Below are 137308 nucleotides of genomic sequence, written 5' to 3'. Positions count from 1 at the left end.
CCCCAGCCTGCAGACTCTGGGCCCCCGCTGTCTGAGAGCAGGCTGTCACCTCATGAGGAGGGGACATGACCAGGCCTGCTTGTCTTCTCTTCCCAGAGATGGAGCAGAAGGAAGGGAAGCCCTCTGAGGATGGGACTACTGTCTCCCCAGCCGCAGGGTCCCCAGGGACGCCGGCGGGTGAAGCCTCGGCAGAGGTGGGGGCCAAAGTCACCGCAGAGGGCACCGTCACAGAGGGGCCTCCGTCTGCATCAGGAAGGCAGGGAGGAGCCCCAGCAGAGGATGGCGTTTCAGCAGAACTCCGGGGGGAAGCCAGTGAGTTGGATGAGGTCAAGGTGGAGTCCAAAGTGGAGGCTGAACTTCCAAAGGAGGGTGGTGGGAAGGAAGAGACCAAAGAGGCTCCTCAGAAGGTGACTGACGGGAAAGAAGAGACCAAATCTGAACCCAAGGAGGCAGAGGGAAAAGAGATGGCGGTGGCCTCTGAGAAAGCAGCCAAGCCTGAATCCGGGGAGAAAGCCGACGTGGAGGATGAAGTCAAGGCTGAGCTGAAGCAGGCAGGTGGGGCTCAGGAGGCCACAACAGCCACTCAGGAGGAGAGCAATAAGCCAGAGGAGCCCAAGGCTGAAGCTCGGGCAAAAGCCAGTGCCCCAGAGGCCGAGTCGGACTCTGAGAAGAAGGCTGCCCCGGGAGATGAGGCCAAGGCTGCACCACAGGAGAGTGACAGGAAGGAGGAGGTGGTGAGTGAGGCAGAGGAGAGGAGGGAGGGCCCCATCCATGCTCTGGAGTCCCCCGCCCCTGGGCAGGCCAGGCCCCTCTGCCCTATTTGCTGGGAAAAGTCCAGCCTTCTTCCCAGATATCCAGAGCTGGGGTGGGGGCTGCTGCACTTCCCATCCCAGGCTGTCTTCCAGATCATTCTGAAGTCCCCGCAAAGCCTTGGGCAGGCGCTTGTGTGACTGTGAGCTCAGATCGTGTCGGTTCCAGGACTCAGGTGGTCCCAGGGAAGAGCAGGACCAGGGTCTGGACACAGAGTTGGAGGAAGGGGCAGGGGTGACTCCCAGCTCCCCCGAGGAGTGGCCTGAGAGCCCCACGGAGGAGGGTCAAGGCCTCAGCCCAGGTGAGTGGGAGCCAGGAGCCCAGGGGCTGCTGTAGGGGCTCCCCCGAGGGGCATGCAGTCATAGTGGCTCCCCCCTTCCCTCTTCCTGTTCCTTTCCTACAGATGGGTTGGGCCCAAACACCACAACTTCGGGAGAAACCAGCCCCTCAGCCAGGTAATGTCCAACCCTGGGGCCCTGGCCCCACCTCCCCTTACACCTGCTCCCTTCAAAGCCTACCCTCACCCGATTTCAAGAATCCCAGGATTCCTGGCATTCAGCCCCTTCCCAAGGCAGAACCCAGAAAACTGAAGGAGCCAGATCTTGGGGCCAAGGGAGCATGCAGCATGCCTGGTCCCCTGCCTCCCTCCATCACTGGCCTCTAGGCCTCCCTGCCAGGTCTTACAGAGGCCCCCATCTGGCCACTCTGTGTGTTTCCATGGTGCAAACACCGTCCACAGAGCAGAAATCCTGAGTTTGGACAATGACTCTGCCTCTTACCAGCTGTGTGAACTTGGCCGTGTCACTTCACCCCCCTCATCTGTGAAGCAGATACTGTAACTGTGACTCCCTCGTAGGGTTATTGTGAGGCTGAGATGTGCTGTGTGTATAGCACTTAGCATAGTGCCCGGTGCCCTGTGGGTGCTGGATGAAATGAGAGCCTTATTCTCTCCACCGCCCAACTTCAGTCCTTAGAAGCATCTTCCTTTCCAGGTGAGATGCACCTGTGTGTTACTTTCTTAGAGAAGGGTAACCAAATACTCACCAAGCGCTCGGGCATTTGTGTGACAGGCTCAGCATACCTGTCACATACCGGGGCGCTCTATGTTCCCCGCCTTCCTCAAGCCTTAGAGCCATCTTGTCAGGTAGGTGTACTCCTGCCCCCATTTTACAGAGGAGGAAACTGAGGGTCAGAGAAGTAACAGGACAGGTGCCAAGATCACCCAGCAAATAAGAGGCAAAGCCAGGATTCACACTCAGGTCCGACCTCAGACTTGCCGTAGTTCTAGGCTCACATCCCTCCAGACCACGGGCTACCCAAGGTTGACTGAGCCTCATTATTCCTGCCAGCCCCTCCCAGAGCAGGCGCCGTGGACACGCCTGCCGACAGTGGGCACCCTGACTGTGCGTGCCTTCCGACTGCAGGGGCCCAACCCCCAGCCAGCCCCACCCACCCTGTATGTACCCTGTACTGGCTGCTCCCAGGCCCTCACTGGTCTCTGAACCTTTCCATGTAGTGAGTCTTCACCCAGCGAGGTGCCTTCAAGTCCCACGGAGCCCCCTCCCTCACAGGAGAAGAAGAAGGAGAAGACACTGGAACGCAGGGTATCAGCCCCTGCCCGGCCCCGGGGGGTCCATGCACAGAACCGCAAAGCCATCGTGGACAAGTTTGGCGGGTAGGATGCAGGCACAAAGCTGGCTGAGCTAGGCTTTCCCAGGGACCATGGGTCTGTGGGAGGGAGGCCTGAGAGGGGTGGGATCAGCCCAGGTCCAGGTGGGAGGGCTAACACAGGGGCTGGGGCTCCTCCCTAATGGGCCCCTCAGTGGCCTCCCACCTCTCTGGCCTGGCCTTCTCCACCCCTCCCTTCACAGGGCAGCCTCAGGCCCCACAGCTCTGTTCCGAAACACTAAGACTGCTGGGGCGGCCATCGGCAGTGTCAAGAACATGCTCTTGGAGTGGTGCCGGGCCATGACGAGAAACTACGAGGTGGGCAGGGGGCAGGGACTCTTCCCAGGGCAGCAGTGCGGGGGAGGGTCTGAGTGGTGCAACACTCAGGGGGTGGGAGGCCCATGGGGTCCGAGCCCAGGCCCCAGGTCGAGGCTCACCGAGGCTGCCCCTTCCCGCTGGCCCACAGCATGTGGACATTCAGAATTTCTCGTCAAGCTGGAGCAGTGGCATGGCCTTCTGCGCCCTCATCCACAAGTTCTTCCCAGATGCCTTTGACTACGCTGAGCTGGACCCCACAAAGCGCCGGCACAACTTCACCTTGGCCTTCTCTACTGCAGAGTAAGCCACAGCCAGGACAGCAGAGCCACAGGGGGTCGGGGCTCAGGTTCCAAAGGTGAAGGCTGCCCCCTCAGGGGTCTCAGAATGTGTGGCCACATATTGGTGTAACCATCAGACAGACTCTGATAGCCAGAAACGATGTCAGGACAAAGCAGTGGGTGAATTGGCAAAGTCCCTGCACGTGCTTGGCTTACACTCCAGAGGGAGAGAGAGCGTCAACACACACCTGTACCAAATATGGCGCCAGGGGATAGGTGCCATTAAGATGATGCTGATACCTGCAGGGTGAGGGACAGAGAGGAGGAGGGTCGGTCTGCTGTTTTGGACGGGGTGGCGCAGAGATTTGGGGTCAGATTCCAACTCAGCCACTTGTTGGCTGTGTGATCTTAGGCAGGCTCCTCTGTCTGCCTGAGCCTCCATCTTCCAATCTTTAAAATGGGCATGAGGTTTCCTCTTTGGCAAGGCTGTTGTGAGAATTAAGTAAATAACTAAGTAAGGCCCCTATAACAGTGCCTAACCTGCAGAAAAAAACTTCAAAAGAGTCTTAGCTGCTGTGCCTGGATTTTGATGAATGATATCACAACTGTTCATAATTATTCACTTTGGAACCTGAGGGTTTTATTGCGGAGACTCCCACAGCTCAGTGGCAGTGCAGTGGAGAAATGTATGGTACTAGAAGGGCAGGAAGGGTGTGAGGATCATTGCGGATCAAGAAGAACCTGAGAGACAAGGACATGACTGCTGCGCGGGGGAGGGGGAGGCCCTGCCTCCGCAAAAGCGTGAAAGCCAGCCTCAGCCAGACTCCTCCGTGGATACCCACCAAGCCTGAATCCCTTCTGACCTCGGGGCTCCTGAAGAGCTCCTGCCAGGAGTGCCCAGTTCTCTCTGGCCCCAGGGAGAGGCTCCTGAGCCACCTGGTGGAAAAAGGGCTGTATAGAGGGTGCAGCCGTGACGGCAACTCTGGGGGCGTTTCTAGAGCCCTGATCAGAGAAGTCACTGGGGATGTTAGCAGCACTTGGCCTGGGAGGCTGAGCCCTCTGGTCCTGTCCAGGCCTGGCCACCAACTTGTAGGGAAGCCTGGGACAACCTTCCTCACTCTGGGCCTGCGTGTCCCCATCGGCAAAACGGGAGGACTGGATATTGATCTGTGCTTTTCAAATGGGTGGGTTTTTCTAAGTGAGTGCCCAACACAGAAAACAGATTAAAGGGGGATATTTTTAGGTTGGGGGGCATTCCTGGAACTTAGTGCCCAACCTCCCTTCCCAAGATGGCCCCTGCAGCACATCTGTTGGGCCCCAGGGCACCAAGAGTGACATTGGAAGACCACGGGATAGTGTTCCGGAAGATCCCTTCCAGTTTCACATTAGCCTGCCAAGGGAAGGGATGAGTGCCCTGGAGGGGGCGCTCACGAGCACCTCTGATGATGACGACAAGCCACAGGAACGGAGGGTGCTAACCATTCTGCCAAGTGCTTGCCTTGGCGTATCCCATTTAACCCTCACAGCAACCCCAGAGTGTGGACACAGGTAGAGATGGTCGGTGACACCCGAGGGTCGCACGGGAGGGCTGTGGCAGAACGGGGACCTGAAAGTGAGCCCCTCGTCAGGACTGGGAGGTCCAAGTGAACATCAGAAGGGCGTGCGGCTCTGCCCTGAACAGATGTCCCTGGCCTGTGGGGCGTGGGGCGTTGTCCTCCTCCAAGCCAGGCTGAGCCACAGGAAAGCAGGAGGACTAGTCAGCGATGATGACGATGATGACGGGCTGACAGGAAGCATCAGACAGCAGTGAAAAGCAGGGGATGCGGTGGGGATTGTGGGGGTGGAGGATGGAGGGTGGAGAACAGGTGGAGGTGCTGAATTTGAATGCTGCCTCCTTCCTCCTTAGCTCTGTGACCCTCGACAGCTGACTTAACCACCCCGATGGGTTAGGGTGAAGATTAAGTGTGCCAAGTAAGGTTATCACCTCATTCTAGAACTCTCCTCTGATTCCAGCGGAGTCCTAGGATGACAGAGGGGAGCTGCCGTGCTGGCGCCCCAGTGGGCTAGATCCCCAGTGGGTCTAGAGGAGTCTGGCCCCCTCTCCTGTGTAGGCGCGCAGGACCCACACCCAGAGCTGAGGTCACGGCACTGGAGCCTGTCCCATTCTTCAAAATCCTCCAGTCTGTGCTCCTCCCCCGCCACCCAGGCCAATCTGACTTGGGTTTCAGGCCAGTTGTCTCAGCCCCAAGAGAGGATTTCCACGGGGACCCTGGTTTCTCCTCCTGCCAGCACCCCATCGGTTTGGCAGGCTGGGGCTGCTGAGGCCTGGCTGCAGGGCAAGGATGCCAGAGGCACCTGGCCGGCCTGGGGCTGAGTCCCAGCTCTGTCACTCACTCACTTTGACCTTGGGCAAATCACCAAAATGCTCTGAGCCTCCAGTTCCTCTTCTGATGGTTGAGGATGGGGGCGGGGGTGTTGTAAATGAGACCATTTAAAGGGAAACACCCCATAAAGCCCTTGGCACCCAGTGGCAAGTCCCCGACAGTGGGTAGCTCGGATTATCAGCCTTAGCAAAGCCAGGAGTGGCACACTGCCCCGCAGAGCAGCTGAGAAGCTAGAAAAAGAGGACCTACTGCTGACCTCCATGCTGCTCCCCAAACACATCAAACACGCCAGCCTGGGGGCCTCTGCACGTGTTATTTCTGCTGCCTGGAATCCTCTTCCCCAGATATGTGCACAGTTCACTCTCTTTGAGAGACCTCCTTCCCGGAGCACCGTTTTTAAAATACTGCCAACACAGGAATGTCCCCTGCCTCCCTCCTCTGCCTTATTTTCCTCCATAGCGCCTTTCACCATCTGACAGACCATCTCTGTCATTACTGTCTGTCTGCTGCCGTGAGAATGTCAGTGACAGGAGAGCAGGGAAGCCTGGGTGTCACTCAGTAAATACACAGAGGCCGAATGAACATGGAGATGGAGCAGCCATAAGCCAACACTCAGGATGGCAGTTCCGTCCTTTCAACTCTTGCTGAAGGGCCAGGCCTTCCAGAGGACAAGTACAAGAGGAGCTTGGGGGAGGGGTGGGTTAAGGTAGAGCTGGAGGGAGACCAAAGGGGCCCGCTCCGCGTGAGTCCACCATGCAGTGAAAACGTGGGCTTTGGAATCAGCCCAGTGTGAGTTCTGACTTCGTCAGAGCCTCAGCTTCCTTGTCTGTGCAATGAGGTAGTTGGCCTAGATGACCTCCCGTCTCCAACACACGGTTCGTCCTGGCAGGGCTGCCCCTCTCCCTTCCCCCAGCTGCCACGTTCTTCACCTCCGCTCTGCTCCTCACCCCGCCCCACCTCTGCCTCTCAGGAAACTGGCCGACTGTGCGCAGCTGCTGGAGGTGGACGACATGGTGCGGCTGGCAGTGCCGGACTCCAAGTGTGTCTACACCTACATCCAAGAGCTGTATCGCAGCCTGGTGCAGAAGGGACTGGTGAAGACCAAGAAGAAATGAGGAGCTGACTGACCCCGTGGGCAGAGGTGGCCAGGGTGCCCAACGGACCAGCCACGGCCCCGAAGCTCCCTTCTACTCCAGAGACAAGAGAGCCAGGCCCTGGGCAGAGACCGATGGCATCAGTCTCGACCACATTGAAAGTATTTTTGCAAAATCCTGTCTGGCCGCTTCCCTTGCCCACCCAGGAACCTCTTACTCGGGGATAATAAACCACAGCCGCCAGGATTCCTCACCCGGCACTTCCTCACCTGACACAATCTTTTCTCCAGCATGAAAGGCATCTGGGAAGAGTGATGGCCTGGGTCCCACCACTAACCAGCTGTGTGACCTTAGGCCAGTGAGTTCACCTCTCTGAACCTATTTACCATCCGATGGTGATAAAAGAGTTCACACCCCATGGAGATGCTGTAAGCGTTAAATGAACTAATGAAATGAGCAAAAAGAGCCTTGCCTGGCACCCGTTGCATAAGTGTTCAATAAGCAGTGGCCAAAAGTAAAGACAAGTCTTACATTTTGAGCCACTGGTGGCATTTTTCTCCATTCCATTCCCTCTTTGCACACTCCTCCCAGGTTAGAGATCCCAGGGCAGGGGCTGGAGTGGAAGACGCTTTAGAAATCTCACCCGAACTTCACTCAAAGATACCCCCCATTTCTGTCTCTTAAAAGCAGGTGGGCTCTGACCAGTGTGGCTCAGATGGTTGGGTGTCATCTCACAAAGCGGAAGGTCGCCTGGTTAGGTTCGATTCCCGGTCAGGGCACATGCCTGGGTTGCGGGTTCAGTCTCTGGTCGGGGCGTGTACGAAAGCCCACCGGCCAATGCTTCTCTTACCAATGTTTCTCTCCCTCTCTTTCTCCCCGATTCTCCTCTCTAAATAAATACGTAAGTGAATAAATAAGTGCAGGTGGTTTCCCAATGGTTTAGAACCATTGCACCCAGAAAGTTCTTCCTTTGGGTGAAGTTAATCCCTCCAACTCCGGAGGCAAGTGTGGCTTGTTTTGGCTCATCCATTGCCCACTACTGAGCTGATTATAATGTCATGCTAACAATCCTGTCTGGCTTTATCAGACATTCGGAGAATGTTGTGCTGCTAAGAACAGCCCAGGAGAAACACAAAAACGAAAACCAGCCAGCGCGGCACTGAGGCAGGAGGTGACCTAGCAGCCCACTGCTGGCACCGTTCCTCCAGTGCCTCATCTGTAAAATGGGGACATTGCCCCTGGGGAGATGTTGACAGCCCCTCTGGCCAGGATGGCCTAGTCCCTCGTAGCCCCACAATAGCTGGGGTTACCCATGGCTGGAGGCCGTCAGTTCATGAGAAGCTGGGTTATCTCCGATGAAACCATTCCCCACTCCCCCCCCACCCCCACCCCATCCACAAACACTGAGCCAGACTTTGCAGCTGGTCGGTGGCTTTAATGGCTGGACTAACATGTGATTTCCGTGACTCCCCTGGACTGGAAGCTGGAGGGGCCACTTCGTCCCCCCTGAGGCCCGGCCCCTAGGGAGGGACCCTAATGAGATTCCAAGTGGTTTGGAAAACCAAGTAGTCAGATTTTCAGCATGGAGATCAGATTCTTCACTTAGTGATGATCAGTGGAAAAGGTTTAACAGCAAAATCTACACATGTTTATCAGCAGCTTGGCTGATTTCAATCATGAAACCAACATCACCCAATTGCAAATGACTCCCTCCACAGGCCCTGCCTCCCAGCCCTGCCCCCGACTCCCCCTTGGGCCCCCAGGGGATTGGCTGCTGGGCTCATTTCCTGTGAGCTGGCCTGGAAGGTGACCTCAAGATGGAGCAACTAGTAAGACCAGGATCCCCACGTCACAGAACACTGGAGAGCTGGCCTGTGACTCTGCAAACCTAAAAAGCCCAGCTCTGGGGCAGAGAAAGAAAGTGGGAAAGCACACCTGCAGCCAGGTGGAGCTGGAACTGGGTTGGCGAACTGGGTTGACATACCACACACCACACACACAACTAGTGACTAACAACTTAAAGAAATAAAAAAACCTTTAAAAACAGGAGGGAATGGGCCACCAAGGGGCTCTGCCCCCAGTCCATGTGGTGTGTCCATCCATCATGCCCACAGTGAGGCAGACCAGAGTCAGGAGGGCCGGTGCTCTCCAAACTTGAGGGTGTGCTCTTCGGCGCTCCTGTGGAACAGCTCGGGGGTCTGCGTCAGCTGGTGAGCCAGCTCCAGGCGCACGGGCTCCTTCAGGTCCGGGTGGTTCACCAGCATGTTGAGGGCTTCCAGGACTGGGGAGAGAGGCCAGGTCAGGACATCAGGTCGGAGAGAAACATTCTGGGAAGGGAGTGGTGACTGCCCAGCCCCAGATCCCCCTGAAAGCCTATGCGCACTGCTTGGGGGACTCTCAAGGAGGCTTCATCTCTCAGGATGACTACAACCAAATCAAACACCTCTCAGTCCTGGCTGAAGATGCCAAAAGCCCTGACTGGCTGTACCCGTGGCTTTCAAACTGCGTTCCATGGTGGGACACATGGGGTGTCTTGGTCCCACTCCCTTTTCAACAGGAGCCCCTCGCTTTCCTGCTTGATATTAAGATTCCAAATAAACTTACTTTGGGAAAAAGGGTTCTGAGGCTAAAGACTGGAAACCGATACTGGCCGGTGGCTCCTGATCTTTCCCAGATGCCTTTGGGAACCTGATGCAGACAGGGTGGCTCCCCAGGCAATGTGCACACGCACACAAGCACCCAGTCCTGAGATGAGAGCCTCACAGACCCTGGGAGGTCTGACCCTGAAGGTCATCCAAGGAGCACTTCCCACGCTGGCCCCCAGCCCAGGACTCCTGAGCTGGTCCAGAGGTACACCAACTGAGGCCACCAGCCACAGACGGCTACCTACATTTAAATTAATTAAAACTAATTAGAATTAGGAACTCAGTGCCTTGGTCGCATTGTCCACATTTTAAATGCTGGACAGCCACATGTGGCTAAGGACTGACAATGGGACAGGACGGTGCAGCCACACAATACTCCCACCACAGCCCGGGGTCGGCTGGCTAGCACCGCGCTGGCCAGTCAGCCAAGCCCCACTTGCATCCCGTGCTGCCACCCACCAGCTGCAGGGAAGGTAGGCAAGGCTTTACCCACCGCCCCCCCCACCCCGTGCCTCAGTGTGCCCANCATGTGGCTAAGGACTGACAATGGGACAGGACGGTGCAGCCACACAATACTCCCACCACAGCCCGGGGTCGGCTGGCTAGCACCGCGCTGGCGAGTCAGCCAAGCCCCACTTGCATCCCGTGCTGCCACCCACCAGCTGCAGGGAAGGTAGGCAAGGCTTTACCCACCGCCCCCCCACCCCGTGCCTCAGTGTGCCCAGCTACTGAATGGGGCGAATGGGAGCACCATCTGCTCGGGGGACTAAACGAAGTCAGGGGGGTGAAGGCCTAAGGGCTTAATTAAGTGAAATGGATCCTCATCACTGGGCCAATCCCCTCAATGGTCATTTAGGGCGCAGAGCCCTGAGAAGGGGCGGAGACGCCATCAAGTTGAGGGCGCGCGCGCACGCGCGCGCACACACACACACACACACACACACACACACACACACACAGCAGCGGCCTTCTTTCGGAAGCCCTGCCCTCGATGGCCCGGCTGCTTCTCTCTCCCAACCCACGTGCTGACATACCTGCCCAGGTGTGAGGCCAGAGGCAGGAGCAGGGGTCTCGGGGTGCATCCCTCCTATCTGATGCCCCGACTCTGCTGAGACCCATAAATTTTATCTCCTCTCTTTCAAACGTTACTAGCTCCAAATCAGCCCTGTAACCCCTCCAGCATCGGCCCCTCGAGGCAGGCACGGCCCCGCCCACCTTGGTAGGCCTTGGTGTAGGGCTTCCAGTGCTGGTTGCTGATGATGGGTAGGCACACCCGCCCTTCGAGGTCCACGTTGGGGTGGTAGATGGGGGTTGTGAACGTCACCGTGGGGGGCCTTAGCGGATATTCCTTGGGGAAGCTGATGCGCAGGTTGAAGGCCTTGAGGTTGTAGGGTGGCAACTCCTGTACAAGAAAAGAGGTGAAGCTCTGTTCCAAGGCAAGGCTGCCCTGAAAGATGTTTTTCTCCTGGAGACTTGGTCAGGTTTCCCCCTTTCCTGCCCTGACCCCAGGGTCCTAGGCCTCCTCTACTCCATCCCTGCATTCAGGGCTTAGTGGGAGACTGGAATGAGAAAAGAACTAGGGGGAGGGGGGAGTCCCGAAAGTCTGATCCTGACTTTTGCTGTGTAACCCAGGCCAGGGCCTCCCACCTCTAGGCCTCAGTTTCCTCACTTGAAAAACGGGTAAAATTTGACTAGATGAGCTCTGATGACCACCTCAGCTTTTTTTTATTGGTAATTAACTTTTTCCCAGTTTTACTGAGAAATACTTGAATCACTGTATAAGTTTAAGGTGTACAGCATATGGTTTGATTTACATATATTGTGAAATAATTACCATAACAGGTTCAGCTAACACACATTTTCTCATATAGATACAATAAAAAGAAAAGAAAAAGTGTGTTCTCCTTGTGATGAGAACTGTACTCCCGTAGCGACTTTCTGTACCTCACACAGCAGTGTTGACTCCAGACATCATGTTGTGCGTTGCATCCCTAGGGCTCATTTCCACCTTATACCTGGACATTTGTATGTTTTGACCACTTTCCTTCATTCCCCCTCCCTCCACCTTCTGCCTCTGGTAACCCAAGTCTGATCTCTCCTCCTGGGAGTCTGGGGTTTTCTGTTCTTTGTTTTCAGACTCCTCATGTAACTGAGATCATACACTATTTGTCTTTACCCATCTGCCTTCCAGGCCCATCCACGGAAGAGGAGAAGGACATGTGTCAGGACTCCCTATGTTAGCAAACACAGGAGGACACCATTATTGGGGCGAGGAAACGGGGAGAGTGAGGGAACCATAAGAACTCAGGGCGCTGGGGATGTAAACCAGGGAAGCCACTGCAGGAAACTGTGCGGAGATTCCTCAAACAATTCAGCAGAACTGCCGCAGGACCTCGCAACTCCATCTCTGGGCATACACTCAGAAGAACTGAAAGCAGGGACTCGAACAGGTATTTATTCACACACCCATGAGCCCAGCAGCACGACTCACAACAGCAAGCAGTTGAAACAACCCACCCATCTGTGAATGAACGCACAAGCAATGTGGGGCACAGACACACAATGGGATGTTATTCAGCTTTAAAAAGGAAGGAAATTCTAGCCCTGCCTGGTGTGGCTCAGTGGATTGAGCACTGGCCTGTGAACCAAAGGGTCACTGGTTCAATTCCCAGTCAAGGTACATGCTTGAGTTGTGGGCCAGGCCCCCAGTAGGGGGTGCTAGAGAGGCAACCACACATGGATGTTTCTCTCCCTTTCTTCCTTTCATCTCCTCTCTAAAAATAAATAAAATCTTTAAAAATATATAAAAAGGAAGGGAATTCTGACAAGGCCACACCATGGACGAACTCTGAAGACATTATGCTAAGTGAAATACGCTGGACCAAAAAAAAAAAAAGAACACATTATGAACGATCCCACTTTTGTGAGGTACCTAGAATAGTCAAATGCATAGGCAGGAATTGGAAAACTAGTTACCAAGGACTAGAGGGAAGAAGGACTGGGGAGTGAGCACTTCGTGGGTGCAGAGTTTGGGGAAGATGAGAGAGTCCAGGAGATGGACGGTGGTGAGGGCTGCACAAGAATGTAAATGCACTTGGTGCCACTGAACCAAACACATAAAAACGGTTAAGATGGTAAATACTGTTATGTGTATTTAAGAAATGTTTTAAATCATGCAGGGTCTGAGGGACCAAGGACTGGAGGCTGCCAGGACCCAGCAGGAAACCCTCCAGAGTCTAAGCAACCTAAAGGCTTGCCTGAGCACCTACTCTGTGCTGCCTGTTCGGAGGGCATGATACACATTAGCCCGTGCAGCAGAGTGCAGGGGTCACATGGGCTTTGGAGCCATGCTGCCTAGGTGTAAATCTTGGCTCTGCTACTCATAGGCTGTGTGACCTTAGGGAAGTAACTTAACCTCTCTGTGCTTCCATATGGGAACACTACTACTTCTTCATAGGGCTTATGTGAAGATTAAATGAGTTAATTCACGCTAAGGGCGTAGGGCAGGGCCTGGCACACAGCAAGCCCTACATATGTGTTAGCTATCAGGATAAGTAGTATGAAAACTCCTGACCGTCAGCACCTCCATTTTCAGGTGAGGAAGGTCCAGTTCAGTGGAGGTAAGTAACCTGCCCAGGACCACACTGGCAGGGCGGGGACGGGAACCCAGCACTGTCGACTCTGCATCTCCACACACGGCACCACTCTACACTCCAAGACAGAGGGACCCCAGAGCTTGGGTGACCCCAGCATGGAGCTGGTGCCCCGTTCCAGACCTTTTCAGGACCTTAGTGAGAGAGGAGACGGGGCAGAGACTGCCAGAACGGCATATGTACTTAAGTACAGTCAAGGCTTTAAGAGAGCTCCTCCTCCTCAGCAGAAGGCGAAACCGAAGCCACACTCGCTGTCTTGGGTGTGTCTGAAGTCAGCGGCAGGGGCGACTACTGGGCACATGGAATGTGTCAGCTTTTATGTTCTTGATAACAAGATGGGGCTGGGACCTGGCAGGCAGAGACAAGGCCAAGGGTGAGGCCTCACGGAAGGCTCACTGACTTTGGCATCCTCTCTGTGAACTTCAAAATCTGAACAAAACTACTCCAGTATAATTAATGGACATTTTTGTGTCCATTGTCCCTGACCCCTTCAGGATATCGGATGAAATGTGCTTTAATCTGACAGCCTTTTGCCGATGTCTCTTGCATATAACATGTCAGTTTCACTGATGGTCTCGCTGTAACAAACCCCTGCAGAACACTTGGAGGTTGGCGTAAATTGGGGAACTACCCTCTGCCCATCAAGGGAAATAGGAAGTTCACCCCTATCCCTTAACAAAGGTCCAAGAAATTTTTATTAAGATTTTATTTATGTATGTTTAGAGAGAGGGGAAGAGAGGGAGAAAGAGAGGAAGAGAAACATCAACCTGAGAGAGAAACATTGATCTGCTGCCTCTTGTACACACCCCAACCAGGGACTGACCCCGAAACCCAGGCATGTGCCCTGACCAGGAACCAAACTGGTGACCTTGCGCTTTGTGGGATGTGTCTGACCAAGAGAACCACGCTGGTCAGGTCTTCTTTTTTTTTTTTGGAATAAAATCTCACCATTTACGATAGCATGGATGAGCTAGAAGGCATTATGCTAAGTGAAATAAGTCAGAGAAAGACAAATACCATACGATTTCACTTCTATGTGGAATCTAACAAACAAAACTGAAACAGACTCATAGATACGGAGAACAGATAGGTGGTTGCCAGGGAGGAGGGGGTTGCAGGACGGGTGAAGACGGTGAAGGAATGGAGGAGCACAGATGGGTGGTTACTGAAGAGTTACGGGGATGGAAGGTGCCGCGTAGGAAACACAGTCAGTGACATTGTAACAACTGTGCGTGGTGCCAGGTGGGCGCTGGGAATGTTACAGGAGCCCTTTGTAAAACATATGATCTTCTCATCTAACCACTATGCTGTACACCTGAAACTAATACGAAATAATACTGCATGCAAACTGTCATTGAAAAAGATAATGAGTAAATAAATTAATTTAAAAAGCAAATAAATTTAGCTACAAAAAAAGAGATTTTTTTTTGTTTTACTTTTTTGGATGCTGTTTGTGTGCTGAAATTTCTGTGGTGGGCTTGGTGGCTCCTGGTTTGAGGAAGGGGTCTCCTCCTAAGTCCAAAATTCTTTTAGCTTCTTCTGCCTCAAACTGGGGCACAATCAATCCAGAGAGAAAGCCCTCCTCTACCAAATGCGAAAGGAGGTAAAAAAAAAAGAACCCTAAGGCAGGAAAAATTCTTGCCCAGTCCTACCCATCCCCGCCCAGGACCCTGGCCTAAGTCACCCATCTCAGGGACACTCACGGGCAGGAGGACTGCGTGCCACACAAGGACGTTGGTGTCTTCGCTGCACAGGTTCCCCAGGAACCAGGGAAGATCCTTCTGAAGGTCCTCCAGCTCCTGAGGGACAGAGCAAGGGGCAGTGGGCCTAGGCTCCCCTACTCCAGCTGCCTCCCTCGCCCCAGCACGAGCTGCCCTGAGTCCCAAAGGCGGAGGCCCCATTTACTGAGCACTCAGCACGCATCAGGCCTGGTCGTTGGTGCTTTAAGTGACTTATCGGGTATTAGCCTCATACCCCGATGTGGGTGCTGGATGAAGGGAAGATGAAGGTCGCTGCCTCCATGTGTTACAGCTTAGGAGTCAGCTCTCTTAGGAGTCTTTTGTCCCGAAAGCATCCTCCAGTCCTTTTCCTAGAGAGTCACAGGGCCCTAACACCCTGCCCCTCCTCCCTCCATCGCGTCCACTGAGGGTCCAGCAGGATGGTGTGTCCCCACCGGGCTCATGGCAACAGAGACATCACCCTGTGCCTGTCAAATCCCTCCACCCCAGGGTGAGGGAAGGGAGACGGCTTGGGCAGACCGCAGCAAAGCAGAAATCTCACAACAATCAGAGAAACCAGGGGACGGGACGGACTCACCTTCCTAGAAAAGTGGCCCAGTCACCTGGACATCACTGAGTTCCCCCAACAGCCCTCTCCAGACCACCCTCTATTAACACCTCACCAAGACAGGGCCCAGTCCTCAAGAATGTCATTGCAGCAGTGGAGGAACCAAGGGTGTGACTATGTGGCCAATGTGTGCAGACACAGTGGGGAAGGAGACGAGGGGACACCTTCACAGAAGGTGACATTAAGCTGGGCCATGCAGAATAAAAGGAGTCTTTCCTGCAGAGAAGGGGAGGGGCCCCAAGGCAGAGGGCCCCATCAGAGTAAATGTGTACAGTGTGTCTCAGGCAAGGTTAGTAGTCACTACAGGAAAAGGGTCCCGTGGTCGAATGCATTGGGAAACGCTAGGCTAGACAGATTTCTCTAAGGCAAGACTTCCCAAGGCTTTAATATGCTGCTGTGTGCCGTGAATCTCCAGGATGCGAGCCCATAGCATACAGCACTTCTCAAAATGTATTTGATCAAGGAACCCCCTCCCTTTCGGGGTCCCTTCTGTGGGACAACAGACTTTTTTTGGTGGGGGACAATTTAAAGATTCAAAGACATTCAAGGGCAGGCCATATCCTCTAGAATGGGTATAACCTCTGGTTCTATACTAAGGGCAACTTTAGCCACTGCCCCCCCACCAGAGGACACTTGGTCTACAACCAATTTTGGTTGTCATGAATGGGGATGCTACTGGCATTTAGTCGGTAGAGGCCAGGGATGCTCATAAACATCCTGCAAAAATTTATCTGGCCCAAAATGTCAATGGTGACAAGGTTGAGAGACCCTAGTGTAAACAAAGGCAGAGAGAAAGCTACCCAAAGCCCATCCACAGTTGGGGAGGGGTCCCTTAACACTGTGGACCCCTGAATTTTACCTGCCCCCCAATACATAAGCACACCCCTATTCCCCATTTAGCACATGCTCCATCTCTATTCATGCCAACGAACTGCTTCTGCCCAGAGTCTTTGACCCTCACTTATCTTTTACCTCACTTAATCTGGGAAGCATCTGCTACTCCGAGTTCTAGTTTCGATATTACCTGTGACTCTGGCAGCAGTGAAGGCCAAGGTTGAATGCAGAAGCTGTGGCATGGACATTTCCCGACTTACTAACACTGGGCACACTTGGACTTTATCTGCTATAGGTGAGTTCTGCCAAAACTTCCCCCAGGCCCGAGACTGTGGAAATCCAAACGAGGACACACAGCTCTTCTCTAAGGCCTGTTGGGGAATCACCTGACTCACAGGAACAGAAAATGAAAGTAGAGAGGCCACTGAAGGAACCTGCAGGTGGGAACCCCAGCCACCTGGACTCGGATCCTGCCCCTTCACTCCCTACTGGCTGACCCTGACAACTGAGTGGTTCCCTCTGAGCCTCAATTTCCTCATCTGTAAAATGGGGGGTCTGTGACTTACCTCACCGGGTTCTGTGAGAATTAGATGAAATAACTAATGTAAACTGCTTGGCACTTAATGATGCCAGTGGGGTCAATACCAAATAACAGCTCCTTGCTCTTTCCCACTTGGCTGAAATGACCCTCTGACCTGTTTTGCTGTGAACCTCCATTCTGGAGAATTCTGTGAGGGCAGAATTTTTGCTCATCTCTAAACAGGAGGTAGCACATAGCAGGCATTCAACATTTGTACAACAAATGAATGCCTGCCACCTACTCCAGGACGCCTTTCAGGTCCACCTTGGCATCTTTCTCTCCCCAGCATATCCAGGGAACAGTGCTCCCAACTCCTACTCAGCACCCCAGACTTCACCTCGGTATTCTCGGTAATGCAGGTGCCAAGTTAGAAGGCGGGTCCCGGGCTATTCCAAGGCAAGGACCTTGTCCCGGTTCATAACCCACCCCACCCCACCTAGCTTACCCCAGGAACCCTTCAGCACCCCAGACGCAAGCAATTGTTATCACAAGTTTCTAGCAGGTGAAGGGAAACCAAAACCAACTGAAGGAAGCTGGCTCATCCCCATCTTCATTACTGCTCAGGGAGCCAACGACACCTCCGCCTGATATGTCACTAGACACCCCCAAAACTCCAGCTCTGGCCCCTCTCGCAGACGCACTGGGAGAGGGAGGAGATAAGAGGGTTCAGCCAGCCCCCGGAACCCGGACAAACAAATGCTCTCGGAGAGCCCGGGGGAAGGATGGAGGGAGGAGGAACTGGGGAGGGCGAGGGGAGCCTTGAGAAAAGGGTCAGTCGATAGGCAGTTAGTTACCTTCGCCGCCCGCTTGCTCGCGGTCATCTAGGGGCCGAGTGTGGGCCTGGCGACTGCAGTGACTGCGTACACCCGCCACGGCCCGGCGCGCCCCACCCCAGGACCCCACCTCCGGAAGCCCCGCCTGCGCGCACCCGGGGCGCTGAGTGACCCAGCTCCGGCCTTCTCCGCTGATCTCCGGAAGCCGCGGAGGGCAGGAGATGACTGGGCCCGGCCTGATCTCTGGCGCGGTGGGCTCGGATCCCCGCCACTCGCGCTCTTTGTCGGGCTCGCAGCCTGGCCGGACCCCGGCGTCCCGCTGGGGGGCGCCGTGCACCAAGCGGCGAGCGCTCGGGGGTGCGGCGCTGTTGTCCGCCCTTCTGGGTTCTGGGTTCCACTCTGTTGCCAAGGGCCGCTCTCGGACTCCCACATCTCCCGCCTCCCCAAACACTCACTCGCCTGTCTTTGCAGGACGCTGGCTCCACAATCGCAGCTCGCGACAGATCGCTCGGCCGTCTCCACCCTCAAATCGCCGCGGAGAGCTCCCCCAGCTAACTCCCGGAGCCCCTTGGACGAGTCATTTCCCCCATCTAGGCCCCGGACCCCACCTCTAAAAATGGATGGGGGGGGCGATGTAGACTATATGCCCCCCAAGGGCCCCTTCCCCTTGCAGTTTGTGCGGTCCAGTCTTCAGGAAAACGACCCTGCAAATTGCAGGGTCGTTTCTCCCAGGCGACGGCTGGATGGTGAACAGCACCGCGAGGAGGCGCTGTTGGACCCATCCTCTTGCTTTGGGGTTTGGGTCCCTTACTAGGTTTAATATTTAGTAAGTGCCTACTAGGTGCCAATTGGGAAAACAGTTGGATGGGGGCAGCCCCACGACAGACTTCAGGAGCCTCTTTTATTTCACCATCGGTCTTTTACACCCTGAAGGCGCACAAGGTTAGAGACCCCTTCCCCAGCCAGGATCTGAGGCCACAGTGCAAGAGCAGCCCCAGAGCACCGAGCAACATTCGCGGAGGAAATGTCCTAGTAATAATGAGACTCCTGGGAGGACTGAACCCGTCTTCCTCACCCCCAGCGCTTTCGGTCCAGATGAGAAAAGAAATCGGCATGTTTTGAGCCCCTATTTTGAGTTCTGTGCTCACTCCCTCATGTAGTTTTTATCTAAGTTACGTGGAACCTGAAACCGAATGACTTCTCTGCTCAGATGTGCGATGTATTTGCAGAACGATTAGTTCTGCTTAATTCAAGCCAATAAACTTTAACCAAGCACCCTCTATATGCCAGAAATGAATAGCACACTGTCCACAGTCCCTTAATCTAGGTAGTGATGAGGGAACCGAGGTGTTTGACCCTACCCCTGGTCATTCACCTCAGTTAACATGCATTTTGTACTGCGGAGTGTCAGGCACTAACTTGCAGGGAATAGCACAATGAGAATGCGGGGTCCCATCCTGCCCTTGAGGAGGATAAGAACACAGCCTTACATTTTTATTTCTTTTTTTAAATTTATTTATTTATTTATCTTTTTTAGAGGGGAAGGGAAGGAGAGAGGAAGAGAAACACCAATGTATGGTTGCCTCTTGTGCATCCCCTGCTGGAAACTGGCCCCTGCAGGGAACTGGCCTGCAACCCAGGCATGTGCCCTGACTGGGAATCGAACCGATCGTCTGGTTTGCAGGCCCGTGCTCAATCCACTGAGTTACACCAGCCAGGGCCATTTTTATTTTATTTATTTATTTATGTATTGATTTGAGAAAGAGGAAGGGAGAGAAAGAGATTTGTTTCTCCACTCATTTATGCATTCATTGGTTGATTCCTGTATGTGCTCTGACCAGGGATGGGACCCGCTACCTTAGCACTGCGGCCACGAGGATGACTGTCCAACCAACTGAGCTACCCAGCCAGGGCAGCCCCTGCATTTCTAATACCAAGTGGTAAGCTTGAGGATCTAGGGAGAGCCTGGAGGGTCACCTGATGCAGCCTCAGAAAGGAGCAAGGTTTCCTGGGAGAGATAAAAACCCAGGTGCATTGCCAAGCATGGTGAGTTCGCTAGAGTAAGACCTGGGGATGAGAGTGTTCCCAGACGAGGGAACAGTGTGAGCAAAGGTGTGGAGGCGGTGCACATGGAAGCGGAAAGCAGTTCCACACGTGGCGCCTGGTCTGTCCAAAGCTTTGTGACTCTCCTTCCTTTCTCTTCCAGAAACTCTGCCAAGTGACCTGAATTCAGAGTCATGGATTTAGCCCAGCCTCCCCACCCTGGGATGGACCCTAACTGCCCCCACAGCTGGGAGACCCATGTGCACGGCCTTCTTGTCCTGACACAATGCAGACCTTTGAGTGTGTGGCAGGACGAGCCCCGAGGAGCCCTGAACTTTATTTCCATATCTGCCCCCAGGGCAGCGTGGCCTTGGGTGAGCCATGGAACCTCCCACCGGCTTCCCAGGATTGCTGTGAGGCTAAGCTCACAGATGTGGAGAACTTTGAAAATTGTAGCTCCCACAATTATATTTATAAATAATCAGGATTCAACCCTAGCTCTGCCGTTATTGTTTGAATAACCTTAGCCTGTCTGTGCCTCCATTTCCTCATCTATAAAATGGGACTAATGGTAGTGGATGGAGTAAGGAATTGATTTTGGACAATATGTGATAGTTATAACCATACTAGAATATTCACCTTCGTGTGCCTGCAGCAGGTCTGGAGGGATTCAAGATCCTGCGAGTCCCTGGGGAGGGTAACTAGGCGACTGAGTACAGCAAGGGAAGGAAAACTGCTCACTACGAACCCCATTTCCTTCTAAATCTTTGAACAATGTGAATGAACTACCTCTTCAAAACCAGATAACATTTACATTTAACAATATTCTCTTTTTAAAATTAAAAGGTTTTTACATTAACATTTTTATTCTTTTTTAAAGATTTTATTTACTTATTTATTTATTTATTTTAGAGAGGGGAAGGGAGGGAGAAAGAGAGAAAAAGAAATATCAATGTGTTGTTGCCTCTCATGTGGCCCCCACTGGGGACCTGGCCTGCAACCCAGTCATGTGTCCTGACTGGGAATCAAACTGGTGACCCTCAGGTTTGCAGCCTGTGCTCAATCCACTGAGCTAAGCCAGCCAGGGCTAACATTTTTATTCTGGAAAAGTGAGGCCTTTGCAATACCAGGCCCACAATCCCTCACGGCAGAGCCTGCCTGGAGCAAAGTCCCAGCTGCTGCTGTAGAGCAAGAGGGCAGGTCGCGCTGCCCTGCAGACCTCGCCTCTCCAGGTTTCTCCTGGCTGGGCAGCCTCACCTGCTGCTTTAGCCACCTCGCCCTGCAAGGAGCCCCTGCTCTTGAGTGTCTTTGCACTTGCTAACTTCCTATCTCTTGGACCTCTCTTTCTCTTCCTTCCCCCTGGGTCAGGGTTTTCCAGGCCCCGTGACAGCTGTGGCCTTTGCAGTCGTAGATGTGAACCTGTCTGGAAGGTGTGACTGTGCCTGGTTCCCAGGACCCTCCCAGGGACTTCACAAGGAACATTGTCATCTTCCGCCTTTGGATGAGGCAGGAAGTTCCTTTTTGGCAGCTCTGTCATTGCCAGGATGTCACAGAGACCATCTGAAAAACAGTCAGGGTGGGAGCAAACACTTCAGACACAAGGGACAGTATGACACCTCAGCAGTATGTTTAAAGATGACAGTACATATGTTTATGTTTGCATGTTAGAGACGAACCTGGTGGATACTTAAGAACCTGAGAGAGTAGTTATCAGTTTGGGAGGGAAAAATAGTTGTCTATGCCGCCCAGAACGGGCCAGGACCAGAGCAGGCCCGCCTCAGGCCGGTCTTCGTGCATGAGTTCCTGCCTTCGTGCAGGAAAAATTTCACAACCCAAGCCCAGCTGATTCTGAGAGTATATTTACTAAAGCTGGGGACAGTGGAACAAAGGAAGAGCATAGGGTAAAAGAAGCAACAGGGCTTGCCCTGCTTTGTCTCCCTAGAAATGTGGTAGGAAAGGAGTGGCCGGGCTGCACGAACTCACTGAGAAGTAAAAGCCACAGTGGCAGAAGCGAGCCAAGCGGGGCTGCCGTGAGCTCCCTGGGAAGTCAGGAAAAATGGGGCCTTGCAGGCAGACGCAGGGGGTAACCCCTAGGACGAGCTGCCACTGACCACTGCTCCTTGCTGCCCCGGTTGCAAGTCTCATGGGGACCCCAAGAGTTTAGGAGAAAGAAAGTAAAAAGTTCATGTCCCAAAAAAGATGTGGGTGTGCTCCAGAGAGAGCCCACGCTGGCATCCTTTGTCTCGAGAATTTTGAATCTCTCTTCTGCAGGCGGGAATCCTAGGGGAGGTTTTCGGGAGGGGTCTTACCAGAATAATATTCACTAGTTTTCCAGGTATACCCTTCAACGTGTTGACTCATCGAAATGAGCTCAGGTGGGGGGTGGGGGGGAGGACGGGATCGTTCCCTGGCCAGCCTCACCACCCTACTTTTATTTTGGCTCTGGCCGTCTCTAATCAGGTTTTCGTTATCTCCCCCCTCCCCCCCCCCGTGAGCACATTTGTCCTTGGGGTTGGCTGGCACAAACGCACCAACTTGGTTTCTGCTCTCTATCTCCCTGAGCAGGGGGATTTACACTGTGTGTGCTCTGGTTGGGGAGGAGGGGTGCAAACCATTGGCTCTCGTGTTCTTGGTTAGGGAAGATGAGGTTACTAGCTGATGTAAATTGTTCAAATTGTTTCACCTTGTTTAATTGTCTCAGTTTCCTCATTCCACTTGCTGAGAAGTTTTCCTAGCTTCTTACTGTCCCCTCTCAGTCTACACACATCGTTTTCAGACTGTCTGCCTTTTTTTTTAATAGTAACTCACAAGCATTTGTTACGGAATCTGTCATACATACCATAATCAAGAAGAGCTGTAAAGTCATGTTAGCAGTTGTATCTTTAAGATCTAGCTCCCTGCTTGGCACGTGGAAGGCATCCTCAGCTCACCACCAGCATTCTCCTCTGCGGCAGCCGCGGAGAAAGCAGGTCTCCAAGCTGCACCCTAGGGAAGGTGGGGGGCGGCACTCGGGCGTGCTCTCCAGGCTGAGGAAGCCCAGGTGGGCGTGGAGCTGGGTCCCCTTCTCCCTTCATTGTCTTTGTGTTATTTTACAACTTTACAAGTTGCAGTAACTGACAGCATGCAAAACAATTCTTTTCTTAAAATGAACTTTAAATTGTATTATTTAATTACAATCTACATGCAGTATTACTTTGTATTAATTGTCAGGCGTACAGCCTAGTGGTTAGATAATCATATACCTGTTTCACCTGGTCCCCCAACCCCCATCCTCTCCCACACAGTCCCTCTGTTTTCTGTATCGATGAATCTGTTTCTATTTTGTTTGTTTTGTTCATTAGATTCCACTTATAAGCAAAATCATATGGGATTTGTCTTTCACCGCCTGGCTTATTTCACTTAGCATACTACTCTCCAGGTCCATCCATGCTGTCGCAAAAGGTAAAATTTCCTTATTCTTTATGACTGAGTAGTCTTCCACAGCTTTTTTATCCACTCATCTCCTGATGGACACTTGGGCGGCTTCCAAATCTTGGCTATTGTAAATAACACTGCAATGAACTTAGGGCTGCATATATTCTTTCAAATTAGTGTTTTGAATTTCTTCAGATAAATTTCCAGAGGTGGAATCACTGGGTCATGAGGCAGACCCATTTTTAATTTTTTCAGGAAACGATAGGATTTTCCACAGTGGCTGCACCAGTCTGCAATCCCACCAACACCATGAAAGGGTTCCCTTTTCTCCACATCCTCACCAATACTCATTGTTTGTAGACTTATTGATGATAGCCATACTGGCAGATGGGAGGTGATATCGCGTTGTGGTTTTCATTTGCATTTCTCTGATGATTAGTGACGTTGAGCATCTTTTCATATGTCTGTTGGCCACCTGTATGTCCTCTTTGGAGAAATGTCTATTCAGGTGTTTTTGTCCATTTTTTTCATTAGATAATTTGGGGGTTTTGGTGCTGAGTTGTATAAGTTCTTTATAAAGTTTGGATATTAACCCTTTATCATATGTATCATTGGCAAATGTGTTCTCCCATTTATTGGTTATCTTTTCATTTTGTTAGTGGTTTTCTTTGCTATAATCCCATTGGCTTTTTTTTTTCCTTTTCTTTCCCTTGGCAAAATAATTCCTATGGACATGCAAATTCTTTCTAATGTAGGTTTAATTCACTTCCTCCCCTCCCACCCCATGGAAATCACAGTTTTGCTTCCATTTACATATTCATGTTAATTCTCTATAAGTATATCTGTTGCAGAGTCCCTTGATTCCTTTTTTAATATTGATTGATTGGTTGATTTTAGAGAGAGGGGAAGGGAAGGAAAAAGAGAGGGAAAGAAACATCTGTGTGAGAGAGAAACATCATCTCTCTCACACACACGTGCCCCAGTGGGGAACCAAACCCAAAACCCAGGCATATGCCCTGACCAGGAATCGAACCACTGACCTTTTGCTTTGCAGGGCAGTGCTCAACCAACTGAACCACACTGGTCAGGGCAGAGTCCCTTGATCCTAACATCTGCCTGGCTCCCTCATTGATTAATGAGCAGAATGAAATTTCATGTCCATTTACTATGTGTACAAGAGTCATGATTTTGCCTTTTTTCTGAGAATTATCTTTAATGATTGTAGACTAACATGTAAGGCTGCTTAAAAAACTGATGAGGCCCTGGCTGGTGTAGCTCAGTGGATTGAGCACGGGCCTGCAAACCACACAGTCGAGGTTTGATTCCCAGTCAGGGCACATGCCTGGGTTGCAGACCAATTCCCAGCAGGGGACGCATGAGAGGCAACCATACATTGATATGTCTCTTCCTTTCTCCTTCCCTTCCCCTCTAAACATAAATAAAATCTTAAAAAAAAAAGAAGAAGAAACTGATGAGGACTTCCAATCAAGATGGAGGCATAGGTAGATGTGCTTCACCTTCTTGCACAAGCATAAGAAGAATCACAACCAACTTCAAAACAAAAAACACCCAGAACTGCCAGAAAATCAAACTGTATGGAAGACTGACAACCAAGGATTTAAAGAAGCCACATTCATCCAGTTGGGTAGGCGCAGTGGAGACGGGGAGCCAGGGTGGAGAGGACACTGTGTGGTGAGAGTGAGGCAGCTGTGGCAAGGCAGTGGCAGCGGCCTGCAGAACAAGCAGTCCCACAGGCACATGTGGGGGATAAAAATGAGGAGAGCTACCTGGGGAGAGAGTAATCCCAGACCCAGGCCAGACTGCACAGCCCAGGGTTCCAGCACTGGGAAAATAAAGCCTCATAACTTCTGGCTGTAAAAATCAGTGGGGGTTGGGGGCAGCAAAAAAACTGCCAGTCTCTCTAGAGAGTCCATTTAAAGGGCCCGCATGGTCCTAGAATGTTCGCAAACCCACCCACTTTGGGAACCAACACCAGGGTAACGGCCCTGATAAAAGTGACAAAGAGGGGTTCCAGTTGCATACAGGAAGTAGGTGAAGTGACTGGAAGGGGGGGGCAAGTGCCAAGCAAACCTCCAGCAGCTAGGCAGGGGCATTTCCCCTCTCTGACACATCCCCCTCATACAGAGCCACAAAACAGTGAAGCAGGTGTCCTACCCCTGAGAATACCTCAGGCTCCACCCCACACAACTTAACAGGTGAGCTAAGACAGGGAGTCAAAGCAGCTCTACCTAATACATAGAAACAAATACAGGGAGACTGCCAAATTGAGGAGACAGAGAAATGTGACCCACATGAAAGAACAGAACAAAACCCCAGAAAAAAAAAAAACACAACAAAACGGAGATAGCCAACCTATCAGATGCAAAGTTCAAAACACTGGTCATCAGGATGCTCAAGAAACTCATTGAGTATGGCAACAAAATAAGGGAAGAAATGAAGGCTCTACTAATTGAAATTTAAAAAAAAACACCACAGGGAACCAACAGTGAAGGGAAGGAAGTGGAGGTTCAAATCAATGATTTGGAACATAAGGAAGAAATAAACAGTCACCCAGAACAAAATGAAGAAACAAGAATTCAAAAAAATGAGGAGAGCCCTGGCTGGTGTAGCTCAGTGGATTAAGCACGGGCCTGCAAACCAAAAGATTGCGGTTCAATTCCCAGTCAGGGCACATGCCTGGGTTGCAGGCCATTTCCCAGCAGGGGCCAGTTCCCAGCAGGGGATGCATGAGAAGCAACCATACATTGATATTTCTCTCCCTCTCTCCTTCCCTTCCTTTCTAAAGATAAGTAAATAAAATTTAAAAAAATTAGTAACCATGCAAATGTCTAATTGTCTAATAAATGTAACACATTTAAAAAAATGAGAGAATAAGAAGCTTCTGGGACATCTCCAAAAGTGCCAACATCCATATCATAGCGATGCTAGAAGAATAAGAGAAAGAGCAAGAAATTGAAAAGTTATTTGAAAAAATAATGAAAGAGAACTTCCCTAATTTGGCGAAGGAAATAGACATACAAGTCCTGGAAACAGAGCATTCCAAACAAGTTGGGCCCAAAGAGGACCACACCAAGACACAGCATAATTTAAATGCCAAAGGTTAGAGATAAAAAAGAATCTTAAAAGTAGGAAGAAAAAAGCAGATAATTACCCACAGGGAAGTTCCCATAAGACTGTCAGCTGATTTCTCAAAAGAAACTTTGCAGGCTACGAGGGATTGGCAAGATGTATTCAAAGTGATGAAAAGCGAGCACCTACAACCTAGATTACTCTATCCAGCAAAGCTTTCATTTAGAATGCAAAGGCAGATAAAGTGCTTCCCAGACAAGGTAAAGCTAAAGGAGTTCATCACCACCAAGCCCTTATTATATGAAATGCTAAAGCGACTTAAGAAAATGACCAAAATTATGAACATTAAAAGAGCAACAAGTTCACAACTATTAACAACTGAATCTAAAACAAACCAAGCAAACAACAAGAACAGGAACAGAATCATAGGTATTGAAATTATTTGGAGGGTTATCAGCTGGGAAGGGACAGGGAGAGAATGGGGGAAAAGGTACAGGGATTAAGAAGCATAAATGGTAGGTACAAAATAGAGGAGGAGGTTCAGGATAGTGTAGGAAATGGAACTTCTAGCACAGGCCAAAGAACTTATATGCATGACCCATGGATATGAACTAAGTGGGGATTGCTGGAGGGAAAGGGGTACCAGGCAGAGGGGAGAAAAGGGGGAAAAGTAGAACTGTAATAGCATCATCAATAAAATATACTTTGAAAAAACTGATGAGTAGTCTATTCACCTGGTGAGAGAAACTGGGTGTCCTGGGATGATGAGGGAAGGATACCAAATTTCTCCCAACTGTTTTGTACTTTTAAAATTTCCCACCATGTGAATAACTATCCAGTCAAAGCTATAAACCAATACAATATGTTTTTTAAAGAAAATGAATTGAAAAGATGGACCAAAAAGTAACAAGTGTAACCTAGCCATGAAGAACATGGCATTTAGGGTCAATCACACCTGGATTTAAAGCTCTGAGATTCCTAAGCTATTTTGGGCAAATTATTTAACCTCTCTAAGCTTTAGTTTATCCATGAACTAGAGATAATAATACCTTTTTTTCTAATGTTACTGTGAGGATCATGTGAGTGTTTAATTTGAAAATTTTTAGCCCAGGGCTCAACATGCAGTGAGCACGCACAACCCTGGACCACACTAATGTGATAATCAACATTTCCATCTTCATCACCAGCATATTCATCAAATCCGGTGTGCGCCCCGGTACTGGATGCACCCACTGAAGAGGTGTCAGGCAAGTTGAGGGCTCTAAATCATAATAAATCACAGATCGAGAGAGCTTTTCCCTTTTCAGTTTCTTCTGACTTTTTTGGTTCCCCAAGGACAGAGTACCAGTTTGGCCTTGGTCCATCTTTCATGCCTATCAGACGTAAATTTCCCTTTTCAACAAGGACAGAGGAGGTGCCAGGGCTTCAGCAAGCGGAATCAGCTAGAAACTAGTAACATCATTCTCTTTTCATGACATTTCTTCCTTTTTTGTTGCCAGTTAAATTATATTTATTATATGAAGAGATTTTATAACCTGATACAAAAAACAGCTCCAGTAAGTACTACGAAGGCGAAGGACATGAACAGTTGAACAAAGAGGAAACACAGGTAGTCAAAAAACACAAATGTTTAACCTCATTAATAATCAAGGACATGACGGGGATGCCATTGCTTACTTATTCAATGCACAAGGTTAATAGCAATTTCTACTATTTATATTTTTCTAAATGTACTCAAATGTGCTATTTTTAATAATAAAGAATTGAGTCATTTCAAAAAAACATGGAGAGTATGGAAAGTTCTGCCAATGCGGAAATCATAAAGAGCATGAAAATGAATCAACACTTGTATAGGCAGCGAGGCTCAGGTGTCTGAAAGCCAGTTCCTTTTGTTTGGGTTCCTGAGCTTTATTGTGGGGTCGTCCATAAAGAGAAGGCTGTTCCTGATTGACACTATGACAATCTCCCGAGTATTGGGAGACAGATACGCATATATATTTACGTTAATGTCTGCCTGTAAGTTTTTCCTTTGGGTAGACTATGATTCCAGGAAAGGACTCCTTCAGAATCACTCTCTGCAGAGGACTCCTGTGCTCCCATCGGCTGAGAAGGCCCCAGGTGGTTCTCAACCAGTAGGGTTGCCCTTGGTGTTGAAGAGGCTGCACATCTACATAAGTGCTGCTCACAAGACAGCAGTGTCCCCAGCTTCCTGTAGCGGGCTCCTCCAGGAACCGGAAGTGGGTCTTGCCCTTTAGACACAGCCAAAAGGACATCTTTATGGTCTGATGCAGAGCAGAGGTATCACCTGCTTGCTCAGTTTACAGCCTTGAGGCAGCCCACACAAACTCGGGAGGCACATGGCGGGAGCAGCACCAGGACCACCACCCCAAATCAAATACCCCTGTTAGAAGAACCAAGTTAGGAGGCTGCACTCACATCTGATAGCTTTGTTCAGCAGAGAGGGGAGCAAAGTTTTTTTTAAAGTTTTTATTCATTTTTAGAGAGGGGGGAAGGGAGGGAGAGAGAGGGAGAGAAACATTGGCTTGCCACCTAGGCATGCGCCCTGACCGGGAATTGAACCCACGACCTTTCAGTTTGCAGGCCGGTGCTCAATCCACTGAGCCACACCAGCCAGGGCTTTTCGTTGTTGTTGTTTTCATAATGTCATAAGTTTTCCTGAACAGAAAGGTAGAACATAGCAGAGCCTAAATTTACAGAGCAAAAGCAGTTCTCTGAAATCTGAACTCGGCTAAATAGTCTGTATGAAAGCAACTCTATGGAAAACAGTGAACAAGCAGGAAACGTAACACAAGTTTCATCTGAAGTAACCATTTAATCAAATGATAAATTTGGTTGGCAATTTACTCAGTCATAGCCCTTCTCTCCCCCAATTCAGTATGCCTGGATGGGCTTTCTTCTGCGGGACCGAACTCCTCTCACAGCATTTCTCTTCGAGGCGCCTTCATTCCAGGGCTGCATTCTGACTTCCAGGGCCCTGGGCGGTTTTGCCTTGCGGGGGAGGGGGAGTCCCTTCTTCCATGAAGAAGAAAAGGTTAAAAACTACATTTTATTGTTGCATTGGTATAGATAAGAATATAATCCAGATCAGATTCATTATTACATTTATTTTTTTCTTCTGTAAATTTTGAAAGTAATTAAAATTAAAGCATTTTCATTAAAGGATGCATGAAAGTATCCTGGGTGTGGGGCCCTGTGTCGGCTCAGCCCTGATTCATTCTGTGAACAGTGAGGGCTCTGATTTTCAATTTACAAGGGAAATGTCAAGTTTCTTTTTTATGTAAGTGCGTTCAAGTAAACAAAATGAGTCCATTAAACACTATTCTATTCGTCAGCCTGGCCACCATAATGAAATGCCATGGACTGGGTGACTGAAACAATAGAAAGTTATCTTCTTACAGTTATGGAAACTGGAAGTCTGAGATCAGGATGCTAGCATGGTAGGGGTCTGGGGAGGTCCCTCTTCTTGGCTTGCAGATGGCCCCTTCTGTTCGTGGAGAGAGAGAGAGAGAGAGAATGTGTGTCTCTTCCTCTGCTTATAAAGCCACAGTTCCATTGCATTGGGCCCCACCCTCACAACCTCAGTTAACCTTAATTACCTCCTGAAGACCCTATCTCCAGACAAAAACCCACTAAAAATGAGGGCTTCAAAATATGTATTTGGAGGGACACAATTCAGTCTGTAGCAAATATGAATGTACATAATAGCGTGAGAATGCAGCAAAAATGGAAGCCATGCGTTTTACAGATGACTGAGGTCTAGATAGAGGTCTTGTGGAGCCAGGATTGGAATTCCTAGGCATTCTGCGCCCTTCCGGATATCACATGATGAGACACCTGGGCTCCTCTGGCACAGTCCCAGGAACAGGATGATCCCTTCCCCAGGGCCCTGGGCCTGCCCACGGATGCAGGACTTAGCCCACAGCCTGCTCTTGCCAAGCTCTGAGGCCCGGGGATTCCAGCGTCCCAGAGGATCCGAAGGCCTTCAGAGCTGAATTTTGTTTTCATCAGAACGCTATCTTAAAAACCATTCAGAAAGGCCAAGAAAGGAGAGTCCCTTTAAATCCAGGCAGCAGCACCTTGAGAGAGAAAGGAAAGAAAAAGAGAAAGAGAAAGGGGTGGGTGAAGAAGGAAGGAAGGAAGGAAAGAGAGAGAGAGGAAGGAAGAAAGAGAGAGAGCAAGAAAGAGAAAGAAAGAAGAAAGGAAGAAAGAAAGAAAGAAAGAAAGAAAGAAAGAAAGAAAGAAAGAGAGAAAGAAAGAGAGAAAAATAGTTAAGAGAGAGAAAGAAGCTTTGAAGAAGAGTAAACCAGCATTCCGTCTAGGGAGCCTCTTCAAAGGCCCAAGCACTTCCTTTCACCAAAGTAACCATATCCTCATCCGAGGACACACCCGAGGCAGGAAGGAGGGGTGCTGGCTACCCCATCCCCCCAGGGTCTTGTTCTCTCTCCCTTTCCCATTCTGGCCCCCTGGAGAAGAGGCCGAGTGAGGAGAGAGTCCGGGGGCCTAGCAGGAGAGCCAGATCCACCAATGGGCCAGCTTTCCGTACCGGCCGTCTGGATGGCACCTTAGAGTGGTGTGGGAGACAAAAGTGTCCTTCTGGGAGCTCAGAGCTGTTGCCACTGGTCTGAGCTGCACCGTGGCCTGAAGCATGGCCCAGAAAGGCCCCAGGGAGCTTCTGGCTAAACGAAAAGATTCAGCTGGGTTTTGTTACGGGACCAAACTGGTCCAAGTGCTCAGTAGTTGCCATTCTAAAGACAGCTCCGAGGTGATTTTATGAGAAGGACACACCAGGGATTGTCCTCAGAGTAGTGTGTCCCTGGGCAATGCACCAAATCCATCCTCGTCAGGGGAGATTGTGCCTCAACCTCAAGGCAGACTCGGTGACAGCATGTGTGGGTGGGGATGTTTCTGCGAAGTCTAGGCCGGAAACATGGCTGTGCGTACACTGTGTACTCGAAAATGGCAGAAAGAGTGTATCTGCAGCATAGAATGTATTCGCAACATGTGTAACTGGCAAAAGACTTGTATCCACAAAGAATTCTGAAACAAAAGAAAGCCCCACTGAGCAATGGGCAAATATCAGTTAAGGCAGGCAAACAGCTATAGCAGAGCCACCTACGATAGAAGGTGTAGAAATTTATTTTTTGCTCAGGGAAAGTCCAAAATCCATGTTCTCCACCAGAGGAGGCTCTGCTCCACAAAGTCACTCAGGCACCCAGGCGTCAGACACACGGTGATCTTCAGTATGTGGCCCTCAAAGGCACCCTGGACATTAACATACCAGCAAGCAGGTGAAGGAGAAAAGTGAGTTTTATGGGTAGGAGGATTTTCAAGGTCAAGCCTTGAAATGGGTCCTGTCACCCCCACCCCCATTCCATCAGCTAAATCTCAGCCAGGGGCTCACAGAACTGCAAGGGGAGACAGGAAATGCAGTCTAGCTGTGTGCCCAGGAGAAAAAGGAAACAAACAACTGTGATGAACACAGTGCATCAGTTTCTGCCCCAGAGATAGTTCAATAGAGAAAAATACAAATGGACAATAAGCATGAAAAAGTGCTCAATCTCACGAGTAATTCAAGGAAATAAAAATGAAGACCATCATGAGATATTAACAGATTGGCTAAACGTTTAGATTATGACAACTCCTAAGTTGGGAGAATTTGATGGGATAGTGGCTTTTTGTTTGAAACACCTCTTATCCCACTGGTGAGGGAGGGATTTCTGCCCTGTCATTAAGGGGGGTGTCTGTACGCATGACACCTGACATTGGACAGACAATAGCAGGTTATTGGTCACATGTGCTTCCACCCTGAGGGAGGAGGACTTCAATGCCACACAGGGCCCCACGGAGGCCGCCGCACACAGGAAGAGAGCCAGCAACCAGGAGCTGCAGGAGTCAGGCTTTCTAGTGCCAAGAGGGTGCAGTGCCCCCTGGCTCCCCTGGGAGGAGGTATGTGACTGGCTTGTTTGAATAATTCTGCAGGCTGGCAGGGAACGAAACTCGTAGTCAGAGGTAGGCAGGAGCTCTGCCTGGTCCCCTTGATAAGGAAGGTTATTTGGCTGCAGGACCCAATCTGAGGAAGCAGAGTGGGGAGGGGATTTGCAGCGAGGCCGTTCATGCCTCTCCAGGGTTAACCAGCTGTCAAAACATCACATAGTATTGAGCCTTCAGCTTAGGATTATCCAGAAAAACAGAACCAACAGGGTGTGTGCATGTGTGTATTCATGCATACATGTATGTACATGAGTCATTGGGCATTGAATGAGACAGATTGCCCTCTATAATGTGGGCGGGCCTCACGCAGTGCGTTGGAGGCCTTACTAGAGCAAATGCCCAGACTCCCTCTTTTCCTCTTTCTCTGTAGATGGATACATACATAAACAGTAGATCGCTGACAGATGGATGCATAGATACATAGCTACATACAGATGTGTAGATATCTCTCAAAAGACAGATATAGCAAAACAAGTTTCAAAACAGAAGTTACAATCCAAACAGGACTAAATTCACAGCTGAGTAAATAGTCCAGACCTCAGTTTTCTGTCCAAAGAGGTGGCAACGGGGCGTTGGAGGCGAAGGTCAGAGACGGAAATGTGGCAGAGAACCCAAGTATGCTGCTGAGTGAGAAGGGCCCGCACCAGGGAGCCTTTGGGGGCCAGCGTGCAGTTGTGGGGCTGGGGCTGGGGCTGGGGGGTTGACCCAAATGTCTCTCCGTGTGAGACCAAAGAAACAGTGTGTGCAACAACCATGCAGTGGGATGTTGTGTGGCTGTTAGGGAGAATGAGAGGGAACACTGCCCTGACAATTAAGTGAGATAGGAGTAACCGTGTGTGCGGGAGAGGTGTATAAAATCACACAGTTTTATACATAAAGGAGAGGGTCTGGAAAAACACACTTGCAACTGTTACCAGCAGCTGCATCTGGAATAATTTCCCATTTTATAAATATCTAGGTAGCCTAGAAATTTTTTAGATATTTTATTTATTTATTTTTAGAGAGAGGAGAAAAAGGAGAAAGAGAGGAAGAGAAACATCAATGTGTGGTTGCACTCCATTCTGAGGGCCTGGCCTGCAACCCAGGCATGTGCCCTGACTAGGAATCGAACTGGCAACACTTTGGTTCACAGGCCCGCCCTCAATCCACTGAGCTACACCAGCCAGGGCAGTAGCCTCAAAATTTTTACAAAACATATATATGATATTGTAGTGATAACTTTGACAGAATAGTATAAAATTTCCTTAGAAAGAAAGAAATGAGACCATTTCAAATACCTGTAAAGACTCATCCCCTGTTTCTTGCTACTCAGGAAACTTTTGTAGCCCTTCCGGGGCCTCCAGATGCATTGTGAGTGCTGGTTTTGGGTGTTTGTGTCTGAACGATTACTCGGATCTAATTCCTGTTTTTGTCTCTCGGACCCACCCGTCTGCTACCAGAAGACTGAGGGGAGAGAAAAGAAGAGGGACTATTTTATTTTACTTTGATGAGAACACAACATGAGAGTTACCCTCTTAACAGATGTCAACGGTGCACTGTCATAGACCCTAGGTACAAGTCCCACAGGATCAGGGAGGGTGGGGTATATGTTAAATGAACTGTGTATGAAGTGAAACTCCAGCCAAGCAGAGCTCTAGAACGCGTTCATCTTATTTCACTGAATCCGTGTGTCTGTCAATTAATATGACACCCCAGAAACGACCCCCCCCGCCGCACTCCCTGGTAACCCCCATGGCAATCTCCGACTTTATGAACTCGACTATTTTAGTCATCTCATGTGAGTGGAATCACATAGTATTTGTCTTTCTGTGTCCGGCTTCTTTCTTTTACATAACGTCCTCAAGGTCCAATAGGTTGTCTCGTATTGCAGAATTCCCTTGTTTCTGAAGGCTCCTTTGCATGTACATGTCACATTCTCTTTGCCCTCCCATCCGGTGATGGTCATCCAGGCTGTTTCCTCCTCGTAGCTCCTGTGAACAGTGCGGCCACGGGCACAGGAGGGCTGATGCCTGAGAGGAGGGTTGTCAGCAGGAAGCTCCTGTGAATGGAGACTCTCCAGTGGGTTCCCAGGAAGGCTCAGTCCCCCTGGCAAGGTGAGCGGGAAAGAGCCCGGGTGAGACAGACTCATGAGGAAGAGGATGAAGGAAGATGTCCAGGGAGCACTGGTGGCAGGAACCCCCACGGCCCGTTCACTCCTGGCCCCCAGACCTGTGCCTTCTCCCCCCAAGGACGGCTATGTTTGCAGGAAATTAAAGACAAGGCTCAGTCTGTCTTTTGAAGCGTCCACAATCCCGCCAAAACGCAGCTTTCAGAATGGCAGAAACAGTCTCGTACAGACACACACTGAGAACCTGAATGAGACGAACACCAGGCTGGCAAAGCGGATTCAAGGAATGATGCGGAAAACTCATGTGCGTGTGCCTGTGTGCCCAATGAAACGGAGAATGCAGAATAACAGAGCTAAATTAGCTACACACTGGCTACTGCCATGCAGGACAGCAAGGCCATAGCCTTGGAGTTATCATTATCATCTCTTCCAAATGTTTCCATTTCACTCTCGTCTTTCCAGACCCCCTGAAAGAAAATTTGCATCTTATCCATTTGGGCAGGTCTACATCTGATATGATAGACTCCGGGCCCTGATCCATAATAAATAAGAAGTCCAAGAAAAATTTTATTCCCCTCGAATGGCATTTCTCAGTCAGGGCTCTGGAAAGAGGATTGAGCCCTGATGCCCAAGGCCATCTTTGTCACCATTCCACACCTCTCTGCGTCTGGAGTGGCACTAGCTGAGTCCTGACTGTGCCAGCACTGAGAACATTATCACTCGAACGATTCTCTGTGTTCTGAGAGTCAACTGACCCAGATTCTTCTGCTTTATTTCCAAGTTTTGTACAATTTTTCTTCAGAGGAGAAGAAAGCGTTCACCCACAGCAACTTGAACCTTCAGTATCTGAGGACCGAAGTGGGAGGAAAACATGATAAAATGTTCTGAGCACAGAACAGAAAGAGCTTCAGTGAGAACTAGAACCTCATCCAGCCCTAGAGGGGAGAAGTCATACACACATAAAACACAGGGGGAGATGTCCCTTGGGCTCCCCCATCCTTGCCCATCAGAAGGGAAGGTTCTCACGCCAGAGAAACCCAAGATCTGGGAAGGACTGAAGGCACAGCCCTAACCCGACTACCTGAACACCCGTGCCAGGGAGGAATTCTCCTAACACCTCAATTAAGTCAACCTCCAGCCATCCTGCGGGGGGAAAGCACCACTGCCTTAGTCAGGGAGAGCTTCGGCTTCAGCTCCTGCTTTTTCAGGCTGGAGAGTCTGCCCACTCAGCAGACACATCCTCTGAGTGTCCAGAGTGCAGGCACGGCTTCGGCCACAGAGCTGAGGTGGCTGATGGAGGTAGACCCGCAGGCTGGGAAACCTCTCCACCAGGCCTTGTCTGTTCTGAGACTTGGGTCCACAGAGCCTCAGACCCCTGCAGCTGGGCACAGGAGGCTCAGTCTGCTGCCTGCTTCAGGCTAGCCCCGGTGTGTGCCAGTGATTTACAGGGGTTAATGTAACCGAATGCAGGTCCGGCTGCCTGCCGCTTGGAAAGCCAATACTCAAGAGGCAGGTGCTGATGTACAGGGAAGTGGTTTATTTTCAAATGCCAGCCATCTGGAAGATGAGGGACTCGTGTGTCAAAGCCCATCTCCACGTCTCAGTGGAGGCTGGGGTTTTTATAAGGAGGGAGAGGGGAAGAGAATGAAGAGATCGAGGGAGGGGGTTGCAAAGTCCTCCTGGTGCAGAGGAGCACGGTCCACTCCAATAAGGCCAGAGACGGTCCGGCATGCGTCATCCTGGTTTAGTCATCCTGACTTCACGTCAGCCTGCTCCACAGATAAAGGTCAGCACATCTCCCAGAGCTGGGACGCCTAAAGTTCAGGGTCTGTGTCTTTTGAAGTTAGTTCCTAGGATTCTTACACAAACATGCTAGTCATCTGCAAGCTACATATTAGTTAGAGTCAGCACTTAGAGAAACAATGTCAAAGGAATAGAAGGACGGGTTACAATGAATACAGGGTTACAATTACTACAATTAATAACAGCCTTGCTGTTACAGTTAATACGGGGTCAAACAGACATGGTCCATATTCTCACTCTGTCACTTACTAGCTGTGTTGAATGAATCAGTGAACTTCTGTGAGTCTCTTTTTTTTTTCCAATGTAAGGTGGGATTAATATTAGCACCCACTTCCTAGGTGTCAGGAGAATTAAGGAGAAGATGAGTGAGGCTGTTTTCCACCAACTTCTTTTTGTTTGGTAGACCTGCTTCTCAGAACCCACAAGCTCAACGTGCCTTCAAGGCCCTCGGTTGGGCCCTGGGATAGAGAAGCAATGTGTGTGCCGCTGCCCCAGCCATGTGTGACATGAACTCAAAAATGGCCTGGAGGCTTTGGCTAGGAATAAATAATAAAGATTTACTCAAGGGTCTTCAAGTTTGCATACCAGCGACACGGGTAGGCAAAAACCCAGAAGTGCTACAAAAAATAAAGAAAAGTTAAATGTTCTTAGAGCAAAAAGAGCATTCTCGGAAATAATCAGTCCTACACTCTTAGCCCCAGGATTGGTTGAGGATGGGGATCAGTCAGAGGTCGGGCAGTCTGGTTGATGGTTGTCAGCTGGATGTCAGCTGGTCAGGATACCCGAGTCCTTCGGCGGGGTGGGGGGGGTGGAATCAGAGGTTATCTGGATGTCTGATGCATAACTGGGCATGGACACGGGATGGGCAAATTCAAAGTGTAAGTCCCCAGGTTACTAAAAACAAGAATAGAATTGTTTCCTCAGGCTTCAACCTTCCTGATTTTAGTAATTCAGCAGCTTGACCGAAGTGACTCCATTTTATTCCTGGCACGGATGTGAAGGGACGTCCCCAGGTATAGGAGGTTCCCAAGTGGGCACAGGAACTGAAACTCCAGCCAAGCAGGTGCAGACTGTTTATGGGTCATTTCCCAGGACCCGCAAGGAGACATACAAACAACCTCTCTCATTTCTGTCCCAGGTCAATCCCTGTGCATAGCACTTCTGGTGCTAGCAGCCAACTTTCTGGAATGTGCCAAAGTGGACAGGCCCAGCAGTGAGACAATCACAGAACATTGGAGCTGCCTCAGGCCACCAGAGACCGCCTTGTTTTTCAAACAGGGTGGGGTTGCCAGATGAAGCAAATAAGATACAGAATGCCCAGTTAAATTTGAATCTCAGGTAAATGACAAAAAGGAACTTGTGTAATTATGTCCCCATATTGCATGGATCATGGTTCAAAAAAATTCTTTTGTGAATCTGAAATTCAAATTTAACTGGGCTTCCTGTATTTTATTTGGCAACCCTGAGAGGGGAGGAGCTGAGAGGGAAGCCAGGTCTCCCAGCCAGGTCTGCTAGTTCCCAGGCCACTGCAAACGTCCCCTGTCCCCAACATATGCCCAGCTTTCCGTTTTTTTACTTAAGGCCAGCTGGGCTGGGTGCCTGCATTCCTTGACTGCGTCACACGAGAAGGGTCACTGATCCCAGGTCTCAGAGAAGAGAAGCAGCGCACTCACCCATCACAGAAGAGCAGGGACCAGGTTAGGACTTCGGGAGCTGTAGGCCCAGTCCAGGCTTATCTCCCAGGGAGGGGCCCATGGGCCGGACACTAAGTGCCCCAAGGTTCAGTCTCCTAGCTATCAGGTGGCACAGAGGGGTCTATTTTGAAAGGGTTACTTTGAAGATCAGCTCAGACTAGCAATTTCTGAAAACCTGGTTGCCCGAAGACTGTGGAGCCGCTTCTGTCTGTGCTGTGTTTATCATGAACCATGAACGTGGAGGGGGTAATCTCTCTTGCTAAGGAGAGCTCAGAGCTGCACCCTAGCTTCCCCACTCCTAGCTCCCAAGGAACTTGGGCTAAATCCCTGCTCCAGCTCCCAAAGCCCACCAAGGGGTCCCTCCCATCGGATTTACGGGAACTCACACCAGCGATCAATCATCTTTAATTTGTAACTGGGCAGTGTCCTAGGCCAGCCAATAGCGGAGACCAACCCCCCCAACACACTCATACACCCCACCCTCCCTGATCCCGTGGGACTATCCACTCAGTCTGCACTGAAGCAACCCAGTGATCAGGATTTGGAAGCAGGTTTGGTTCTTTCGAGGGGAAATGGGGAGGGGGTCTTCTCATCTCCCTATTTCCCTCCCCCATTTTCCCGACCCCCTTTTATCTCTGCAGTCTCTACAGACTTGTGTCTGCTGGAGACTTCTGCCTCCCCCACCCCCTCCCCTGCCCCTCCTGGGTTGTGGTGCCTAGCCCCCCCTGGACCTCCCCTCCTCCCCCTGCTTCTGGCCTCATTGTTTGGCTAAAGCAGGACCCCCAGGAAGGAACAGATGGACTGAGACCCGGGCCTGTAGGGGGGAAAGGCAGAGCCAGCCAGTGCCGGGAAAAGGGAGCAGTTTTGGGAAAACAAAACCGAGGGAGGAGCCTGAGAGAAAGTGGCCGGGAGAGGGCGGCTGAGGGCGTTGCTGAGAGGGGCCAGGGCCGGAATGGAATGGGGCGGCCCCGGGGTGCCCCCCCCCCCGGGGTGGGCCCTGGTCCTCAAAGCTGGCTCCAACGCTGGCTGGCTGCACAGGTCCAGGTTGACGTTGCCTCCCAGATGGCCTCCAGGCTGACCTCGCTGACCCTCCTGCTGCTGTTGCTTCTGGCTGGGGTGAGTGGCCCCTTCCAGGAATGGGGGTAGGGGTGTGTATCTACGATTAACCCTTCAGGCCCCAGAGAATGAGGAGTGTGGTACTTGCCACCCCATTTGTAGAGGGCCTGGGAAGAGCGGGGGACCCAGACGAATGCAGGTTCAGGTCTGACCTGCCAGGCACAAGTCGTGATGGCCTTCAGCAGGTCGGTTTTTTTGAGCCTAGCTGTCCTGATTCATCAAGTGGAAAATGAAGGAGGAAGACCACACGGGGCAAGGAGATGGACAGCACTTTGCAATAGAAAAGCAAAGGTTGTTGTGGACACTGAGCTGGGTGGGGCCTGGCAGCTGAGACACAGGTTCTCCTCAGTGGAAACCGAGGAGCAGACACACCTGGGACTGGGTGGGTGTCAATGACAACGAGTGGTCCCGGTGACCCAGGAGGGCAGGGGTAAGGGCTGAACACAGGAGCAAGGTGGGTGGCTGCCCTGGCCTGTGCGTTCATGTGTGTGGAAGGGGGCTCGAGCAGTGCCCTTCAAGACTCAACCCGTGATGCCGTGATGAGCAGGGACCCGGAATCGGATGGAGGTTTCACTCCTAGTTTTCCTCCAGCTTCTGGGAGACCTTGGGTCATTTCTTAGTATGACTCAGCATCAGTTTCTTTTATCAGAGAAATGGGGATAATACATGGTTTCTCGACCCAGAACACTCAGCATTTGGGGCTGGATAATTCCTCAGTGTGAGTGGCTGTCCTGTGTGTTACGAGAAGTTTTGCTGTCTCCCTGGCCTCCGCCCACTAGGTTCCAGCAGCATCGCCGCCCACCCCCCTTCTCTCCCTATGCCAACCAAATGTGCATCCAGACGTGGACACACATCCTCCGGGTCAAAACTGTTGACTGAGTGCCTCTGGTCAATGCCTCGTCTCCCTTCCCTCCTTCCTTCCTTCCTCCTTTGCCTCCTCCCCTCCCTCCCTCCCTTCTGCCCTTCCGTTCTTCCTTACTTTTGGAATGCCCATTGTTTTCAGGGCCCGCTAAGGGGTTGCAACCCACAATATGAAAATCCACTTGTTCTAAAGCAAAGGCCACAAGCTCAAACGTCTATGGGCAGGCAGACGTTTTCTTTTTTAAAGACTTCCTTCCTTCCTTCCTTCCTTCCTTCCTTCCTTCCTTCCTTCCTTCCTTCTCTTTCTTTCTTTATTCAGGGTGGGAAGGATGGAGGGGGGAAGAAAGAGGAAGAGAAACATTGATGTGAGAGCGAAACATCGATAGGTTGCCTCTCCTGTGCATCCCGACCAGGGGTGGAACTACAACCTGGGCGTGTGCCCTGACTGGGACTCAAACAGGAGACTTTTCACTCTGCAACCAACTGAGTCAGGGCCAGATATTTTCTTTTTTAGATTGCAAGAACACAGATAAGTGGCTGTTAACACTCAGGTCCCAAGTGTGGGAAACAACCCGCAGTAAGTGGTCAGCAGGGTCCTTGCCTACTACTCCTCAACTTCTGCCGAGAATGTCCCCACCCCCACCCCCGCCCCCATCCTTCCTTGACCCCTATTCTGAAGGAATTTGTGGCCATGACTCCAGAGCCAGCCCCTCGCCCACCAGGCCTTTCGGAAATTATCTTGGGTACAGGACATTGTCCACATCCCCACCTTCTCTTCCCGTTTTGAGTGTTGGAGGGGACTGTGCCTCATAGGAAAATGAAACACAGTTTCTTGAACTACAGGGTAGAGCCTCCTCAGATCTGAAGGACACTGACCATGGCCCTGCAGATCCAGAGAGCCTGCCAGAGGAAGGCGAAAGGAGCACCTTAAAGAAAGGGATCCCCGAGAATCAACCCATTCAACCCACCACCAAGGACAAAGAGATCTTAAAGGAAGAGGTCCCTGAGAATCAACCCATTCAACCCACTGAGGACAAAGAAATCTTAAAGGAAGAGGTCCCTGAGAATCAACCCATTCAACCCACTATAGGCTCTTCTCCCAAGCCAACAACCAACTCAGCCATCCTAACAGCCAATAGCACGTTGCAAAGCACCTCTCAGCCCAGCATTCAATCAACCACTGAACCTACCCTCCCAACTACCCAGCCCACTACTGGGCCCCTCTGCCCGGAGCCTGACACTTACTGCCCTGACTCGGAGAGCCCTTCGTCAAGGGCCACGCTGCAGCAGGCTTTGGTAGATTTCTCCCTGAAACTCTACCATGCCTTCTCGTCGGTGAAGAAGCCTGAGAGCAATATGGTCTTCTCGCCTTTCAGCATCGCCAGCCTGCTCACACAGGTCCTGCTTGGTAAGACCCTGACTGAGTCCTGTCCAGGTTGTATGTCGGACCCTCCCATGAGGGTCCCCAACCCAGACACCCACAGAGCTGTGCCTTGGTGAGGAAGCTACATCAATGGACTGTATTTGAGGGGAGGGGAGATGCAATCTTTTTGTTCTTGAACGATCATGCATTTCTTCCTGTAACAATGACTTAACAGGCACTCTCGCTTATAAAACCAGACGGACAATGCAAGAACATACAAAACAGGGTCCCACCTGCCAACCATGGCTTGAGTTCAGACAATAAGGGAGATGAAACTGAAAGAGGGAGAAGTAGAATAGTATCGTGATGCTGCTGCTTTTGAGCTGTGTGACCTTGGGCTGATCACTTAACATCTCTGAGCCCAAGTCCTCCTGTAGAAAGTGGAGGTGGTTTTATTTACCTCAGAAAATTAAGCAGATAGTCCAATGCCTGGCTTGATGGGAGATCAAAAAACAGTAATCCCTCTCCCTTCCTGAGGGATCTCTCTCCAATGCCGCAGGGTACTTGCCCTGGGAATGACACAAGCAAGTCGCTATAAGCAACAGAGACAGAGCAATCACTAAGAGGAAAATTCCAGGAAGGCGACTAGAGACAACAGAGTGACCCTGTGTGAGACCCGCTCCTCTGGTGTCCCAGAACCCTCGTACCCCTAACCTCCGCCTGCTAGATGCCGTTAGAATCCCCTCAGTTATGACGACCCATGTATCTTCAGACATTGCCAATTCACTTGGTTGGTTTGGGTTAATTTCTTTATTGCCCAAAAGATACGGCTTGAATCCTGTCTCCAGCCTCTACTTAGGAACTCTATGATTTTTTAAAAGATCTTATTTTATTTATTTTTAGAGAGAGGGGAAGGGAAGAAGAAAGAGACAGGGAGAAACGCCGATGTGTGGTTGCCTTTCGCGCACCCCCTACTGGGGACCTGGCCTGAGATCCAGGCACAGGCCCTGACTGGGAATTGAACCGGCAACACTGTTGGTTACAGGCCGGCATCCATCTACTGAGCCACACCAGCCAGGGCTTAACCCTGTGATCTTAAATGGAGTAGATCACCTAACCCTTTAAACCTCAGTTTCCTCATCTGCACAATAAGGATAATGATTGTCCTTCTGTAAAAGGGTTATTACGATTCAATGAGATAATGTGGGAAAAGCACTTACAGTGTGTGCAACCACGTGTTACTGCACAGAAAGCGTGTGTGATAAATATTTAATGACGGATAACTGACAGGATAGTGAACATCCATTCTCTCTGATGATTCTGTGATGTCTCCTCTGAATGGTGATCTAGTGGCCCTGCCTGGAGGGTGAACCTTGGTAAACCCAAACTAACTAAATAACATAGTTTATGTGGAACAGGCAATGGCTGGACCAGGCTTTGACTGACGAGTGGAATGAGTATTAGGTAGGAAAATAGGGAAGGGGAGTATCTGAAGGCCTGGAAAAGGCCCACTGCAGTATTCATAATCCCCCTACCCCTCTCTCTCTGATGTATGTACTCTCGCCCAGAACTTCGCTTCGGGCCCTGGTGTTATGTGATTCCCCACCCCATTCCAGCCTGGTCCCTCAAAAGTGGTCCCGATGGTGGGTCCCCCACATCTCCTGCAGTTGGCCCTCATCTCCTCCCTTTGTTGTAGGGGCTGGGGGCACCACCAAGAAAAACCTGGAGACTGTCCTCTCCTACCCCGAGGACTTTGCCTGCGTCCACCAGGCCCTGAAGGCCTACCCGTCCAAAGGCTTCACTTCAGCCTCTCAGATCTTCCACAGCCCAGGTGAGTGCTGGGAGGGGGAGGCCACTGCTGAGGAGGGTCCTGTCCTGGGGGATTCTGAGGGGGGCCAGTACCAGGGGGAGGGACAGAGGGAATGTCAGAGCTGGAACATCCAGGATGGACTGCAGAGCAGGGGGTGGCCTCAGCAGACATACGGGGACGCCAGAGAGCCCATGAGATTTGGGGCAAGTTCTTTGTATTCATCAACTCTGTTCAGAATAAGAGTTCATGAATATTTCGTGAATAAGAGCTAGAGACATAGAATAGGCAAAAAACGTCTGCTAATCTGGGTCAGGAGTGTCTTGGGCCTCGTAGTCTCTACTTTTTTTTTTGTATTATATACATTTGTTGTTGTTTACATGTGTTAGATTGTGAAGTAGGTAATAAGGGCAATAAGCTTCCAAAATAATGGAAGGTAGTTCTCTTCAAGGTCTGGTACACAGAGCCCCGGGTTTCGGCGGAGCTGCTTCAGGAGACACGGTGTGGGTGGGCATCACAGGCAGAGTGGGGAGGGGCCCTGTCCTGAGAGAGGGAGGTGGAGCCAACCGGGCTCTGGGCTGCTGCCTGGGCTCAACCACAGATCTTTCATGGTGTGGGCTTCAGACACCGCCAGGTTGGAGAACACAGTTCTCTGCTGTTTGAAACGATTGAAAACTACAGATCTAGTCTGGCCCCCTCTTTAAATCAAGGGGGAAATGTTTTCTGGTCTGTTTTTAACTGATGAAAGCCACCACACGTATTCATTGTAGAAACTGAGAAAATACCAAAACACAAAGTGGAAAAAAAAAACCCCTCTTTTTAGGGGTGGGAAAATGGGGCTCAGAGGTAGCGTCGCATTTGCTAGGAATGCACCTTATCCTCTGCCTTGCTGGGTTGGTGAAAATACAACTGCATTCAGTATCAGTTATTTAATCCAGGAAGCATTTCTCTTTCAAATGCTCTTTTCTTTAGTGGACCTGGGCTCTGGAGAGTAGTAGCCGGGGAGTCTTATTATAAACTTACGCTGAGGCCAGAAAGCAGACTCCGTTGCCTCTTGAATTAAGAGAAGAAAGACGGGGCTGGGGGGGGGGGAATACAGGCAAAGGGACGTTTGATGTTTTCCTCCCGAGCCAGGCTCCCACAGCAAGCCTAGGATGAGGTCTGCTCCAAGTTTGGGGTTTGCCTTCTTGGGCCTCACTGTCATGTCTGTTAGGGGAGTGGCCCGGACCCCTGCTTCGGGGTGCTGTGTTCAGTGAAGTGCGCACAGAGAGTGGTGGGAAACACACCCCCTCTCAACGCCTGCTCTTGGAAGCTGGGGCAGGGGATTGTTCAGGGGACTCATGCCCACTTCGCTCGATCTGCTCCTCCTGCCACAGACCTGGCCATAAGGGACGCCTTTGTGAATGCCTCTCGGAATGTGTATGGCAGCCCTGGAGTCCTGGGAAACGACAGTGATGCCAACCTGGACCTCATCAACGCCTGGGTGGCGGAGAAGACCAACCACAAGATCAAGCAGCTGCTGGACAGCCTGCCCTCCGACACCCGCCTGATCCTCCTCAATGCTATCTACCTGAGTGGTAAGGGGGCCCTGGACCAGGTCGTTCCTCCCCTCCTGGCTTCAAAGCCCACCTGGCCCCAAGTTCCATGACTGCACCCCATGGTACATCACCTGTCCCGCCCCTTGCTGACAGGCAGTTAGCTCTACATCCTTCCCCACCTGGAGGGGAGTAACCCGCCCCCTCTGTCTTTCCTCTAGCCAAGTGGAAGGTACCATTTGAACACGGGAAAACCAAGAAGGAGCCCTTCCACTTAAAATCCTCGGTGATTAAAGTGCCCATGATGATCAGCAAGAAGTACCCAGTGGCCCATTTCACTGACCCGACGCTGAAGGCCAAGGTCAGTTCTTGGCTCTTCTCACCCCTGTGTCCTTGCCTCTTGTGTGTCCTGATTCTTTTCTGCAATGGCCCCATTGCTTTGGGGTGCACCCTCACTAATTTCTACTCCTTCCCTCTGTATTTCCACACTGTTGTCTTCTCCTTCTCTCTTCTCCAGCCTTGGCCGAGGTACCCATTATATATTTTAGGCTGGAAAGCAGGATTCTAAAGTTTCTTCATTCATCTCTACTCCATCAAATGGCAAGAAGTGAGTCGTGTTTCTATTCCCTTCATCTGATGTAGGCGTGCATGTACAGCATGCATGCATGTATACACATGTATAGGTATCTCTAATGTGAGCATGCATGTGGCATCCGCACACACATGTGTGGTGCACATGTGTTTAATGGCTCAAGTTCCTTAGCAGAAATTGAACAGTATTATTTCAGTGGATCAGGAGAGAGGGAAGACAATATGGAAGCCAGAAGATTCTAGTTAGTCAGGTGTCTCAGGCCCAGTGATCAGATAGTTCTGCCTTTTGGCCGGGCAAGAGCCAGACCTGTGAGACAGAAAACAGTGGGAGACACCCAGCGACAGGAGTCCCAGGCTGGGGAGTGAAGGATGTGTCGTGGAGCATACCGGGCTCGTGTCCACCTTGGGAGCCACCCTTAGCTTTCCCGCTGCCTGCACCCTTCTTCACTGAGATTCTCACACACCTTGTTCCTCTGCTCACCCAGGTGTCAGCTCAAAGATGGCCTTGGGGGAGGGGCCTTCCCCTTCCTTGGAGTGGTCCCCTCCTCACCCTGCAACATGACTGTTTTATTATATTCATAGTATTTACCACTATCTGAAATTATGTGACTTGCTCATTTGATTACAATATTGTCGGTCTCTCTCCTGGGGAACAGAGGCCGTACCTGTGTTGTTTCTGGGAGTGTCTCCGGTGCCTAGAAAATTGCCACATATCATAAGTGCACATGGCCTGTTTGCTGAATGAATGAATGAATTCAGTAGAGGGTGCTACCGTGTGTGTCTGGGAAGCTTCACAGAGGAGGCTACTTTTGACCATTCACGCACTTTTCCACCCTTCCATCCCCATTCAGGGAACTACTTAACAAGCCCAGAGCAGCATGTCTCAGGCAGGGAAGAGTGAACACGCATGGCATGTTCAGTCCATTGCTCTAACTCAGAGTGTGTGGGAGGGAGGTATCGACGGGAAGTCTTCTTTTGTTTCTTAAAGAGTAATTTTTTTTTAAATTTTAGAGAGAAAGTGGGGAGTGACACAGACAGACAGACATTGATTTGTTGTTATACTTATGCATTGGTTGCTTCTTGTATGTTCCCTGTCTGCGTGGGGATCGAACCTGCAACCTTGGTGTATCAGGGCAACACTCCAACCAACTGAGCCACCCTGGTCGGAAGCTGGCTGCTGCTTGCTGCAGTGGTACAGGTCGGAGCAGCAGCCTGACGATCAGCTCGGGGACCCAGTGATTAGATGCATCTCTGTTTCTCCAGGTGGGGCAACTGCAGCTCTCCAACAACCTGAGTATGGTGATCCTGATCCCCCAGAACATGAGACACAGTCTCAAAGATGTGGAAAAGGCTCTCAGCCCCGCTGTCTTCAAGGCCATTATGAATAAGCTGGAGATGACCAAGTTCCAGTCCACTTTTGTGACGATGCCCCGATTCAAACTCAGGAGCAACCAGGACATGCTGGCAGTCATGGAGAGCCTGGGTGAGCCCTGGCAGCTCGGAGTTGCTCCCAGACCATCGAAGGAGAAAAGGGTTTGGGGGCATCCCTAAAATGCATTTAGTGCTCTCTAGAGTATTTTTTTAAAGATTTTATTTACTTATTTTTAGAGAGGGGAAGGAAGGGAGAAAGAGAGGGAGAGAAACATCGATGTGTGGTTGCCTCTCAGGTGCCCCCCCCACACTGGGGACCCACCAGCAACCAAGGCATGTGCCCTGACTGGGAATCAAACTGGTGACCCTCTGGTTCACAGTCCAGTGCTCAATCCATTAAGCCACACCAGCCAGGGCTTTCTAGAGTATTTTTTACATCTATAATCTCAGGTTGTCCCTCAATCCTGTGTTAGCAGGACAGGCGCCGTTATCTCATCACATCATTGAGGAAATGACCCAGAATGTTTACATGGCTTAGCCAAGGTCCCCTGAGCCAGTTATAAGTGAATCAGGACACGAATCCAGGTCTTCAGCTCTCTCGACTGTTTGCATCGTGGTTCACTGTGACATTGGGACAGGTGACTAAGGTGGGCGGCCGTGGAAGCTCCTCCCCCAGAGACATTTCATAACACTCACCACCCCGTGGACTATGCAAGAAGCACTCAGAATAAGAGGTGACTGGAGGCTTCTGAGTTTAGCAGAGGGAACAGAGACTCCATTTCTTGACCTTTGACCTCACTTGCAGCAAGATCACGTCATTTTCTGTTAAAGACCTTGACCTTCCCAACAGACAACCTTGTTTCCTAGTATAGGACATCACACCTTTGTATATGACCTCATTTGATAACATATTACCTCTTTTTTGTATAGTACCTCACTTCCAAAGTCCTTGTTGACAAGGAAGCAGGGACATCATTTTTCAGGATTTTGCGGGGGGGTGGGAGCAAGGCCTCTCGCCACTTTCTCTCAAGTGGTGGTTGGGGTGAAGATGGCCCCACTGGCAGGGGAGCCCAGAAACTGGACAGGAAGCTGTGACACACCTTTTGATAAGCAAGGAGGAGGAAGAGAGTACTGGGACTCGGGACCAACCCAGACACTTCAGGACAAACGTTTCCAGCCGCTGATGGGTTCGCGCTGGCCTCTCACTGTGCTTTTCTCTGGTTCCACCCTAGACTTCTACGACTTTTCCTACGACCTCAACATGTGCAGGCTGACGGGGGACGAGGACCTTCAGGTTTCTGCGATGCAGCACCAGGCGGTGTTGGAGCTGACGGAGGCCGGGGTGGAGGCGGCTGCCGCCTCGGCTGTGTTGGTGGCCCGCTCCTTGATGGTCTTTGAGGTGCAGCAGCCCTTCCTCTTCCTGCTCTGGGACCAGCAGCACAGGATCCCCATCTTCATGGGGCGGGTGTACGACCCCAGCATCTGAGACCTGCAGGGGCCAGGCCAGGGCCAGCTGGGCCCAGCTGCAGCCCCACCTCCGCCCCCTACTGCCTGCCTGCACTGGTCTCCAGCCCGGTCCCACCTCTGGTGACCTCTGTCCTCCACCCGAAGGGCACCTTCAGAGTCTGCTAAAGGGACTGCCTTCCAGCATCCCTTCCCTGTGACTCTGCAAACTGCTTTTTGCAGCTTTCTCTGGTTCAAGTTCACTAGACTCTACAGAATAAAAATTGGCAAACCACGACTTCACTTGCCTTTCAGTTTTAAAGGCCAAGGGTCACCATGCCCTTGTATCAGCTAGCTTTTGCCTTGTAACAAGTCACTCCAAACTAGTAGTTAAAACAACAACCATTTATTATTTCAACTAAGCCTCAGGGTTGGCTGAGTGGGCTGGACCTGGCTGATCTTCCTGGCGCTCAATTTTACATCTGTAATAGTTGGCGGGTTGGATGACTCCCAAGAAAGGAGTCAGAAACAAGCTTTTTCCCGGGAGCTCTGCATCTACTGGCATCAAGGTTATCGTTGTCCCATCCGCCAAAGCAAGAGAGTCCCATGGCCAGACCTGGAGTTGGAGTGGACAGGCACTAGAGTTGCCGGACAAATTCATTAGCTGGAGGCCTTTTGTGCAATCCTGTTGTGCCTGTCTCTATCTCACTTATTTGTCTGTGACAACAGTGATGTCAGTAACTGACATTGTCGGCAGCTGACCCAGGCAATCTGCTGAGATCTTTGCAGACATTCATCCTCAATAACTTTATACGGTAAACTCTCAACTCGAAGAGGCTAAATCTTGCTCTAAGGCACGCAGGTAGAAAAGGGCAGACATGGGGTTCAAAAGCACGTCTCTCTGGCTCTTAAGTCTAAGCTCAGAGCCCCCATCTGTCTCTGCCCTTCTATCTTAGAACCCTGGCTTTTTCCTAATATTTTCTTTATTTGTTCAGCAAATACAGTGCCTTTATGTCTACAGTGTGCTAAGCACAGAAGGCATAAAGATGACGTAAGCTAGTGCCTACCTTGAAAACCTACAGCTTGATGAGGGAGACAGATAGGAAGATAGATTTTAACACACAGCGTTCTTTTCACCTCCGAAGATGCCTCTTACTGTGTTTTTCTCGTTTCTAGCTTATCCTCATAGACTCACTGATGCTTGAGCGCTTAGCCCTCTGTCTCCCGCTTTCCCTTTCTCCCCCCTAATCCCATCTTTTTGTCTGTCCCCTGTCTCTCTTTCTCTTCATCCTCCACTGTGTCTGTCTCCTCTCCCTCCCTTCCCCTCTCCTGGGTACAGGGTTGGCCACTGAAACATGCTGAATTGGATTTCTGGGTTCAGCCCCTCCTGCGGCAGTTCCTGTCATCCCTGCTCCCCTCCCCACTTCTCCCCTCCCCGCCCCTGCTCTCACACACTCAGACATTCAGGTTCACGACCACAAACCGCAGTAGAGGAACATATACACCCTAGGATGGCAAGAGAAATTTGGCCGTCAGTCCACAGCCACTTCTCAAGCATCTACCCTAGAGGGTCTCATCTGGGGTCAAGCTAGTTCTGCCCAGTGTTTCTATAGGGTGAGTGTTTTCCTTAAAGCCATCACCACCACCAGGGTATATGGTCACATCCCTGCTGCCCTCGCTCCAGGGACTTCTGCCACCAGCAGAATCTGGCTCCCCCCGCCCCCTTCTCACAGAATAGCCTGCTGGGAAAGAGAAAGTGAGGCACAGGGCAGTGCAGTCAGTGGCCTGGCTGGGAACAGCAGCTGGGCTGGCAGCTGCTGTTCCCAGGGGAACCATTGGGGCTGGTCCCCTTCTCTATGGCCTGGGCTGGGTGCAGCTTCTGGAAACCCAGGCTCCCAGGGGGCTCTTTCTGGTTTATGCATGCTCTGGTGGAGGTCAGGGGCTTCCGAGAGGGGGAAAAAGAAGACTGGGTTTGAGGCTTATTTGTGGCTTATCCCCTGCCCTGTCATTTACTGTCACCTGCTTCCCACTTTCGCCCATGTGGGCGATACCTCAGCCTGCCATGTCTTGGGTCTGAGGCCTTTCTTGCAGCTCACTGTCCCAGCCGAGGCTGAGAACCAAACAAGAGTTACCCAGACTTGACCTGTAGCTCTGGGGGCACAGAGAGATCGCCAGTTCACATCAGACTGGACTGGCACAGTGGTCTCTGCATGCCCTGCCATTCTCACTGCCTCTGATGTCAATCTCTGCTGAAAGATGCCAAATTCCTATTGAGGAAATGTTGAAAGTAAAGGCACCTCCCAAATTCAGGAAAACTCCCCCCTCCTGGGGGAGATCCTGATGTGATGAGATGTGACTGAGCAAAGGCAGGGGGTGGGAAGTGATTCTGACCCATGGGCGCAGTGGTTTTCCAATCTTTGACCCTTCCCCCATGCTGAGAGCCAGTTATTTTCCCTGCTTGTGAGATAAGGAAAGGAAAACTCAGAAAGGTTAAGGAACTGTCCAAAGGTCACACAGCTGTAAAGTGATCCCAGGTCTGCATTCCAAAGTACTCCTCAGTGGCTGATTTGGCCAGGACAGTTTCCTTTCTGCCCAAACCAGACTGTAAATCAGATCTGTGTTTTCCTATGCCCTGAAATATGTACCCCCACCAAGCCTAACAAAGTGCCTTACATGGAAAAAAAATCTGTTGAGGGAATGAATGATTGAATGAATGAATCATCACATCCAGGTAGGGGAAAAGAGATTCTTATTCATGTGGAACGAGTAGAAAATCTGGAAGTGAAGCAAATTTTCTGTTCTGAGGCTTTTCTTGTAAGAGGGCATGTGTCGCTGTCTTTTGTTTTGGTTTGTTTGTTTAAAACAATAAACATTGATTTAGCTTGTTAGTCACTGAGTCAGTGTGGGCCTGGCAGGTTTAGCTGGAAGATTGATTAGCTGGAAGGTGTGATGAGTCTTGGCTTTGCTGAGCCTGTACAGCCTCTTCCACGGATCTTTGGCCTTGAATCAGACGAAACCAGCTGACAGGTTCGGCTCCACTTGGTCTCTCATCTTCCAGGAGGCTAGTCTGGTCTTGTTCATCCGGAGGTTGCAGGGGTCTAAGAGAGTGAGCAGAGGCAATATAACATCACTCCTGCCTCATTCCATTGGCCAAAGCAAGTCATCAGTCCAGCTTAGGTTCAAAGACTAAAAGAGACATGGATTACCCCTGGCTGGCATAGCTCAGTGGATTGAGCACAGGCGCAAACCAAAGGGCCACAGGTTCAATTCCCAGTCAAGGCACATGCCTGGGTTGTGGGCCAGGTCCCCAGTGGGGGCCACACAAGAGGCAACCACACATTGATGTTTCTTTCTCTCTCTTTCTCCCTCCCCTTCTATCTAAAAATAAGTAAATAGAAATCTTTTTAAAAATTTGTAAAAAAAAAAGGCATGGATTATTTATATATATATAAAATGTGGCCACTTTTCCAATTATTTTACATATTAGTACGGAAACGCTTAGCAACTTTCCCCCACAACTTGCTACTTTTCATCTATATCATAATATTAGAAACAATTCATTATGTGAAGTTTGACGTTTCTTACATATAATTTTACTCTTTTCTGCCTTCTCTGGCACCTGCATGTGTCGCTTTTGAAAAAGACAGAGGACTCACACGCACACGCATCCAACACCTCCCCCTCCCCCCGCCCCGCCCCCGTCCTGTAGTCCTACTCTGGGATGAACGAAGTTCCAGTGATCTGCTTCCCCTCCCCAAGACACAATCCTCCTCAAGACACAATCCTCCCCACCTGGGTTTGGTTGAGGTCCTGCTGAGAAAACCCTGAAGTGCGATTAAAGGTTCATTGCAGTTAGTATTTGCTGCCACATGGTGTCGCTGTTGAAACTGTGTCTTGCATAGCCTTTTGGACATTTGTAACTTCCCGTGAGGTACCTGGTTATTGAACAACCGTTGCAAGCGTTTAAATTTTGATTCCAAAATTCACCGTTCGCACTTGTTCAGCCATTGTTTCCCAAAAATCAATATCTTCAGGTTCTCTGCGGATTCCGGAAGGCTTCTGACCTGAACCTCACTCTGCATCAGAACTAGACTGGTCCCTGCAAACCCTTGGGTGGAGGAGACTGATAACCACAGCAGCAAAACGACCACACACTGAGCACTTGCTTACCAAGCTGTCAGGTGCTGCTGTGCCAGAGACTCCTTTCAGAGGAGACGACACCTTATGAAAAGGACATGTTACTTAAGACATCGAATAATTCAAGACTTAACATAATTTAATGGTATATTTTCCGGAAGAACAATTGTTAAAGGCAAGGAGAGGAATCTCCAACCACTGGAGAACATTTTTGCCTTCGTGCCATTTTTTATTCACCGAACACTAACACCTCTGGTGTTTCACAGAGTAGGCCCTCCTAAGTTAACTGCTTGGCCGGTGGTTGGGCTTTTCCATGCTGTCTTATCATCCCTAACATCCATTACAAAGGTATTGATTTTGGAAAGTGGTTTTTGGCACTCACACCACCACTTAATGAAGTCTAAGATCATATCATTACAGGAAACAGAAAGTGTTTTAAATGACAATGTTGACTATTAAAACAACAGCACATTAGTCATTAATGTCACTATCAGAAGTTATGACAAACATAAACAACAGCTTGGGTCACATGATATGACATTGATGACAGTCACTAATGCAGCTCAAGTGATGCTGTCACGTGGCAATGGCGGTAAGCACAGGCCACAACTCTCTTGCCTGACCAACTATGAAATCGCGCAACCCTGATGGATTTTTAAATTTAAGGGGATTTTATCTTAAAGGTAATATCTTCTCAGTTAAAATAAATCAGTTTGTTTCAGCCCTGGCTGGTGTAGCTCAGTGGATTGAGCGAGGGCCTGCGAACTACACGATCATGGTTCAATTCCCAGTCAGGGCACATTCCTGGGTTGCAGGTCAGTTCCCAGCAGGGGACACATGAGAGGCAACCATACATTGATGTTTCTCTCCTTCTCTCCTTCCCATCCCCTCTAAAGATAAATAAATAAAATCTTTTAAAAAATTAAAAAAAATAAATCAATTTGTTTCTTTGTAAGCTCATGGGGATAAATTAATTAATTAAAGGAATTTGCAGTTTTTCACATTTGCATGATTTGAATTTTTATAATATATGGTAGCACCACACCATTTTTATCCCCTTTTGTAAGTGAAAAAAAATGAAGCCTAGGAGAGCAAATCTACTCCTTCAAGTTCTCATAGCTGTTGAGTAGTGGCAGTGGGAGTCGACCCCTGAGGACAGGAGCTGCCTGCCATTGGGATAACTAAGAGGGACCGGTCAAGTGACTGCTTGAAACTGAACGTCAGCTTCAAGAGACCCAGACAGACATCTGGTATTTCCCATATTCCTCTCGTTGCATACTTAATCTTTGTCTTGACTAGCAACTGAGCACAGTGCACATTTATATACACGTAACTACACAAAGAACACATATATAGTATGCAGACATGTTCATACATGCACTGTTATAAGAGTTACAGATACACACACATGATCACACACACATACAGGTACGAAAGCACACGCACACCAGCCTCTGGGAGCGTGCACCAGAGTTTCGGGGACAACTTTACCTCAGCCCAGCCCCCACCCCTCAGGAGGGCCTCCCTGCAGGGAGGAGCAGGGAACACTCCCTCAAGGGAAGAATCCCAGAGCCAGTCAGCACTAATTATACGCCATGGAATAGGCTCATCCATCATCCTGGGGTGACAGGCTGGCTATGCAGCCCACCTCCTAGCCTCCGAGCCCCCTCCCCCCCCCCGTCCCCTCCATTTTTCCTTGAGTGACCACAGATTGGCTCCACGGAGTAAAAGGCCGCATTTTAGCTGAGTCTTCAGATCCTCTCCAAAATCATAAACATGGCCCCACCCTTGGCTCTGCAGCTGGGCCTCTGCTCTTCTCCCTGCACACTCTGAGAGCTCGAGGAGGCTCCCCCACTCCCTCTCAGGCCGGACCCCCTTTCCCCTGGCCTTTTACCATCTGCCCTGCAGGGTGCTTCATTGCAGAGTTTTTACATTGCAACTGGTACCTTGCAATAATCCCGTGACTTGGTATTATTTTGCCAGATTTACAAATGAAGAAAAGAGGCCTCTAAGCCACATTTTGCTCAGGGTCACCCAGCTGGAAGGCTAGATATTTGGAAGGCTAAATGTTTAAACCTGAGTTGGCTATTGGTATATCCCAGAATCCAACGTTTCTCCCACCCCACCCACCTCCCTGGGTGACTCTGCCTGCCACTCACCACCTCAGTTTGAAGACTGGTGTCTTGCAGAGCATTTCCTCTTGGAAACCCCACTGGCACTTCTTCCTATCTTCTCTCCTACATCAGCTTAAGAGCCAAAGTCTGAAGGAGCCCCACAGTGGGAGACCAAACTCCAGCCCAAGGAGCTGAGGGGCAGGAGCTGAGCAGGAAATGCAGTGGGACAGCCGGCCAGGCTGAGATGACCGGGCGCTAGAAGATGGCCACGCTGAGGACCGAGTCGGTGTGGTCACAGGTTGAGTGACTGCTGCTGGCTCCAAGAAACTGCATCAGAGCCAACTCCTCAGCTGCTGCCACTGCCAGACCGGCAGCCCTGGTTGCCCACCCCAACTCATAAAGCTGCATTCCAGGGACATAGTGTCCTAGGGGTGCCCCTGGGGCTCCCTCAGGGGGAGAGTGAGGCCAGGGCAGTGTGGGCCTCGTTAGAAAAATCAACTCCCCCACTGAAATCATTTTTGGAAACCTCCAGAAAGGCAGGGACCCTGTCTTTATGCTGTTGTCCTCAGTTTCGTACTTCATACAAAACACACATTGGTTAAAAAAAAGCAAAGCAAAACAAAGAAATGCCTCTCTGGACCCTGTTCATCTATTTAAATGCTGTCATTCAGCCTGGCTGGCATAGCTCAGTGGATTGAGCGCGGGCCTGCGAACCACACGATCGAGGTTCGATTCCCAGTCAGGGCACATGCCTAGGTTGCAGGCCAGTTCCCAGCAGGGGACTCACAAGAGGCAACCATGCATTGATACTTCACTCCTTCTCTCCTTCCCTTCACTTCTAAAGATAAATAAATAAAATCTTTAAAAAAAATGCTGTCATTCTTCTGAGTCTAGTGCAAACCCCCATCTCCTAGTCAGTCTCTGCTCTTCCCAGCCAAGAGCATGTCCCCTTCCTCCAAAGACCACGCTCAATATACACTGCCTTGTACACTATGTACCAGATTCAGGAGTGTTTGCCTTTTCACTCCAACTACCAGGAAGCTCCTTGGGAACCTGATTCAGTCCTATTTCTCTGACACTATCTCTGTCAACAAATGTACAGCAAACACTTTTGATTCAAAGTGCGAAATGTCCAAACATGGGCAAAGACTTTGTTTTATAATGAAGGCATTGATTTTAGTCTTATTTCGTGTGTCTCCTCAAGAAATGATTATAGGATGGAATACCGGAAATCCCAAGCACAGCTTCTCATGGTTCTCATCAGCCAGGGTTTTGCCTTTACAAGTTGCCTCTCAACTGCAGGAACTACCCATTTGTTTTTGGGTGGTCCTTCCGCCTCACAGCTGACCCAGACCTGTGATCCTGGGGGTCAAGATTTAGGACTCCAGGGAGAACCGGGAGATGGTTCTGCACCCTTCACATAAGTAAACATCTGGAGCCTGGAAGTTCAGCTGCTCTCGAATTAAACAATGTGACAACCTTATAGATCGTCTCTCCTTATCTGTTCAAACAGACCACCCAAGGAGAATCTATACTCTGTCATTGTCACAGGGCGCCTTTCCTGGTCCCACTCAATGATATGTGATATTTACAGAATTTCCCTATTCATCCACCTTTTTTAACTTCCACCTGAGGTGTTTAACCTAACATTTATTTACATACAGAAAAAAGTGCCCCCCCCAAGCGTATTAAAAGAAAGAGGAAAACCAGCCTCTAGTACTAACCAGCCTCTGATAAAAAGCACCATTTTTTGCAGCATTACGTACAATAGCCAAGAGGTGGAAGCACCCTAGAGCTCCACTGGATGAATAATAAGGGGGGGGGGGTTAAAAGGTGGCGTATACACACAGTAGAATATTATTCAGTAGTAAAAAAGGAAAAATCCTGCCATATGCTACAATACAGATAAAACTTGAGGACATTATGCCTAATGACTACCCCAGCCATGAGAAGACAAATACTGTGTGATTCCACTCATATGAGGTATCCACACTCGTCAAAGTCTTCGGAGAACGGTGACTGCCGCAGGCAGCAGGGAGGGGCGGTGCTCAACAGGTGCAATGTCTCAGTTTTGCAAGATGAACAATTTCCAGAAACCTGGTGTCAACAATGTGCATATAGTTAACACTACTGTACTTCACACTAAAAATGCTTGCGAGGGTCAGTTATACATGTTTTTACCATCAAAAAGAAGGCACTGTTCATGGGTGATAACTCCATCCCAGGGATCTCCCAGTAGTAAAGCAACCTTGCACAATGGGTATTGTGTCATCCCCTCTGCCACCACCCATAAAGGAAGAAGGAGAGGCCCGGAGACATAGTTGAGCCTATGGCCATCTGACTCCAGCAGCCATACTTTCTAAGCTCATCTCAGACTCTTCTGCCCTCGGGTGGTGCTGGGCAGTGACCATCGCTCCATAGATGGGAGCGTGAGTTCACAGAGGTTTCTTTGGTTTGGCAAGGCCCAACTTTTCACGTCAAACCACCCCCCAACCCCAACCATTTCAACCATCTCTCCCAATATGTTGCTCATTTTTTCCCTTTGTAACAGAGCCTGAAATAAAGACTTCCTTCTTTAAAGCTAACTGTGGCCGTGTGCTAAATTCTAGCTAATGGGATGTAAGCAGACGTATCACAGGTAACTTTGGGGGAATCTCCTTCCTTTGTTCTGCTGGTTGGGATAAAAGATGATGGCTGGAGCTTGAGTAGCCATCCTGGGTCATGAGGCAGAACCTAATCTTAATTGATAACCCAAACCATAACAGGTTGATATCGTCGCAGGAGGCTGTTGAATGCATCTGCTTTACTGACGCTGCCTTTGTTGCAGAGGGGAGAAATTTTAAGTCATTCCAATTGGTGCTGACATGTCTAGTAGAACTCACATCCTTTGGTGCTTATGGTTGGGTAAAATCACAAGATATCAAGTGCCCACAGAGAAAGTATAGAGATTTCTGAAGACACACTTTTACAAATTAGAAGCCAAGATCATTCATTGCCTTCTCCCATTTTCTCGTTTATTCATTCATTCAACAAGTACTAACTGAATGCTTATTATGTGCTAGGCACTGTGGTTGGTACTGGGAATACAGTGTCACACAAGCCAGAGTCCTTCCCAACCCCTCCACCAGAATGTGCACTTTTATGGATCGATAACGTCTTTCTTCCACTTCCCACCATATGATTTGAAATGTCCCCATGTATGTGGGGGGGGAGGACTAAAATGTGGGAGGAATTTTGAAATGTGGCCAAGGAGGAGCAATTTTCTGGTCCCAGATTTCCTCAGAATGCCCATTTTGGAGGGACGTGGGAGACATTTCTGCCCTGGCTTGTGTGGGGGTTGGGTTGAGTCAAAGCTATAATATGAAGTCAATTAATTCACCTAGGAATCCAACAACTGGGCCAGTTCCTTAAGTTTCTCTGGGGTCCTAAGGACCCCAGCTACCAAAAAGGATTTCTGGCAGTGGTAAGTGGCAGATGCAGTAAGTTCACCAGGGTGGGGGTGAGGGGGAACCTATATTTTCTAAACCAAAGTCATGGCACAGTTCTGAGAAGTCCCTATACCTATGGGGCCCACTGTAACTGCAAACAGAACTCTCCCCAAATATGGATTTGAAGCCTATCACATCACGTCCTGCTAGCTAGGCCTGCCACCCTAAGGCCCTTTTGCCGTGTCGAATAATAACGCTAGGAGGTCACTGCCCCACAAGTCGCAACACTGAAGATGTAAAAATAACGGAAGTGTCCGTCAACAGTTGAATGGATTTCTAAAATGTGGTATATACATACAATGGAATATTATTTAGCTTTAAAAAAAGAAGAAAATTCTGCAATATGCAATAACAATGATGCACTTTGGACAGGTTTAATTTGCTACATGAAATAAACCACAGAAAGACAAGTAAAGCATGATTCCACTTACATGAGGCATCTAAAATAGTCAAGTCCTTAGACTCAAAGAATTAAATGGTGGTCACCAAGGGCTGAAGAGGGGAGAAACAGGGAACTGCTAATCCGCCAGTATAGAGTTTTGATTAAGCAAGGTGAATAAATCCTAGAGATCTGCTATACAACATTTACCCTATAGTCCACAATGCTATCCTGTACACTTAAAAATTTCTAAAGTGGGCAGACCTCAGGGTAAGTGCTGGTTAAGTGTTCTTACCACAATAAAGTAAGTTAAAAATAAATCTGGCAGTGAACCAACAATTTATCCGGCACTATTCTGGGCACTCTGGTGGCTGCTCTTGAGAAACTTTCATGTCATCTGGGAAGATAAAACAAGGAACAATGAAAAGGTACAGTCTCTACTATTAAGAGGTAGAGACTCAAGGTCTGGTGGGGAATCACACATCAAATAACCCCAACTCCCCAAAGCAGAGATGCAGCTGAAAAAAGCAGGTAGGGATAAATTTGGAAGACCTTGAATGCCATGTTAACAAGTTTGGAACATATTCTCTTTAAGAAGACTTAATCTTGACCTGGCTGGTGTGGCTCAGTGGATTGAATACTGGCCTGGGAATCAGAAGTTTGCCAGTTCAATTCTCAGTCAGGGCACATGCCTGGGTTGTGGGCCAGGTCCCCAGTAGGGGGCGCACGAGAGGCAACCACACATTGATGTTTCATTCTCCCTTCCCCTCTCTCTAAAAATAAACAAATAAATAATCTTTTGAGAAAAGATGGTCGTGTTCCCCTTGAAATGTTCGGCAAAACCCTAAGTACAGATTTTTCCAGTTACCCACAGTTCTATCAGCTTTTCAAAGAAGGGTCTGTGACCCAATACACATTAGGAAGCCTTGTCTCAGCACTAGGGAGCCAGCATAGTTTTTGAGGCAGACGAATGGTGTGAGGTTTGTGTTGCGGAGGTGGATGTTAAACTGGCAGGGGGTGGGAAAAACAGGGCACCTCTGAGAGGTGGAGTGCACAGGGTCTGAGACAACTTGGATCCAGGTGGCCTGGGGAACAAAAAGTAAAAGTTAGAATTACGATTGGAACCCTAAGGAAAAAGACATAAAAAACTATGACTGACTTGCAAACAACAGAATTTCTTTCAATCTGCCTTAGATACAAAAGGAATATTTTCACGAATCCAGCCCAGGATGACTTCCAAACCACAAGTTCACTAGGCAGCATGCCAGAATTTCATTTTAGTCTATGGTGTGTTTTGATATGAGAGTCAGATACATTATTCTCATCCTCTCAGTCATGTGATTCACATCCAGAAATTCTGTAAGATTCTAATGAGTTGAAGAAAAAGCTCGAGTTAACTGCTTATTCATATTTGAGAGTGTGTTTCATTGGGTCCCCTTAGGTGTTCCCCTATCGTTGCAAAGCAGAAAGCCTGTTCTCTGGTTCTGTAGAATCCACCCATGTTGCACGGGCTGTTCCAATTTCCAGAGGACAAGGAAGAGCAAAGATGACTCCAAGGTTATTGGCCTAAGCAATTGTGTTATATTTTCAACTGCAGACTAGACCCTAGGAAGAGAAGCGGGTTTGTGGGGAAGCTGAGGGTAAGATAAGTAAATTGGGTTTGGGCAAACTGAACCAGAGGCATCTCTGAGACAGTTCATCAGTGAGCAGCCTTTTGGTTGTCGGTGATTTCAGGAGTCGACTGAAACCAATGTAAGTGGAAGAGGGAATGCCTTGGTTTATTGACATAACTAAAAACCCAGCGGCTCTGCCGCAGGCATGGCTGTCTCGGCTCTCCACTGACATTATCTGGCATCTGTTTTTCCCCCATCTCTTGCCTTTTTGTGCTTTATGATTTTTTTTTTTACTTTTTAAAAAACTTAAAAAAAATTTTTTCTCAGGGCTGGGAATACAAGAAAGAAAACTGTACTTGAACAAGAGTTAAATAAAAAAATTTTTTTTTCTAAGATTTTATTTACTTATCTTTAGAAGGGAAGGGAAGGAGAGAAGGAAAGAAATATCAGTGTATGGTTGCTTCTCATTCATCCCCTGCTGGGAACTGGCCTGCAACCCACACATGTGCCCTGACAGGGAATCAAACCTTGATTGTGTGGTTTGCAGGCGAGCGCTCAATCCACTGAGCTACACCAGCCAGGGCTATGATGTTTTCACTTCAGGCAGATCCTTTCCCGTTTTCCAGCTTACCATCTTCTACCCAGCAATGCCACATCCCACCGGTTCCAATAAACATCTCAGGTCTAATCAGAACTGACTCTGATTGGATGGACACCCATCCTGAAATCAATTACTGTGATTTAGGCTAACTCTGCTGTGGTTGGCAGCCTGTAAATTGGCCCCCAGTGATCCCACTTCCTAGTAACCATACTCTTGGGTAATCCCCACCTCTTGAGTAACTTATTTCTATTTTTTGTTTGTTTTACTTTTTTTTGAGAGAGAGAGAAAAAGAGAGAGGATGGGTGAAGGGAGGGAGGAGAGGGAGAGAAACATTGGTATGAGAAACATTGATCGGCTGCTTCTCGCACTCATGCACCCTGACAGGGGAAGGACCCCAAACCCAGGCATGTGTCCTGACTGGAAATGGAACCAACCAGCAAACTTTTGCTCTGTGGGCCTTGGCCCAGGCAACTGGGCCACACGGGTCCGGGCTGTTTGTTTTACTTTTATTAGCATTTATTTTGTGTTGAATTTATTCCTGGGGTAAATTTGTTTCTTCAGTTTCTTCTAGGATAGCTTTTTCTTCTGTGCAAACTCCTTTTCCAGTTTAGAAACAATTTGCTCTTTTTCAGGAAAGATCATCTCCACGTGGCAGGGAGAGCTCATGTTTGTGTAAATCCACCCATGGGCTCTGTAAGTTCTGGGCTGTATCTTGGGAGACTTGTTCACCTGGATACGATCATTGAACAGAGAATCTGCATCTAAACCCTTAAGCTCAGCACTACTCTCTGAATTTTTAAAAAAAGATTTTATTTATTTTTTGGAGAGGGGAAGGAAGGGAGAAAAGCATCAACCAGTTGCCTCTCACACACCCCCAACCGAGAACCTGGCCCATAACCCAGGCATATTCCCTGACTGGGAATTGAATGGGCGGCCTTTCGGTTTGCAGGCTGACACTCAATCCACTAAGCCACACCAGCCACGGCTACTCTCTGCACTTTGCATGTGCAGCAAAAATTCAGCAGTCTTTTTTTAAAAAATATTTTATTTATTTATTTTTAGAGAGAGGAGAAGGGAAGGAGAAAGAGTGGGAGAGGAACATCAATGTGTGGTTGCCTCTCATCTGTCCCCCACTGGGTACCTGGCCCGCAACCCAGGCATGTGCCCTGACTGGGAATCGAACCAGAGACCCTTTGCTTCACAGGCTCGTGCTCAATCCACTGAGCTACACCAGCCAGGGCACATTCAGCAGTCTTTTTGGACCTCCAACCTTGCATCCAGTCCCACTGTTTGTCCTAGGCACACCTACCGACTCCACCCTTGTAACAATGGAACAGTGCACATGACTTCTGTAAAGTGACATCCTTCAGATACACAGTGGCTCTTTGAATGTGCATACACCTGATGGCCCAGGCAGTTTCGTGAGCGTTCTTCAAGTGAATGCGATGATTCGAACCTCTTGACTTGCATGATTTTGTAGGTTTTTCTGGGTCAAGTGAATAGCGAACTATTTTCAGATGTCACTTCAGGCCACTATGGGAAGAGAGCAATCTATTCTAACCAATAGAATATGGCAATGTGGAAGGGTTGCCACTTCTGTGTTAGATTACAAGAGACTGTGACTTTCAACTTGCCATCAGACTCTCTTGTTGAGATGGATGATGCAATCTGCCATATTAGAGACACTCACATTGCACGGAACTGAGGGTGGCCTCCAGCCAACAGCCACCAAAGACCTCAGGCCCATGGTCCAAGAGCCCTTGAGGAACTGAATCCTGCCAACAGCTGTGAGAGCATGCTTGGAAGCAAATCCTTCTCCTTCAGAGGAGCCTTCAGATGAGACTCCAGCCTTGAGTGATACTTTAATTGCAACCTCATGAAAGTTCACGATCAGAGGACCCAGCTAAGCCCTGCCCAGATGCCCAACCCACAGAAGCTGTGGGAAAACAAATGTGTTGTGTTAAGCCACCAGGTTTTCAACTCCTTTGTTACACAGCAACTGGTCCACCTGGGTGTGTGACTGTTCCTGAAGGGGCAGGTGACGTCAGCCTGATATCAGCCCTAAGGTCCAAAAGCAGGGATTAAGTGTCTCTCCAAAGGGAAGTTCAAGTGTAGTTACCAGAAAGGGGATGGGATCTGGGCAGGCAAAGGCACCAGACGTCTACCTCATATACAGGTATTTGGGAGCCTAAGGAGGCAGCTGCAAATACACCTGGAGTTGGAGGCGGGGCAGTGATTCATGCACACACATGATGAGACTGTAAGAACGGGTGAAACCCCTCCCAAAGAGAGAAGGGCCAAGGGTAGATCTCTCGGGAATGGCAACGATTAATGGGCAGATAGAAGAAGAGGCAAAGGTGATTAGGTGAGGGCAGTGGTGCAGAAAGCTGTGTTTGACGTTGGATGGATTCAGCTCATCTGGTCAGTAAGACGTGTCTGTGGAGGCACAACCTTCTGTTAGTGGTCTGGGGACCTTTAGTTCAGAAGTTGCGTGTTTGGAAGCCACCAACATGGAAGGCTGTTAAACTGGGGCGCATGGATGATTCTGTCCAGTGAGAGAATATAGAGGGAGAAGAGGGCAAGGACCATTCCTCATAGAATGTGTACATGTAGGCAGCAAGGGAAGGAAGAAGACCCATGGGAAAGGACCAGAGAAGGGATAGTCACAGAGGTAAGACAGAGGCAATCCAATCCAGAAGCAATGGGCATTTCAAGACTGATAGAGCCAAAGTAGGCAAAGGCCGAAGAGAGGTGGCGTGTGATGAGGACTGAGAAAAGAAGGATGGATCAATAACGAGGAGGTCATTGGTGGTTCCAGTGGGAACACTGCAGTGGAAAATAGGGGCAGAAGCCAGACTGTGTGGCTTTAAGAATAGGCAGATAGGCAGACAACAGTAGTGACGGCCAGAGGGAAATGGAGTGGGGTGAGGTGGAGGAGGGTATGGCAGGGGATGGATGATGATGGAAGAAGACTTGCCTTGGGGTGGTGAACATCAATACAATATACAGATGCTGGGGGTTGTACACCTGAAACCTATATACTTTTATTAACCAATGTCACCACAATAAATTGAATAAAAATGAAAAATAAATGACAATGGGTAGAACAGGAAGGAGAGGTGTAGAAAACCGAGGAGCATTGTGGGAACTTTCCCGGTAGGCTGTGGGGAGACTTGTGCATGTGTAGGCTGTAGGGAAGAGTCTGGGCTGTGTCCTTCCACTCCCTTCTCAAGGTAATTTCAGTTGCTTTTCTTGAGTTCTGTTACATCTTTCTGATAACAGGGCCCAACACTTCCCTCAAACTAGATGTTGGCAAACTTTTGTTGTAAAGAGCCAGGGAGTAAATAGTCTAGGCTTTGTTTGCCATAGGGTCTTATGGCAACCACTCAACTGTGCCTTTGTAGTATGAAAGCAGCCAGAGACAATATGTAACCAAACGAACATGAACATGGCTGTGTTCCAATGAACTTTATTTACAAAGAAGTAGGCATAGGGCAGGATTTGGCTTGTGGGCAGTAGCTTGCTTGACCCTTGCTCTAGGCTTATGGAAAGGGATTGGAGATGCAATAAATGGGGCAATTGATGAAGCAAGAATAGGATCAAGACCTCAGGGGAATGGCTTTGCCTCAGAAAGAGGGTTCTTGCATCTATCGGGGTCCTGTTGCAGTCTAACTGCCTCCATGTGTGTCTGCCTTGTGCTCTTGCACTGTGAGCACCTTGGGGCCAGGAATGTTTCCCAGCCGGGACTCCAGAGCCTTTCGCATAGGAAGTGCTCAGACGCGTACATGGTTGATGGATGCAGGACCAAGGTCGCACAGGTGCTTTACTGTGGAGGAAGGGGACAGTGAAGAGACTCACAGGGAAGGGCCTCTATCACCTCAGTGAATTAGGTGCCACGTGGTTACCAATTTTTCTCTGTTGATGTTTAAGCAGGAAGCCAACTCTTCTCCAATGTTTAGGATTCAGTCCTTCTGAGAGGCAGAGGCCTTCCCATCTCACAATCATGGAATTCCAGGTGGTGTACCCAAATACAGATCTGGGTAGGACTTTGGGGCCTGGGGAAGAAGGCAAAGGGGTACCTTCAAACCAGTCCTAGACTTGCTGTGGAGATAGCATGGAAGGGAGGTCACGGCAAAGCCTGGGTGCATTATGGAACTCCCAGAGGAGAAGGGAGAGATGTGGAGGTGGGTGAGGTGGCGAGCAGCCAAATAGCTCCTGGGTAAAAAATTTCTGCACTCTTATACCGGGTTGGACCATGCCTAGCTGTTGCTGGCCTCCATTTTCAAGGGAAATTTCGAGGGAAATGTTCAAGACATCCGTGCGTCCCATTGTGCTTTTCCATCCATGCCATTCCCCTTCATCCATCCTGGGTTCCCACTGAATTTCCAGTCCATCCTGAGCACATCCTCTTTCCCCCCCTTTCAGCTTTGGTGTTTGTTGTTTCCCCTCCTTGGCTTTTCTTTGTCTCCTTCCTCCTGTCTTCTAGGTCTAAGTCCTTCCTATTCTTAAGTCTTAGATGCCATTTCCTCCAGGAAGACTTCTTGGACTCTATTCTCCATTGGGATTAGGCCATCCCTCCTCGGAACTCTTTAGTTGCCTGTTGTCACAGGACAGGCCATTTAGCCATAACCACCTAGTAGTAAAGAAGTATTGAGGACAAAAGCCAGTCCCGGGCAGCTCTGTCTTCTCCTCTCCCATAGCATATAACCCAGGCCCTGAGGAAACACGGGTGGGACAAACACTGTACAAGCTCAGGCTGGCGCAGCATCCCCTTTACCAGCTCCCTACGGCAGTTCTCCTTCTGCTAGGTTAGGGCCCTGCGTGCACCGTCCTAGCCTATAGCTACTAGAAGCCTGATCCTCCTCTTGCAGTAGCTCAGGCCCCCTGCTAATTCTATTTCCTGGTCAATCCCAGGATAAGCCCAGAGCACCCTTTACCTGCTGCACGGCCTCCTCCCCCCATCGTGTGGGATGCCACAAGGAAGAGGGATCCCCCAACCACACTGGTTGGGGGACCAGGATCTGGGCTGTCCATGTCCTTGTAGCCTGGCATACCCCGAGTATGGAGTATGGAGCTCTGGGTTTTCACGTGCTGGCCAGAGAGCCTACCTGGCCCTCCCGTGGAGCTGGCTATTCTTTGGTGTCAGCCCTGCTGGCTGATTTCAACGCCCGCCCGTTCACACTCGGTTTGGGTCAGAGAAGTACACTTCATGAATGAACTTAGTGATGTACATGTGTATGCACATGTAGAGCCACAGAGAGATGTACTAAGTTTATAGGCGCGTGTTAACTCGTAAGCAAATATAACCGGCTTCTTGCTCTTGGGCAAGTGACATCCCCTCGCCTCTCATCTCGTCAATATCTTGGTTTCTGTCCTTGGAAAAATAAGAAAGTTAGACAAACCTGCTAAGTCCCTTGTAGCCCTAATCTCCCATTGTGTCCTGGGTGTGTGTATCTCAGCTCCCTTATCAGAACAGAGATTGACAGCCACAAGGAAAAGAGTCCTGACCAAGGTGGCAGGGACTTGAACCTCACTTGGGTGTTGAGGCCCTTGGTGATTTGTGATTTGGAGCTGGAAGGTTTTGTATGTGAGGATGAAGAGAGAGGATTTTTTTGTTTGCCTAACAAGAATCTCAAAATGTTCTTCACTGGCAGGACCACAAGAATTCCAGACCTGTACCCTCCAATAGGGAGGCCACTATGGGTACATGTGGCTATTTAAATCAAATTAAGAAGCCAGTTCCTCAGCTACAGTACCACACTTCAAGTGTTTAATAGCCACATGAGGCTAGTAGCTACCATATTCCATGACACAGATACAGAACACGTCCATCTTCACTCAGAAACTTCTACAGAACGGTGGTCTTGTAGACCAGTGATTTTTCAATCGGTGTGCTGCAAGACTTTCTAGAACGTGTAATACCTGACTATTTATTCAGGGGCACTGACCTCTTTTCCCTTAGACTGTCCAATGAAAAAAATGTCAACAGCCAACAATGAGAGCCAACAGCCAACAATGTCAACAGCCAACAATGAGAGCCATCCAGTGTGAATGAATTGAAATTATACCCATTTTTGTCAGATTAGCAAAAATATATATATATATTTTGGTGTGTTGCAGAATTTTAGTAATTTGTTTACATGTGTCATGAGATGAAAAAGCTCGGAAATGTCTATTCTAGACCCACCTTTTGCAAATTCTAGACCCACCTCAGGAAACTGAGGCCAGGGAGAGGGGGTATGACCTGATCCTGGGCACATCTAGGCCTAGAGAAAAGGTACCCTGACCCCCAGGCCGGCCTCACTGCCCCATTCCCCACTGCCTCCTTCCTCCACGCTTCTCACTTCTCCGGACTCCCGACTCGGATCCCCTGGTGGGCCCAGCCCCTGGGCCCGGCGCCTGGGCTGGTCCCGGGGGATGTTTATGACTGAGCTCCAGATGCTGCACATTCTTCCTAGGGTCAGACCTGCCCCCAGGCACCGAGGGAATTAGCTTCTCCGAAGAGTCCCAGATCTTTCCTGAGCTGCCCTCTTCCTGGCCAACCCTGGAAGCTGGTTGCTTCAGGGGCACTCTCTGGGGTTTGTGTCGTCTCGGGTGAGGCTAAAAGACCGCGTGGATTCCCTATCGGAGAGGTACTTTTGGTCAAGCAGGGATAGAAGGGGAACAGGGAAGTGCACCCCTTGCATCTTCCAAGGTCTACACGTCCAGCGCAAAGGGCATCTGGGTACAGGGCTCTGCCTGGCCCAGGTTGGGGCCACATTTGGCGGGAACTGGATCTGTCTTCACCTGCAGCACCGTGGGGGCTGGGGGTGCGATGGAAAGAGCAAGAAGTGGGGCGTCCTGGGGTGGGGATAGCGGGTTGAGAGGCCAGGGGAGGGGGCGCCCGGGAGCTCCCTGACCTCGCCGGCTGTTGGGAGGCGGAGGGGATGGGGGTTGGGGGAGAAGAGGGGAGCCTAGCAGCCAATGGGAGGGAGGATCTCGTTTCAAAAGGGTTAACCCACAGCCAATGGGAGCCTGGGGGAGCGGATCCTGCTCACTCCATTCAAGAATCCCAAGTATTCAAGATGGACGGCAGGGAGTGTGGAAGGAGAAAGGGGGCGAGGGGGGAAGAGCCAGATCGGCCGAGGAGAGGGTACAGCCGCCGGCCGGCCCCCGGCCCTCGGTCCCGGAGGGTGGGCGGAGGTGCGGGCGCCAGGGATCGGAGCCTGGCCCAGGAGGGGGACTGGCGGGGGGCGAGAGGGCGTGAGAGAGGGGCAGCGCGGCCGGGGAGGGAAGCCGAGAGGGAGGGGAGGGCAGAGAAAGAACCGGGGAAGAAGGAGGTGGCAGGCAGAGGAACGTAACGAAGAGCCATGTGTAGGTATCGGGAGCTCCCAGAAGGGTAACGCCACCGATTTTCGGTTTTCTTCTCTGTCGGGGAGGGGCGGGGGGTGGTCTGGGCTCTTTCCTTTCTCCTCTCCTCATTCTCCCCCACTCGCGGGCATCTCTATCTTTTCCTTTCCAAACAGCCCCAGTGGGGAGGCACTAGGCATGTCCTGCCAGGGCGGCCTCCCTGTCATTTTCCATGGGGGGTGTGGTAGGGTGGGGAGGCGTGGGGGGCTTTCCTGGGCAGGGCTGCGGCTGGGCCATCTGTCCATGCCGGGGTGGGTGTGCGGGTGTGGGGCCTTGGCGGGTGTGCTCAGGGAAACGCAGTGGCCCAAGGGCTGGAGCAGGGCAGAGGGTTGTGCATCTTGAGAAGTTGGGCTGAACTAAGGGACTGTGTATGGAGGTGAGGCCCACCCCTGAGCTAAGAGTTTGGGGGCGTTATGGGGTGCGAGGGGTGGGGAGCGGTGTGCTTACACTCCAGTGCTTGCTGTTTGGGGTAAGTGTGTAGTAAGGGCTGAGTTGTGCGGCAACTGTGGTTGGGAGTTGTGTGTGTGCGCGCGCGCGCGTGTGGTCCAACCTGGAGGTGTGTGTGGTGGGGGTGGGGGCACCGTAGAGTGTTGAGGGAGAGCGCCTCTCACCCCCCGCCCTTCCCTATTGCCCCTCTCATCCCATTCACAGAACATGGCTTTCAGGACCCTCCTGGTCTTCTCCTGTCGCCATGGCTGCAAGGAGGGGGTGGGAGGAGACAGTTGGGGCCAGCCGCTGCCCCTGCTGCTCCAGCTAACCCTCCACCGGCCCTTTCTCTCTCTTCCACAGGCTGGGCCCCATCCCCTGCTGCTCTGGGGGGCAGGGGCCGGAAGATGGTGGCCAATGAGGAGGGGGAGTGGAGAGAACTTGAGCCGGGCCTCCCCTCCCCCATTTCCTCCTCGGTCTCTACACCCGCCTCTGGAAGGAGCTGGGGGATGGCTCCTGGGCCCAAGGTGGGGGAGGGGCCCTGCTGGCTGGTGAATCGCAGGGAATCCCGCTCTGGAATGAGTTGGGTGTGAGAGCTGAGGGGATCTTGGCCTCAGCCCCTTCTCCTCTCCCGTCTCCCCCAAGGGGAGGTCTGGGCACTCCCTGGTGAAGAATCTTCCTCCCTAAAGCTGGCTGGGCAGTCCTATCTTTGCCCCTCTGCCCTCAGTTGACACGATCCAGTTCCCAGCTGGGACTGGTTTGCCCAACTCAGGAGCAGAGGCCTGGTGACTGACCCTAGCGGGGCCTTCGTTTCCGTCCACCAGAACTGTGCAAACTATGGGACAGGGCCCCGTGTTTGCCTTTGCAGATCACAGGAACAAACTCTGCCTGGGAGGGCGGGAGAGAACCTCTCCTGCTTCCTGAGGAGGGTGGGAGAAGGCTGGAGGGGAAGCCCAGAGGAAGAGCTCCCAACTGCAGCGCTGTCCTCCATTCCTGCCGCTGGCTGTGGAGTGGGGTGGAGGGCGGCGCCCCACAGCCTCTGCACCTCTGGGCTGCCCCCAGTTCACCAGGTCAGAACTGGACCTGGGGTTCAGGGCCACAGCTCTAGCTGGGAGTGTGCCCTGCTTGTTTTGAACCTTTGGCTCTCCAGGTGTCGCTCCAGAGAAGTCTTCAGACTCTGGGTTTTAATCAGTCTCAGAATTGTTTATCCAGAGTAAAGCCCCCTCCACCAGGGTCGGGTGGGGAAGTTGTGGGTGAGCTTGAAGACTTCTAATGGGAGTCCCTGGGTGAAACGGGGAACAAGTGAGATTCTCACCCACTACCTGTTCAGCGTAAGAGACGGAGTCACCTTCACCATTTTGTTTTATGCTCAACCCATAAAGTGGACTTTGAAGACCTCAGAGGACATGCAGGGGTGGGGAGTCACCCGCAGCTTCCACCTTCAGACCTGGAAGCTTCTCTGTGCTGCCTGGGGACCTGTGGCTCTAGCCCCCCACCCTCTGGTCCTGGAGCTTCGTCTGAGGTGTCTTCTTGAGGCCTAGAACTCCACTTTATCTAAACTAAAAAGGGGAGCGAGCTTTAGCTAGGGAAGAGTGGAGGACTCTGGGGTCCTAGTGGGCATGTTTCCTCTCCAGAAGGAAGGCCGGTAGAGATACAAACCCAGGTAACGAGTGTCCCCCACGCTTCTGGGATTTCCACCAGTCACTTGTGAAGACTGTGTGCCAAGCTCAAGGTATCCCTTCAGCAGCCTCCATGGACTCTGTTCCCCACCCCAAACTCAAGAAAATGGTGGTTTCCGTGCTGGGAAGCATGAGAAAGAAGGCAAGGAGTGGAGAGAAAATAAAGGATGAACACTGAGAGTGGAGGAGAAGGGGCAGAGGGAGGCTGAGTGGGCCAGGGACTGGGAGAGGGGCGAGGAGGCAGGGCTGGCTCGCCTCTGCTGCAGGCCGGAGCTCTTTTCACATTGTGCTACTGTCTGCACCTACCACTAGCAGTGCAATGTTAAAAGGGCATTGGCTGTGTAGCGCCACCAGCGCCGGCTGCCTCCTCAGCATCAAGATATCCTCTCCCATCTGGGCGCCAATCAGCTACCCTGGTGGGCATGGGGAAGTCTCGCTAAGAGTCAGATGAATAGCTCACATTAACAGAAGCACTTCCACATGCAGCCTGTGCTGTGTTTCACATTTTCCCATTTCACAGATGGGAAAACTGAGCTAGAAGATTTAAGCAGCATGGCTGAGGTCGCTCTTAAATTGCAGAGCCTGGGTATAACCCTGCCCTAAAATCACCGTTCACCTGTCTTTTTGTAGACACATCTGAAGAGGTTTGGGTAGGTTCTCAACAGAACTGAGGGGTGGAAGGTTTCGATGCCATCTGCTGGTGGTGTGAAGATATCCGCCAAAGTTTCAAGCCTTAAAGATAGAAGTGGTACCTTATTGGCTAAGGAGGAAGGATTCCCAGGCTTGTCTTGGAACTGGAGGATGGTGAGTGGAGAAGATTGGGACAATCCCTGCTAGAACCTTGGTGGATTACCATGAGCAGGCTGGGGTACACAGGAAGGGAGGGCTCCTCCCCAGAGAGGGAGGGACATGGCTTCCGCTGGCATTCCACACCTGTGGCTCCTTCCCTGGCTCTTGGGGTGTAGAAAGGCGTCTTCCTCTCCACCTTGAATTCCCACCACAACCCCTCCTGGTCACAGATACTTGGTAATGATGCTCCTTGAGGGTATACCTGTCCAGGCATGCAAGATTTGGACTGCATTGGCTGTGTATGACCTGATCTGAGAGACTAGGATCCCTGAGCCAAGCTCACAGAAGGATTCTTCTGTGAGACAGAAGGAGACAGGCATATTCTGGGAGCCTTATGAAGGCAGCTAGTTTGTGCCTGATGAATAGGTCAGAGGTTGGGGCTTCAGAAGCCTTCCTGAACTTTGGTGCAAGAAATGGGATCAAAAAGGACAGGGTTCTGGGTCTCTTGCTGGAGTCTGAGAGGTTCTCTAGGCATGCAGAAATGGAACGGTGAGATGGATCCCTCCCGAGATCTCTCAGATGGGGGTGCGCTGCCTTGCGCCCTTCCCAGTTCTGTTCTGTCCAGACAGCTCCATTCTGATGTTGACACCATTTGAAATGCTCCACAGTTTATGTTCCGTAACTTTCTTCAGTCTATTAACATTTCTATTTGAGTCTCTGGGCACAAAACAGCCATTTGATGATGCCACTCCACTCTTGTTTAAAAAGTAAGTTTTCAGTGTTTGCCCAGTGCCCTTGGGCTGAGATCTAGATTCCCAACACGGTCTGTGGCTCCTGCTTGGCTTTTCTGGTGTCATCTTGTCTCTTGCCCATTTGTGCCTATGCTTCAATAGGGAACTTATTTCCTCCTCAAATTGACCAAGCTTGAGCCACCTGACACAGTTCTGTCTACCTGAAATACTCCCCCTCCTCCCACTCTTCCTTTTGCTTACCCAACTTCTCACCCTCAAGTGCGATCTCCATCATCACTTCTGTGAAGGCTGCCTTGATTACTCACTCTGATCTCTACTAAGCCTCTTCTGCATTCTGCAAGCTCCCAGGGCTTACTCCCCATCCCTGTTCAGATCCCATCACCTACTGGAATTGCCTGGTTACTGTTTGCCTGCCCACTAGACCGCCAAGAAGTCAGGCTATGCTGCCTTTCCTTGGTGTCCCTGGTGGTTAGCGCCATGCCTGGCAAGTAATAGCTGCTCTGAAGATATTTGTAATGTCAATGAGTGAATCTGGAAATAACAAGCTAGCTGACAAAGACCGGCTTTTATGATGTGTACAGTCCCCACTGCCGCTGTCAGTGACCCAACGACAATAGCAGTTTCCTGTCACTGCCAAAAATTGCTCTTGGGTCACATGACTGCATTGATGCTGCAATTTTGAGTTGTTCCACTTTATATCAACTACAAGGACAGCACCTTGGCTGATCGATTTTCCTTTTAGCCTTATGTGTGGCCATGAGCTGACCAAAACACAAGAGAATCAGATGCAAAGGCCAGGAGACCGAGAACACCCTAGTTTTGGGAGGAGCCTCTTCCAGATGTCCAGTCCTGGATCCACGCAAACACTAATGTATCATCAAGGGCTCCACTGGCCTCAAACTTGTGGGTGCTCCAACTGGAATACCTGTCACTAAAGCAAAACCTCCCTTGAATATCCATCCCCTGGTAAAAGCCGGAGTGGGGTCTTGCCGCAGACAAAGCAATTGCTGCCCCCTAGTGGCAGGAAGGGACAGGCACTGTTGGGGAGGTGACTATGGTACTTGCCCAAGGAAGGAAAGTCAGAGGACAGCACCTCACGCCTGCTTTTCCCCTTTTTATTAAAAATAAACCCAAACACTTTATATATCATACAAAAGTTTCGTTCGCTGGTGGCAGCCACGAGGTAAGCCTGGCCCCCGTGGCACTGATTTCCCACCTCCCCTCCAAGGGACTGAATCAGAGAGCAGTGGCCTGGGCCTCGAGGAGTGCCCATCAAGACTGCTCCGACTGGAAACAGCCAGCTGGGGTGGGGGTTCCGGGGGCAGCTTTCCCCACCCCCCCACAGTGGTAAAGGTTAGATACTGGAAAGTGCCTCTTTAGTGCCAAGATGAAACGAGTGGAGTGAAATGGAGACCCCTGTGATTCCTTCATTTCCCAGGGCCTGGGATTTGGGTTTTTGGGGGTTTTTTTCCCCTTCCACCCCCAGAATCCTACTAATGCGGTGGGATACTTCAGAGACTGGTGTTTCCCTTTAAGGCCAAAATTTCATCCCAACCTAAGCTTTTTCTCTGCTCTTAATGTGGCCCAGAATATGCCAGCGCCTGACTCGAGCTTTGTCCTGTGTTCACTCGAAAAGGATCCGAAACTGATTCCTCCCATGGTCCTCTGCCTGAGTGCATGCCCTTCCGTCGCCTCCGTTCTTGGGACCTTAGGGCCAGGAGGACCATTCCTCCCAGTTCTGCCTCTCCCTGACTGCTGCCCACTCCTGAGCTTTGAACACCCCTGGGGTGCCCCAGACCCCTGTGCCAAAGAAGCCTGGGGGTGATGAGGTGGAGGCGGAAGGGGTTGGTAGGAGCCAGGTTCCCCCAGGGGTGGGGCAGTACTCATGCTGGTATGGACTCTTGGCGGGGCCAGGGGTGAGAGGGTGGGGCATGCGGAGGAAGGGCACTGCCTGCCTGAGCCCCTCAGTCCCAGCCGTTGTCCTTCACCATGTGTGACATTTCAATAATGTACTTTCCCTCCTTGTATTTCTGGCTCGTCTCAAAGGCTTGCTCCTGGTGGAAAGGAAGCAGTGCATGTGGACCAAGCAGTCCCCCAAAGCCTTCCTACTCCTGTATTACCCCTTCCCCCAAAGTCCCCCCCCCCCCACATCCAGTCCACCCCAGTGCAGCAGGGCTCGGGGGCCATGGAGACTGTCCATTTTGGAACATGCCTTTCCCCTGGTACTTACATATTTCCAGCCCAGTGTGGTTTTGCAGCTCTCACAGAAAATGTCAGCTACCGAGTGAAGCCCCGTAAGCAGAAGGCGCTGTTCTGCTGGCCCACAGCCCACGTTGACCCTGTCTCAGGAAACAAAGGACCCAGCACCCAGTGGGGTCACTGTCAGTCCAGCCCCCAAACAGCCCAAAGGAACTTTCACCTGGAGAACTGTACCCACTTAACGGGAGCCTCTGGCTTCAGCAACCCACCCCTTTATGACTAGTGCCTGGGCCGTCTTCCTCCAAACTGGAATTCCATTTCTGCCCAGACTCCCAGGAGAACCGCAGTCTGAGTTTCTGAAACCCTTTGCAAGAGAAGGCAAAGCAGAGGTGCAAGGCCACTTTCTGAGGGCTCACCCTCATTCTCCACAGGAAAATTATGCACACACACAAGCACACTCACGCAAGAAGAGAGGTGGACTCACACGGAGTTAAACAGGTAGGCTCGGCCATGGCTCCCTTGGAAGGACTGTGGAGACACAGGACAGACAGTGACTACTGGGTGGCCCTTGCCCCCACTGCCTGAATTCCCAGGGTACGGAGGAGGGAGGGCAGGCTGCCTTTGCCTCACCCCAGGTGAGTTCAAGCCTGGACAGGGAAAGGAGGGGAGTGGTAGGCCCCCACGTGGTGTACCTTGGAAATAAGCTCATCGTGTTTGGCCAGGTGTGCACGGCAGTGGACGCAGCTGTAGGTGCGGTGGCAGCGGGGCAGGTAGCTACGGAACGTCTTGGTGGGGAGGCAGGCGGGGCCGGGGCCAGGGTCGCAGCTGGGCATGACAGGCTGGAGGACGATGCCCTGGCGGGCTGGAGGGGCTGGCGCGGTACAGCCCCCACACAGGCGGTCGCAGGTGAAGCAGCGGAGCAGGTTGGCTAGAGCCGTGTTTCGGGGCAGAAGAAATGTGGGGGGGCTGCCCGGCCAGGGCCCCCCCCAGACGTGAACCAGGTAGAAATGGAAATCACCTGGGAAGAGGGGAAGGCGTGTTAGGAGAGCTGTGATCTCGTGTGGAGCCCCTCCTGAGGGCATGGAGAACACGGGGCTCAACTGTTCAGTGTCCTCCATCACCATCAACCCGGCCTCCAGGCGCTCTGAGCATCCCTGTCCACGGATCCCCATCTGCTCTGGCAAGCCTAGAAGCAGCTCCAGGCCTCCGGTGCCCTAGCTGGGGAGGCGGTGTCTCCTCCCCACCCCGGGCGGGAGCAGGCTCCACCATCTCCACGGGGAGCAGCCTGCTGGCTCCCCGCTGCCATGGGAGCAATGTCACGTGCCAGCACTCGCCTTGATTTCGGCTCTTCAGTGAGGACCTGCCTCCCACATGCTCCGTAGGTGCCAGGGCTCAAAGCCTCTTAAAAGCTGGGGATGCCTGACAGGTTTTCTGTTTCATCGCCTCTATGTACAGCAGTTGGTTCTTCAAACACTTCGTGTGGCAGGAGAGGAAGATGAGATAGATGGAAGGAGAGTAAGCAGCCAGGCACACACACCCTGCTTCAGCGTTTTCCCGGAGCTGGGGGCCTGTTCCCTGGGGACTAGAACTTCATGGGTGTCTCCTTCTGTACCGAGACCAATCCTGCCTCTTGGCCCACTCATTTTGGCACAGAAACAGTCCCTGGCTGTCTTCTCAGCCTCTGAGCCCCTTGGTCTCTTTCTGCTGCTCTTTACTGTTGCCTTAGCCCTCAACCAAGGACTTGGGCCCTCAGCTGTAGGGGAGAAACTCCCCCTCAGGCAGATCTGACAGCTGGAATCAATGGGGGGATGGGGCCCGCAGTAGAGAAGGTAGCGCTCCTGGGCTGAGTGTTGTGTAGGGGTGACGTCCTCAATGGGCAGCAAAAGGGGGACTTGCAGTTTCAAAAACTGTGCTTTGGGGCAAAAGGCAGAGAATGTTTCCATCTCTCCCAGGGGCAGGGACACACAGCAGTGCCCCTGTGGGCCGACAGAAGATAAAATAATCGCTGGGTTCTGATCAGGAGCCTTGAGGAAGATGTTGACATCTGTCCAAACTGCAGCCCCCAAATGGCTGAGGGTGCTGGAGGCAGAGGATAAGAAGGGAGGTGTCCTCGGCTGGCGCTGATAAGCAGGTGAAGTGCTGCCCCCTCCTTCACGGGGCCTTCAGGGCTGTGGTGGGTGGTTAGCCCGTCTGGGTCAGAGGTGCCAGCTGGGTGCTCTGGCAGTGACAGGCCGTGAAGCAGAGCAGGGCTAACAGGCTTGTCACTTTGTCCTCTGTGGTGGCCGCTAGTGCCCCCGCAGTTCCAGTCCTTACTGGGGCTGCTGGGCAGTCTCTCTGCAAACCCCCCAACAAGGACCAATTTCAGTTTGGGGTCCTGCCCTCCTGGCTGGGCCCCAGGAAGACACCTTGGGCTGAATTCAGGGTGACATTGGGCTCTGGCCACAGGAAATGGGCCCTCCTCACCAGCGCGGCACTCGTCAGCGTCTGCTTCACAGATCTGCCTCCAACTTTGCCTGCCATGCCCCTCTGGCGCTCCACCTAGAGCACCTTCTTCAAGGGCTCAGAAGGGCCTCCCGGCCAGGTTCCTGCTCGGCCTCCTTCCCAGCCTCCGGCACGCCTCTCTCCCTCTCTCTCCCTGCTTCCCCATCAAGCCAAACAGAGGCTGCACAGGCCAGAGAATCACTCACAGGAGGGGGAATAGGGGTCATTTCTTCACCTCAAATTACAGGGAGAAGCAAGTTGGGTAAATGACGGGGAAAAAACAAAGGCAAGCTGAGTACTGGGGAAAAGATGTTCCCCAAGTGAGCCAGGGCTGGACCGTGGGAGGCAGGGGAGAGGGAGGGTTGGTGGGGGGGCGGTGCTGAGCAACCATCGCTGACAGCAGAGGCCCCAAGGCAGAGGCTCCAGGAACCAGGTGCGAATTCCATGCCTCTCAGCGGGGAAAAAAGGGAGGAGGCCACCTGCTCACAATGGATTTTCTCATCTGCTCTGAGGCTTCGGCCCCCTCTGGGTTGGCATTCTCAGCATGGTATGGTCCAAAATCATTAGCAGCGCAGCCAGCTCCCAGGGCGGGCTTTGGGGGGTCTGCACCAGCAGCAAAACAATAAACAGTGATGCCTGATGCTACAGCCAAAGTTACCAGGAAATAAGTGTGGGGAACCATCAGAGCTTGGAGAGGGATGGAGGAGCTGAGAGAGGAGCAGAGGCAGCAGGGAGGGGGAAGGGAGGACAAAGGGTGGATGAATAATGCTTTTTGCAAAGGGGAGAAAGCAACGCGCAGCAGGAGGAGAAAATTTGCAAAGGGGAAAAATTCGTTTGGAGAAGGGCTGCCCCCTCACCTTGAGGTCTGCTCCAGAGATCTCCGGCTATCTCTCTCTCTCTCTCTCTCTCAATCTGTCTGCTCACTCTTCTCTCTTCTCTTTCCGCTCCTTCAACGGGGAAGGGGATGGGGATGGGGTAGGGGAGTTAGGGGCTCAGGACTGAGGTTGCAAAGCTGGCCAGCTGCTTGGGGGCCAGAGGTTGTCTCTCGTCTGTACCTCGGTCTGTGGGTGAATGTAGCTGTGTGTTGTGGAACTGCATCATAACACTGTGAGTCATCCATCCCCCCACCCCCTCACCTCCCACGTCAGAGCAGGGCTGGGAGACACAGGAGGCGGGTCGGAAGGGAGGGAGGGGGCAGGCATCGAGGGATGGGGCTGGGGGAATAAGGCTGGGATGGGGACTGAGGGGCAGGACCAGGAGGATCGCAAAAGAGGAAAGGCTAGTAGCTGAGGAGGAAGGCAGTGTGGCTAAGGAGATGGAACCTAAGGTGAGGACAGGGCTGGGCAAGGATGGAGTGGGGGTGACAGGACTGGAGGAAAGGAGGTGGCAAGGTGGGGGCCGGCGAGATGGATGCAGAGCGTCAGGTGTGTGCACACGCATTCAGGATGATGACAGTTCCCATTTCAGCTCTGACCCCAGCCTGATGCAGAGAAAAGAAAGACATAGCAATGGTCACACAGGGCACATTGTGTCCCCAAGCTTGTATCAGTCGCTTCTATGCCTCAAAGCCTCAGCTTAATACCCCTGAAGGTGTTGTAGACCCAGTACGAATCTCATATGCAGGAGCCTCACGTCAACTACCTCCAGGTTCCTTGTGCTTTGTGAGTGGAGACATCCACATTACATAACGTTCTCTCCTGGGCAGTAAACTTTCTGAGGCAGGTCCTCTGGCCAAGTCCTCTCTGCATCCCAGGGCCGCAGTGCCTAGCACAGAGCTGGTGCTCCCAGGGGAGTGGATGAGTTGCATCTTTACACAATTGTGTGGCTTTGGTCTCAGATATCTGAGTTGGCAACAGCCCCTGGGCGAGTTACTGATGCTCTCCATGCCCCATTTCCCCTCACTGGCTAAATGAAGCTGCCAATATTTACCTCGTGGAGATGCGAAATAAAGTTTTCCCAACTTAATGTCCTGAAACCCCAAAGGATTTACTATTAAAAATTCTGATAGCTCTAGACATATGCCAAATTTGTGTATTATTAAGAACGAATATCTTTCTATCAAATTCCAGTTGTATTTCATTTGACTCAGAATATTTCTCATGGGGGTTGCTGCCTGTGCACCTCACTAAAGTATGTGGTCACAGAACACATCCTCTAAGATGAAAAAAAAAAGCCAGTTTCTACCAGGCTAACATGCAGAACATGACATGTGACAAAGGTAGGAACTTATAGAAAGGGCTGCTTGTGGGGAACTTGTCTTTTCCTATGTAAGTAGTGGACAGAGTTACGGTAGGGGAATATGGGAGGCCTTGCTAGCTGGGTATGAAGAAAGGAATTCTGGGTATTTAATCAAAAGATTCTGGAGTTTAAGGTACATTCTGAAAGCACAATGTGGGTATCTTGAGTGATAGTACCACAGGCTGATGTTGAGAGGGAGAATTCCTCTCAACAGTAAAGAAAGAAGAGGGAGCCCTGGCTGGTGTGGCTCAGTGGACTGAGCACCAGCCTGTGAACCAAAGGGTGAGTGACCAGTTTGATTCCCAGTCAGGGCACAAGCCTGGGTTGCAGGCCAGGTCCCCCCAGTTGGGGGCGTGCGAGAGGCAACCACACATTGATGTTTTCCTCTCTTTCTCCTTCACTTCCCCTCTCTCTAAAAATAAATAAATACATAAAAGAAAGAAGAGGGAAGTGTTTTTGTCTGGGCAGCAGATGAGAAAGGAAAAGTAAGTGCAGGAGGAATACAAGGAACCATTTTTCTTTTTTCCTTTTTTTTGAAGAAAGCAGTGAGAAGTGGAGGGAAAAAGAAAGTGAGTAATTTGGGGGCAAGGATTGAAAGTCTGGAAGCAAAAAAGGGGTATCAAATTAACTCAAGAAGATAATGACCAAAGATTTAGCTGGAGAGGAGACTGAAAAAAACTCCTGAGGACAGTGTTATTTAGGGGTGGGGTGGAGATGACTAGAAGGCTTGACGAAAGTGAGAATGGGGAGTGTGGGCAAGCACGGATGTTTGAAATATTGTGCTCTGATTCGCTATGTTTGAGAAGCAGAATAGGGAGCAGTCTAAAGGGGGTGGTTCTCCCTAAATTCAGTTTTGGATAGCTATATGATATCCAAATAAAGATGACCTTCGGATAATTGGAAGAAATTGCCTCTAGGGAAAGAGAATGGAGGCAAAGAAATCGATCTTGGAGTAGAATGCATGGAAACAGGAGAGAGAGAGCTCACTTGGGGAGAAATTTTGCGAATGGAAGACTGGAATTGCATATTTGAAGAATGCTGAAAGACTAGGGGCTACCTAATACATGATTGAAGAACTATTGCATGCATGGTGAATGAATGAAGTAATTAAAGCCAATGATCCAAGAAAAAACTGAAAAATGAGGAGTGAGAATGGCATTCTCAGAAAGTGGGTGCTAAGGTAGGGCCAGTGGGGAAAAGGCAACCCAGAAAACTCTCCCCAGTTTTCTGTCTCGATTAACTATGTGCGCTGGACTGAAAAAAGTACTCATCTGTGAAATGAGGATGACAGTGACAGTGTGTACTTCACAGGATTCTTGTGAGGATTAAGTGACTTTACACCTGTGAAGTCCAGAGGACAGTACCTGGCACTACAAACGTGTTTGCTGTTGTTTTAATAACTACACCCAGACTCCCAAATCCTGGGTCTGAGTCCTGGCTGGGACTAGTTCCTTCACCGATGTCTCCTCCCTCATCTGGAGATGATAAAACTGACTTTACAGGGTGGCTGTGAAAGAAGATACCTGAAAGGGCTTTGAAAAAATGTAAAGCACTGTCAAAATGAATGGCATTGTTATAGCTTCCCCTCCTCAAACTGTAATAAAAACTTGAAAGCTAACATCAGATGCTTTCTATGAATTACAGGCATCGTGCTTAGTACTTTATGTGTATCATCCCATTCAATCTTCAGAAAGACTTTAAGATGTTGGGTACTGTTATTACCCCTATTTTACAGACAAGAAACTGATCTCAGGGAGTATAAGCCTGTCATTTGTCCAAAATTCACACAGTGAGCAAGCAGCATAGCAAAGAATACAAGATTCCAAAGCCCAAGCTTTTGACAAGAGCCTTATAGACGTGGCTCAACCTGTTGCCTGCAGGGTCAATGATTGATTTTGTGTAACTGCCAGGGATTGTAGGAAGGAGCTAGTCCTCAACAACACTCTCTGCTCAGTAAGAGAGACGTTGTTGGGTAACGACCGATTGACTTATAGAATACCTGGAAGAAATTCTTGAATTTTATTTTTTGATATTATTATTATTAATTTATTAATTTATTTTTGCCCTGGCTGTAGCTCAGTTGGTTACAGCGTTGTCCCCATAGTCAAGGTTGTGGTTCACTCTCTGGTCAGGGAACATACAAGAAGCAACCAGTGAATACATAAATAAGTGGAAAAAGAAATGGCTGTTTCTCTCTATATACATACAATCAATAAATTTAAAAAAAGCTTTTTTAACATTCTCTAGGTGCCAAGCACTGGTCAGGTAGGGGATGACAGCCAAGGTGGGTCTCTGAGAAGCTGTTTTCCCCAACTTCCCTACCACTAGGTGTCCTCCTGTGTGAAAGAGCTTTGCTTCCCCGGCTGGTGTGGCTCAGTGGATTGAGCACTTGCCCTGAACCAAAATGTCACCTGTTCTATTCCCAGTCAGGGCACACAACTGGCTTGCAGGCCAGGTCCCCAGGAGGAGGCACACAGAGGCAGCTAATCCATGTTTCTCTCACACACTGATACTTTTCTCCCTTCCTAAACAATAAATATTTAAAAAGGGGCTTGTTAATTTCCTCACTTCCTGGCTTGTGGTCCAGGCGAGCAGGTTATCGTGAGTCCTAGCTCGGAAGTCTCCAGTCCTTCCTGCTGCCCTTCCCCGGCCGGGGTAACAGGTGAACTGAACGGGGTGGGTAGTCTGTAACGGTCACCTGGCAACCCTTGGCCCAAGGCGGGTCGCCGCCCCGCTGCTGGGCGTAACCTCCACGCCTACTGGATGAACCGGGTAGGCTTGACGAACAGAGACCGTCGCTACCCCGCCCACTTTGGCGTCACAATCAAAATAATCCTTTAACTACAACTCCCAGAAGGCGGAGCGGCTGCGCGAGCTCAAGTGCTCACGGCTATTCTCTCACAACTACAAATCCCAAGGAGTATTGCGCGAACGCCGCTCCTCCACTGCGCAAGTGCGGAACTCCCTTGTTTCCGGCGTAGGTCTGGACAAGATCGGCTGCGTTTGGCCTTGAGTCCTGCCTGGCAGGGCTTTTTGGTTTACTACTTGGAGGTGCAGGTGAGGTAATAAGCTCAAAAAAGCAACTGTCGCCTTCTTGGGACTTGGGAGGATTTCGTGTCTAGGTTAGCTGGGTCAAAGGCCAGACCTAAAGCTGCGGTCGTGTATAGGAAAAAAAACAATTATTTTTTTTGGCGTTTTCTAGCTTACGAGGTGATCTTTTCCTCTAACAGCCCCTTCTAATCCCCGTATCAACACTTTGTGTGAGGAAGTGTGGGTGCCTCCCGTTGACATCTGAGAGAAAGGTTCAGAGAAGTTAGGTGATCCGCGCGTGATCCCTGACACTACTAGTCGTTGCTGAGCGGGGCTTTGAAATGTTTTTTAAGTCCAAACCCAGTAGTCTCTGCTTTGCATTGAATTGCAGACGCCCTTTCTTGTTAACTAAGAGGGTTGAGGAGAGGGCATCTTTTGTCTTCTCAAGTCAGCAATGAGGTGATGTAGTCAAGTCTTCTGTCATTTTGTAGATAGAATTTAATTCTAATGTCTGAGTTATTTATTCACTCGGTGTATTTATAGGGTGCTTGTGTGTTATCAAGGCCCGTTCAAGGCTCTAGAGGTGCAGCAGCAAACAAAAATGCCCAACCTTAGTAGGTGTAGACAGATGGTGATCAGAGATAAGGAGAAATAGCAGGGTCTGGGAAATCATTCATTGGGGGATTTTGAACAGAGATCTAACCTGTGTTTAGATCTGATATTTAATTTGTGTCCTAGGCACAGCAGCTACACAGAAAATATGGGAGAGGAAGCCAATGATGACAAGAAACCAACAACTAAATTTGAACTAGAGCGAGAAACAGAACTTCGCTTTGAGGTGGAAGCATCTCAGTCAGTTCAGCTGGAGCTGCTGGCTGGCATGGCAGAAATCTTTGGCACAGAACTGACCCGAAACAAGAAATTCACCTTTGATGCTGGTGCCAAGGTGGCTGTTTTCACGTGGCATGGCTGTTCTCTACAGCTGAGTGGCCGCACCGAGGTGGCTTATGTCTCTAAGGACACCCCTATGTTGCTTTACCTCAACACTCATACAGCTTTGGAGCAGATGCGGAGGCAGGCAGAGAAAGAAGAAGAGCGAGGCCCCCGGGTGATGGTAGTGGGTCCCACTGACGTGGGCAAGTCCACAGTGTGCCGTCTGTTGCTCAACTATGCAGTGCGTTTGGGTCGCCGTCCCACTTATGTGGAGCTGGATGTGGGCCAGGGCTCTGTGTCTATCCCTGGTACCATGGGGGCCCTCTACATTGAGCGGCCAGCAGATGTCGAAGAGGGATTCTCCATCCAGGCCCCTCTGGTGTATCATTTTGGGTCCACCACTCCTGGCACCAACATCAAGCTTTATAATAAGGTCAGAGCCAGAGCCAAGGTGGGATGGAAGGTAGGGTTGCTGTCAGGGTAGGAAACTGTGCAGAAGTTTGCTAGTTAAAACTGTCTATAGCCATTTCTTTGTTCCCTCTCAGTTGATATTAATTGCCACGTGATTTTGGAAAAGATATTTTCAANAGGCCCCTCTGGTGTATCATTTTGGGTCCACCACTCCTGGCACCAACATCAAGCTTTATAATAAGGTCAGAGCCAGAGCCAAGGTGGGATGGAAGGTAGGGTTGCTGTCAGGGTAGGAAACTGTGCAGAAGTTTGCTAGTTAAAACTGTCTATAGCCATTTCTTTGCTCCGTCTCAGTTGATATTAATTGCCACGTGATTTTGGAAAAGATATTTTCAAATATAAGTCAATATCAGATTGTTAAATGTTTCTGTGGGCCTATTAAGTTATTTATTAAATTTCCATAAATTTCCCCTTAGGAGACAGAGAAGAAGAAACATAAAAGTTAAATCCATGTTATGGGGTTAAAACCACAGCTGTTAAAAATATTTTTCTTGTACATAGTACTACTTGCTCTAAAGAGGGACAAGATAGCTATGAGTTTTTTTGTTTTTGTGATTTTTTTCCCTCATCTTGATTGTCTTTTGCAGATTACATCTCGCTTAGCAGATGTGTTCAACCAAAGGTGTGAAGTGAACCGAAGGGCCTCTGTGAGTGGCTGTGTCATTAACACCTGTGGCTGGGTCAAGGGCTCTGGCTACCATGCCCTGGTGCATGCAGCCTCAGCCTTTGAGGTAGATGTAGTTGTGGTTCTAGATCAAGAACGGCTGTACAATGAATTGAAACGGGACCTGCCTCACTTTGTACGCACTGTGCTGCTCCCTAAATCAGGGGGTGTGGTTGAGCGCTCCAAGGACTTCCGGCGAGAATGTAGGGATGAGCGTATCCGTGAGTATTTCTATGGATTCCGGGGCTGTTTTTATCCCCATGCCTTCAATGTCAAATTTTCAGATGTGAAAATCTACAAAGTTGGGGCACCCACCATCCCAGACTCCTGTTTGCCTTTGGGCATGTCTCAGGAGGACAATCAGCTCAAACTAGTACCTGTCACTCCTGGCCGAGACATGGTGCACCACCTCCTGAGTGTTAGCACTGCCGAGGGCACAGAGGAGAACCTTTCTGAGACCAGCGTGGCTGGCTTCATCGTGGTGACCAGTGTGGATGTGGAGCACCAGGTGTTTACCGTTCTCTCTCCAGCCCCCCGTCCACTGCCTAAGAACTTTCTTCTCATCATGGATATCCGGTTCATGGATCTTAAATAGAGATCAGGAAGCCTTGCTGCATGGGGCATGGAGATCTGGCAGTTACCAATGGCAGGTGGGCTCAAGTGTGAGAGTCAAGGCCAGGCTGACCAGTGAATGGTGGACCAGTAAAAATACACAATTCTACCTCTTAAAACAGGTGGTGGTAACCTAACCCTTCTAATCTTGAATTGCCACTTCGAATTCTCTGAGGCCCTGGCAATTCCAGTTTCTTTCACTGTGCTGAACTAATTTTTAGGAGAGTTTTTTTTTTAATCATTATATTATATTCTATATGTAGTATTTGTTATCTCATTTATCCAGGATGAAAAAGTGTTTTAGAAGAACTCCTTAAAATAAAGTTCAAAGTTGGAAGAAAAATTATTTTAATAAATATTTTTGCCATATCAGAGATATTGGTATACATTTTTTTATTTTGTTTCTTCCTCTAAGAATTACAGAAACATTGGAATGATTCATTGCTAAATGCTTAGGAAAGAGGAAAACCAAGAGCCACTTGTAAGCCAAGCAGGGGAATTTTTCTGATGGTTCTCCTCTTTTCTGCACTTAGGTAAATAGATGCTAAATCTGTTCTCAGGACAGGGTTAACTATGAGGAACCAAAGAGGCTGGTGATAAAGTTGGGGTGAGATTTAAGAACTAATCACTTCTCAAAGATAGGCATATTTCTACCAGCTGCGACTTGTCTATTTGCTTAGAATCACAACCTAAGTCAAAGTGTAAATTGAGCTCTCAGATGGTAAGAAGCCAGGAGAGCCCATTCTCTGATCTCTTGCAAATGATTGGTGTTCCTAGTTTGGACTTGGATTATTGAATAAGTATCTGACGCCCTTCCTCTGTTCGTTCTTTCCACAAGTGTCTACTGAGCACCTACTCTTTGTAAGGGACTGTTAGAGATGGAGACCAAGATAAAGTCTTACAGTGCTTGTATTATAGAACAAAGACAAAAAAAAGAAAATTGCTGTTCAGGGACTTTGGTTGATACAGGACAGTGACTGAGAGGCTCGTTTAGGTTGGGTGGTCAGGAAAGGCCTCTCCTGAGTTAAGACGCTAATGTCTGTGTAACATTTGGCCAAAATCTTCCTGGTAGAGGAAACTGCAAAAACATAAGGAAAAAGCTCAATGTCTTTGTGAAGAAAAGGCCTACGTGGCTGGAGTGTAGTGAATCAAGGGGAGTGTGGTAAAAATTCAGGTGGGAAGGAGCAGCAAAGACAAGAGACTGTAGAGCTTTTGTAATCCCAGAGCAGTGGGAAACTGGATGAGGGGGTGTATCTTAGTCCCTTAGGAATGCTGTAACATGTTACAGACTGGGTGGCTTATAAACATCAGAAATCAGGATTCTGGAGGCTGAAAAGTCCAAGGCCCCAGCATGGGCATGTTGTGATACACGCTGTCTTTCAGGTTGCTGACTGCCACCTTCTAGCTGTGTCCTCATGTAGTAGGAGGACAAGGGCGCTCTGTGGAGGCTCTTCATTCATGACCCCAGTACCTCTTAGAGGCCCCACCTCCTAATACCATCATTTTCAGGGGATTAGGATTTCAGTATATTGATCTTGGGGAACACAAATTCAAAAAACTTAATTTACATTTTGAAAAGATCATTGCTGTGTGGAAATGGGTGAAAGAGGCAAGAGTAGCTCTGACTGGGTAGTTTATTTGGTTAGAGTGTCCCAATACACAAACGTTGCAGGTTTGATCTCCAGTCAGGGCACATACAAGAATCAACCAATGAATGCATAAATAGATAGAACAACAAGTTAGTATTCCTCATTCTTGCTCCCTAAAATAAATAAACAGATAAATAAAAAGCAAGAGCACAAGTTTCAATGTGAGAATCAATGGGGAATTAGAGTGAGGCAGCAGAGTTGGGGTTGGTGAGTAGATTGCCTTGGGATGTTTTCGATGGACAGTGGATAGGACTTGCTGATGGGAGCAATGAGGAAAAGCAAATGGAATCAAAGATGATTCCTACATTTGTTATTTGAACAACTTATTTGGCTATGAGACGGGGAGCTAAGGGAGGGGATAGGGGAATATTTTGTTCTATTTGGCACTAAGTCTGAGCTATTCCTCATCCAGACGGAGATGCCGTCCATATCAACAGCTGGAAACATGTATCTGGAGGGTTAGGGCTGAAGGTTTGTGGGAGCTGTTGGCCTATTGAAGGCGTTTAAAGCAGTGATATTAGATGAAGCCACTTAAGGGCTGGAAATCAGAAAGCAGAAGATGGACTTTCAGAGCGCTCTGAATAAGAGGCGAGGTATAGTTGGAGCGAGCAAAAGAGACTTGACTGTGGATCTGGAAGCATGGATGTTGGTGTTGATCTTGAGTGAAGACTACACGTGGAATGGTGGGAATAAAAGTCCTGTTGGTGTATATTGAGATAATATAAATTGAAGAAGTAAGGATAATAATAGGCAATTCTTTGAAGAAGTTTTGCTAAGAAAGGGAGCGGTGGGGGATATGGAGCCAAGGGAGTGGTAGTTCTTTAGATAGAATACTCAGCCTAACAGACTCGAGAGGGAGAGAATTTAATGATGGACATGGTATGTTCTTGGCACTATCCTATTTTTTTCTGTATGTTTTTCATTTTCAAATCAAATGTCAAAGGAAAAATTCAGAAGATGCAGGGATGAAGGGAATGGGACCCAGAGCGCAAGGGAAGAAACTTTTAACACAAGCAGAGATGTAAGGACAGGAGGGAAGGCAGCAGTGTTTCAACATAAAGAGGTGTTGGTGCTAAGAGACAGGACATTCTTTTCTTTTTTCTTTTTTAAAGGTTTTATTTATTTATCTTTAGAAGGGAAGAGAAGGAGAGAAATATCAATGTATGGTTGCCTCTTAGGAGTCCCCTGCTGGAAACTGACCTGCAACCCAGGCATGTGCCCTGACTGGGGAATCGAACCGCGATTGTGTGGTTCACAGGCCTGCACTCAATCCACTGAGCTACACCAGCCAGGGCCAGGACATTCTTTTCTAACTGAATCTAAATCCAAGGATAATATTTTGTTCTTGTCTGCCTGTTTATTTGTGAGTTGAAAAGTGTCCCTGTGGTTTGCCGTCCATAGGCATGAGGAGATACAAATGAAGAGGATTTGAAAAAAGTATAGGTAAACTACATTAGAAAAACTATAAGATATATATATATATATATATATATAAATTTGTTTAATAAGTAATTTATTTGAAGTTTGATGGTCTGGATATCTCATTGTTTAGCGTAGATTTTACTGTGCAATACTTTTCAGAAGTGGCTTGCAGTTTAAGCCTTGTGGTCTATTAAAAATTCTTTCCAGGAAATATCTTGTTTGACCCTAAGGAAAACTGGACAAGAAACTGGAATCTCTAAACCTTGGGATGGTGATTATGCCGCTGTTAGTGCTCATCCATCCAGCTAAGAGTTTGGCATCCAGTAGTTGAGTGTCCCAGGGGACTTCAGAATGTGTGGTTGGATGGCAGAAGATCGAATTTTTATTCCCATTTAGCACTGTAGGTTCTTAGGCTGTCACAAGGAAAAGAAAGATGTTTCATCTGTGAAGCTGGGGAAATGAGGAAGTCTTAAAACCCCGAGAAAAACACGCAATAGAAAAAATGAAATTTAACTTCTTCCTAAGGAAAGAACCTGTCAGAAAAGTCTCTGTAAATAAAAGAAATATTCTGCCTCCAGTAATACCTTAACTTTTACCTTTCATAAGGTCGAAAGTCTTTAGAAGATACAATTTCTAAAAAATATACACTGACAGTAAATAGAACTCTTGAATGTGTTGCAATAAATTGTGGACTGGAGGCCTTAGCAAGGATAAACTAGAATCTGATGTATATGCCATCTCAGATAAGAAACTAGACTAGATCCCAGAAAACAGAAGGTAGACCTTTCTCCATCTTGCTGCCTGGTGCCGAAATATCAAACACCAGTGAAACTAGCAACATTTGATACCAAACCCAAGGACAGATCACAGGATTTAGATCACAGATCACTTTGCAAGTGAGGAACCTTGGCTTCGAAGTGGCTGGTGGAGCACTTTTGGGAGACAGGCTTTCAAAAGATAAATGGCCTCGAGCTAAATGAGTGAACACCTGGTTTTGCTCTTGGGTTAACAGCAGTGTGAGGCTAATTAGGGCAAAGTGTGGCGCTGTGATCTACCTAGAGTGGGCCGGCACCTTGCTAGGGACACCAACTTTTAGAGAACCTTTTCCTTAGAGATTAGGGATGCGGCACCCACTCCTCGGATTGCAGCGAGAGACTAAGGGAATTAATTGTATCTTAGAACGGGATCGCATGCTGGGGCGGTGGGCGGGGGTGGTGGTGGTGGCAGGGCTATATCACTGCTTCAGACGGCACGCACTCCAAGACTTTCCTTCCGCTGATGGCACTGCTGCTCCAAGGCTTGGGCCGCTCTCCTTCCTCTTTATCCCCGGCCTTTGGCAGGACCGTCGCCCCACATGGCCTTTTCCAGTCCAGTCGCTTTCTCCATGCAGGATCCCCAGCCCCAGCCCCAGCCCCAGCCCATATCATTCTCATGGCATGCTGCTGGTATCGCGAAACACGCTGGACTGACTGCTTCATCAAGATTGATTTTATCTTTGGCTGGTGTGGCCCAGTGGATTGAGCTGTGAACCGAAAAGAACAGCTCATCGGTTTGATTCCCAATCAGGGCACAGGCCTGAGTTGCAGCCCAGGTTCTCAGTTGGGAGCGTGGGAGGGGGAGTCAATCGACGTATCTCTTGCACATTGCTGTTTCTTCCTCCGTCCCTTTCCCTCTCTCCAAAAGTAAATAAAATCTTTTTAAAAATTGTTTTAAATAAAGTTTTCGCCCTGATTAAAAAAAAAATTAGTGCTGGAGGGGAGGGGTAGTTAGTCGCCAAAAGCTTGGCCAATGAGTGAAGGAGCTGAAGCACGAAGACGGCGGGGCCTCTACAGGTGATTGGTTACACTAGAAGCCTGTCTTGGCTGTACCACATTTACGTGAAGGGGGTTTGCGAATCCGAGAGGGTGGCTGCTTGCTTTTGAGTTCTTCCAGTACACACATAACTGCTTTTTAGTTCCGAAGATTTCTGCTTGGATGCAGTAAGAATAGAAAGTAACACGCAAGAAAAGGGAAGGCTCTCCCAGTCATTTCCTCATTTCTGACTTCTGCGCAGTATACGAACCCCCCTCTTCTAGTCTTCTGCTGAACCCCACGGCCTTGCGGGCGCGTTCTCGCTTTCTCGCGTGCGTACGGCGCTGTGCTCCTGTAGCCAATCAGCCCGCGAGGTCGCTGCGGTCGCCAGGGTTCGCGCGCACGTCCTAGAGCGGAGTGGGGGTGGGGGCTATGGGTGAATGGGTGAGTGAGTGGGGGCGGGCGCGGCGGTAGGAGCCGCATGAATGAGAGAAGCGTGCTCGGCGCAAGACGTCGTGCGCGCCCGTGACAGAGAGCCAATGGGGACGCTGGAAGGGTTCGAGACCCGGCACTAAGGGCAACGGCCGCGCGCTGGCTTGAAGACGAGCGTCGCTGAGCGAGAGCGCGCGGAGCAGGGCGGGCTTGGAGCGTGCGGGGGCCGCGCGCTGCCTCTCAGAGGCCGGACGGCACTGCCGAGAGGCGGTAGCGATAACGAAGGCAGTGTTGACTGGAACCGCTCCGGGGGTGAGTGCGGAGGACACGGCCCCTGCGGAACCGGAAGTGCGGGGCCAATGAGGTGGGAGGGGAGAGTGACCTCTAGGGAAGGGGGACCGAAGAGGGGGAGGTGGTTTGAGGCCCCATTCCTTCTCCGGCCCGGGTCATCCAATTGCGGCGGGACCTGTGGGCCCGGAAACGGACGACGAAGAGAGGCCGGGGATCCACGCCGCCCGGGCTCAGAACGGGTTAGTGCAGGGCCGCCTGGTCCTAGCCCGGGACCCCGGCCCCTCTCAGCTCCTGACGCTCAGCCGCCACCCCTTCCGCCCCCGGCCCTTCGCGGCCGGTCTCTGCAGTCTCCCGCAGCCCCAGTGGGCCCTGCCGCCGCGATCCCGTCTTCTGGGTCTCAGTCAGCTCTGCCCCATACGGGGATTCGCTTTGCCCCAGCTTCGGGGTGGGGACTGAGTGCTGTTCCTCTTTTACCTCCCTGCGTCTCAGGTCCCTCACCCTTCTCACTCTGCTGATACTTACTTAGGCTCAAGCCTCATCCTGTTACCTGTTCTCTCCCATCCGTCCGCTTCCTCACCACCACTAACCGGGTACTCCATGGTTTTAGTACTTTGTACGTTTTAAAAGAACTCGGATGTGTTTGCCAATATTTTACCAATAGGAATCTGGCTCTTCTTGGGACAGGGAGTTGAAAGATGTTTTACCCACTTGGTCGAATGAAAACATTGAGATGAGAAGTAAGAAAGTGATTTAAAGTTATGAAAGGAGGTGTAGGATCAGATATATATTATATTGTAGACCACTTTTCTGCCTTGGATTTTTCACTTCCTGATTAATGTCATCTTGTCTAGGTTGATCTTATATTCGTATCCCTCTCTACTGTATCAAGTCTCTTCAGAATGCTCATTGTCACCCATTCTTCAAAACTCACCTAATGCTTCCAAGAATTACATATCCGTGTACTTTCCTACCTCGGTATATAATGATAATACCCAGGTTAAACTTCTGCTTGATTCTTCAGCCAATATCTTGACATGGGGATGATTCTCTGATACCTTGATTACTTTGTATTCAGATTTACTCTACACCTCTTTATTTCAACAAACAATACTTGTGCTGTTAGTGGTACTGTTCATATCCATTCACCGCTTTAAAGCGTTCCTTGTGTTAAATCTTTATGAAAGCCTTCAAATCATATATTCATTCTCAAGTTTACTTCATATATACTATTTCCATTCCATAGATTACTCTGTGCATCTATCATACACATGCTTGCACACCGTTCTTATACTGGTATGGATCCAGACTGCTGGCTCTGATGAAACACACTCACCCTGCAATCTTATCCTTACTGCCTGCAGCACATCCTTCTGCTAAGACTTGGTATGTCTTTATTGTACCCAGTACATTCTTAGGTTATGTCTTGTCCCTTCTAATGTACGAGTATATCCCCCAAATCTCTCAGATGCTGATCTCTTGTTTCTCAGTATTGTACTCCCAAAATTGCATGGTCTTTTATGATTCTGCATTACTGTGGCAGTATTAGCTGGGATGTGACTTATTTCTTACTATAAAATGTAATCTGAAATAAGGTATGCTGTAGAAATGATATTCTACTCTAGATAAAATATAAGAAGTGCAATTTTCCATTTTATTTTTGGGGTTTTGAGGGGAAAGTTTAATAGTACTGTATACAAATCAAGAATTGCTTCTCATTGTTAACAAAGTTAGTTACTTTGGCCTACATTCAGAAGATTGGGATTTGATTCCTATAGGAACCCAAGAGTTAAATAGTTACAGAATTAGGGGCTAGAGAGGATTTATATTTTTTAGGATGCTAATAGTATTTTGTAATCTCTGAGTGTTCACTTTGTTCTGCTATTGATGTTTGGCCCTCTAAAACACATTTTTTTTTAAAGAGAGAGAGGTATGCATCTTTTGAAGGAGAGCTCTTTTGCTTTCCATGCCACAGGTAAGAGAAGAAATGATAAATTCCAGGGCACATTTGTATTTCATTATTTAAATCTTCTGATATTTTAATCTCTAGCTTTGGTATTAAGGGAAATACTGGATCATTTGGCGTGTGTTAAAACTTTATTTTTAAGTTCTAATGAGCAAAAGTTTTGGTCTGAAGATTCCAAGTTGTCATCACTTGCCAGGTAGTCTAGTGGATGAGAAATAGGTAGATGGGATTTAGGTTTACTAAGGGGCCTGTGAACTCTTGGGCTCTGAACTTGACTGCTCAAGTGATTCAGTGGAATAGCCTCAGGCATTCTCCAGCCTTCAATTTTGTGGGGTGGGATAAGGGACTCTGTCACCATTAATGTGAGTTAAATGCTTTGAGATCACTAGATGAAAAGCATCCTATAAAATCCGAAGTGCTAGTGTTATTTTGCTACTACCGTCAACATAAATAATTGTTACTTTTAATCGTATCAGCGAAGGTGGGGCTCAGTTCACTTCCTAATAGGCCAGTGTAAGAATAAAAAAACTGTTGAATTTGGAAGAAAAGGACCAGCCCCTAGGGTTGACTCAGTCTCTCACAGAGGGTATCTCATCTTTCAGCGCAAGAACATTTCTCACCCAGGTCCTTTCATGTGTTACTTTGAACAACCAAAAGTTCAGCTTCTACCTCTTCAGGGTTATAGCTAAAAAGCTTTGAGGGATGAGAGAGAGACAGAAACAAAAAGGAAATGAGACTTATTGTCCTAATTTGAGGTTATTTTTTTCCTCTTTTCATTGTAGCAATAAATACTCTTCTTACAAAGAGAAATCTATTTTCTAGGACTGCCTTTCAGTCCTGTGCCCTTATTTGTTTTTAGATGGTGATATTTATTATTGTTTGTGTCAGGTGAGATGGGCCCTTTACAAGAACTAGTTCTTTGATGACCTTAGGCCAGGTGAAGCCATGTTGTTCTCTTTCAGGTATGAGCAGCACTTGGAAGAGTGAAGTATTCTGGATCCATTGTCCTCCTAATTAAGAGCCCATCATATACATAACTGAACTGGAAACTAACTAATCTTTCTTTTAAAAGGCCTGTGGGGTTTTAGCCTTGATGCTCTTAGGAAATGCCCTGAAAGAATTTCTTTGGTAAAGATACTTGTTTTTTTTGCTTTTGTTTTCCCAGGTGAGGCACTGTAACCCAGTTGGACTCTGCATTCAGATAGGCCAATACTGAAGATCAGAGACATTGAGTAACCTGAAAACAGGGACTTCCTTGGAACTTTGCTCTCATCCACAGTAACCTTTGAAAAGCATCGAGTGGAATTGATCATCTTATTTTGCTTATTGGGAAGAACATGGCCTCAGGGATTTTATGTTTCCCTTTAGTTTTACATGAACTCTCTAGGAAACGGAGCCCTTAAAGGGCTTGGGAATAACAAGAAGAGATTGAAGACAGAAGCACTTGCTTTCTCTCTGTTTTCCCTCCCCCTTCAAAGAAAAGGATTTACAACTCAATCTTGTAACAGCTGCTGCCCAGCCTTAGCCATCAAAAGAAAATAAATAAAATTAAACCACCATCGCCAGACTACCAGCTCTAAAGTCAAGGTGTGGGAGTGGTGGCATTGAGAAAACTGCCAAAAAGATAAGGACTGCAGTAAAAAACAGCTTCTTCTGAAAAGGGGCCCCAGGTTCCTTCTTGGATTAAAAGAGAAACACAGAGCACACCTCTGTTGGTGCACGCACGTTTTGTGGGAGTGTAGAGTTGTGGAGGTGCTACAGTATCTCTGCAGAAGGATCTTTCCTTGCCCGGGGTGTTCTGTCCGACCTTGGTCTGCTCCCCTTCTTTCCTTCAGAAGACTTGTCTCCATGAGCTGTTCCTTGATCTGTCTGACTGCCTGTATTTTCTCCCTGCAGCCATTTGCATGTGTACAGCCTCCTGTTTGTCTCCAGTTTTTAAACTGTGCAAGTTGTGTTTCTTAATCTCTTCTGCCTCGTTCTGGGGAGGTGGTTATTCGTTATTTGGAATCACCTTTCCCCCTCCCATGTGCTTTCCTTCATTTGAGATCTTTTGACCTTTGGTTTTATTTGGGAGGGGGAAGGGTGATCATTTTAAATTTTCTCTTTCCCTGGTGTCCTGTGCTCTTATCTCCGTTGTTGCCCTCATCCCATTTTCTTGTCTGTTCTGCCGTTGTGTGGGCCTGGGCTATGCGGCAGGGCAGATCTCCCATCAGACCTCCAACATGCCCGCAGAGTCTGGAAAGAGATTCAAACCCAGCAAGTATGTTCCGGTCTCAGCAGCCGCCATCTTCTTAGTGGGAGCTACGACCCTCTTCTTTGCCTTTACGTGAGTTTTTTCCCAGCGGTTGTATTGGGGGGGGCATTCCATGGGAAATGATGGGGAGTTTTTTCTCTTGAGTTTTGCTTTCAAAGCCAAGTGACTCTGTGTTGGATGTCTGATAAGAGGTAAATCCAGGTCTAAGAGATGTGGTAGGAAGAGTGAGGAAAAGGCTGTTCTCTGAGCTTTGTTACAAATTTTATGCCATTGAATCTTCCTTCTTCCTCTATCTCCCTACCTCTGGAATCACAAATGTTCATATTTTCCTACCCAGCTCCATCATTAGATGATCCTGATCTAGGAAGGAAGTGGGAGGAAACCACCAGAGAGGCTCGAAGCACCTTAAGCAATCAGAGAAAAGAGAACCTGACTAGACAAAAGGTTTTTCAGATAGCAATGGTTTTTCCCCTGGATATGGGAAGCTTAAATTTAAGATTGTGGGAACTGATGGTATTGGAGAATTTCAGAATTGATTTAGAAGATACACCAATGAGAGAGGTTTGGCTTTTACTGTTACTTAGGACATGAAGGCCACTGGGAAGTGAAGGCAAGTTTTATTTAGGAAGAGAGTTCTAGGAGACTTCCTTTATATTAGTTCCCGCTGAAGGGAATGGCAGTCATCTCTCATTCCCCAGTCCCATTAGGAAAAGCAGTTGGCGATTAAAAGATTTCCCACTTGGGACATTCATACTTTGTCTGCTTGTTATTGGAGGGGACGGGGTGATTTGTTCTTCCCTTTTTCCCCAGTATTGTAACAGTCAACTGTCTGGGAAGTGTCTTTGCTGTTACCTTTTCATAACCTAACATGTATCAGCCCTCTGAGCCTTGAACTGTTGAGTTGGTATTTTAGTATTTTGCCGTGTACAATGTGCACCCACGTTTCTGTGCGCACTGTACACGGGATTATTGTGTCCATGGCATGCGATCATTATGTCTGTGTATAATGTGCACCCTGTTTTCCCTCAAAACTGGGCAAAAAAGTGTGCATTATACATGGCAAAATACAGTAGTTGTAGCTCTTGAAACAATCAGTATGGTAGATTTTTTTCTGGAGAGTTCACTTTGCTGTGGTTCAGGCTCAGACCTCATTGTGAGGTGCTGTTTAGAGCAGTGGGAAGTTGCAGGGAAGAGGAAGAAATGAAGTGGCAGGGAATGAAAGCAGTTTGGACTCTCTGAGGGATGACCGAAGCAGGAATTGCTGGGGTGGGGGCAGTTTCTGTTTGGGGGAGAGATAGCAAACAGGAATTGAATCTGAGAAAAGAAGGAGGGAAACCCTCCAAATTGAGCTTATGTCAAAAGGAATTCTAAAAAATGTGGGTCAGCAAAGTAATAGTGATGTTTTCTACTTAGTTTTTAGGTAAGGACAGATCTATTACCTAAAGTATGAGTATCATCTAATTTCTCACCTCTTCCTCTGATGAGTAGAAGTCAGATTCCTTGGTCCCCAGCTCTCCAGCCTGAACATACCTGCCGAGTCTCTCCGGGATCTAGAGCAGCCCTGCACTTTTCTGTGCTTTATAATCTTTGTCTGAACATGTTTGGTGTTCTGTCCTTCTTCATGCATTGACTGCCTTGAGGAGGAGTGAATCTTAGTGTCAGACTTGGTTCGGTTTCTGCTTTATGGCTAGTGGGTGGAATCAACATTTTAACCATGGGACATTTATATGGGAACTCAGTATCCTTGTAGCCCATTGTGGTGCTGTGTCAGGAGGGATGTGTATAAGACCACTTAGACACCCCTAGACCTGCTGAATTGGGGAGGTTCTGTTCTTCAAGAGAAAACAAAAGCCTTAGGGAAGTTGTAAATTCAGGGTACTAAGTGGTCTTTCTCTTTCAACCCATCTGTTCTTGAGATAGGGCAAGCAGAATCTTTGCTCTTAATGTGCTAATCTGGAAACATCGCGAAGTGCTTGGCTGGTTATACCAGTTTCACCACAAATTGTTGTCCTGACATAGGCATTTTCTCAACTGATAGTTGAAGCTGTTTAACCTACTTTTCCGTTCTCTGGTGCCAGAAAAGTAGGGGCCCTTCTTATTTCATGGTCTCTGAGCCCTAGGAAAAATTATTTTGGAGGACAGTGTTAACTCTATTTGGAATTACTGTCTCTAATCCAAAGTTAGAATTCATAGGTTCCCCCTGGCACTTTCCTCAGGACCAATTTCTGGTTTCTCTTTTCCTGCCTAGGGTTTCCCAGTCACCTGTGGAGACGCAAACACCCGCTTATCTTTCTTTGAACCTCTGAAATTCTCGTCTCTTCCTCTCCATGTGACTAGAGCAGTTCCTCCATAAGCACATATCTGGGCCCAAGTGCCACCGTTCTCAAAAACTGTTCTCCCACACAGCCTATCCCTTTTGAGGTTCATTTCCTTGGAGAACTCCACTTAAAACTGTATACAACCTAAAAAATAATTTATGACCTCAAGTAGACAAGAAAAAGACTTTTCTTGTCTTTCGGGGCCCTAACTGTGTGACTACTCTGTCATCCTCCTATTCTCTTCATGAGGCTACAAACTGTCTCCAGTATCTGTGTAAGCCCCAGGCGAGAGTTTCGTTGGAACCTAGAGGACTGAGTACGAGGCAGAGTCCCTTTCAGCTGGCAGACATAATTAGTGGAGGCATATAGGCTTCAACCAATTAGGTGTAATTTACCTGCCATGTTTGTCAAGTGGGGAAAGCTACGAACATAAATTATCAGTTGGGTTTGGTCATCAGAAAATGGTGATCTGCCCCAGAGAAGCTTGAATAGCACAGTTGAGGTTTTCCTTCTAGGAGCCTCGTCCCCCCTTGTTCACTGAAGTATTCAGTATTAAAACTGAGCAGGTGAGTTATTGGAGATTATGTCTTAATTCTTTCCCCTTTTCTCTGTTTGGGAGGGGGAGTGTCTGCTAAAGTAACCCTTCCCCTCCCAATTAGGCATTAGATGCTGCATTGAAGATAAAGTGCCTGGATCCTCAGCCTCCTTTTGTGATTGGCAAGGTGGCAGTGCTAGGTCAGATGATAACCACTTTTGGGAGATTGATTTTGGTAAAGCTTATTAAACTTTGTTGGACCTGTTTCTTTCTCTGCATAATGAGGAAGTTGACCTAGAGCAGTTGATTTAAGCAGCATGACCCCTTTTTAAAATCAGATCTTATTTGGAATCCCAGTACATAAGGCCTAAGAGTAGAGCTGTCTGATTCAAGTGAGGCTGACGCGTAGAGGCCCAGCCACTTGATGTCTCCTCTTTGTCTTTCTGGGGGTCCCTGAGATCTTTTTAGGGCAATACCGTTTGAAATAAATCACTGAATTGTATCCTCTAAAGTCACCTTGAACTGTGAGTGAAGTCAACCAGTGCCTCATTTTGTTTCCTTTTAAAGTCAGTAGGTAGGGCATGGGGGTGAACCTCTGCTGCTGCAGGTGACCCTCTGCAGGAAGGCTAGAAATCAGGGTTGTGCAGAAATCTGGGATGGTCTTTCCGGTGTTGTCCCGTCCATGAGGGAGCTTTCTTCCTTTCAGTTTCTACCTCTGGTCCCTCCCAACCCTTTTACCCCCGAGAGTTGGGCAACCTGAGTGACTGGCTCTCCCTCTGGTCCTTTTTTCGGGACTGGGGAGGTGCTAGCATCTGATTTGAGGGGGAGGGGAGCAGTCTTGTGATTTAGGGCATTGTTTGAGCATTGGTTGTTGCTTTTCCTTCCCTGTGTTGCTTTCCCATCCAGCAATAAGTTCCCAGGTCCTAGGTCTTCCACTGAGCAGCTTGGAAGTCTGGGTTACAGGTACACCACAGATGAAGTATTTTTAGAGAAACTTGTCCACTCATATGGGGAGAAGTTGTTTTCCTGTGGACTCTTGAAGCTCCCCAGGGGCAGGAAGTGGGGTATTCCTTCCAGCCTTTCCTCATTAACAAGGAACACTAGTCATACACTCAAACTATGTGCTAGGTATGGATGGAATGCATAGACCTGTTCTTTAGGAGCGTAGTGCCTACGTTTCAAGTGCTCTTGAATCTCCAGTACCTCAAATGGGGAAGTGGAATTAAGGATGAAGGTGGAGTTGGAATGATAATTGATGATGATGGCAGTAGTTAGCAATGTTCTTTTGTGTATCTTTTAGCCAGTGAATGTCCAGCATAAAGTCAGTTGGTTTAAATAGAACCCTAGGATCTCTTCAAACATTGTCTCCTTCATTCTCATGTCTGTATTATGTAGTTGAAGTAATGAACCTGGAGAGTTTTCTGTGGGTCACGTAAGGCTACCTAGCAAAATAGTGACAGAGAGAGGATTAAAATCCAAACCTTCTTGACTCCTACTTTGGTTTCTGTACCAGGAATTGAACAATTTATATAATAGGAAGTGTTAGAGAAGGCTAGGAAACAGATTTTCAAGAGTATAGGTATTGAAACCTACTCTCCCCATTTTATTTGGCTTGAAAATAGGAGGGCTGAATGGGTGGGCAGAAGAACCTGTTCTTTCTGAGGTGGTATAGGTCTGGGAGTTTCATCAGTGAGTTAGTCAGCCAGCCAGTCAGCCTCCTGGGCTATGGCTACGCCCTGTGCTTTGGAGCTCTATGATTATTGCATAGTCTGAGGACGAGCCCCAACAGCTCTCAGCTCAGGCCTCATCTCCTTCCATCAAAGGCAACAGATTCAGACAGGCTACTTGGGGTGGTCACCTAGGAATCTGACAAAATACTATAGCAACAGCAAGCCTCTCCCAAGCCAAACAGAATGTGGGATATGGCAGGAACCGTATCTGTTCACACATGTCTTTCCTCGGTTAGGGTGCTCCTTCAGCTAGAGTATTCAGGTTGGAAGCAGTGGGTCCCCGATTTGAATCTGGGAGCAAATACTCTGTATCATTTCTAGAAACTGCTACTTTAGGGCAGGCTTTAATTTGGCAACAGATACTGGAACTCAATTCTAGGATTTCACACTTTACTTAGTATGGGTTTATATTAAGAAGGCTGTAGGGGTAAAGTTCATTATCCAAGGGTAGGTATTTGGCAGGATACAGAAGAACTTTTGTGATTTGCTTTGAGTGGAAATGCAGAAACTCACAGAACAACTGACATTTGGGCCTGCAAGGGAGCTGATGTCTCATGGTCATTCACCTTAGTTTCCCTTGGAAACGGAGGTGCCCTTATTTTTTCAGAAGCTCAAGAGGCTGCCATAGTAGCCATAATGGCCAAGTCTAGGAATGAGACTTAGATCATGGTACTTCAGTGTTCTAAGGATTTAATTTCTTTTTCTCTTCTAATTATCTTCCCAGGCTGTAGGAGTCAAATGAGTCACCCTTTCTCCTCTTCCCCAGGCGGAAATTGAAGTGACAGCTAAGTACTAGGGAGGGGCTCTAACCTGGATGACTGGTTTTCAGTTTCTCTCCCTCCCTCCTAAGGAGCCTGGGAAGTCAGGCTTTAGGTGGGGCTGTGTAAGGACTCTCCCTTCTTGCTTGTAGTTCACCCCAAACCCTACTGAGGTAGGGGGACATCTTTTCTAAACCAAAGAATCCCCAGAGGAATAGGCTTCTGTAGGAGACTTTGTTAGAATAAACCCAGAACTATGACGGAAGGTCTGTTTTACACTTAAAATCAGTGCCTTTACTCTAACCTCATTATCTTCTGATTTTATGTACCAACCTACTGGGAAAAGCAGAGAGTTGATATTTACTGTCCAAAAATCCTTGCATATAATATTTACTTAAATGGTGGTGGTCAGGACTTGTGAGATGCTTTGTAACAATCGCCTTCATCTCTTACCATTAGTTTATATCTCAATGGGGAGCTCAGTTCCTGCACACTGTCTTGAATCACACTATTCAGGGCTGTGCTTTTTGTTTTGCTGGAGACACATCACAACAGAATCCAGGACTGTCGTGGATGAATTCTCCAGACTCATGCTTTCTTGTTCTCCTGGCCCCTTCTTCCTTTCCCTCAGTGAACTCTTCCTTTCCTTCTGACTGGTATAGATAAAAGGGACAAAGACAGATGCTGTCCTAATTCTGGAGATTAAGTTCTCAGCCACAAAGCAGATTAGGGTATTTAGCACGTCTTGTAATGGGCAGTTCTTCCTGAGTCAGACAGGAGAGAGAGGCCTTTTGATAATACTGACAAAGCACCCAGCACATCTGTGTTCTGAAACTTGCAGTTCCCAGGGTAGCGGCAGAAAAGGAAGAGCACCTGCGGCGTTTCCGGTAGACTCACATCCCGACGGAAACAGAGCGTAATCCGAGACTGGGGCACTCTTGTTTTTTGTGCCAAGAAAAGTTACCTAAAGCATATCTCTTGATTTGAACCCTGTGGAATATAGGGTATATTGGCCAGTTTCTTTTTCCTACAGAATTTAGAGCGCTTTGGTCTGATACGGTTTCTTTTTTTCTTCCCCAGTCTTCTGCTTCATTTAGAGACCTCAAGAGGTCTAGTTCTGTGATTTGATATCAGTCCATAGCTGGATGTTGTGGTTTGTTTTTTCACCTTGAGAACTAGCCTGCGGTTGAATAAAACTCTCAGAAATACCTGATGCAGTGAAGAAGCATCAGGCAGTTGAGAGCTGTACAAAGTCAGAGGGAGTGGATGCCAGAGAGGCAGGTGGTGTCCCATGCTTTGGGCCAGTGTATAGGTCACTGGGGCATGGCTGGGATCCAGAAGCCTCAGGCCACTCCAGAGATGGGAGTATAACGGGTATCAGTTACATACTCAGTTCCCAGTTCTTGTGCCTTGTTAAAAAGGAGATAAGAGCAGATTCTAAAACGTGTGGAAAGAAAGAAGGGAAGGAAGAAAGACTTTCTCTCCTATCAGGAAAGAAAGGAAGGCTCTAAAGAAAATAGATCTTAGTGCAAAGGGTTAATAGTAGAGAGATTTAGAGTCTCGTACCTTGATGTAAAATGAGCATTTTGTGGGAAACTAGACCCATTTGTTGGGAAGTATTAAATAATTTGAGACAGCAAAGGTGAACCACACAAGATTTAAGTGTAGGTATGGGGCTGAATCTTCATAAATCTTTGTATGGTTGGTGTCTAAAGTGTTAGAGCCAGCCCCTCATTTTCTTTCTTACCTGTGCAGCTGTCCAGGACTAAGCCTCAGTGTGTCACCTGCAGTGCCCATCTACAATGCGATTGTTTTTCTCTTTGTGCTGGCCAACTTCAGCATGGCCACCTTTATGGACCCAGGGATTTTCCCTCGAGGTAAGATCTCCTTCTCCTCTTTTGAAGCTTCTTACTACCTTTCAAAAATGACTTTCGGGTCTGTATTGGGTCCTGGGCCTTAAAAGTCCATGGTTTAGTCTAATGAGGAAAAGCAGGTCAGGGCCTTCATTGCTCTATGTCATAACTTCTAGCTATGTGAGTCACTTTGAATCAAGTCTTTGATTTTCAGTTATCTATTCTGCAGAAATATATTTCAAACATATGGGTTGGGCATTGTTGCTAGGCACAGTAATATCCAAGATGAATTAGACAGTTGTAACAGGATGATACAAGCTGTACTGGAGGCATGGACAAGGTTCTGTGAGACCATGGAAAAGTGTGTGCTAATATGTGCCCAGAGTAATTGGGAAATGCTGCTAAAGGTAGGTAGGAAAGACCCTATCTACCAAGTAGAGGATGGGAGGGAATGGCATTCTAGGCAGAAACTTATAGTCATGGAATGCTGAATTCAGTGGGCTGGAAGGTAGAGTGCATGGTGGGTACAGAAGGGGCAAAAGAAAAACCCAGAGCCCAATTATGGAAGACTTTACATGCGGAAATAAATATATATTTTTTCCTTTGGACAGCAAGTGATCTTTAATTGGAGGAATCACAGGACTAGGTTTCATTTTACAAAAATAATAAAATGTACAGATACCATTTGGGAGGCTATTGGAATAAATCAAACCAGATGAGAAATTGAATTTAAGACTGGATTTACAGATTTTTCAGAAGTAGACTAAACAGAATTTTTCATGACCAGTTGCTTACTGGGGGAGAGTGAGGGGGTAAAGAAATTGTGCAGGGTAGTTCCAAGGTTCCTAACTTGGGAGATAAGCTTGATGCGGATTTTTATAAACCAAGACACAAGCTATAGGAACGTTGAATAGGTTTGGAGAGAAGACGGTGTCTCAGACGTGTTGAATTTGAGGTACTAATGGGTCATTTAGGTAGAGTTGCCTGATGCACAATTGAGTAGTCAGACTCCAAGACTAAGGTCTCCAAGTCTTTAGCCATGTGGTATTTAAAGTAAGAGAAGTAGGGTTGTCTAGACAAAGTAGAAGGAGATTAGGAAAGGACCAAGGTCAGACCTGACCAGCACTGACATTTTAATAAGGAGCAAGGAGAAGGAGGAACCATGGAAGAGGGACTGAGCAGGAAAGGTTAGTAGGAGGACACACTGAGCAAAGTTGGAACTAAGGAAAGTTAACGAAGTAGCTGATGGTTAACAGTATCAGAAAATAGATTAATAGTATGGAAACTCAAAATTTCCCATTGTTTTTGGTAATGAAGAAATTAGTGATCTGAACAAGAATTGTTTTTAATAGTGTGTTTATGTATGTACGTGAGAGAGATACAGTTAAATTACCAAAATTTTAGTGGTTTGGAAGGCAGTGTACAGGAAATGAAGAAGAAGAGTTAATGAATATTAAGATTACTCTTTCAAGAAGTGAAGCAAAAAAGGCAAATGATGAAATATCTTATGAGAGAGGGAGGGTTTTTTTGTTTTTTGATTTTTATGCTACAGAAGACTTTAGCATGTTGGTAGACTGAGGAGCTGGAACCAGAGAAGAGGGAGACACTGAAATAGAAGAAAGGGGATAATTGAAGAGCTAGGAAGGGGGTGCTTTCCCTTGCACGTTGGGAGGGTTTTGCATACAGAAGCTGTTCCTGAGCCAGGAGGTGAGAGTAAGAATCATCACTAGTAGACTAAGAGGTAGAAGGAAAGAAATGGCTGAAGACATCTAATTTTTCTCTCAAACATGGAGTTACCTTCTAAGAGGGAAACAAGTGGCATTGGGATAGCACCTTTGGTGAGATGAAATGCTTCTGAATTTCATTTTGCTCAAAACAGCTCATGTCACTGTGCTTCATTTGTGACTTCTGCTTCAAAGATCAGGGGAATGAAATTGAATTTAAGGAACTTTGAGTATCTAAAGACAAGTAGGACTATCTTAATGAACCTTTAATGTTCTTTCATCAAATATTTAGCCAGCTATATCAGCGTGCCACAATAATTTTTAAAACATGCAATTCCTGACTATTTAGTTGGGGGCATTGACCTCTTTTCCCTTAGATTATCAAATGAAAAAATGATAATAGCTAATAACAATGGCCGTCCCATGTGAAGGAGTCAGAATTATACCTATTTTTTTGTCAGATTGGCAAAAAGTACATGCTTTGGTGTGCTGCAGAATTTTATTAATTAGTGTATGTGTGCCATGAGATCAAAAAGGCAGAAAATTGCTGCTCTATATGGAAGAAGGCAATATGGCCATTTGGGGTGATTTTTTAAAAAGCTCAGAAGGGAAGATAGGAAAGTTGTTTATATGAATAAGTTATAAGAATAATCAAAGAATTATACAGTTAAAAAGAGAATGAGCTCACTCTGGTAGATGATGGTGTGGAAAGATCAGAAATTTCAAATTAAGTAGCACTTGAATTTTTTCTTTTTTTTAAGATTTTATTTTATTTATTTACTTTTAGAGGGGAAGGAGAGAGGGAGAGAAACATCAATGTTTGGTTGCCTTTTGTGTGTCCCCTGCTGGTAGTTAGCCTGCAAGGAACCGGCCTGCAACCCAGGCATGTGCCCTGACCGGGAATCGAACCGCGATTGTCTGGTTCGAAGGCCCGCGCTCAATCCACTGAGCTACGCCAGCCAGGGCTTTCTTTTTTCTTTTTTTTTAGATTTTATTTATTTATCTTTAGGAGGGGAGGGAAGGAGAGAGGGAGAGAAACATCAATGTATGGCTGCCTCTCGCGCATTCCCTGCTGGGAACTGGCCTGCAACCCAGGCATGTGCCCTGACCAGGAATTGAACTTCGATCCTTTGGTTTGCAGACCCGCGCTCAATCCACTGAGCTACAGCAGCCAAGTCTGAATTTTTTCTTTTAAAAGAAAAACTGTTTTTAAAACAGTTTTAAAAGATTTAATAAATCTTTACTTTTATATTGAATATTTGTTATATAAAAAGTACAAATAAGACAGCAATCACCTATAATTTCACAGCCCACAGGTAACTACTATTTCTATTTCCTTCAGCAATTGAAGACTTATAGTTGCAATATAATACATAGATGTGTGTATTTTTATTTCTATTCTTAAGATGGGATCTTTTTGTTTGTGTAGGGTTTTGAGTTTTTTTAAATTTTACTGGATTTTGATCATTCTAATGGGTACAGCAGTATCTAATTGATTTTAATAAATTGCAATTACCTAATGACAGATGATGGTGAACATTTTTTATTTGCTTTTGTGTCATATGTTATCATTTTTGGTGAGGTGTCTGCTCATATCTTTTGCACGTTTTCAAGTTGGGTGGTTTTCTTATTGAATCTCAAGCATTTTTTGTACACTGTGCATATAAGTCATTTGTATAGTTCTTTACCGTGCATTTTTTTTAACTGACATTGTAAGCATTCCCCCAACTCAGTAAAACTGGAAAATTTAATTTTTAACCCCCACACTGTTACTTACTTTTTCCTTCCCACATGTATTTTTTCTAGATTAATAAAAAAAATGTACACTGTAGATGAGAAGGCAAATAATGTCCTATAAGTTTTGAAGTGGGATGGTGGGTTTTTGATAGCTGAAAATTGAAAGAAGATGTCTTGAGTCAAGAAACAATAGCAAATATGTATGTACAGGAGTGAATATAATAGCGGAAGGTCTTTTGGACTAGGGCTTTGTGCCTAGGGAAAAAAGTTGATGTTAGGTCCTCTCTTGGATTAGTATAGTTTAGTCTTGCTCTTGCAGATATTGAACTGTTTTGCAAACTCATTATATATATATATATATATATATATATATATATATATATATATATGCTTTAACATGTAATTTATTTCTTTAACAATATATTTGTACTGTATAAACAAAGAATATCATTGTACCCATATCACAGCCACATCTGAGTCATATTCTCTTAAACCTTCTTCTATCTCAGTACAGAATAAATTGCTTCTTCATCTGTGTTCCCATAGTGTTGTATATACAGTTGATCTCATAGTATTAGAATTACTAGTTCCTAGTCTCTCCCCCATTAGTCTGTATTCCTTGAAGGCAGAGGCCATATTCTATCCCTAGTGCTTAGTACAGTTCTGGTACAGTTGTTTCTTAGTTGACTTTCTTCCTTGCAGCTGAAGAGGATGAAGATAAGGAAGATGACTTCCGAGCTCCCCTTTACAAAACAGTGGAAATCAAGGGCATCCAGGTGCGCATGAAATGGTGCGCCACCTGCCGCTTCTACCGTCCTCCTCGATGTTCCCACTGCAGTGTCTGTGACAATTGTGTGGAGGTAAGAACCCTGAGTGGGGTAAGACTTGATGCTTAGCCTGTGTTATCTTCCTACTCATATAGAGTAAGAATTGAATACTGCATGACATATAGTCCTGGCTAACTGCCTGGCTGCGTGTTCTAGCTCTGTCAAAGAGTGTTAGCGGAGATGTACACACAAGAGGTAGAGCAATTCTGTTACGTAAGGAGCCCCAAGTGGCTGTAGGCTTTCCCAGTATCAAGATGCATAGCTCTAGCCTTGCTTCCCTTGGTTCATCTTTCTGGTTATTTGTCCTCGCTTTGTGTTATCTCGTGTCTACAACATCATGCTGTTGCATTCAGATTTTAGTTATATTTCTCTTCCTGCCTTTCCTTCTGCATTCCTGGCTTTTATTTTTGACTCTTTATTTCCAATCAATTTTTACTTCGCTGTAAACATTTGACTGCCAAATTTTCCTTCCAAGCCTCTTTTCTTATGAATCTTGATGTTTTTGCAAAGCCTCTAACATTCTTCCCTTTCAGAGTTCCTTGGTCACATAGGATAAACTTTGAGAGGCAACTTTGGACTTTGATCATCAACCTCTGGAAGATCTTCCTTACATATTAATGGAGCAAGATAAACTATCTGAACCGGTTTTGAATTTTGCAGCTAAACGATGAACATGATCACAGATTACTAAAAAGAACACTTAATTTCTTCCATTTGTTTGTCTTCTTGACCGAAAAGTGATGTAGTGCTGTGGTCCAAGGATGCCTCTCAGTCTCTCTTTTTGCCTTTAGGAATTTGATCATCACTGCCCCTGGGTGAACAACTGTATTGGTCGCCGGAACTACCGTTACTTCTTCCTCTTCCTTCTTTCCTTGACAGCGCACATTATGGGTGTGTTTGGCTTTGGCCTCCTTTATGTCCTCTATCACATGGAGGAGCTCTCAGGGGTCCGCACGGCTGTCACGTATCCTTCAAGGCTTGTGGATTGTGGGATCGGGATGGGGAAGAATGGGGATGGTAAAATTCTGTGGTAGTGAGGCTCAAGGGAAGAGGCTTGAGCCAAAGTATGGGCTGGGGAAGGTGACATCATGTTGCTCTGTTCTCCTTGACTCTTGGGCTGCAGAATGGCAGTGATGTGTGTGGCTGGCTTATTCTTCATCCCTGTAGCTGGCCTCACGGGATTTCACGTGGTGCTGGTGGCTAGGGGACGCACAACCAATGAACAGGTATGGGTAGAAGTGATGGGAGACCCCTGCAGAACAGGGCATATGTCTGTTAGCCCTCTGATTAGGGCGTAGCCTATGCTTCCACCAATGGATACCCAGAGATTATTTTTTATGAGGAGGTGGCCAAGTTTTTCATGTTAAGCATGAGAGCAGAGGCCTTCTCTTAGTTGACAAATGTTTACAGAGTGACTGCTTATACGGGACAGTTTGGGCTCTGAGCTTAGAGGAACTTAATAAAAGACTTGTACCAGCTCCCATGAAGCTTTTAATGCTGCTTAAAGGCAACTATTTTTATGCATTTAATAATAGCTAACCTTACTTGCTTGCTCTTTTGTGTATTATCTGAGTTTTCAATGTTCAGAGATTTATCCCCATTTTACATGGGGAGACTGATGTTTAGGGTGAGGAAAACCTAGGATTTGAACCGAGAGACACGGACTCTGGAGTTGCCATTCTTAGCCATCATAGATATACGCTGATGGATGGCAGGACTGTGTTTTACTTTTTTCTTTTAATCTCCTAGATAGGAGATATACAATAATTTGTCCTTGGTTTGTGTTTTGGTCTTTGGAAGTCAGGGTCCCATCGTCTGACTGATCTGGCCCTTTTTCCCTCCCTCTAGGTTACGGGTAAATTCCGGGGAGGTGTGAACCCCTTTACTAATGGCTGCTGTAACAATGTCAGCCGTGTACTCTGCAGTTCCCCAGCACCCAGGTACATCTACCCCTTTGGTCTGCTGTTTACCCTTCGTCAAAACTTTTGTCTTCTTTGGGCTTTCTGGTATTGGGAGGGTCTGGTGGGAGGCTGGCTTTAGGAAGAATTATTTTAGAAAGGTAAATGCCTGCATGGGAGAGATATGCATCCTTTATTAGACCCTATGAGTTCATTTGATACTCGTCAAGTGTTATGGTTACTCTCCTCTGAGAGTTGAGGGTGAGATTTACTCCAGAGTGCCTTGAGCAAGGTATCTGAGGCCTAGTTCTTTATGGAGTCAAAGAGATCAGTTCAGTGCTGATCTTTTCACTGGCTTGGTAAGACTGTTTCTTGAATAAAAAATGCTTTATACAAGGTAGGCAGTGGGTAGATACATTGGAATGAGTGAATGAAAGCCCTTTCACTCTTAACACTCAGGTATTTGGGGAGACCAAAGAAAGAGAAGACCATTGTAATCAGACCTCCCTTCCTTCGACCAGAAGTGTCAGATGGGCAGATAACTGTGAAGATCATGGACAATGGCATCCAGGGAGAGCTGAGGAGAAGTAAGGTGAGGAATTAGGGGAGCAAAGCTAGGTAACTCGGAGACTCTCACTCATGGCAAGGAGATATAAACATGCTTTTAGTTTACATCTCTTTGATAGTATTTACCACTTTCTGATTTGTGTTAAAATTAAATACATACCTTCTTTTTTCCATTAGATTGTAAGTTCACTGACATTAGAAATTGAGTCCATTCATTTCCATGTCTTCATTGGACTTAACATAGCAGCTTGCAGGTGGTTAGAGATCAAGAAGTAGTGGTAAGAATGAACAAATAAGTGACAGGACTAAACCCTTGTTGAAAACTTTTCTTTATCCAGTACCATTCCCATACTGACTCTTGTCCCTGTCTTCCCTTCCAGTTTACATAGAAGTACATGGTAATTGACTCTCCAACACCCCTCTAGTAATGCTCAGTTCTCCAAATCTGCTTTGCCCTTCTTTACCCAGTCTAAGGGAAGCTTGGAGATTACAGAGAGCCAGTCTGCAGATGCTGAACCTCCACCTCCTCCTAAGCCGGACCTGAGCCGTTACACGGGGCTACGGACACACCTCAACCTGGCTACTAATGAGGGTAAGGGCAGCAGCAGGAGTGAGACGGCGACGGAACTGTAGGGAAGACAGGCAAGGGCTAGGAGATAATGCTTGTGTTGTGGCTGAGAACACCCAACAGGTAGCACTTGAACCACTTTTTTTTTTTTAAGGGAGAGAGAAACATTGATTTGTTCCACCCATCTGTGCATTCATTGATTGCTTCTTTTTAAAGATTGATTTATTCATTTTCAGAGAGGTGAAGGGAGAGAGAAAGAGGGAGAGAAACATTGATCGGTTACCTCTCGCATGCTCCCACCTGAAAAATTCATCTGCCACCCTGTCTTGTGCCCTGACTGGGTGTTGAACCAGCAACCTTTCAGTTCACAGGCCAGTGCTCAGTCCACTGAGCCACACAAGCTAGGACCATTTGTTGCTTCTTGTATGTGCCCTGACAGGGGATTGAGCCCACAACTTTGGTGTATTAGCACAATACTCTAACCAGCTGAGCTACCTGGCCTGGGCTTGAGCCACTACTTTGGACAGCTGGGAGAAAAGGGATGCTGCTTAGTTACTGCCAGTGAATTGGACATTTGTGGAGGAACTGTCATCTCTAGACATACCAGAGAGCACCCTAGACCTGTTAGGTGCATTCTCTCACTCTGAGTTCTGAGCTAATAGGAGTCTTGAGTCTTGATTTCAGCAAAATCATGTTACCAGGACGTTCCCTAGGACTATCTATAGATAGATATCTATCTATTCCTACTTTGTTCTTCCCTATACTTGAAGGAACTCTAGCCAGGTTAAGAGAGCAGTCTGTAAAGTGGTGCCCTCTGGGCTTTTTTCCTGCAGATAGCAGCCTCTTGGGCAAGGACAGCCCCCCCACACCTACCATGTACAAGTATCGGCCAGGCTACAGTAGCAGCAGCACATCAGCCGCCATGCCTCATTCTTCCAGCGCCAAGGTACTGAATACTGTCTAAGAAGTAGGGTTGTATGTATTCCAGCTGTTCTGGGAAGAAGATTGGGAGAAGGGAAAGCAGAGGCAGAGGGAAGAAAAAAAGCACTTTACTAATTGTTGATGTTAGTGGGATTGAATCTCTTTAACAGTGTTATTTCATTAAAGGAGGTAATGTAGCATAATAGATAAAAGGACTGATTAAGTGTCATACCTGAGTTCAAAACCCATCATAGGCAAGTTACTTAACCTGTCTTATACTTTGCATCTTAAAATGGGGTATTTGTTCCAACTCATAGATTTGCTTTAGGGGTCAAACAAGATAATGCATTTAAATGGTCTAAACATTGCTGGCATATAACAGGTCCTGTCTTTGATGGACTCCTTGGGCTGTAGGGCCTAGTGTCTGTCACAGGAGGAGCAGCACTAAGGGTCTGCTTTACTTTCTCCCCCAGTTGAGTCGTGGTGACAGCTTGAAGGAGCCAACCTCAATCGCCGAGAGCAGCCGCCATCCCAGCTACCGCTCAGAGCCCAGCTTGGAGCCAGAGAGCTTTCGTTCTCCCACTTTTGGCAAAAGTTTTCACTTCGATCCACTGTCCAGTGGTTCACGCTCCTCTAGCCTCAAGTCGGCCCAGGGCACAGGCTTTGAGCTGGGCCAGTTGCAGTCCATTCGTTCAGAGGGCACAACCTCCACCTCCTACAAGAGCCTGGCCAACCAGACACGCAATGGAAGCCTATCTTATGACAGCCTGCTCACTCCTTCAGACAGCCCTGATTTCGAGTCAGTGCAGGCAGGGCCTGAGCCAGACCCGCCTTTAGGCTACACCTCTCCCTTCCTGTCAGCCCGGCTGGCCCAGCAACGGGAAGCCGAGAGGCACCCGCATTTGGTGCCAACCGGCCCAGCACACCGAGAGCCCTCACCAGTCCGGTACGACAATCTGTCGCGCCATATTGTGGCCTCCCTCCAAGAACGAGAGAAGCTGCTACGCCAGTCACCCCCACTGCCAGGCCGTGAGGAAGAACCAGGCTTGGGGGACTCAGGCATTCAGTCGACACCAGGCTCTGGCCATGCCCCTCGTACTAGTTCTTCCTCAGATGATTCGAAGAGATCACCCTTGGGCAAGACTCCACTGGGACGCCCAGCTGTCCCCCGTTTTGGCAAGCCAGATGGGCTAAGAGGCCGGGGAATAGGGTCTCCTGAACCAGGCCCAACTGCCCCATACCTGGGCCGATCTATATCTTACAGCAGCCAAAAAGCCCCACCTGGCGTCTCTGAGATGGAGGAAGTGGCCTTGCAGCCGTTACTGACACCCAAGTAAGTATTCGTCCACCCTGGGCCTCAGCTGACTTACAGTCAGCATCCTGCCCTGCAGAACGTGTCAGGGCTGCCCTTGAACATTGTGCAAATGGACCGAGTCACCCTGCCTGTGGATGCCTCTTCATTTCCATTCTTACTCCAGCTGCCTGCATGCCTCTTCATTTCTGTTGAAGAGGCTGAAGTTTAGTACTTTTTTCTTAATCCTGTCTTCCTAAAAAGTAATTTTCTGAGAGGAAATATACAAGATAGCTGCTGTTGGAGAGGAGGAAGGAAGTAGGGAATCAGGCTTGTTTCAAGCAGGGCAGTAAGATGGGATGTTTGGGTAAGAAAGTATGTATGTGCTAAGTGCAAACCATTTAATTAAAAAATTGTGTCACACTAAAAAAAATATATGTAGAAAAGGTAGAAAAGTACATCTTTTTTTTTTAAACTATTTCCCTTTTCTGTGTTTTGGGTCCCCCTTCCTGACACCTCTCTTCCTTTCTTCCCAGAGATGAAGTACAGCTCAAGACCGCCTACAGCAAATCCAACGGGCAGCCCAAGAGTATAGGCTCAGCCTCCCCTGGCCCAGGCCAGCCACCTCTCAGTAGCCCGACAAGGGGAGGAGTCAAGAAGGTGTCAGGAGTAGGTGGCACCACCTACGAGATTTCAGTGTGAGCCTTCTGTGAGCCTTCGGCACCTCCCCTCCCCCACACCTCTGCGCCTACACCAAAGGGCCCCCCAGTTGGCCACCTTCCTTTCCTCAAGGGGCTCCTCTCCCCTGCATGGACATTTTTTAAACCACTGATTCCAAGAGGATGAGGAGCGTTTTATAAAATGCAATGGGGTTGGGGAGTCGGAGAGTTGGGGCCCTAAGACTGGGGTAGCAACCCCCTTTACCTTTTAAGACCTTCCCTTCCTTAATCCCTGGACCAGACTCAGTGGACGTTTGTGCAATTGCTCGCCCTGGAGGGAACCAGATCATTTTTAAACCAGAAATAATTTTTTTTATTATTGTTACGGATTCTATTTTTTTCCTCTTCTGCGTTACCAGGTGTATGTGTACATATATATATATTATAAATAACAAAGAAATTATATATCTATCCTGGGATGGGAAGATGAGGGAGGGATATGTTTAAGGAGGGGGGTCTTAACTCTTCCCATTCCCCAGACCAGCAGGAAAAGAGAGACATGGCTGGAAGTCTTCTTTTCCCCCAGGGTTCCTTCTTGTCCATTACAATAAAGAAAATAGCACCACTGTTTGGAAGGGAAATGGGGAGAGGCGAGTCGGAGGTCTTAGAGGAGGGTGAGGAGAGTTAGTTTTCTAGGCTCGATGGCACTTAGTTTCCCCAGGAAAGGGGTCACAGCCCCATGATTTTTTTGGTGGTGGGAAGGTCAGGAAGAGCTGGGCCAAACTCCAGAAACAACTGCATACCCCCCTTTTCTTGGGGTAGAGGGATTAGGGTGGGCTCTTAAACTAGCCCCTCAATCCCTCCCCCCATCTCACAGTTAACATTTTTAAATCCAAGGCCAGGAGAAGAATCCAAAAAGCAATATTTTTCATCACATGCCAAAAACTGGGGATAGAGAAAAGGAGTGGCAGGCCTAGGCCCCTCCGATGTCCCTTGGGGGTTACCCCTCAGCCCACCTCAATATGGTGCTGGGTAGAGGGGACACCTGGGCTCTAACCTCTGAACAGAGGAGACCCCAGCCTCTAAATAAGAGGCCCTTTTATTTTTTATTCTGATTAGCCATTTTAAACCAACAAGGAATAAAAACAAATCCTGATCTAACCAGCTCCCCCCGACTTGTGTTGTTTTGTCTGGTTAAGGCAGGGTGAGTGATCTCTGGTGGGGAGTTACGAAGAAAAGCTCGTAAGCTTCTCCAGTCCTGACCCATCTGTAGGCAGGAAAAGAGTGAAAATAACCACTTAAAACAACAGGTCTTGTTTTACTTTTCCCCCTTGGTGATTTAATTAAAAATTCCTGAAAAAAAATCATTTCCAACAAGTAAAACTCATTTTGAAGCTTAGAGAACTCCTGATGTCTGCCACACTTGTTCCTTAATGCAGAATTGCCTCTGGAAAATGTGTCCATTTTGGATGTGGCCAGTGGGAGACGGTGGATGATCAAAGTATGAAAGCCTGCTGAAGGCCTTCTGTGCACATAGGTGGCAGTTCAATTTGGTTATCTCCTATTTTCTGTTTGCGAAAGCAAAAGGCTGTAGCCTAATTTTAATAGGCATCCTTAGACAGTAAACCTCAGAAAACTAGCCAGAACCCTTTAAGTATATAAACACTGGCTCTGAAATTCTAGATTAAAACTGTAACTAAACGAGTGGTTTTCTACCTACTGATCTGGGAACCTTGGCTCGTAACAGATTGTAACTGTTCTGTCAAATTTAGTTTCAAGTCAGATTACCTCAGGCTGGGTTTTCTCAGATTTCTTCAGTTACCTGGCCTGTTGTAAAGATCAAAGGGACTTAATTTTACATTTTGTTAGTTTAGTTTGCCTGTTTGTTGCTGTCTTAGAAGCTTAGAAATGTTTTCACTTGCCAAATACTTCATCTTAACTAAGTAATCAGGCAGGTTAGAAGTTCTTAAAAGATGAGAAGCATTTGCCTTTGGCCAGATAATCACTTCAAAAAAATCATGGGCATGACCAAGAATCAACCTGTTGAAGTACAGTGGTGATCATGGGTGCTTTTTCAGTTGGCTATTCTGTTTCAAAACCAAATTGACCTAGAATGTAGTTGAGCCCTAACTGGATGAACCCTTGAGATAGAGCCTGAAGATCATCCAGGTGTTTGGTTCTCAACATTATGGACAAGATATTATGTGTCTGCTGTGGAAAGGTAATAGTAAGCTCTGCCTAACTTCTGGACCACGTTCCCCAATCTTACTTTGGTTCCCTCCTATTGATGAACGCCCCCTCCCCCCGCCCCGACCTTAGCATGCCTTCATTCAAACCCTGACTCTCACAGAAAGGCACTTACCTCTGTTAACAGGCAGCCATACTTCAGCCAGTTTGATAAATGCAATGTTTTTTTAAAGAGAAAAACCCTAACATCAGGTAAGGTCCTAAATCAGACACACTACACAAAAGATGAAAAGAAAGCTTCCTTGGAGAGGAAGTGATGTCCATGAAAAAGCTGGGCTGAGCCTTACAAAAGCGTGGCCCTTCTCTCTCATAATGCATTACTCTTAACTGAGCACAGTAGGACTGGCTTCTGTTCCAGCGCAGGGGATGCTCCTAAGGCAGTGTCCAAGAGCCAGGAAGGCAGCTTTTGACAGGTTCAGTACCGCAGGAAAAGTCCTTCTGGCTGTCCAGTGGTCCTATTAGCGGAGGCTGCTACTGCTGCTTGCCTGAGAACTGCCCATACCGGGGTGGTCTGGACTGTGTCGGTTCTGGGGAAGACAAAGGAGGGATAAGAGAACCACTGGGAAATAGCCTTGGCCTTGATCAGGGCTGTACAGGAAAACACTGCCAACTGCACTGAGTTTTCGATCTCGGGTCCAAACCGTGGCCAAGGACTCTACCTACCTAGAACAGGGGGAAACACTGTGCTGTAGCCATAGGCCCCTACCTTCTTCTTCTTCTTCTCTTTCTTCTTCCTTTTCCGTTCAGGGTCCTCTTCTTTTTTCTTTTTCTTTTTCTTGTGATCTGAATCAGATGGTGTTTCTGTAGGAGATATTAGGTGCCTATGAACTGTAGAGCTCAAAACTCCCTCCTGTTGATAGAACTCTGCAGAGCACAGGAAAACCCCCAGTCAAGGGCAACTGCTTTTGTTCAAATGGCCAGAGAGCATACAGGGGCACTGCTAAGGTCTTTGTCCCAAAGGTCCTCCTACTTGCCCCGGAGACCCCAGTATTTCAGTTTCTCTTTTCAGGATAGTTTGGGAGTCCAGGGCTCTGTAGGAACCTGACTTTTTTTCCTCATTTTCCTCATTCCTCAACCTTCCTCAACTGAGGAAGGTCGAACCAGATTCAGAACAGGCTTTCTGGCTTTGAACAGAGCTTCTTACCTGGGGGGACAGGATCCTGGGTACGGCTCTGTTTGTGCTTGTGCTTATTCTTTTTCTTGGGAGGCTGAATATGCATCAGACGACACTGCTCTGGCAACTGAAGGAATCAAAGAAAGGTCCAGGTGAGTGGAGGGAGGAAATCCCCTGCTGCCACTGTCTGTTCGGCTTAGTAAGTTAGGAAGGAACAGGCTTGGACAGAAAAACTAGTTCCATGACTTTCAGGACTCCCCATATGCCTCCTTCCTCCCCAAGAGGGGACTCACCGGGCCAGTGTGGAGGCGAAAGCCAGCCAGCATGGTCCCTGTGATAGGATTGAAAGAACCACCAAGAATAGGGGGCTTCTCAATGAGGGAGCGGAGGCTGCTGTTATCATGGGAACCTGGCAGATCAATCATCCCTGGCAGGTCAGGCAGGAAGTTACTCAGCTTCTCCTTCACCTTCTTCCCACAGAACTTATTGTAGGCATGTTCCAGGTTATAGTGTGTGATCAGGTTGGTACTGCCTGTCAGCTCGGTGCTGCCTAGAGGATACAGGAAGAAAATAAAAAATTTAAAAGATATTATTTTTTAGACCTAGGGGAAGGGAGGGAGAGAGGGAGAGAAATGTTGTTGCCTCTTGTGTGCCCCCCCACTAGGGACCCAGCCCACAACCCAGGCATGTGCCCTAGACTGAGAATTGAACCGGCGACCTTTTGGTTCACAGGCCAGAGCTCCAATCCACTAAGCCACACCGGCCAAGGCAAATATTTTTAAAAGTCAGCCACCTAATATTTATACTGGTCATACCTTGCATCTATACATCACTTTATGCTTTTCAGTATGTTTTCACCGAAACCTTGAAAAAATTCAGTGTACTAAAAATAGTTATTGCCACATTTCATGGATAAGAAGAAAAAGAGTAGAGAATTTTCCAGAGGAAAAAGAACTATTTTAACCTGAATAAGGAATCTTTTAAGTGAGAATTACAAAAAAAAATAAATAAATCTTAAAGAAAGAATAGCAAAAGTAAACACAATAAAACACTAAAAATGTAATATTTAAAGATGGGAATTAGAAAAAAAGTAGGCAAAAATCCAAATAGAGCAGAGATGGAAACTGCTCTAACCCAGCAAAGGAGACACTCTTCCCTGGATTAACCAGAACACTAACTTCCATGATACTCACTCCGTGTAAGCGCTGCTCTGAGTGCTCTTCATAACATGGGTAATGAGAAACTACATGCCCTGTCATGACCAGGATAATAATACTGGTTTTCACTTTGCAGCTCAGCCACAACCAAGCTAAGGGCCAAATATGACCCAATGGCTCCCCATGCTTTGTTTTTTTTTTCCCCTACCAAGAATTACTGATCACCTTTACACAGAAAAAGAGCCAGGAGCTTTTTCTAGCTACTGCCACCTAACTTTCGTTATCACCATCTTTATTACTCCTCATAATATTGAGAATTTTAGTTGCCCAAATTCTTATCACACATTTCTTTCTTCATTTCTCATCCTAGCTCTTTTCTATGCCTCAGCTGCTGCTTATACATGGAATGTGGTAATAACTATCTTAAGTACACTGAATTTTTTTCAAGATACAAATGAAAACATACTGCAGAGTATAGAGAGAACACTATAGAAATGCAAGGCATTATTGGTATAAAATATTGCATGGCTGACTTTTTCCAAAGAATATGAACTTACTAGTAATTTAATACCGATCCAGTGGCAAGGAGGGAAATATCTAGCCTACAACTTTTCATCTAGAGTTACGATGAACACAAAAGGTACAAATGACATAAATAGCTTGTTTATAATCATCCATTTGGGAAAACAGGTTCTGAACTGTGAGCCCTGAGAGTAGAGATGACATCTTGTTCATTCCCGTATTACTGGTGCCCAAAACTACACACACTTGATGCTCAATAACTACTAAATGAACCAGGTTTGTTTTTTTTCTCCAGACTCTAGGCTTTACTCTCCTCTTTTCCTTGTTTTCTCATGTCGAACATCTCAGAAGAGTGGTCTGTTAACGGCAGGAGTCACAGTGCCATAGTACCTCACATAACTCAGCACTGCCACCTGCCATTATATAGCATCCTGATTTTATCCCCCTTCTCTGTTGGCTCTCCTCCTTCCAGGGGGTTATGCTCAAGGCTCAGGTGAAAAGACAGTCCGCTTTTTCTGAACTTGTAAAAAAAAATTTAATTGTTGTTCAAGTACAATTGTACTGTCTTATACTCCCATCCCAGCCCACCCCTCCGCAGTGCTCCCCACCTCCCTCCCATTTCCACCCCCCTTAGTTTTTGTCCATGTGTCCTTTATACTTGTTCCTGTAAACCCTTCCCTTTTCCCCCTGAAATTCCCTCCCCTTTCCCCTCTGGTCACTGTCAGCCTGTTCTCTATTTCAGTGTATTTGGTTGTATTTTGCTTGCTTGCTTGATTTGTTGTTTAGGTTCCTGTTAAATACCACTATGGTACTCGTCTTTCACTGCCTGGCTTATTTCACTCAGCATAATGCTTTCCAGTTCCATTCATGGTGTTGCAAAGGGTAGGAGCTCCTTCTTTCTTTCTGCTACATAGAATTCCATTGTGTAAATGTACCATAATTTTTGGATCCACTCATTTACTGACGGGCACCTAGGTTGCTTCCTAAAGCAACTCTTGGCTATTGTAAATTGTGCTGCTATGAGCATTGGGGTGCATAGGTTCTTTTGGATTGGTGTTTCAGGGTTCTTAGGATATAATCCTAGCAGTAGAACTGCTGGGTCAAAAGGCACGTCCATTTTTAGTTTTCTTAGGAAATTCCATACTGTTTTCCATAGTGGTTGAACCAGCCTGCAATCCCACCAACAGTGAACTAGGGTCCCCTTTTCCCCACAACCTCTCCAACACTTGTTGTTTGTTGCTTTGTTTATGATGGCCATTCAGACCGGTGTGAAGTGGTTCTCATTGTGGTTTTAATTTGCATCTCTCTGATACCTAGCGATAATGAGCATCTTTTCATGTGTCTTTGGATCTTCTGTATGTCCTCCTTGGAGAAGTGTCTGTTCAAGTCCTTTGCCCACTTTTTAACTGGGTTGCTTGTCTTCTTAGAGTGGAGTCATGTAAGTTCTTTGTATATTTTGGAGATTAAATCCTTGTCTGACGTATCATTGGCAAATATGTTTTCCCATACAGTTGGTTCTCTTTTTATTTTAATACTGTTTTCTTTAGCTGTGCAGAAGCTTTTTATTTTGATGAGATCCCATTTGTTTATTCTTTCCTTTATGTCCCTTGCTCTAGGGGACACATCAGTAAAAATTTTGCTGCATGCTCTTTCTGAACTCTTAAGAGTCAGTCCAACTTTCTATCAGTTCTATGAAGATGATTACAACTCTCTCCAGCCCTGATTCCTCTTTTGAAAACTAACCTTGCATTTCCAACTTCCTCTTAGTCAATTCCCTGCACATAATGTATTTTTAAAATTGACTGTTAGAGAAAGGACGAGAGGTGAGAGAGAGCATGCACAAGACATCGATTTGTTGTTCCACTTATGCATTCATTGGTTGATTCTTGTATATGCTCTCACCAGGGATCAAACTGGCAACCTTGGTATATTGGGACAATGCTCTAACCAAATGCCATACTCAGCCAAGGCCAGATACTATGTTTTTATAAACTCTAAAACTTTCCCACCTCACTCACAGTTTCTCTATTTCAACACATGGTACTCCCCATTGTCTAGATATTTTTAGAAGTAGTACTCCTCAGTTCAAAAATCTCAGTGGGGCCTGGCTGGTGTAGCTCAGTGGCTTGAGTGCCAGCCTGCAAACTAAAATGGAAGGGCACCTGTTTGATTCCTGGTCAGGGCACATGCCCAGGTTGCAGGCCAAGTCCCCAGTTGGGAGGCATGTGAAAGGCAACCAAGTGCACATCCATGTTTCTCTCCCTCTCTTTCTCCTTCCCTTCCCCTCTCTCTAAAAACAAATAAAATCTTTTAAAAAATTTCAATGGTTTCCCATTACCTTCAGGAAAAGGCTCAAATTTCTTTGACTGGCACAGATTTTATTGTAACTTAGCTTTGGGGCCTGCTCAACCACCAGTCCCCTATGCAAAATTTCAGAACCATCCAAAAGGGTCTCCATCATCTCTTGAAAAAAAATCACCCCTCATAGTGTTCCTTTTAGGGAAATTGACCTAATTATATGAAAATTCTTTCTAACATTCTTCACCAATATAAATTAATCAAGGTCCAGCTCAAGTGACAACTTATTCTTGCTGTCATTCTGGATAACATTTTGAAAACCATCATGTAGTTCTTAACCGTTGTATGTGAGGCATGACCACAAAGTAATGAGATTGGCCTTGACAAGAAATATGATCACTATTCTCACACCACATAATTTGCATCCCTAAGTAAAATAAGCTCTTTAATAGCAAGGACCAGCCTTATTAATCTTGCTTACCATATGTCCTCCCCACTTCTTCCTACACACTCAGCATTTGCCCAGAACAGATACTCAATATCTGTCAAATGATTAATATACATAGGTACAAACAGAATAGGCAAGGTTCATCAACCACTAACTAACCAAGGGAAAGTCATTTTTCTAACTAACCAAGTTGGAAAGTGCGGTCTCTATGCTTCATTTTTTCCAACTATAAAATACAGATAACAATGCCTACCCCAGGATTAAGTTCTATCACTGAGTTGTGAACTTAAAGTACTGTGCCAATATTTATTATTTCCCTCAACTCTTGATATAGCAGTTGGACCTGGGATGAACTGAGGGCATTGTGGAGCCGTAACACGCCCAAAACAACTCTTGATTTCCACCTCCTCAAACTTGTTACACAGCGGCCTTTCGACTTAGAGCTCCAAGGTTCTGACACAGGTTGCCTGGTTACTTTGCACCTCCGTCGGCCTAAGAACAACGCCCATCACTCCCTCAATCCGATTTGATTAGCTAGCTTGGGCCAGACCTAGTACTCACCTGGCAGTTCCCTCATTAGGTAGAAGGGACCACAGCCAGATGCTGACTTATCTGCACCGGGAGGGGCCGTTGCCGCGGTGGGTGCCGGAGCCGTGCCAGGTCCCCCGCCTGGAGGAGGGGGAGGCGGTGGTGGAGGTTTTCCTGGTCCAAAGCCAAGTGCCGATGGGGGTGGTGGTGGGTCGGCCTGAGCTCCAAACAGCGCAGTGAAATTCTCCATCTTTCCTTCTACCCGGGCGCTGTCCCGGTGTCTGGCGCTAATGATTTTCATTGGACAATCCTTTCCCCTTGTACCGCCCTCTTCCTCCAGGAGTCGCTTATCATTGGGTACTTCGGGACCGCTTACCTAGTTCCGGCAACTACTTCCGTCGCTTGCTGAGTACGTCAAGGAAGTACTATTTAACCTTATTAAATCACCTATTGTCTTCTCTATCTCACACCCAATAAAATGACTTAGGTAAAAAAAAGTGACAGGTAGATTGACCAATAAACTATCATGATCCTTTACCACTTTCTCCCTGCCATAGCGTCCAATCAGAGATCTACTTCCGGGATCTGAGGCGGTGCATCCGAGACTCGGCCCAATGGAAGTCTCCATGGTGAGAGAGGCGGGGCAAGACCCCGCACAGTCGGAGAACGGCCTGTGCCACGGCCGGCCAAGAAGATGGCTGTCCTGGCACCTTTGATTGCCCTGGTGTATTCGGTGCCGCGCCTTTCACGGTGGCTGGCCCGACCTTACTACCTTCTGTCAGCCCTGCTCTCGGCTGCCTTCCTACTCGTGAGGAAGCTGCCCCCGGTCTGTCACACTCTCCCCACCCAACGCGAAGACGGCAACCCATGTGACTTTGACTGGGTAAGCGACCCCCACCTTCGGACCCCGCGACCTTGACAGTCCCTTCCCCCGCGGTTGCATCCAAGTGACCCGAGGCTCGCCTTTTTGAGAACACCAGAGGTTCTGAATCTGTAGCAGACTTACTATTGGAGTATAGGGCCTGGACCGTCATCGAATCTAAACATCTTCGTCCCATCTTAATTATGATGGGACCCTGCCCAAACGACGCATGTTGGGTACAGCGTTTAACAGTGTTGCTCAAATGTGAAGCCTCTCGAGGAGCCAGTGAGATAAACAAGACAAGTAGTAGTATTCCCGTTTTATTAGTGAAGAAGTTGATCTCGGCGTGATGATGAGACTTGTCCAAGGTCACAACTGGGATTTGAAACCACGCTCTTGGCCATAGTACTCACACACTCCTATTACCCAGTTCTCAATTCAGTCAAGACTCCAGAGTGCGCACTGTATGTTAGGAACTGTGCTGCATCCTGTCAATGTAAAAATGTAAAATTCTTATGCCTATTGAAAAGGAATTGTAAAAAATACAATCGTAAAGTAATCTATCGTGCCCTGGCTCCCGTGGCTCAGTGTTTTGAGCACCGGCCTGTGAACCGAAGTCACCCGTTTGATTCCCAGTCAGGGCACACAACTGGGTTGTGGACCAGGTTCCTGGTTGGAGGTGTGTGCGAGAGGCGACCAACTGATATTTCTCTCCTTTACCCTTCCTTTCCCTTTTCTCTGAAAATAAATAAAATTTTTAAAAAACAATCTACTGCAAGCCTCTTGCTATACTTCTGAGTAGGGGTGGGAGGACCACTCAGACAAATGAGTTGAAGCCCTGTGCTCTCTGCTGTATAGAAGCATCTGTGTTGTGAGGAAGGAGGGTTATCCTGAGTTTTGGACTTTTTTCCAGTTCCCAGAGTGAGTCCTGACCTTTACCAGAATCCATTCCCTTACTTTTATCCTCCAATCTTTGTTTACTCTCTCAGTCTTCTGCCATGCTTTCCCAGACAGCATTATTAATGAGCTCAAGTATGTAGCCATACTTAATAAATGCAGGAAAATTTTATATAGTTTCTTAGAGTAGTCTTGTCTAATAATATGTAAAATACTGGAAGGTTCTCTCTCTCTCTATTTTTTTACTCTGATTTAAAAAAACTTAATTGCAAGTGGTCCCTGACTTAAGATGATTCAGCTTATGACTTTACAACTTTAGGGTGGTGTGAAAGTGATACACATTCAATAGAAACGATACTTTGAATTCTGAATATCGATCTTTTCCTAGGCTAGCAGTACATGGTAACAGTAGCAGTGAGACCCAGCTCCTTAGTCAGCCACGCCATGAAGAGGGTGAACAACCAGTACTCTACAGTGTAGTGTTACATATGTTTTCCAGTTTAATGATGGGTTTATTGAGGTCTCATTTTCCCTAACCCCTAACTTTACATGGCCACTTCTAAATCCAGCAAGTTTCTTTTTGTTGGAAGTTGAGGCTAAAAATCTAGGTTCCTGACTCCTAGCTGTAAATCACAAGTTAGTGGTTCCGTCTGACAATGGTTTAGCCTCTGTATTATAAACAAAGGTATGGAAGGCCTTAGACCATCCAGTCCATCACTGTCCTCCTCCCATGCTTTCTCTCACATGGCCCTTGTTATTCATCATTGCAGTTTTTATTCTTTCAACTTATCCTGTTTGTTTCTTTGTCGTGTTTATTGTCTGTCTAACGTTGCTAACATGGAGCTTACATTCTAGAATGTGGGAAAGAACTATAAGCCAAGGATGTTGCCGAGGGCCTATGAGAGCTCTGGAACACCTTCAGCTCTCAAATTATATTAAAGGCGGCACATGGATTATCACTGTATATAGGGTAAAGGGGAATGATTTAGGAAATAAAACCAAACAAATGAAATAAGCATATATTATATGAATGGACTATTACTGAGAAAATCTCCCTGGAAAGGTTCTATTTTCCCAGAGTCACACTGAGTTGGTTGTAATATCTCACAGTTTTGTTTTTTTTTTTAATTTTATTTATTTATTTATCTTTAGAGGGGAAGGGAAGGAGAGAAGGAGAGAAGTATCAATGTATGGTTGCCTCTCGTGAGTCCCCCCACTGGGAACTGGCCTGCAACCCAGGCATGTGCCCTGACTGGGAATCAAACCGCGATCGTGTGGTTCGCAGGCCCTCACTCAATCCACTGAGCTACACCAGGCAGGGCCATATCTCACAGTTTTATACATACTTATACAACTCTTCTGTATTTGTTATCATTTAATGTTCACAATAGCATTTTAAAACATGTTCAGTGGAGGAAAACAGCTCAGCAGTTGATTCACTGAAAGGCACCAGCCAGGTTGTGGCAGGCTTAGAAGTTGAACCTAAATTTTTTTAAAGATTTTATTTATTTATTTTTGGAGAGGGGAATGGAAGGAGAAAGAGAGGGAGAGAAATGTCAATGTGTAGTTGCCTCTTGCGTGCCCCCTACTGGGGACCTGGCTCTCAACCCAGGCATGTGCCTTGACTGTGAATTGAACCAGCAACCCTTTTGTTCCCAGGCTGGTGCTCAATCCACTGAGCTACACCAGCTAGGGCAAACCTAGGTCTTCTGACTGGTGTTTTTCATATTATAACTTAGACGACTCTAGGATATCTATTGGTTATGTTTCCATATATAGCTCTCTTACCCACCCATATTATCTCTGCTGATGGCATTCCTGCCACTTTGATTCTGTTGCAGAGAGAAGTAGAGATCCTGATGTTTCTCAGTGCCATTGTGATGATGAAGAACCGCAGGTCCAGTAAGTTTAGTCTTTTTCTGTCTCCCAAAAGTAAGTCTAAAGCCCTCCAGAGGTGTTTTCATTCATTATGAGGGGCATTATTTGCTGACTAGTCCTTCATTTCATGCCAGAACTGAATTTGATCTTGGACTTTCATCCCTCTTGCTGCTCTCCCATTTCAAAGTACTCCAGGAAAAGGGGCGAAGAATGGGATATAGGAGCATGCAACCCAGCCTGACCTGTGATATCTCTGTGTTTCAGTCACTGTGGAGCAACATATAGGCAACATCTTCATGTTTAGTAAAGTGGCCAATGCCATACTTTTCTTCCGCCTGGATATTCGCATGGGCCTGCTTTATATCACATTCTGCATAGGTAAGGAGACTACAAGACTTGGTTGTGAGAACCAAATCCCAAACCAGTTTCTACACACACTTTTTCCATATGTGTTCCTAACTAATTAATTATGTATGTGGCTTAGACGATAAGAATCTTACAGACTTTAAGAGAAAGGGAATACCACAAAGTGCATTTTTTGGTGCTTAAGGTCTGAATTGGTTTGAAAGTAAATCCTTGCCCAAGGCCTTACATGTTTTCTCTGACATCTTTTTTTGTGTGTTCAGTGTTCCTGATGACATGCAAACCTCCCCTGTACATGGGCCCTGAGTACATCAAATACTTCAACGATAAAACCATTGATGTGAGCACTCATCCTTCTACCTGTTTTTTGGGTTCCTTGTGGGTAACTTTGTAGTTGTGCTCCCTACTCACCAGGAGGAGCAACCATGCTTCAGCATGGAAGTCAGGTGTACTGTGGTTCATCATGGGAGCTAAGGGAGATGGAAAGGGGAAACCTTGAAGAGGAATTAGACTCGAAGGGCTGAACCTTTCCAGGAGCCTCTGTGATTCAGCTCACTGTTTCCTCCCTGTGTGTTGCAGGAAGAGCTGGAACGGGACAAGAGGGTCACTTGGATTGTGGAGTTCTTTGCCAATTGGTCTAATGACTGCCAATCATTTGCTCCAATCTATGCCGATCTCTCCCTTAAGTGAGTAGTGCAGAGCAGGGGAATGACAAATTGAGAGGCTTTACCTTCTCTTTGTCTTTGGCCTTGGTTTTTGCACATTGCAACCAAAGGCATCCCCTTGAATAGTTGTATTTACACTATCCTTGACCCATTCTCTCTTCTTTCACTATGTTAAATAATACATTCTTAGGTACAACTGTACAGGACTAAATTTTGGGAAGGTGGACGTTGGACGCTACACCGATGTTAGTACACGGTATGTAAGGTCCTAGGTAGATGGTCTAAACAGGGAATCACTTTGAGTGATACATATAGATGCATTTACAGAGTACTTCTGGGCCCTGCAGGTACAAAGTAAGCACATCCCCCCTCACCAAGCAGCTTCCTACCCTGATCCTGTTCCAAGGTGGCAAGGAGGTCATGCGGCGGCCACAGATTGACAAGAAAGGACGAGCTGTCTCTTGGACTTTCTCTGAGGTACAGAAAAGCATGGGCAAGTGGTTTGGAGAAGGGTATGAAACAGTAGGGTGGGCTTTTGAGCCCAACCTGGGTTCGATTCCTAGTTCTGCCACTTGCCACAAGGTTTGAGAATGCGGACTCTTCATTGGATCTCATTTATAAATTCACTCAGCAAATTTTAAAAAATATTTTATTATTTTTAGAGAGTGGGAAGGGAGAGCGAAAGAGAGGGAGTGAAACATCAATGTGTGGTTGCCTCTCTCGTGCCCTCTTCTGGGGACCTGCCTGCAACCCAGGCATGTGCCCTCACTGGGAATTGAACAAGCAACACCTTGATTCACAGGCCTGTGCTCAATCCACTGAGCTACACCAGCCAGGTCACTCAGCAAATTTATATTATGCTTCTACCATGTACCAGACCTGCTAGTATTGGGGAATTACAAGTTAAGATTAAGTTTCAAAGGCCCTAGTTCTAGGCTCCAGGTTCTTTTGTGTAAATGGGAGATGGTAACACTTGGCCGACAGGGTTGTTTTTCAGATTCCATTCAACAGTGTAGCTATACTTGGCAGAGTGATGGGCACATAATGGGTGTTTAAATATTAGTTGACTTTTCGGGGACCCATAGAAGAGATTTAGGTTAGAGTACATTTCGGTCCTTTGCTTTCTTTTCCTAGGCTGTGCCTAAGTACGTCTTACTTCCCAGGCTGTGAACTCTCCCTTCCATCCCTGATGTCTGCATCTCTTTTGTGCAGGAGAACGTGATCCGTGAATTCAGCTTGAATGAATTGTATCAACGGGCCAAGAAACAATGGAAGGCGGGAGATAATATTCCTGAGGAGCAGCCTGTGACCCCAAACCCCATGGCAGTGCCAGATGGGGAAAGCAAGAAGGACAAATAAGTTCCCTGCCTTGTTAGTGCTTCCTCTCTGGTCAATCCCAGGCATGTCTGAAGCCCTACCCCTTCTGTAACCACAGCCTTGCTTGAGGACTCACCTTTTATTTATGTTTTCCCCGTTTGGCTGTGCTGGGTGGGGCCCGGTGTGGCTTCTGATTTTCAAGAAGCGTTCAGGGAATTGACAGGCATGCTCCAGGAAGTACTGTGGCCGACTACTTAGGTGAAGGAAGGGAGAGGGCTCATATAATGGAGGGGAAATGCTTTCCTTCAAGCTTGGGCCACTGTCGAGTGCTGCCCATCACTCACACATCTCCACCATGCTCTGGTTTCTGTATTCCTCAGTGGACCTACACAGACTTCTTACAGTAGATTGAGCCCTAACGTAAGATGCCAGGGTACAGAGTCTGCACTAAAATTTTCCCTCAAGGACCCCTGCTGCTTTAGGCCCTTCTGGATTGGTCTGTGGCCTTCATTAAAGATTATACACGTAACTTTGTCACTGGACAAACCCTTAAGTACAGAGCTTTCTCACTGAACATAGTATTTGATAATCTATTTTTAATGGAGGTTGGGAGGGAGTGGAATAGAAGTTTGAGACCTTCCTTCTTGTGTGGTGGGGTCTGGAAGAGAAAGCCCATGAGCAGGATTGGGGTTTCACTTACCCTCCCACCTATTCTCCCACCAGAGATCATGGTTTTCCATAATAAAGAGACTGGGGTTTCCTTTTGATTCACGCAGTCTCGTTGTGTTTCTCAAGTATTAAAAAGTAGGACAACTGTAAAGGAATTGCCTAACTTCTAATTAACTTCAAAGGCCATTATCATTAGTTTCACCAAATGCCAGTCATTGATAACCAGGATCAGAGAGAGCTGGGGAAAACTGGTTACCGAAAATCCAGAGTGCTGACCGCACCGTGTAAGACGACTTGGTTCGGGATTGGGCCGCAGACGCAGGTTCCAGGGAGATGTTCAGAGCTGCGGATAGAGTTCGTGATGCAGGCTACTTAGACAAAAGCCTTTGTCTTTGGCTAAGACAAACCTGAGGTCACGTTTGTCTTCGGAGCTACCTGGACCCTATCCCAGCTGTACTGATCCACTTGGTTAGGTCTGGCTCGCCATATTTACCCCCCATACTGCGTGTGGAGTGGCTTTGCCCGGAAGTCCCGCCTACCGGCCACGTGTGCGCGCCCACCACGTTTTCCGCTGTTCCGGAGAGTTCTAGTAGCGGAGGCTTTGGTCTGCGGTTTGGAGCTCGGAGTAGCGCAGTTCACTGCTCCGGGGCCGCCCAGTGGCCGCATCCCCACCCTTTTCCCGCCCCGGGTCGGGTCGGTTCGGTTGCGGGCTAGGCTCCAGGCACCATGGCTTCTCGCGGGAGGAAGCGAAAGGCAGAGGTGGCAGTGGTCGCGGCAGCTGAGAAACAGGAGAAGTTGGCTGGCGGCCAGAAGGAAGTGGAGGAGGCGACAGTAGTTATCGAGCATTGGTGAGGGCCCCGGAGGGTCTCGGGGAAGAGAGCAAGGGCGTCCTATATCGTGGGCCCGGGTCTCTGACTCTAGCCGTTTCTCCATAGCACGAGTTGACGCGTGTACGGGCGCAACGCCGCGGCCCTGAGCCAGGCGCTGCTCCGGGAAGTCCCGGAGCTTCCAGTGAAGGTGAACCCTGCCAAGCCCCGGAGGGGCAGCTTCGAAGTGAAGCTGCTGCGCCCAGACGGCAGCAGTGAGTGGTGGCCCGGGTCTGGAAGGAGAGGGCAGAGGTCCGAGGAGGGGAAGGTAGTAACTTCGCTTTGTTGGGTNCCCTTTTCCCGCCCCGGGTCGGGTCGGTTCGGTTGCGGGCTAGGCTCCAGGCACCATGGCTTCTCGCGGGAGGAAGCGAAAGGCAGAGGTGGCAGTGGTCGCGGCAGCTGAGAAACAGGAGAAGTTGGCTGGCGGCCAGAAGGAAGTGGAGGAGGCGACAGTAGTTATCGAGCATTGGTGAGGGCCCCGGAGGGTCTCGGGGAAGAGAGCAAGGGCGTCCTATGTCGTGGGCCCGGGTCTCTGACTCTAGCCGTTTCTCCATAGCACGAGTTGACGCGTGTACGGGCGCAACGCCGCGGCCCTGAGCCAGGCGCTGCTCCGGGAAGCCCCGGAGCTTCCAGTGAAGGTGAACCCTGCCAAGCCCCGGAGGGGCAGCTTCGAGGTGAAGCTGCTGCGCCCAGACGGCAGCAGTGAGTGGTGGCCCGGGTCTGGAAGGAGAGGGCAGAGGTCCGAGGAGGGGAAGGGCCAGCAGTAGGGGGAGGTAGTAACTTCGCTTTGTTGGGTTTTTCACCAGGTGCAGAGCTATGGACTGGGATTAAGAAGGGGCCCCCACGCAAACTAAAGTTCCCTGAGCCGCAAGAGGTGGTGGAGAAGCTGAAGAAGTACCTTCCGTAGAGATGTTTGGGTAGAAATCCTCAGGCTGAGGTTGGAAATGGCGAGGGGCTAGGGAGGGATTGGGTTGATCTTGATGTGACTATTTGCAAAGCAACCTTTATTGTTACTCTGTATTCCACCCAGGACCTACATTTTCTTCAAAACAACTGTTCTCAGTATTTTCTCTATTGAGGATACCTCTTAACCCTTTCAACTTGTAGGAAAAACTGAAGTCAGCAAAAAATTTAGTGTTTTCCGTCTAGTTTGCCGTTTGCTAACTCCATGTCTCATTTTTCATTGTTTTTGAGCCAAGTCTTAGAATTGCAGGTAATGTAAGTGATTTCTAGAAATGCAAATTATATCCTTTGAAGATGCCATTCATTATTGCCCTGGGGGTATGGACCGGTTTTAAAGTTTTTTCCACATCCCTGATGGGCAAGTGTTTTTGATTCTTTGAAGTGATTGTAAAGCTCACCAGTTCCCTCATTTACAAATGAAACAAAATCACTGACACGTGTTTATTTGTATGGGTGTATTTGTATTTCCCCTTTTACAAAGGCAAAATCTTTGTGTAATTTCACATATACTTACCCCTACCCTCTTGTTTTGTCCCTCTTAAGTCTTTCTGCTAATAGACCCATGTGGCAACACTGAGAGTTATTGAACTTTTAAGTCACTTGGATTTGACCTTGTCTTTAACCCTGGTGCTTCATACAGTGCTTTGGCATGTGCTACAGGGAGCTGTGGGAAGAGGATGCAATCCTTGAGCTCTCCCTAGTTTGGGGGGAGCTCATCTTCATGGGCGATCCAGTACGATTCCCTGGATCTCTTCTGTAATGTTTTTTTTCTTCTCTTTTTCACAGCCTTCTGTCTCTGGTGATGTTGGAGCCTTTATGATGGGACATGGCCAAACTTCAGTCATGTGCCTGGAGCTATGGTTTCTTCCCCTCCAGAAATGATGGTTCAGTTGTGAGGCAACCCTCTAGTAAGGAACTGGAAAGTTTTTGGATTTGTTTTTTTTAATAAAAGTTGAAATAAAGTACTTGAGTAATAAAGTGAAATGTAATTTTATGGTGAAGGGTAAAAGCCAGTCTTATGGGATCGGTCCCCTTTGTTATTTTTGTAGCCTAAAGTCACCACTTAACCTGGAATTCCTAGGGTGTCTGGTAAAGCATATGAAGTATTTGTAAAAAAAACTTTGGGGGAAAAGTAAGTAACTTACTATTCTTTTTAAAGCAACTGTATCTATTTCAACTCACTTCTTGGAAGTGATGATGGAAGTACTTCCTGGTCCAGCAGGGATTTTGGCTAAGACTTCTCAAACTGGGAATAAGCAAGCTCCACTCATAATGTGCTGGACAATGTCCTGTCACTTCCACCCACTTCATGTTTCACCCCAGCATTGCTTCACACCTTCTGGAACATTTTCTCTGATGCAGAATTACTGTAGAGGGTATACTTAATTTTTCCTGGATCAGTGGTGCCTCATAACCTGGGAGACCTGGCCTTGGCTGTTATCTACTAGAGTTAGAGACCACACAGTTTATTGTTCCACTTGTCACTAGAAGTAAATTATAAGTAACTAAGATGGTTCAAGTTCATAATTTCCTACCCATGGTACTACTTGAGTTCTGCCTAACTCCCCCAAATGGGCAGAGGGTGAAGGAGTGCAGAACCTACAGAACAAGGGGTATACCTGCCTCTTGTGCCAAGAGGACAGGACATAGGACACGTCCTAACCTCTATGCCAATAGCTCTTTTGCTAACCAACATTTCCCATCTGCCCAGTGCTCCTAAGGTGCCTTCCCCACTCTACTAGGTTAGTATGTCTACCTCTGTTTCTGACTCTGAGGAAGGGTCAGGCCACACGGAGGGAATACCAATGGGTACCAGCCTTCCCTCTGATGTCCATTCTACCACATCAATCTCTTCCTCCTCAGGGCTGGACGAAAGTGGGTCCATTGCTTCACAGTTGCTAAGTACCTCCTTGCCTGGTTCTGGAGCAGAGTACAACACTTCTTCCATTGCTAGGGACACTTCTGGCCCAGTCTCTACCCAGTTAGAAGAGGGAGGTGAGAGGGTCCCATAGGACCTTTGGGGAGGGTCAAGGGAGTCAACGCAGAGAAGGCCGTCTCTCTGACTATCCAGTGGCTGGGAGCTGGTAGTTTCTTGGCCTTGAGTCCAAGAGCTTCCTATTGAAAGTACCTCCCCTTCACTAATCTCAGAGGGTACAACAAGGGGGCTTATGGGTTCGACTGGTTCTTTGTTCTCACCAACAGGTTCCTTTTCCAATCCTGTGAGCTCCCTGGGCCAGAGTTCCATGTCCGGTAAATACCATTCTTCCCCTTCCATCCAGTTCTTTCCTGTTTCTGTCAGGTGATAACTAGGAGTCCTACAGCTCTCAGCCCCGGGACTCTCCAGAGATCCTGTAGGTGGCTCAATATCTGAGCCACATAGCATGAAGTCCAGGATCTCCTCCAGCTCACTGGTGGCAGCAACACTTGTGATTCGGTACTCTTCAGCTTCACAGGGCTGTCCCAGCAGGGCTGTATCAAATGCATATGCCTCTCTGCAGTCAATATCAAACCCAGGTTCCTTCTCTACCAGCTCTGGACTGGACCCAAACTCAGACTGCACCACTGGGTGGTCTGGGGAGCAGCTAGCTGAGAGCAGAATGTCTTCTAACCTAGAGCACACTGGTGAGTCCTGACCCAGATCTATTCTAGTAGATGACATTTCCTGCTGGTTAACTGAGGATAGCTGAGCTCCTGGAGGCTTTCCTGAGTCTCCAGGTTCTGGGATAGGGCTAACTTGAGAGGTTTTGAGGGGAGGCTCCTGTACCACCTCCCAGCAGGTCCCATTGATAATCTTCCTAAGTTTCACTCTTCCAACCTGCCCTTCCTCTGCAGAGTCTGAGTTAGATGCCCTGACTTCAGGACTCCGTTTCTTACTCCCACCCATCTTTCCAAGACCAGATGGGCTTGGGGTGCTATGTAGAGGACTAGCTCTCCCTGGTTTCTGCTTGTCCTCTGGCACTTCTTTATTTATGCTCTTCTGTCGCCAAAGACGCCGGCCAGGGGCTACAGGCACTGAGCTGGGTCCACTTAAAATGCTGGAAGACTTGGATGTGTAGACATCACGTGATGGCTTTGACCGGCTCAGCCTGATCTTTCTGGGCAATAGTGGCTTATCCACAGAAGGGTCCAAGCTGGGTGGGGAAAGCTCTGTAGGACCAAGAGCAACATCACTCTTGTTCTCTTTAGACCCCTGACTGTGACTTGATGGTGAAGAGTTTTCTTCTTGCGGAGCTGGGCAGGCTCTGACCTTCCTCTTGAGTAGAAGAGTGCCAGGCAGGTTCTCTGCATTCTGGCGTCTGTTTTTGTCCTGGGATCCCTCATCCTTTCCTGGCAACTTCAATCTCACTGCTCCTAAAGGACAGGGAGTCTGAGTAACAGGCAGTGGAGTCTGAGGGCAGTGGCTGGATGCCACCACCCTGGCAGAGATTGGTGCAGCACTTGGAGACTGTAGACACTCCCGGTTCAGTCTTCGGCCCTGAGGGGCTTTCACCAACTTTCCACCCTCTAGCTGAAGGGATTCTAGCTCAGACACATGGAGCTGACGGGCAGCAGAAAGCACATCCTGGGCTTCTTCTTGAGATAGTTCCATCTCTGAGGTATATAGGAAGTCCACCAGCTTCCTAAGTGTCCTGATCTTCAGGCCACCCAGCTCCAGTACCACCTTACATCCCTGAGCTGGCCTCTCCCGCTCCAGGCGCTCTTTGAAGAAGGGGCTGCAGGCAGACAGGATACAGCAGTGGGCTGGGACTACCTCACCTGGAAGGAAACCCAAACACTTGGTTACCTCACACAGACTGGTATGTTCATGAGCTAAGCACAAATACAACAACCCAAATGTGCTGCCCCTTCTCTCATTTTCCCTCCATGGAAATTCAAGGAGAAGGAAAAAATGTGTTCCTTTTGCTTTCCTGGATCTTTCTGCTATTACCTAGCTAACCCAAAATGTAGTTTAGCTATCACTTCTTTCAGAAAATCTTCCCACGCTGTGTCCCATGTCTGAGAGAGGTGCTCCTGGCCACAGAGGTATTTGTAGCTGTCATAGCACTTAGCTATCTGTATTGTCCATCTTCACTGAAAGTAAGGACAGAATCCATGCCCGTCTTGCTCACTGAGGTTTACGCAGTAGTTGATACAGGAGTAGGGGATCAAATACTCACTGAATAGATTTTTGTAACTCACATGAGTGCAAAAAGTTTATAGAGGCTGCTCGTGATCTAATAGAAAGGCCATGAGCTTTGGATGTGGATAATCAGAGCTCACTTCTCTCCTGAGCCATATCCACTGCCTACTAGGCAGTGGTCTGTCCTGAAGCACCTTCTTATTTTATGGGCACTTCCTGGGCAGTCTCAATCTCTCCATTGGCTTCAAATATGAAAAGCTTGCTGATGATTCCCAGGTCCTACCTCTGCCCTACCTTTCTTGAGACACTGAAGATGCCATAGTCTGCATGTCTACAGGGATGTCCCACAAGTACCTCCAATGAAACCTTTCTAGAAAGTGAAGTCATCCTTCCTCACCCACCAACACTGTCCACTTCAAAATACAGTATCACATTCACTGAGTTCAAACCTGAACACTAGAAGTTATCATTGATTCTCCTTTACCTATTGCATCTAATCTAATTTTTAAAAAGCTAATAGTTTTTGAGTCCTTATTAAGTGCCAGGTATTGTTCTAAGAGTTTTACCAGTATTCATGTAATCTTCACTGGACCCCTATGAAGTAGCTGTTTTACTACATAGGAGTAAATTTTGGCATATTTAAGTAGCTTGCCCACAATTACATGGTTAGTAAGTAGCAAAAAAATATTTGAACATGGGGTCTGGCTACAGAGCCTATACTCAACTGCAAAATGGTTGTAAATTCTTTCTGTATATGTATATATATGTATATATACATGTAAATATACCTAGATATATAACTTACTTTTATCATATTTTTTCCATTACCACTTATCCCCCTTACACCCTCTTCCACTTCCACCTACCTCCCTCTCCCCTCTCCGGAATCACCGTACTATTGTCTATGTCAATGAGTCCTTTTCTGTTTTTTGCTCGATCCCTCCACCCCCTAACCACCTTCCCTCCCTCCTGCTGAGCTGTCAGCCTGCTGTCTGTCTCTCTTGCTTCTTGGTTCAGTTTGTTCATTATGTAAATTCTCTTCAACAGTCAAAAGCCAGAAATTTCTCTCTACTTGCAATGCATTAGTTCAGGCCTCCATTTCTCCTCTTGTGGGTTACAAAAGAGCCTCCTATCCTTGCCCACAAATAATCCAGTGATCCTTGTGCAGCCTGAGTCCTGTTTCTAAAAGTAGGTATCCAAACAAGCTCCTATATTTTGTTGAATGACTGTATGATTCCAGGAAGGGCAAGGGAACATGCAACAAGGTCTTGATTAGAATCATGATCTCTCCCAGTAAAGTGGTCATGTTGAAAATCAGGTCTGAATTCAAGGAAAAATTCAGCAAATCCCCCGTACTGTTACATCCAGCAAGACGCCAAGGGTGACTACCATAAAGTGCTGCTATACCTGTGTGGTGGGGATGACTGAAGCCTGAGATGGCTTGAGCGTCCAGTAGTGATGCTCTTGTGCTTCTTCTAGCAAATGATTCTAGAAAATCAGCACGTGACTCATAGTCTCTTGTGCCCATCCCTGAGGATAATGTTAGCACTGCTCCTGCCCTGACCTTATTTCAGCTGCTCAAGCACTGCCTGGCTTTCCCATCCAGTCTCTCCTTTTAGCCAAAGAAATGAACATTCCAAGGAGTTGCAAGGGAAATTTATGATGTGAAACACTTTGCCTCTTATGTACTGTGTCATAAACAGATTAAAAAGTAGGTATCTGACCATGACCTTAAAACCTACAAATGTAATTACTAATGTTCTGAGGATAACACCTACTTCATTTGCATAACAGTATAGACCTTATGTGGCTGCTGCTAATTTCTCTAGCACTATCTCTGGTCCATACACCTCATGTGACCTACACTCTAGCCATAATGAGCCACTCACAAATCTCTGGTCACCTCTCCAACTCTATATTCTGTTCTCTATGCCTGGGAAAATCTTTCCTCACTTCCTTCTACTTCTGTTTGTCCTTCAGACCTCACCCTAAAGGGTTACTTCTTCCAAGAAAATCTCCCTAACCCCTATCCCCCAACCTCCTCGAGTCTGTAAAGGATGGTGCTATATCAGTCTGTACTTACCCCAATATGTTACTTATCATACTTCAGTTACTTGAATATACTGGTTATTTGAATGTCTCCCCTTACATGATTTTCTTACTAGAAAGGACTTTTATTTTCATGTATATTGCATGCCCATGCCAGTACAGTGTACTATCATAAAACAGATAATTGATACTTTTTGTTTATTCTGAATTAAGGAATGAATCTCAACTCTGCACTTCAGAGAACTAACAAGCAAGTCACTTAACTCTCTGGACGTCAATTCATTCACCATAAATACAACATCTCACAAGGCTGGTAATATGAGACCTATTCTATAGCATACGTATTATGTAAACTTTACAATCAGTTTCACCTTTTAAGAGAAAAAGCATAGTCTAATTTTCACTCTTGCAAATATAACTCCTAGAAACAAACAGCTCTTTACCAAATAGCTCAAAGGTGATGATAACTTTTCTCCCCTGGTTTTGTCCTCCACTTCCTGGTCTTAAACTCATTTGACCTTATTTTGTGGTGAGTTTTCAACTGAGTCCCCACTACAATAAGTTCTCAATGTCATCGATAGGTTCTTAGAAACTGCAGCTTTAAACTAAATAATTATAAAGAAACCAGTTTTACCATTGGCTAACTGATATAAACAAGACAAGTTCTTGCAGTACATTTCTGGTCACAAAAATGTCATCAAACTTCTAAATAAAGAACCACCAAAATACTTCAATAGGTTATTTCAGGAAAAACTATCATAGTTGTTTCACATTATAAGTCTAGATTTGAATCTCAGGTAAATGATGTAATCTCTGAGTCTCACTTTTCTCATCTATGAAATGGGAATGATAACAGTAGTTACCTCTTAGGGCTGTTTAAAGATTAAGACAATGCAGGTAAAATCGCACATTGAAATAAATGTAAACTCTCAATATACTTAAGGAAGATTAATATTAACAAGGCAAGTAATTCTTTTCCAGCCTGCTTATTCCAGTTCAGAGTTGTAAGTGGCCAAAGCCTGTAAGGCAGTTCATGGCTCAAGGCAAGAACCAGCTCTGGACAGGCTGACCTTCCACTGAAGGGTACACTCACAAACACATCCCTATACCCATTCAGGCTGAGACAATTTAGACATGCCAATTCACCTAACATGCACATCTCTGGGATGTGGAAGGATACTAACTAGTACCCAGACATGGGAAGAAAGGCAAAATCCACACAGACAGTGGCCCCCAACCGGGAATCAATTTTTTTCTTCACTAATGTTATAATGAAACAATGTTGAACAAAATGATGTTATTCGAGGACTTGCTGTAGTCTCTTACCTTCTGCTTGCAGAAGAACATCACAGAACATCCCACTCTGTTGCTGGTGATAAAGCTGCAGAAAAGCCAACCGGAGAAACCGGGAATTCCTATATAGGATTTTGGGACTGGCAGAACACATGTTGGTCTATTAACAAACCTAGGTTTTAACAGATCAGATTCCTGTGGGTAAGAGAGAATACACTTCAGAACCATGGTTATACCTAATTTTTCTTTTTTGTCTTTGAAATGGCAGGGGGATTTGAAAGAGATAACAGCATGAGCTGAGGAACCATATGCCCAGAAATTGTACTAAGGTTATTTCAGGAAAAACTATCATAGTTGTTTCACATTATAAGTCTAGATTTGAATCTCAGGTAAATGATGTAATCTCTGAGTCTCACTTTTCTCATCTATGAAATGGGAATGATAACAGTAGTTACCTCTTAGGGCTGTTTAAAGATTAAGACAATGCAGGTAAAATTGCACTGGGAATGCCTGGCACATAACAACTATCACCCCCAAAATGGTAGGTATTATCCTTGAACTTCCCTCATTCACTTTATTGCTGAGACTCATTTCCTATAGTGATGACTACCCATATTGTTCCTGTGTACCATACTTGTGTGGGTATGGTAATCCTCAATTTAACACTTAAGAAACAATATGAAATATAAAATTTTCTAGTAAGTGTACGCACCTTTTCTTTGAGCTGACTCTATCACACTAGCCAGCAGAGGGTGCACAGCAAAGAAAAGAAGTTGCTGGAGTTGGTGAGAAGGTACTGCACAGAAATAAGGACATTGCCACCCTTTGTTCAGATGTTCTTGACCAAAGCCAACCTGACTCCACCTAGAAATTGGGGAAGAAATCTGGCTTTTAGGTTTGTCAGTTCCACTGATTACCTGGCTAATAATGGAGCGAGGATAATTAAGCATTCTACCCCAATCAAAACAATCTGGATAGTCTGACTTTAAGTTGACTACATTTCCAGCATTTTGCACTGAACCTGATACTCTCACTGCACAGCTGATGTTCCTTGCCTGGCATGCAGTTTTCTGTCAGGTGGCACTGAGGATTGGAAGAGTTAACGTCAAACTATTAGAAAAGAGGAAGAAAAGGTAAATTAATATACGGGATGTTTATCAGGGCACATATAAGAATCAACCAATGAACCCTAGATGGTATGGCTCAGTGGACAGAGTGCCAGCCTGCCAACCGAAGAGTCACTGGTTCAATGTCCAGTCGGGGTACATGCCTGGGTTGCAGGCCTGGTCCCCAGTAGGGGCACGTGAGAGGTATCCACACTGATGTTTCTCTCCCTCTCTCCTTCCCTTCCCTTATAAAGATAAATAAAATCTTAAAAAAAAAGAAAGAAAGAAAAGGATAGGTTTAATTCCGATCCCAACCAGAGAGATGGGGATGAAAGTTGGCGCGTGTTGCAAAGGTCCAGACTGAGGCCCTGAGAAAGCTTCCCAATCCACCAGCTCCCAACTTGCCCCAGACCCAACCTGGGCTAACTCCGCTACAGTAAGAGTTGCGCCTGCCGACCTCTCTGTACTTGGGTCCACCTATCCAGCCTACCTTGCTTCCTCCCAATATCCTGCCTGGCAACAGGAGAATTACCAAAGAAAGCAGCACTTGTAGGTGAGTCGCCTGAGGTTCCGGTTCCGTTCCCGTCCAGAACCAAGGGAATGGGAGACGACAGGGAAGCAGAGCTTCAGGGGAGGCCTCGCAGGCTCTGGGTGACCTGGCCCAGTTCCTTTAACTGGAGACTCCTTAGCGTGAAGGTTTCTGGGAAGGGAGCTTGGGGATTCCGGAGGCCGGAATTCAGGGTTCACCCTCACCGCCAGCTCCGGCCGCAAGGGCTGTGCAACCACTCTGTCTCTGGTGCCCTCTCTTCGCCGTAGGTCCCGGAACCCTCATGCACTGGAAGGTGGTGGCAAGAAGGACTTGAAGCCACGCGCCTAGCGCCACACGGCTCGCGCCACTGCCCGTCGCGAGTCCGAGGCCCTCCCACCTCCCCAGTTCTCGGATTACAACTGCAGGGATCTGTTATCCCATTGGCCAAAGGCTTCTGGGAGAGCCAATCACAGGAGGAGGAGCACTTTGGGCGGGAGGCTAATCTCGAGGGATTTGAGAGTTTCGGAGAGAAGGTCGGCTGTGAGAGGTAGCAGGAGGCGTTCTTTTGGGAGCCGGCTTCTCCTGAGCTTTGGCTGAAAAC

General features: G+C 48.0%; 10 protein-coding genes across 18 annotated transcripts in view; 6 read left to right on the top strand and 4 right to left on the bottom strand.

Moving 5' to 3' along the window:
- Positions 1-7016, top strand: part of SMTNL1 (smoothelin like 1) — a 10340-nt gene extending 3324 nt beyond the window's left edge. Inside the window, exons 2-8 of the mRNA XM_037039954.1 lie at positions 97-734; positions 979-1111; positions 1214-1265; positions 2327-2485; positions 2682-2796; positions 2945-3096; positions 6429-7016. Coding sequence (XP_036895849.1) covers positions 99-734; positions 979-1111; positions 1214-1265; positions 2327-2485; positions 2682-2796; positions 2945-3096; positions 6429-6573 — 1392 coding nt within the window. The 5' untranslated portion in view covers positions 97-98 and the 3' untranslated portion in view covers positions 6574-7016. The remainder of the gene's footprint in view (positions 1-96; positions 735-978; positions 1112-1213; positions 1266-2326; positions 2486-2681; positions 2797-2944; positions 3097-6428) is intronic.
- Positions 7017-7969: 953 nt separating this feature from the next.
- On the bottom strand, positions 7970-17555 carry UBE2L6 (ubiquitin conjugating enzyme E2 L6). Of its 2 annotated transcripts, XM_037039952.1 has the most exons (4): positions 17405-17555; positions 14554-14649; positions 10413-10599; positions 7970-8833 (listed from the first exon to the last, which is right to left on the bottom strand). In XM_037039952.1, exons 1-4 carry the CDS (start codon positions 17429-17431, stop codon positions 8682-8684), a joined length of 462 nt encoding a protein of 153 aa, XP_036895847.1. In that variant the 5' UTR covers positions 17432-17555; the 3' UTR covers positions 7970-8681. The 2 variants fall into 2 exon arrangements, with proteins under 2 accessions (XP_036895847.1, XP_036895848.1); XM_037039953.1 differs by lacking the exon at positions 14554-14649.
- Positions 17556-37999: 20444 nt separating this feature from the next.
- Positions 38000-47931, top strand: SERPING1 (serpin family G member 1). Of its 2 annotated transcripts, XM_037039951.1 has the most exons (9): positions 38000-38097; positions 38585-38662; positions 40367-40468; positions 40529-40931; positions 42583-42717; positions 44070-44270; positions 44450-44589; positions 46083-46302; positions 47423-47931. In XM_037039951.1, exons 2-9 carry the CDS (start codon positions 38609-38611, stop codon positions 47674-47676), a joined length of 1509 nt encoding a protein of 502 aa, XP_036895846.1. In that variant the 5' UTR covers positions 38000-38097; positions 38585-38608; the 3' UTR covers positions 47677-47931. The 2 variants fall into 2 exon arrangements, with proteins under 2 accessions (XP_036895846.1, XP_036895845.1); XM_037039950.1 differs by having other exon boundaries at positions 40367-40931.
- Positions 47932-72015: 24084 nt separating this feature from the next.
- Positions 72016-76758, bottom strand: YPEL4 (yippee like 4). Of its 2 annotated transcripts, XM_037039949.1 has the most exons (6): positions 76538-76758; positions 76168-76283; positions 73892-74217; positions 73684-73727; positions 73231-73339; positions 72016-73054 (listed from the first exon to the last, which is right to left on the bottom strand). In XM_037039949.1, exons 3-6 carry the CDS (start codon positions 74030-74032, stop codon positions 72965-72967), a joined length of 384 nt encoding a protein of 127 aa, XP_036895844.1. In that variant the 5' UTR covers positions 74033-74217; positions 76168-76283; positions 76538-76758; the 3' UTR covers positions 72016-72964. The 2 variants fall into 2 exon arrangements, with proteins under 2 accessions (XP_036895844.1, XP_036895843.1); XM_037039948.1 differs by lacking the exon at positions 76168-76283.
- Positions 76759-80885: 4127 nt separating this feature from the next.
- On the top strand, positions 80886-84002 carry CLP1 (cleavage factor polyribonucleotide kinase subunit 1). Of its 2 annotated transcripts, XM_037039946.1 has the most exons (4): positions 80886-80975; positions 81687-82251; positions 82472-82534; positions 82940-84002. In XM_037039946.1, exons 2-4 carry the CDS (start codon positions 81709-81711, stop codon positions 83609-83611), a joined length of 1278 nt encoding a protein of 425 aa, XP_036895841.1. In that variant the 5' UTR covers positions 80886-80975; positions 81687-81708; the 3' UTR covers positions 83612-84002. The 2 variants fall into 2 exon arrangements, with proteins under 2 accessions (XP_036895841.1, XP_036895842.1); XM_037039947.1 differs by lacking the exon at positions 82472-82534 and having other exon boundaries at positions 81687-82314.
- A 4966-nt stretch (positions 84003-88968) lies between these two features.
- Positions 88969-111977, top strand: ZDHHC5 (zDHHC palmitoyltransferase 5). 2 transcript variants are annotated; one of them, XM_037039941.1, is made up of 12 exons: positions 88969-89234; positions 92342-93502; positions 100527-100648; positions 104788-104945; positions 105704-105876; positions 106036-106138; positions 106761-106852; positions 107270-107402; positions 107846-107969; positions 108779-108891; positions 109340-110199; positions 110694-111977. In XM_037039941.1, exons 2-12 carry the CDS (start codon positions 93399-93401, stop codon positions 110857-110859), a joined length of 2148 nt encoding a protein of 715 aa, XP_036895836.1. In that variant the 5' UTR covers positions 88969-89234; positions 92342-93398; the 3' UTR covers positions 110860-111977. The 2 variants fall into 2 exon arrangements, with proteins under 2 accessions (XP_036895836.1, XP_036895837.1); XM_037039942.1 differs by lacking the exon at positions 88969-89234 and adding an exon at positions 89323-89452.
- Positions 111978-112138: 161 nt separating this feature from the next.
- MED19 (mediator complex subunit 19) lies at positions 112139-119481 on the bottom strand. Of its 2 annotated transcripts, none has more exons than XM_037039943.1 (5): positions 119164-119481; positions 114471-114727; positions 114208-114304; positions 113727-113864; positions 112139-113590 (listed from the first exon to the last, which is right to left on the bottom strand). In XM_037039943.1, the coding sequence occupies exons 1-5, from the start codon at positions 119429-119431 to the stop codon at positions 113535-113537; spliced, it is 816 nt and encodes a 271-aa protein (XP_036895838.1). In that variant the 5' UTR covers positions 119432-119481; the 3' UTR covers positions 112139-113534. The 2 variants fall into 2 exon arrangements, with proteins under 2 accessions (XP_036895838.1, XP_036895839.1); XM_037039944.1 differs by having other exon boundaries at positions 113770-113864; positions 119164-119479.
- A 289-nt stretch (positions 119482-119770) lies between these two features.
- On the top strand, positions 119771-125879 carry TMX2 (thioredoxin related transmembrane protein 2). 2 transcript variants are annotated; one of them, XM_037039937.1, is made up of 8 exons: positions 119775-120013; positions 122731-122791; positions 123032-123145; positions 123394-123470; positions 123710-123816; positions 123986-124051; positions 124143-124272; positions 125008-125879. In XM_037039937.1, exons 1-8 carry the CDS (start codon positions 119825-119827, stop codon positions 125152-125154), a joined length of 891 nt encoding a protein of 296 aa, XP_036895832.1. In that variant the 5' UTR covers positions 119775-119824; the 3' UTR covers positions 125155-125879. The 2 variants fall into 2 exon arrangements, with proteins under 2 accessions (XP_036895833.1, XP_036895832.1); XM_037039938.1 differs by lacking the exon at positions 125008-125879 and having other exon boundaries at positions 119771-120013; positions 123986-124040; positions 124143-124235.
- Positions 125880-126236: 357 nt separating this feature from the next.
- SELENOH (selenoprotein H) lies at positions 126237-128588 on the top strand. 2 transcript variants are annotated; one of them, XM_037039940.1, is made up of 4 exons: positions 126237-126629; positions 126717-126862; positions 127454-127584; positions 128397-128588. In XM_037039940.1, the coding sequence occupies exons 1-3, from the start codon at positions 126508-126510 to the stop codon at positions 127552-127554; spliced, it is 369 nt and encodes a 122-aa protein (XP_036895835.1). In that variant the 5' UTR covers positions 126237-126507; the 3' UTR covers positions 127555-127584; positions 128397-128588. The 2 variants fall into 2 exon arrangements, with proteins under 2 accessions (XP_036895835.1, XP_036895834.1); XM_037039939.1 differs by lacking the exons at positions 126237-126629; positions 126717-126862 and adding exons at positions 126946-127116; positions 127204-127349.
- Positions 128589-129348: 760 nt separating this feature from the next.
- BTBD18 (BTB domain containing 18) lies at positions 129349-135226 on the bottom strand. Its single transcript, XM_037039980.1, has 2 exons — positions 135106-135226; positions 129349-131366 (listed from the first exon to the last, which is right to left on the bottom strand). Exons 1-2 carry the CDS (start codon positions 135224-135226, stop codon positions 129349-129351), a joined length of 2139 nt encoding a protein of 712 aa, XP_036895875.1.
- Between the last annotated feature and the right edge of the window lie 2082 nt (positions 135227-137308).

Source organism: Sturnira hondurensis, unplaced genomic scaffold (genome assembly GCF_014824575.4).
Source record: "Sturnira hondurensis isolate 20B ecotype Veracruz unplaced genomic scaffold, ASM1482457v3 Scaffold0002101, whole genome shotgun sequence".
Taxonomy (NCBI): Eukaryota; Metazoa; Chordata; class Mammalia; order Chiroptera; family Phyllostomidae; genus Sturnira; species Sturnira hondurensis.
This window is presented reverse-complemented; position numbering and strand designations above follow the sequence as displayed.

Excerpts from the sequence above, each read along its gene's own strand:
- UBE2L6 (XM_037039952.1), bottom strand. The coding sequence starts at position 17,431 with ATGACCGCGAGCAAGCGGGCGGCGAAG. Across the intron at positions 10,600-14,553 it reads GGCACGCAGTCCTCCTGCCC|GAGTTGCCACCCTACAACCT; the intron begins GTGAGTGTCCCT and ends TTTCTTGTACAG. Across the intron at positions 8,834-10,412 it reads CTACACCAAGGCCTACCAAG|TCCTGGAAGCCCTCAACATG; the intron begins GTGGGCGGGGCC and ends CTCTCTCCCCAG.
- SERPING1 (XM_037039950.1), top strand. The coding sequence starts at position 38,609 with ATGGCCTCCAGGCTGACCTCGCTGACCCTCCTGCTGCTGTTGCTTCTG. Across the intron at positions 44,271-44,449 it reads CAATGCTATCTACCTGAGTG|CCAAGTGGAAGGTACCATTT; the intron begins GTAAGGGGGCCC and ends TCTTTCCTCTAG. Across the intron at positions 44,590-46,082 it reads ACCCGACGCTGAAGGCCAAG|GTGGGGCAACTGCAGCTCTC; the intron begins GTCAGTTCTTGG and ends CTGTTTCTCCAG.
- YPEL4 (XM_037039949.1), bottom strand. The coding sequence starts at position 74,032 with ATGCCCAGCTGCGACCCTGGCCCCGGCCCCGCCTGCCTCCCCACCAAG. Across the intron at positions 73,728-73,891 it reads ACGATGAGCTTATTTCCAAG|TCCTTCCAAGGGAGCCATGG; the intron begins GTACACCACGTG and ends GTGTCTCCACAG. Across the intron at positions 73,055-73,230 it reads CCACACTGGGCTGGAAATAT|GAGCAAGCCTTTGAGACGAG; the intron begins GTAAGTACCAGG and ends CCTTTCCACCAG.
- CLP1 (XM_037039946.1), top strand. The coding sequence starts at position 81,709 with ATGGGAGAGGAAGCCAATGATGACAAGAAACCAACAACTAAATTTGAA. Across the intron at positions 82,535-82,939 it reads ACATCAAGCTTTATAATAAG|ATTACATCTCGCTTAGCAGA; the intron begins GTCAGAGCCAGA and ends TGTCTTTTGCAG.
- ZDHHC5 (XM_037039941.1), top strand. The coding sequence starts at position 93,399 with ATGCCCGCAGAGTCTGGAAAGAGATTCAAACCCAGCAAGTATGTTCCG. Across the intron at positions 106,853-107,269 it reads TGCAGTTCCCCAGCACCCAG|GTATTTGGGGAGACCAAAGA; the intron begins GTACATCTACCC and ends CTTAACACTCAG. Across the intron at positions 107,403-107,845 it reads GAGAGCTGAGGAGAAGTAAG|TCTAAGGGAAGCTTGGAGAT; the intron begins GTGAGGAATTAG and ends TTCTTTACCCAG.
- MED19 (XM_037039943.1), bottom strand. The coding sequence starts at position 119,431 with ATGAAAATCATTAGCGCCAGACACCGGGACAGCGCCCGGGTAGAAGGA. Across the intron at positions 114,728-119,163 it reads CCTAATGAGGGAACTGCCAG|GCAGCACCGAGCTGACAGGC; the intron begins GTGAGTACTAGG and ends TGTATCCTCTAG. Across the intron at positions 114,305-114,470 it reads TTCGCCTCCACACTGGCCCG|TTGCCAGAGCAGTGTCGTCT; the intron begins GTGAGTCCCCTC and ends TGATTCCTTCAG.
- TMX2 (XM_037039937.1), top strand. The coding sequence starts at position 119,825 with ATGGCTGTCCTGGCACCTTTGATTGCCCTGGTGTATTCGGTGCCGCGC. Across the intron at positions 122,792-123,031 it reads GATGAAGAACCGCAGGTCCA|TCACTGTGGAGCAACATATA; the intron begins GTAAGTTTAGTC and ends TCTGTGTTTCAG. Across the intron at positions 123,471-123,709 it reads TCAACGATAAAACCATTGAT|GAAGAGCTGGAACGGGACAA; the intron begins GTGAGCACTCAT and ends TGTGTGTTGCAG.
- BTBD18 (XM_037039980.1), bottom strand. The coding sequence starts at position 135,226 with ATGTGTTCTGCCAGTCCCAAAATCCTATATAGGAATTCCCGGTTTCTC. Across the intron at positions 131,367-135,105 it reads TGTTCTTCTGCAAGCAGAAG|GTGAGGTAGTCCCAGCCCAC; the intron begins GTAAGAGACTAC and ends GTTTCCTTCCAG.